General features: G+C 42.9%; 1 protein-coding gene across 1 annotated transcript; it reads left to right on the top strand.

Annotated features, from left to right (window-relative positions):
- Positions 1–4,419: 4,419 nt before the first annotated feature.
- LOC126235365 (limulus clotting factor C-like) lies at positions 4,420–62,362 on the top strand. The gene is made up of 6 exons (XM_049944088.1): positions 4,420–4,493; positions 11,468–11,582; positions 16,290–16,466; positions 22,494–22,650; positions 45,261–45,409; positions 62,289–62,362. The coding sequence occupies exons 1-6, from the start codon at positions 4,420–4,422 to the stop codon at positions 62,334–62,336; spliced, it is 720 nt and encodes a 239-aa protein (XP_049800045.1). The 3' UTR covers positions 62,337–62,362.
- Positions 62,363–102,107: the final 39,745 nt, after the last annotated feature.

The raw sequence follows: 102,107 nt of genomic DNA on the forward strand, positions 1-102,107 counted from the left end.
CGCTCCATTTGCACCATCAACACAACAGGCTCTGCTATCGGTATACTACGCCTTCCACATCGCTGGCAACGGGCTCTACACAACGCTGGTGACTACTTTGAAGGGCAGTAACAGGTGCAAATATTTAACTCTTTTGGCGGTTGTAAATAAATAGTTGCCACTATTTAAGTTCCAATCCTCGTATATTGGTCAGACTATCAGGACCGTAGCGGACCGATGTATTGAGCATAAACGCCACACACGATTACAGAAGCCAAGTACACCTGCTTTTGCCGAACATTGTTTGGATACTGGTCAGCCTATGTTACACAACCATGCCGAGATAGTGACATGCTCGTCCAGCTACTGGGAAAGTGTTATTAAGGAGGCTCTTGAGATTAAATTAGCGAACAACCTTGTGAATAGGGATGGAGGTTTTTGCTTAACTCTGATTGGAATCCTGCTCTCTTCCTTGTCAAAAAATAGAGGGACAGAGTCAATGTTACCTAACTTGCTAGTCCGTAGTCTTTCACTATCGATACCACTGGTTCGGTCATCTTTGGTGACACTAGTGTTCAGTGTGTGTGTGTGTGTGTGTGTGTGTGTGTGTGTGTGTGTGTGTGTGTGTGTGTTATCTTTCCTGAATTTCTCCAAGAACCGAGGTTTTAAATTTGTCTGTACATCGCCTGTCCATTACATCTTTTGTACATAATCCTGTTTGTTTAAAACAACGGTGGCATTGCCCTTTTCTGCAGGTAAAAGAACAATATCAGGATCCACCCTGAGAGGGCGTAAAGCAGCTCTCTCTGCTGCTGTTACATTACTCTTGGGTGGACGAGCCCTAGTCAACACACGGTATGCATCCCTCCTCCCCTCCTCTGCAGCGTCAGGAGGTAGTTTGCCAACTGCCTGTTCAATTGAAGTAATAAAATCAACTACCGGTAAACTCTTCGGTGTGGGTGCAAAATTTGAACCCTTACCTAGCACCATTGTTTAAACGAACGTGATTATGCACAAAACGTAAACGTTTACTATCTGACTCAGCGTACCGCAGAATCGATGCTGACCCCACGAAAAGTGTTGGGAGAAAGACCAACACCCTCCTGTAGAAAAGTGGTTTGTCGCAGGACACTATCAAGAGTATTAATACCTATAGTGCTGTTCCCCATAGGTTACATGGCCTTCCGAAGGTACACAAGGAAGGGGTTCCTTTCCGTCATATAGTGAGCAATATCGGTACTCCGACATATCACGTAAAAAATGGTTCAAATGGTTCTGAGCACTATGGGACTTAACTTCTGAGGTCATCAGTCCCTATAACTTCGAACTACTTAAACCTAACTAACCTAAGGACATCGCACACATCCATTCCCGAGGCAGGATTCGAACCTGCGACCGTAGCGGCCGCGCGGTTCCAGGCTGTAGCGCCTAGAACCGTTCGGCCACTCCGGCCGGCCATATTACGTAGCCAAGCACCTTGCTTCTCTGTTGAGTCCACAAGTTGGTCGGTGTGAACATCATATCAGAAACTCAGCTGATTCCTTGCGTCGTTTGGAGGGAATGCGGCTGAATGACTCTGACTTATATTTTAGTAAGTTCTGATGTGGTCTCTCTCTTCACTCGTGTTCCTCTGTCCGATTCGTTGCGGTTAATTGAGATTAGGTTTGGCATTGAATTAACTAATCTCTTTCGGTATGTGTTGACATCCACTTACTTTTTATTCAATGACCAGTGTTACGAGCAGAGAGATGGAGTTGCGATGAGTAGCCCGTTGTTTGCTGTGATTGAAAATTTGTTTATGGAATGGGTCATTGGGACATACAGTTTACCGGAAACGCACTCTCACTGACTTGTATTTACGGGCTGATAGTTGTCACAATTCGGCTCAGTGTGAAGGGGTACTCCGTACCTTGGTACACAGAGCACATGTCATTTCCGACACTGAGACTTTGCCAGCTGAGCTGTCCCATCTTGAAGTTATATTTCGTCAAAATGGGTATAGTGAAAGACAGATTGAACGTGCGTTGCCTATCGACCAACTGTGCATAGGATGTTGATGATAATACTGAGTCGACACATAACGCTACTGCCTTTTTGCTTTACGTAGGAAGCACTTCCAACAAGATCGGTATATGATGTGAAATGTATTTTCCGACCTCCTTCTAAAATCAGAGTGCTTTTGGGTTCTGTTAACGATGATCTTGATTTACGTAATGCGGGTGTATATCGTATTCCTTGTAGCTGTGGTATGGCATACATTGGTCAGATTATCAGGACCGTGGTGGACCGATGTACTGAGCATAAACGCCACACACGATTACAGCAGCACAGTAGATCTACTTTAGTCGAACTTTGTTTGGATACTGGTCAGCTTATGTTACACAACAATACCGAGATATTGGTATGCACGTCCAGCTATTAAGACAGTGTTATTAAGGAGGCTGTTGAGATCAAACTCGCGAGCAACCTTGTAAACACAGATGGAGGTTTTTGCTTAACTCTAATTGGATTCCTGCTCTCTCCCTTGTCAAAAAACAGAGGGACAGATCATGTTACCTAACTTGCTACTTCGTAGTTTTTCACTATCGATACCTCAGACTTTGGTCTTCTTTGGTGGCACTAATGTTCAGTGTGTGTGTGTGTGTGTGTGTGTGTGTGTGTTTTATCTTTCCTGAATTTCTCCAAAAACCGAGGTTTTAAATTTGTCTGCACGTCGCCTGTCCGTTGCAGTTTGTGCCTTGAAAATGGCGGTGTGTACTCTAGCCGAATTATCGGCGGTCGCTGTAAACATTACTTGGCTGAATTCCCGTAAGTTGTTTGAAAGCTGTATACGCCAGGAGAAATGGTTCAAATGGCTCTGAGCACTATGGGACTCAACATCTGTGGTCATAAGTCCCCTAGAACTTAGAACTACTTAAACCTAACTAACCTAAGGACATCACACACATCCATGTCCGAGGCAGGATTCGAACCTGCGACCGTAGCAGTCGCGCGGTTCCTGACTGAGCGCCTAGAACCGCTAGACCACCGCGGCCGGCATACGCCAGGAGAAACTCAGGTCTCAATTTACAGGATGTGCATTATAGTGACGTACTACGTTATGCACGTCAAATTATGCGCGACAAAGATTACAGTGATTTCGAGGGAAGCAGTGGATGGTTGCGCGACTTCAAGCAGTGCTATAAAAATGGAAGACGTAGGATAACGAAATTTCAAACAAAGATGCAGAGCAAACTGCGAAATTGGCCCGAAAATATGTGGATGAGTTAAACAAACTCATCCCATCGTTCAGTAAGGAGTTTGTTCTCAACTACGACCATTTGGGATTTGAAGAGGACGTGCATATTAAAGGAACCCCGGAAATTAGAAGTACCAAGAGTTGAATCAAGAGCAACTAACATTATTGCTATAATGCATTCGTATACAATCATGCTGACTGTTAATCTGGAGCCGGCCGGAGTGGCCGTGCGGTTCTAGGCGCTACAGTCGGGACCCGAGCGACCGGTACGGTCACAGGTTCGAATCCTGCCTCGGGAATGGATGTGTGTGATGTCCTTAGGTTAGTTAGGTTTAATTAGTTCTAAGTTCTAGGCGACTGATAACCTCAGAAGTTAAGTCACATAGTGCTCAGAGCCATTTGTTAATCTAGAAAGTAATTTATAGTGCTCCGAGAAGTTGGAGATGCTTTGCCCCGTACGACTCTTTCTCGTGTGCGTGATGTTGCAAGGGGAGTGGTGAATATTTACGTCGCAGCAAGCAAGAGTGGGAAATTGAGCGTGAGACAACTACTGCTCTGGTATGAGTCCTGCTTTTGGCCAATAACTGGTCAAAATAATTTGTTTTTGCTTGATTCCTAGTGTACATATAAAAATCATGTCTTTTTGCAAAAAATCAAAATTTTGGAAAATTGATTAATTGCGACTTCTTGTAACATCTTTCTTCTTGTTTATCGCTGTGTATGTAGTTGTTGGAGGAAATGCGTTGTGAGTCGTTGAACTGTGAAGTAGTGTGTTGACAATGGAGAAAATATTTTGTTAACAATGGTAGTTTGTAGACTGAATTAATGAAGCTGTGCATATTTTAAAAACGTTTTAGCATTTTAATAGTAAAAGTAAGAGAACCCGAACCTATTACAGTCCCACAGCGTAATTTTAATTTATCCGAGCGAGGACTATAAAGAAATCTACCGTGAAAAGCTTCGTCAGAAGTTAAGTAGCAGTGAACTTCGTTATGTTTTCATGTTATTGCTACGTGAATACTAACATTTTCCCCGTGTCTTCATTAATATTCGAAACTGGAGACAATGATATGGAACTGTGTGCACGTATGCACGTGGCTCTTCGTAACATTATTTTTAGTTACTTGCTCAATAAATGAAAATTTCAGACATTTCAAAAGGAAGAGTATGTTAAGGTGTGCATACAAAACACTGCCTGCAAAATGTTTTCAGAAAAGTGTGGGTCAAAGAGCGAGGTGCCGCGCCGCCGCGGGCTGGTGCTCACCTCACGCTGCAGGTACCGGGGGCCCTCCTTCGTCTGGAACACCAGCCCGACTCCGCTATCGCTGTTGTAGACGCCACCGCCTGCGGCACACAGAGCAGTGCAACAGAGTTGTATCAAGATCAGCTAACATCACTGCCTTTACGCATTCGTATACAATTATGCCGCCTGTTAACTTGGATGGTAAATTGCCTGGGAAGTTATTTATTGTGCTGCGAGAAGTTGGCGGTGCTCTGCCCGCTACGATTGTTTCTCGTGTGCGTGATCTTGCAAGGACAGTTGTGAATATTTAAGTCACAACAAGCAACAGTGGGAAATTGGGTGTAAGACAACTACATCTACGGTATGAGCCCTGCTGTTGGCCAATACCTGGTCAAAATAACTTACTTTTGCTTGATTCTTGGTCTGCGTGTAAAAATCGTACTCCTTTAGAGAAAACTACCCCTCCTGAAAAGCGTGTGACATTTCAATTCATACCACCCGGAATCACTGAAAAAATCCAGCCACTAGTTATTTGTACCTATAGAAAATATTATCGCACTATCTGCAGGTACCCCTTAAAGCAGGGCTTAACAACTGGCCGGTTTTGAGCGCGAGTACTCGCGTCTGCTCAGGCATGTGCTCGCGAGCAGGTGCAAGGTCGTGGAGTAGGGAGAGAGGGGAGGGAGGGGAAATGCGCGCGCACGTTTGAATAGGGCCGCTGCGTGCCTATTGAATTCGCGCCGACTGTGTAACATTTAAAGTACTGCGATCAGCTCTTAACAGTCACTTCGCTAGTTAAGAATCATGTGATGTCGCCGTTGTGTAACCCCAACCATGCTTTCGCAGTTCAACCCCCACTGGGAGGAATTGTATCTGTTTACAGAAAAAGATGGTGTTGCAAACTGTTTAGTATGTCACAAAACGCTGAATTCTTTTACGAAATTTAATTTGCAGCGACATTATATGTCGTACCACGCGGAAGACTACGGACGTGGAAAATGTGATTGACCAGATCGTGCACAGGAAGTTATTAAATTTAAAAGGAAGCTATCTGAAGAAGATCTGGACGACGAAGAAAAATCAACTGAGGCAGCTCTCAGAGTGGGTTACAAAATTGCTTTGCTTTTAGCAAAATCCCTGCACCCCTTAACTGATGGCTATTTAATAAAAGAATGTTTGGTAGTTGCAGCGGAACATTTGTGTCCATCTCAAGTTGAACAGTATCGGATTGTTCCATTATCTAACATGACCATTATGCGTCGCATAAAGACATGGCAGACGACGTCCAGAGCCAGCTTGTAAATATCTGTAAAGATTTTATGGCGTATTCTCTAGCTCTGGACGAAACTGTTGATATCACTGGAACAGCGCAGCTTGCCTTATTTATTAGAGGTGTTAATAGAGATCTTCAGGTGAGGGAGGAGCTCCTCGATGTAGTAGCCATCAAGAACACTATAACCGGAGGTGTTATTTTAAGTAGTGTTGAAGAAAGTGTTGAAAATATAGGATTGTCGTGGAATTCTTTAGTTTCAGTGTCTACAGATGGTAGAGGCATACACAAGCTAATAAAATTATGTGGCACATGTACATTCTCCTCTATTTGTTTCATTTGTCGCAGTAATAATTGGTGAGTGATATTCCTGCAGGTGGCCGCGGATTTACATTGACTGGCGGCAGCTGTTGTGTGCCCCACGTGACTCTCCCCACTCTCCACTCTGGTCCGGTAGTGGGGGTAGCGTGCTCGCGCTGCTCCATACTCGCACCTTGCTGCTCACAGCTTGCTCCGCGAGCACGTATGTTGTGAAGCCCTGCCTTAAAGGATAGCCAGTTTCACTATAAGCTCCACGACACACTGTTTCACATTTGGTTGCATACCATCACATTCCATCAGTTCTCACCACATCGTTACACCTGTATGATTCTATATGGATTCTTTAAGAGTGGATACTTAGCTGAAGTCCTGCACGGTTTGTAAGTACCAAGCAGTTCGCCTTCGATCTTGATGGTACGAACCTCTGTGATCACCGTGGCGCGCCATGTTTCATTCGGTATTCATGGTGCAAGTAAATGGTTTCTTTTGAACGTTTCTTGAATGTCGACGGTGTCCATTTTGTGAAGTGCAATACATACTAGTACTTCCCATAGATGGTTGATGTCTGCAACTCCTGGACACTCATTTTCTGTCACCCACCTGAAGAAAATGGTGATTCATTAGCAGCAAATATCTTTCCTGTCATAATTATTAACACAGTACTTTCAAATGAGCCTTACTAAAGATTGAACTTGCGACCTCGCACTCAAGGGGTTCCTTATGAGTATGCCACAAGGGAGAGCATTGATGGGAGGGCTCAGCTCCAGGAAGCAGCTTATACGCCGGTTGCACAGGCGTCAGAGGGGGACCGCGGAACATCACGTAACTCGAATAGCGTCTGCGAAAAATTGAAAGAAAATGAGAGAGGAAAACAAGATGCTGGTGGTTTTGTAAACTCACGGTGCAAGGTCCACACCACCTAGCACCGTTATTAGGAAAAGTGGGCGTGACTTGTAAGAATTACCCACCGACTGTTCCCTAGCGCAAGCTAATGGCGCTCATCCTCTACAGTTGGCAGGACGTGACCAAGTAGTGCCGAATACAGTGGTGGAGTGCAGTGCTTGGGGCCCCTAGTGCCAAGCTGTCTGGACTGTAGTGTATCCCTTGGCCCAACAGCCAAAACTGATGGCCTTTTTACTGGCCTGACGGTTCCCAGGCAGCAGTCTGCGACGACAGAAAAGTGGGAGTAGAGTTTAGCGGGGTGACTAGCTGTTCTGGCAATATCTTTAATTGGCCAATATATAAGCTATAAATTTTCTAAAAGAGAGATTGGCAGCTGCTCCTTCGCACTCCGTTTTAGAAACGAAGAACTACAGGAAGAAAATAAATTTATGGCAAAATTTGACTAAATGAAAGAATCTGTTGCTAAGACACCTCGTGAGGCATCAGTGAATCGCCAGTTTGGCTAATGGAGGGACGTGTTGGTAATAATGATGGAGATAGAGCAAGGCTTGACTGCAATAACTAGGATGAAGTGGATGCAGGTCGCAGTAATTACTCTTACGGAAAAAAATATCGCAATAAAAAAAAAAAAGAAAAAAAATAGCCGGCCGGTGTAGCCGTGCGGTTAAAGGCGCTTCAGTCTGGAACCGCGTGACCGCTACGGTCGCAGGTTCGAATCCTGCCTCGGGCATGGTGTGTGTGATGTCCTTAGGTTAGTTAGGTTTAATTAGTTCTAAGTTCTAGGCGACTAATGACCTCAGAAGTTAAGTCGCATAGTGCTCAGAGCCATTTGAACCATTTTGAACCAAAAAATAATTAATGTAGATAATGAAATTTTGAGAATACATTTGTCTAGGTAACGTATTTAAGTGATTAACGGATATATATACTACTGGCCATTAAAATTGCTACACGACGAAGATGACGTGCTACAGACGTGAAATTTAATCGACAGGAAGAAGATGCTGTCATATACAAATGATTAGCTTTTCAGAGCATTCATACAAGATTGGTGCCGGTGGCGACACCTACAACGTGCTGACATGAGGGAAGTTTCCAACCGATTTCTCATACATAAACAGCAGTTGACCGGCGTTGCTTGGTGAAACGTTGTTGTGATGCCTCGTGTAAGGAGGAGAAATGCGTACCATTACGTTTCCGACTATTATAAAGGTCGGATTGTAGCCTGTCGCGATTGCGGTTTATCGTATCGCGACATTGCTGATGGCGTTGGTCGAGATTCAATGACTGTTAGCAGAATATGGAATCGGTGGGTTCAGGAGGGTAATACGGAGTGCCGTGCTGGATCCCAACGGCCACGTATCATCAGCAGTCGAGATGACAGGCATCTTATCCGCATGGCTGTAACGGATCGTGCAGCCACGTCTCGATCCCTGAGTCAACACATGGGGACGTTTGCGAGACAACAACCATCTGCACGAATAGTTCGACGACGTTTGCAGCAGCATGGACTATCAGCTCGGAGACCATGGCTGCGGTTACCCTTGACGCTGCATCACAGACAGGAGCGCCTGCGATGGTGTACTCAACGACAAACCTGGGTGCACGAATGGCAAAACGTCATTTTTCCGGATGAATTAAGGTTCTGTTTACAGCATCATGATGGTCGCATCCGTGTTTGGCGACGTCGCGGTGAACGCACATTGGAAGCGTGTATTCGCTATCGCATGTTACCGAGCGTGATGGTATGGGGTGCCATTGGTTACACGTCTCAGTCACCTCTTGTTCGCATTGACGGCACTTTGAACAGTGGACGTTACATTTCAGATGTGTTACGACCCGTGGCTCTACCCCTCATTCGAACCCTGCGAAACCCTACATTTCAGCAGAATAAAGCACGACCGCGTGTTGCAGGTCCTGTATGGGCCTTTCTGGATACAGAAAACGTTCGACTGCTGCCCTGGCCAGCACATTCTCCAGATCTCTCACCAACTGAAAACGTCTGGTCAATGGTGGCCGAGCAACTGGCTCGTCACAATACCCCAGTCACTACTCTTGATGAACTGTGGTATCGTGTTGAAGCTGCATGGGCAGCTGTATCTGTACACGCCATCCAAGCTCTGTTTGACTCAATGGCCAGGCGTATCAAGGCTGTTATTACAGCCAGAGGTGGTTGTTCTGGGTACTGATTTCTCACTCAGGATCTTTGCACCCAAACTGCGTGAAAATGTAATCACATGTCAGTTCTACTGTAATATATTTGTCCAATGAATACCCGTTTATCATCTGCATTTCTTCTTGGTGTAGCAATTTTAATGGCCAGTATATACACTCCTGGAAATTGAAATAAGAACACCGTGAATTCATTGTCCCAGGAAGGGGAAACTTTATTGACACATTCCTGGGGTCAGATACATCACATGATCACACTGACAGAACCACAGGCGCATAGACACAGGCAACAGAGCATGCACAATGTCGGCACTAGTACAGTGTATATCCACCTTTCGCAGCAATGCAGGCTGCTATTCTCCCATGGAGACGATCGTAGAGATGCTGGATGTAGTCCTGTGGAACGGCTTGCCATGCCATTTCCACCTGGCGCCTCAGTTGGACCAGCGTTCGTGCTGGACGTGCAGACCTCGTGAGACGACGCTTCATCCAGTCCCAAACATGCTCAATGGGGGACAGATCCGGAGATCTTGCTGGCCGGGGTAGTTGACTTACACCTTCTAGAGCACGTTGGGTGGCACGGGATACATGCGGACGTGCATTGTCCTGTTGGAACAGCAAGTTCACTTGCCGGTCTAGGAATGGTAGAACGATGGGTTCGATGACGGTTTGGATGTACCGTGCACTATTCAGTGTCCCCTCGACGATCACCAGTGGTGTACGGCCAGTGTAGGAGATCGCTCCCCACACCATGATGCCGGGTGTTGGCCCTGTGTGCCTCGGTCGTATGCAGTCCTGATTGTGGCGCTCACCTGCACGGCGCCAAACACGCATACGACCATCATTGGCACCAAGGCAGAAGCGACTCTCATCGCTGAAGACGACACGTCTCCATTCGTCCCTCCATTCACGCCTGTCGCGACACCACTGGAGGCGGGCTGCACGATGTTGGGGCGTGAGCGGAAGACGGCCTAACGGTGTGCGGGACCGTAGCCCAGCTTCATGGAGACGGTTGCGAATGGTCCTCGCCGATACCCCAGGAGCAGCAGTGTCCCTAATTTGCTGGGAAGTGGCGGTGCGGTCCCCCACGGCACTGCGTAGGATCCTACGGTCTTGGCGTGCATCTGTGCGTCGCTGCGGTCCGGTCCCAGGTCGACGGGCACGTGCACCTTCCGCCGACCACTGGCGACAACATCGATGTACTGTGGAGACCTCACGCCCCACGTGTTGAGCAATTCGGCGGTACGTCCACCCGGCCTCCCGCATGCCCACTATACGCCCTCGCTCAAAGTCCGTGCAGCCCTGCACATACGGTTCACGTCCACGCTGTCGCGGCATGCTACCAGTGTTAAAGACTGCGATGGAGCTCCGTATGCCACGGCAAACTGGCTGACACTGACGGCGGCGGTGCACAAATGCTGCGCAGCTAGCGCCATTCGACGGCCAACACCGCGGTTCCTGGTGTGTCCGCTGTGCCGTGCGTGTGATCATTGCTTGTACAGCCCTCTCGCAGTGTCCGGAGCAAGTATGGTGAGTCTGACACACCGGTGTCAATGTGTTCTTTTTTCCATTTCCAGGAGTATATATATATATATATATATATATATATATATATATATATATATATATATATATTTAACATTGCAAGATCACAGGTTAACGTAACTCGAGAAAGCCATTGCAAAGGTGAAATGCTGGTACATTAATAACTGGTGTAACTGCCAGAATGTCGAATGCAAGCATGCAAACGTGCGTGAATTGTGTTGTACAGGTGCCGGATGTCGGTTTGTAGGATGAAGTTCGATGCCTGTTAAGCGTGGGTGGTCAGTACATGTACTGTTACTGCTGATTGTGGATGACGCTGGAGTTTTCGTCCGATGATGTCCCGTACATGCTCGTTTGGAGACAAATCTGGTGATAGAACAAGCCCAGGCAACAAGTTGATTCGTAGTAGAGCATGTTGGATTGTAGCAGCGGCATGTGGACGAGCGTTATCCTGTTGGAAAACTTCCCCTGAAATGCCGCCACGAATGACAGCACAATATATAATAACCAGACTGACGTAAAATTTTCCAGTCAGGGTGCGAGGGACGAGAGAGCTCCTGCTGTCATACCACTCAGGTGTAGGTCCGCTGCCAGTTGATGTGTGGCTGGTGTGTTGGCATTACGTGACTCTTTATTTTTACAACGGTTGCCTGATCACATACCATTTGCTGCTCTTCAGTAACACGCTGTTGCACTGTGCTTAACAAAATATGCCGAAAATATTTTCTCCTAACAGTATCCCAGGTGACCCATTCTCCGTGTCCCTTTGGGTCTCTACGTTTATGGTCCTTAACAGGACCCTGGACCACCGAGTGTGGTCTGTCCTAGCTGACACTGTTGACCAACAACGTGCAGAGGTGCTTCTTGCAAGTAGAATAGCGATTGGAGAGGGGCGTCTTATCTGGCAAGACGTATGTTTTTCTTGTCTGTGGTCTGTCTTTGTACAGACGCACGAAACTTTATTAAGGGCTGATGTGCACAACGTTTTAATTGATATGGGGGGGGGGGGGAATGGTACGTGCCAGAAATTATCTTTTGTTTAATAACAATATCAGGATTTATCGATAATTGCCTTGTGCTTAGAAATTAAGGCCTTAGATCAGATTAATAAAATAAAAAAAAAAAAAACACAAATAATGAATGATCACAATTCGGCTGGGAATGTAGCACAGTCCCAAAATGACAATAACAGCTTTCCAAAAATTTTCTTTAAATGCAAGTAAAATAGTACTTCAGTAACCTCAGCAGTGACTTATCACACTAAATACTAATGAGTAGTCTACGTTAAAGTAAACTGCGGAGTACCAGACAGCCGCAGAATGACCAAAATAACGCTTAACAAAATTTTCGTTAAGGCACTTTAAACAAGACTCCAGCAACCACAGTAGCGATTTGTCAGCTTAAATGCTAATGATTACACACCGTTAAATTATATTGTGGAATACCACACAGCTGCTAAATGACGAAAATAGCACTTCATAAAATTTTCTTTACGGCAGGCTACATAGCACTTCAGGAACGTCAGCAGTGACTTATCAGCTTAAATACTAATGAGTAGCTACCGTCAGACTAAACTGTGCAATACAACATAGAAGCAAAATGACACTAATAAATTATAATAAAATTTTCCTTAAGGCAGGTTAAATAGTAGTTCCACAACCTCAGTAGTGATTTATAATGAGTCACCGTTTAATTAGCCAACACAGACACAGCGCGAAAAGGCAATAATAAAAATTATTTAAAGGAATATTTGTTTAAGTGAGTTTTCATTAATTGCGAAAATCAGCTGACTTCAGGAGTAATTTATCGCGTTACATACTGCTGAGTAAACAACTAAACAGCTAAATACGACGCGCCCCCAAAATGCCAGTAACAGATTTTCAACATTTTTTTTAAAAAAATCATGAAATCCTTAGAAATAACCTTAGGGCATTCAATACATATGGCCAGATGTTCACAAGATCTCCTTAGTATAAGAATTAAGATGAGCGAATAGCTCCTTGCGGGTTTGCGTACTCTCATTACGCCTGGACGAAGGGGACTTCCATGGCGCCTGCATCTCGTGGTCGTGCGGTAGCGTTCTCGCTTCCCACGCCCGGGTTCCCGGGTTCGATTCCCGGCGGGGTCAGGGATTTTCTCTGCCTCGTGATGGCTGGGTGTTGTGTGCTGTCCTTAGGTTAGTTAGGTTTAAGTAGTTCTAAGTTCTAGGGGACTTATGACCACAGCAGTTGAGTCCCATAGTGCTCAGAGCCATTTGAACCATTTTTGAACGTCCATGGCGACTCAACCAGTCAATCGCAAAACAAGTGCAATGCTAAGTTAGTTTAACACTGGCCTCTACTACAATAGGTAAACCACCATTAGGTACACTGATCAGCCAAAACATTGTGACCATTGCCCACCGCGACGTTGGATGCCGCCTGGTGGCGTTGCGAACACATAACGTGGTAACTAAAGTATGTAAGCGGAACAGACACTGACGGGGGATCACCCTAGCGAGGATATGGAGTGAAATGGGGGAATCCATTTATATAAGAGACTTTGCCGAAGGACAGATTATTATTACGCAGAACCTGTGAACGGGTATCTCGAAAATGGGGAAGCTGGTCGAATGTTCACGTGCTACTGCCGTGAGCATCTACGGAAGGAGGTAGAAGGACAGTGAAACCACCACTATGCACTAAATGGTTGGATGTCCACGACTCTTCATAGAACGTGTCGTTCGGAGGCTTGTCTGGTGTACCGAGCGAGGTGGCGCAGTTGCTAGCACACTGGACTCGCATTCGGGAGGACGACGGTTCAATTCCGCGTCCGGCCATCCTGATTTAGGTTTTCCGTGATTTCCCTAAATCGCTCCAGGCAAATGCCGGGATGGTTCCTTTGAAAGGGCACGGCCGGCTTCCTTCCCTAATCCGATGAGACCAATGACCTCGCTGTCTGGTCTCCTCCCCCAAACAATCCAATCCTCCAATCCAAAATCCTCCGCTTGTCTGCTCTGTAAAGTAGGGTAGATGGTGATATGTGGCATCTCTGCAGAAAGAGCACAATACTGATGCACGCACAAGTGTTTTGGAGCACACCGTTCGTCGTACATTATTGAATACGGAGCCCCGCAGCAGACCACCCCTACGCGTTCGCACGTTGACCCAACGACCTAGTCAGTTACGACTGCAGTGGGCACAGGGCCATCGGGATTCGTCCGTCTATCAATGGAAACGTGTCGGCTCTTCGGGCGAATCATGTTTTTGCTACACTAGGTCCATGGTCGTCTCCACAAACGCCGCCTTCGAGATGAACGGCGTCTCGAAACGTTCAGCGCACCACGAGTGCAAGCTGGTGGGAGCAGTATTTTGCTATGCGAGACATTCTCCTGAGCTTGCATGGGACCTGTGGTAGTAATCAAAGAAGCACTGACAGCTGCGAACCACCTGCATCCCTTCATGCTTGAGCGGGCGGAAGTGGTCGTGCGGTTCTAGGCGCTGCAGTCTGGAACCGCGAGACCGCTACGGTCGCAGGTTCGAATCCTGCCTCGGGCATGGATGTGTGTGATGTCCTTAGGTTAGTTAGATTTAACTAGTTCTAAGTTCTAGGGGACTAATGACCTCAGAAGTTGAGTCCCATAGTGCTCAGAGCCATTTGAACCATTTTTTGAACCTTCATGCTTGATGTCTCCTCCGACAGATATGTTATCTTTCAGCAGTATAGATGTCTGTATCTGGGAGCCAGAATCGTGTTACAGTGGTTTGAGGAACATTATAGTGAACTCACGTTAATGTCTCAGCGACCAAATTCGCCTGATGCAAATCTTATGGAAACCCTCTTGGTCGCAATCAGGCGCCATCACCGCGTACGCAGTTCAGCGGCCCGTTATTTACGTGAATTACGTGACCTGTGCGTAGATATCTATTGCTGCTGTGTCGTCCGAACAAGACACGGCCGGGGCAAAAGCACCAAAGGCCCAAAGATGCGAGCTTGGGCCAGTGCCACAGAGACTCGCCATTTGCGCGAGTTCCACCATCGCCACGAGCGGCGCTGAGGATGAAGATATCGACTTCGCCTCGGCCAACTGCCGGCCGAGTACAATCCGCAATTGATCGGGCGACAACGGACAGAAGCCTACTCGGAAGATAGATGAGCAGCTCTCGCCCACTTGTTTATAGATCATCGTCCAGAGCTGACTTCTACAGGGAACGTCGTTTAGTGAACTCTTAGAAGTGAACTGACAGTTGTTGTAAATTGCATTTGCTATGTACTGTGAAGTTTACCTACGACTATTTGCACTTAGCCATTGAGGGCCTTTTTTGTGTAATATTATATGCAGTGTTGAAGACTTCATTATCCAACAGGTCACAAAGATAAGTAAATCTTTTTAACTCATTTGTGTGACTTTGTTACTAATCTGTTGGAGGGTTGTAGCACCTTCGTTCTCCTATTCTGTTACCTGACGCTGGGGCATAGCAGTGTAATAATGTCAGGGAGAAATTATCTTAGCGGTGTACTGCACCAGAAAAATGGTTCAAATGGCTCTGAGCACTATGGGACTTTACTTCTGAGGTCATCAGTCCCCTAGAACTAAGAACTATTTAAACCTAACTAACCTAAGGACATCACACACATCCTTGCCCGAGGTTTGGATTCGAACCTGCGACCGTAGCGGTCGCGCAGCTCAAGACTGTAGCGCCTAGAACCGCTTGGCCACTCCGGCCAGCGTACTGCACCAGAAGCTGTTTCACTAACTCACAGCCACAGCCTACCGTAGCAACACTGCAACTCGGCCTCCGCAGCAGTAGCGACGAGGCCTTTGAAAACCTGTTGACAAGGGTTTACAAGAAATACCACATGCCTCCACAAACCTACCATCAAACTGTCGGACCCCTGATACCCAGAATCAGAGCAAGCTAATAAGAAGGTGGTCATAATGTTTTGGCTCACCTGCGTACAAGGTAAATATTCTGTCTGAAACAGTACTATAACTGAAACTTTTGGGGATCACATGGATGCAGCTAGTAAACGTTGAAGGAGAAACAGAAGTAAATAGTAAATTCTTTTCCAAAGTTGAAACTTATCCACTGACAAAAGACTGTGAACGTTCATCACTGCAGAGCATTAAATTGAAAGTCAACAGTCACTTTGATCCAGACAAGAAGTGTTCGAACCTTGCGGCAACGGAGAAAATTTTCGCATTCCGGGAACGCGTCAATTATTCAGTTTTTGCTCACCAAAAGGTTGCTCCCGGCGCCACAGTTTCCGTATGGGCAACGAAGGTCGGCCAATATAAATTAGCTTAGGGTCATCCTCGCTGAAGTTAAGATCCCTTCTGTTTTCTCAGCGGGTACCCTGACATTCCGTATACACACTCGCCGCGCGGCCCTAACTTCCTCGTTCACGCCGCACCACCAGCACAAGGAAAAAAGCCCAACTCCATGTAGCGCCTCGTCCTAGCTCTCATACAGCGACCAACGTTTCAAAACCGCTCGCACTGCCCCCTTTCAGCAGACCAGAGAAATTCCCTGTAATTATCGATCCGCAAAGATAATCGAGCATTAATAGATCGAGGTAGGAACTCGCACAGCTCGTTAATGTCAGTGGTCGCCTGAAGCTCGATCGTTGCACTCCAGGTGCGGGATCTGATTCTGCCGCCGACGTACCAGGACCAGGAGGGACACTACGCGTCTGACCTGGCGCTCGTGGTGCTGGCCGCGCCCGCCAACTTGTCGGTGGCCGTGCAGCCCGTCTGCATAGACTGGGAGCTGCGCCACATGGACCGGCAACTCGCCCCGGGCAGCATCGGACAGGTAAACAACAGTGGTCACGAACTGTATGGTTTTAAGTACAACTGGAGTAACTCAATCCACTGAAAGTTTCTTCTTCAAGAAGAGACATTCTGGAAAGAAATTCTTTTCAAATTGCATTGAATACTTTAACTACTCGGTATTATTTAGCAGATGAACGTTTCTAAGCTCACCGGGCAACAAATTAGTCACCCCTAGAGATATCCTTTCAAGCATCATTTAATACCATTTATTTCCGCTCCTGGACTCGATAACCGTCTGAATTCCGTTAGTTGTGCGGGGACTTCGCATCCTGGTTAGGCCAATGGCTGAAAATTTGGTCATACATTTCCGCCAAATTGTGGGGATTCTGATGTTGGCGTTTTAGCCCCCCTGTTCTGACACGTCCCACCGATTTTCTATGGGGTTCAGTTGAGGTGCTTTTTTAGGCCAATCGAGACGTAACAGTTGTTTTGCAAATAAAACCGCCATTTCTTGCTGCACTGTAATTTATTTATCCCAGACGCGTTTAGTCTTTTTTTCACTCTAAAGCATCTTCAGTGGGCTCTAAAACGATACAGTTTTGTTTTGGTATGCGTTACTTTTCGATTATCAAACAGTTCACGTCGCCTTTTTTTATGTAAATAAGTAATTATTTAAATAACCCGTTACCAGCGATGAGGAAGTCGTAGAATACTCTTAGCAGTGCCAGTTGTGTTGACAGTTCGAGCGGCGCGGTCTATTGCCCGACGAATTTGTAGCAGTTTTGAAGCGACTGCCGTAAAGTGTTTCCTTCAGTTTAGAAATCGAGTTGAACTCGCGAGGGCTGAAGTCAGGTGAGTGCAGTGGGTGGTATAGCACTTAGCAGCTCCGTCAGTCAAACAAATCAGTAACAGCTTGCACTGCACGTGCTTGAGCATTGTCCTGCAAAATGATGGTCAGGTCCTGCAGAAAGTGTCATCACTTCTGTCTTTAAGCTGGTAGTAGGTTGTGTTCCAAAAACGAACAGCATAGAGACAGAAGTGATTACACTTTCTACAGGACCTGACCATCATTTTAAGGACAATGCTCAAGCACCTACAGTGCTCGATTTTTAAACTGAAGGAAACACTTCACGGCAGTCGCTTCAGAGCTGCTACAAATTCGTCGGGCAATAGACCGCGCCGCTCGAATTGTCAACAGAGCTGGCACTGCTAAGAGTATTCTACTACTTCCTCATCGCTGGCAATGGGTTATACACAATGCTGGCGACTACTATGAAGGTCAGTAAAACTTTGAAACACGCATCTATTTTGTACGAGCTGTAAATAAATAGTTGTGACTATTAAAGTTCCAACCCTCGTATAATACTCCTCAAACAAATGTAGCACGGTTCTGGCTCCTAGACACGGACAGTTGAACTGCTGAAAGACGACATCAAGCATGAAGGGGTGCAGGTAGTTCGCAGCTGTCAGTGCATCTTCGATTACTACCATAGGTCCTAAGCAAACGCAGGAGAATGCCTCCCATACCATAATAACTACCACGTGCCTGCGTCAGTGGCGCACTGCAAGCTTCGAGCCGCCTCTGTGACGGTGTTTGTGGAGGCGAGCAAAGGCCTAGTGTAGGAAAAATGATTCACCTGAGGAGCCGACACGTTTCCATTGATCGACGGTCGAATTCCGATGGTCCCATGCCCACTGCAATCGTAGTTTGTAATGGCGTTGGGTCAAGATTTGGACACATAGGGATCGTCTACTGTGGAGCTCCATGTTCAACAATGTACCGTGAACGGTGTACTCTGAAGCATTTGTGCGTGCACCAGCATTGTGCTCTTTCGGCAGAGATGCCGCACATCACCATCTATCGTACTTTACAGAGCGGACAAGCCTCCGAAACCCACGTTCTGTGAATAGTCCAACCATTTAGCGTCTAATGGTACTTTCACTGTCCTTTCACTTCTTGTTGTAGATGCTCACGACAGTAGCGCGTGAACATTCGCCCGCCTTCGCCCTCTCGAGATACTCGTTCACAGGCTCTGCGTAATAATAATCTTTCCTTTGTCGAAGTCGCTTATCTCAACAGACTTCCCCATTTGCAGCCCATATCATCGCTATGGTGATCCCCTGTCCACGTCTGCTCCGCTTACATATGTTTCTTACCGCGTCACGTGTCCTCAACACCACCAGGCGGCATTCAACGTCGCGGTGGGCACTGGTCATAATATTTTGGCTTATCAGTGTATGTGTGGTACTATGCTATAATTTTGCAGGTACATCAAGTAGTGTGCATGTGGGGTGAATAGAGTTAGTAGTAAAGCAGTAATAAATTAAAACGTCATACCTGTGAGACTCGGCTCTGTTTCGGAAGTGTTGAAGTCCCACACTAACTTGTTTTAAGCGATGATTTATTGAGAAAAAGCCGGAATTCCAACGCAGGGATCCAGAAATTGCAATGAGAATTAGGTGCTTTGTATTAAAAATGGAAGCAGCTACAAATATATGCTGGGATACTGTAGGAGTTTCAGAAATGAAAAGTAACACTTTTCTTTTATAACCTGGGAACATAGATCAGGTCACTTCTTTAAAAGTCATTACTATGGAAGAAGATACGAATTTTTAATCAGTCGACGGTTGATGACAAAGGTTTATGCATGGAATCGATCATCTGAGAAATAAAGATTCTGAGTGTGCAGTTGCAGACGCGAAGAGACGAGAGTATAGCGAATATGAAATTCAACAATTCACTAAGTTGCGAAGTTATGCACTTCGTCGTCATCATCTTGGACAGTTTCCAGCCTCTGGCCGGGTCTGTATGGAACATGGACCTCTCCATCGTCTTCTGTCTTGCCACCATCTCTCCGTCTTCACCTTGGTCCAGTCTTCTCATTTCTTCTGGACGCATTCCTCTACTCCTTTCAGCCATCTGTCTCTCAGTCTTCCTCTTGAGCTCTTTCCTTCCAGTTTCATCTCGTGTATCCTCCTGGGTATCCCCTTCTCCTCCATTCTCTTAACGTCTCCATACTATCTCAGTCTTGATTTCTCTATCTCCTCCTGTAATGTTTCCACCTTCAATAACTCTCCGATCCTCTCATTTCTTAACGTGTCTACCTTTGTCACTCCAATACTGTTTCTCAAGAATTTCATCTCACTAGCTTGTACTTTGATTTTCTCTGTTCCTTTCATAACCCAGGTTTCTGATGCATATGTCAGGATTGGCACATAGTATGACCGGTATACTGATTTGGGGTACATCCTTGCTCCATTTCAGGCTTCTGACACTTTTCCGAAATGCTTCTGCTTTTCTCTCCCGCTCGTTTATTTTTCTGTCGTTTCTTCCATCTTCTGTATCAGGCTTCCTAGGTACTTGAAACTCTCCACTCTCCTCAATCATTTCTCACCAATTGTTATTCCAGTTGTTCCTCCCTCCTTCTTTCTTGTTGTGATAATTATCTCACTCTTACTTATACTAAATTTCATCCCAAATTCTTGTACTGTTCGTTTCCATACACCCAACTGCTCTTTTACTTCCTCCTCCTTATTTCCCTAAATCATCAGATCATCTGCAAACACTATAGCTTTCATCTGCCTATCACCAATTACTTGTGCTACTGTACTCATTATATCATCCATCACTAAAATGCAGAGTAATGGTGAAAGTGCACGTCCCTGCCTCAAGCCAATCTTCTGTTCAGTCCAAGCTGATCTCTCTCCTCCCACTTTCACACAGCTCACACTTCCATGGTACATTTCCCGTATCCTCCAAATAATCTGTTTTGATGCTCCTCTGTTCTCCAGAGCTTTCCACACTTTGCTTCTACGTACATTATCATATGCTTTTTGAATGTCCAGGAAGGTCATTAGTAGATCTATTCCATATTCATAGTGCTGTTCCTGCAGCTGTCTTACTGCAAAAATTAGATCCACTGTGGACCTTCCTGTTCTGAAGTCTGTTGCTCTTCCCTCAATCTTCTTTCTAATTTTGCCCAAATTCGTGCTTCCAAAATTTTCTCAAAAATCTTTGCACAATGAGTCATCAATGTTATCCCTCGATAGTTCTTGCACTCTTTTCTATTCACCTTCTTAAAGATCGGGACTATTATTCCCTTCTTCCAGTCTTCTGGGATCATCTTCTGTCCCCACACAATTTTCATTACTCGATATAGCCTTTGTATCCTCACCTCTCTTGCTGCTCTCTCCATCTCTACACTTAGCTCATCCAGACCTGGTGACTGCTCTCCCTTCATCTTGCCCAATGTCTCTTCCACTTCTCCCCATGTAAGGTCTTTTTCTATTTGCTCTTCATCCTCTTTTTTTCTCCTTGGCTTGTTCTTCCTCATCCAGGTCCCATTCAGGTTCAGGAGATCTTCACATATTCTTGAGTTCCTCCTTATTCTCTACATCTTGTCCACTTTTGTTCACTATTCGAGCATAATCTGTCATACCGTTCTTCCTCTTACTTTTAATCATCCCATATAACACCTTTTTTGAACCTTCACTATCCTCCTCCATCATTCTGGTCCACTGTTCCATCCACTTTCTTCTTTCCTCCGCCACCACTCGTTTTGCTTCTTCCTTGCCTGACACTCTTCCCTTGTCTCTGCTGTTCTCTTCTGGAACCATACCCTAAAGGATCTATTCTTCTTTTGAACTTTATCATTTCTTTTATCATTCCACCAGGGTGTTTCTTTTCATCTCTTTTTGTTGCTTGTCCTCCCACATATTGCTTCCGCCACACATACTAATGTTTCCTTGAATCCACCTCATTCCTCTTTTTTTGGTACATCCTTTGCGATGCTTTCCTTTACTACTTGTAGGTACTGTAGCCTGCTTTCTCCTCCTTCAACTTCCATACCCTTATATGTCTTTCCTGGTTTTCTGTCCCTGTATCATCCTTAGTCCCTCTCAGGTTAATTACCAGCAAACGGTGGTCGTTATCCAAGGCCTCTGATGGTAATACCTTAAAGTCAATGATGCTCCTATTCATCTCACTATCATATAGAAAGTAGTCAGCTATCGACTTTCTCTTTAAGTCTTGACTGTACAGGTTATGCACTTACAATGTAAATTTATACCACAAATGTATCTCAGAATAGGAAAAAAGGAAGAAAAGAAAAATGCACTACTAATTCAAAGCTAGTAATTTTACTCACATTTTGGTCATTAACTTACTGTGGAAAATAGCAGGCAAAAGTTGTCTCTGAAACTCTCACTGAAGAGTGCTTTTCAGTGCTATGGTGAGGCATTAGTTGGCAACATAATTAAGTACGAGAAAATTCGGAAGTGCGTGCATGTGTTTTACTTAAAACTATTCTAGAAAGATACTTCTTGTATTTATCTTACAGCATCATGAGAAAAATTAAGATTAAAATAAAAAATAAAGAAATGTAAAGAAAACGGATAGGCGGTGCTTTACGAAAAACTTTTACATTGCTGTGAACAATGATGTGGCACAGTAATTATTTTCCTTTTTGAGTATTTCTTTTCGTATGCAGAGGATGAGTCGAAGCCAATATACAATCCTTTTGTAATTCTTCTTTTTAATATATGGTTACTATACTATTATGGAAACAACTACCGCTGTGTTGGGATCAGGCTTCCAAAATTTTAGAATTCTGGAGTCCTTTCCAGTAGCTTTGTCGATTTTCGGAATTAGAATATTGAGTTTGCTCATTTTGAAACCTTAATTTACTAGTTCTCATTGGATTAGTTGGTGTTTCACAGTGTAGAAGTTTCTTAAATTATTCGATAGAATTTCGCAGTTTTCCTCACTCAGTGTTCCGAGGGCTTCATCTTACTTTCGAAAACGAAGGATTATGGTGATGATGAGGAGGGGGGGGGGTGGTATTGGGTGGTGTGGAGGGGTGTCCTGTCGCCCTTGAATCCTCTTTTTAAAAGGGGACTTATTTCTCTGGAAATTTTGATCCACCTTGTCCAGCATTCCTTCTCCGTATTTCCACTTATCACTGCGGAATTTTAGTGACTGCGGTATTATTATTAATGATATGTTTTTCTAGTGAAGTATACATACAAAACACTACCTTGTAGAATCTAGAAAAAGGCTACGTTTCAGGCAGCTGGGTGGGGTATGAACGAGTACGACGATTTCGCTGACACGCTGCACGTCGTCGACATGCCAGTCATCGACGACAGACGCTGCATCGAGGAACAAGAGCGAGACTTCAGAAAGTACGTGCGTTATACCACGTTCTGCGCCGGTTACCGTAATGGTGAGTTCATGATTGTGACAAATAATGCTGTTCCCGCATTACTCTGTGCTTGTAGCTAGAAAGAATTTCTTTCCTTGAGTAAGTGCTGTGTCTAAATTAGTAAAGAGAATATGTTGTTCCTTGCCACCACCACAAGTCAGCTAGAGCAATTCGGGAAACGCCATAGTGATCACTTGACAATGGCAGCTTTGTATCTTTAATGTCTGTTGTTGTTTTCTCCAGTCACATGTAACATAATTTTTTACGACATTTCTTTTTCTCTGACTTTCATCCGACTTGAGACTATGTAAGGGGGGCACCAGTGCAATTTTTTAGTGTAGGTTGCCTACATTCAGGAGCAAGGATACATTCAGAGGCAAACCTATTGTTCTCTTTTAATCGACAGGTCTTTAACCTATTGTTCTGCTAAGAGGATTATGACCCCCTGGGGATAATCCATCCTTTTGACTGACAGATCCTTTACCTATTGTTAGATTAAGTGGTTTTCTAAGAATTTAACCATATAATTCCAAGAAGAGATGTTTGAGTGGTCAACAAAATCCCTGCCCACACTGTTACGAGTCCTCCTCGATATGTCTCTTTCCACAAAGTTTGGGTCCCAAAATAGTGTTTCACGCTCTCTCCAGATGCGAATCCATCGAGAATCACTGTCCTGGCCAAATCGAGACGCATCTATGTAAAGAACATTGGCTCAATGTTCGACCATCCAGGTGGCATGTTGATGGCTCCACTCTAGATGTTCGCTTCTTTGAAGATGCGTCAGAGGTACACATACAGTGGATCCCTGACAATAAAGGCTACTCTGCCAAGGCCTTCTATACACCGTTTCTTTCTATACAACACGTCCAGTTATTGCTGCAACGTCAGATGCTAGTTGTCGTACAGTACTAAGGCGGTACAGCCAAATAACGGTCCTCTCTTTCTGATGTTACATGCGATCGGCCCTGGCCTGGTCTTCAGGATATAGTTTCGGTCTCTGTAAGCTGTCGCCACATCCGAAAAACAACAGAACGATTCACATTAAGCCATTGGACCACGTCAGTTTCCGACTATCCTGCTTCCATTCTTTCCATGGCCCTTCGTCGCAGAGAGCCTTGTAGGCGTCTTGTCTGTGCCATACTGCAGCGTATGTGGCTGTGTACACAGTGACTGTGGATCTGGGCCTACCCGGCACACACTATCCCGTTTGATAGGTGCCCTGACGTCATCGTTGACACGATTGTCCGTTGACCGAAATGTCATCTTCCATGCAGGAAACTATTGTACAGACAACTGTTTGTATAAACATATCATGAATTAGACACAGAACGGGGAAATAGTGGTTTGTTGCTTTAAATATGGATGCAGCGACAACAACAACATCAACAACAACAACTACTACTACTACTGCTACAGATTGGATCATGGTTTAACTGTGGGTAAGGGTCTCTCTCCCGGCCAGTGCAGAAGGGCTGCTCTGTAGTCAGCAGACTGGCGCGCCTCACGATCGCTAGTTGGTGTGCTCGATAGGATTTTTTTCACCAGGTACGTTTAGTGGAAACATTGTGATGGAGGAGGCTGTTTGTGATCACAAACGTTGGTGCCTACAAGACCTAGGATATATTTAGCACCATGATATATTTGTGGTGAAAATTTCATTACTTGATTTGCATAATGTTTGTGTGTCTTAGTTAAACGTTGAAAATATACTTTTATTACGAAGAAGCATCATCGTAAGGTGTAGGTGAGTGTTGTAAGCGATCTGTTTGATTCCTGTAAATTGCTAAGCAATTAATTTGATAGGGTAGTGCAAATGGCTTATTCCACTCTCCCTTTGCTTCCAGTATTAGCCAATAGGAACACTGTGTTCTGAGGAGAGATGAAAATCTCCATGTGCATGTTCTGTGTCGTTGGTTCACGCAGACAAACAGGGAGTGACCTATTGAGAAAGACAGAGACAGGAAGTGTGTCTGAAATTTTCTGATCAAACAGAATGCCATCACTTGATGCTGTGTTTGAGGGGTAGGGGAGGGGTGTGATATTAAAGGAGGCTGATATGTGGTCCGTGGTCGGTGGTTTTTAGTAATTTGATCTGTAAAATTGGATTTTGGGCAGTTAAGACCTTCGTGGTGGTACCCTGACGATAGACACTCGCAGAAAGACCTCGAACAGTGGCCACTATACCACACTTCATTCAATTTGCGATCTGTAGACCTCTTTTGCAGGGTGTAACAGTCAGTGCAGTATGTATGTATCTTTGCTGCTGGAATTCTCGTAATTTGTAAATCTGCAGAAAGTGGCGGTTGGTTTCGAAATGTGTCATGAACTTTTAGATGTATAATTGTTCTGATTTTCCTGTCTGTGCTTCTAAAGGTGAGGAAAGTAAAAATAAGAGCCTTAACATCCCTGACTCTGGCAGCTAATATAAACGAAGTCCACTCAGTGTTTCCATGCGCAATCAGAATAAAAAAGCGCTGAAATTGTCTAAATATTCCATATTGCTTTGTTACCCACAAATTGTTTCAATGAACAGTATTCCATACTCTTTAGTCAATTTTCTGACAAATTCTTTAACTATGTAAATAAACTATATTCCAAACACTGCCTTGTAACCCATAAATTATTTAAATAAACAATATTACACATATTTTCCAAATTGTTTAAACAATATTTCATACACTGCAATCGATTTCCTACGAAATGGCCGACCAGATGAGTCTTTTTCCCTCCAATTTCCTGGTGGGAGTGGGGGCTGGGAGGTTTCCTAGAGGAAGTGTGTTAATTAATTGATATATTTAATTAATTAGTCGATAAAATTGATATTAAGTGTCTTGTATCAGTGATGGGGGTTGCCAAAGAGATGGGGGAGGGGGAGGGGTATGGGGAGGAGGGGAGTTGGGGGTATCTTGGAAGACCACATAACTGAACAATAGGTAAAGGACATGTCAATCAAAAGGATGGATTATCCCCAGGGGGTCATAGTCGTCTTAGCAGACTGATGGGTTAAGGACCTGTCAATCAAAAGACAACAAAAGGTTTGCACCTGAATTTGTGCTTGCCCCTGAATGTACAAAACCCACACTAGCAAGTTTCACTGGTGCCCCTCCTTGTTCCACTACTAATATTTGCCTGCTAATTTTACAGATGTTTATGAGGTGCAGTTGTGACACAAGATGGGCTGCTCTTTTCAACGTGTTACAGATATCCCGTTTTGTTTAAAAACTATTAATATTTTTCGCAACTTTTAGTATTAGTCACGTCAGTGATTTCTTAGCATACTGAGATGATGCATTGTAGAATGATTAATCTTTCACTCGCTGTTCGTAACGAAGACACACTTTATTACATCTTTTTTATGGCACTGTGGTGCAACATGTGATATGGTCGAAGTGAAGAGAATAGCCGATCTGCTTTTCAAACCAAATGTTTCTTCCCTTCATAGACATTGAGTATGGTTTTGACAAAATGCACAGTTAAAGAAGTCGTTTTCCATACATGAAGTGTAAGTATTTTGATTGATGCGTGATGTGCAATATACAAGTCAGTAACGTGTCAGTAACGTGAGACACTTACCATGTGAAGCTAGTAGTACTAATTCAGGAGGTGATAATGTTTCCCTATCTCACCCTTCCACTATAAAGATGTTCTGGCTCTAGACAACAGAAGCTTAAAACAGCCATACTAGCATGTAACTCTTCAGATACTTGAATATTTGAGTACAGATTCCGAAAGATTAAAATAATTTTACACAATATGCAGGAAGTCTTCTGATTTATTTTGTATTGAAATCCCGAAAGTACAATAAACGGCGATTTGAATAAAATCTGCCTCATAGGCACTCCATGCGTGTGAAACACGCTGTTTCCCCATCACTGTAAAGCCATGTAGACGACCAAACTGACAACTATGTATCTTTTTAAGTCATCAGTCCTCTGACATATCCCATAGAGCCCACCATAACGTACTCTCCTGTACCAGTGTCCTTAGGATATGAATTGCCATGGAGGTATGTTAATGTGAGAATTACTTGTGATTAATTTCTGCATCTGGTTGACAGCACATAGTTGGTTTTTGATTTGGGGGAGGGGACAGAACAGTGAGGTCATCGGTCCCATCGGATTACGGAAGAAAACCGACCGTGCCCTTTCAAAGGAACCATCCCCCTGGCACAGAACCATCCTTAATATACACTGCTGCAATCTGTGCACAGGGGTCTGCCTAAACGTATAACAATAACATGTGGCCCCAGTAGTGTGGCCTAAGTTGGAAAATTCGTAACAAAACAATAAACGACAAAAATCAAGAAAGCGACTTAAACTGTCAAGTGGATAAGATATACACTGATGAAATAAAACCACAACAACAAATAATTAACGTAGAGTAATGAAATTTCGGGAATAGATTTGTCTAGGTAACATATGTAACCGATTAATATTGAGAGATCACAGATTAATATAAGTGCAAGATAACCCATTGAAAATGTGAAATGCTGATACTTTAATAACTGGTGTAACCGCCAGAATGTTGAATGCAAGCTTACAAACGTGTATGCATTGTATTTTACAGGTGCCAGGTGTGAGTTTATGGGATGGAGTTCCATGCATGTTGCACTTGGTTAGTGAATACAAGGATAGTTAAAGCTGGTTCAGATGACGCTGGAGTTGTCGTCTGATGATGTTCCACACGTCCTCTATTGGAGACAGATCTGGTGATCGAACAGACCAAGACAACATGTCGACACTCTGCAGAGCACGGTGGGTTACAGCAGTGGTATGTGGGCGAGCGTTATCCTGTTGGAAAACACTCCCTGGAATGCTGCTCATGAAAGCCAGTACAACATGTCGAATCACCAGACTGACGTTCAAATCTGCAGTAAGTTTGCGTGAGATAATCAAGAGAGTGCTCCTACTGTCGTACGATGTTTCATCCCAGACTGTAAGTCCAGGTGTAGGTCCGGAGTGTGTATCATGCAGACAAGGTGGTTGCATTTCCTCAACTGGCCTCCTTACGACAAACACACAGCCATTACTGGACGGAGGCAGATCCAACTTTCACCATAAAACGCAACAGAACTCAACTGTGCCCTTCACTGAGCTCTTACTTAACACCACGGAAATCGCAAATGGCGGTGGTTTGTGGTCAATGGAATGCACGCTACAGGGCATTTGGCTCGGAGCAGTCCTTGAAGTAACCGATTTGTAACAGTCTGTTGTGTCACTGTGATTCCAACTGCTGCTCAAATTGCTGCTGCAGATGCTGTACGATGCGCCAGAGCTGTATGCCGACCATGATTGTGTTCCCTCTCGGTAATGCCACATGGCCGTGCAGAATCCAGTCATGTTACGACCTTACACTCTCGTTACCACAGCCGGCAGCATTCATGTACAGTGGTTACATTCCTGCCAAGTCTGTCTGCAATACCGCAGAAGGAACATCCAGCTTCTTGTAGCCCTATTACATAACCTTGTTGAAATTCACTGGGGTGTTAATAATGACGCCCTTGGTGCCCTAAGACATTCATGACTAACATCAGCTCACCATTTCCAGTCTCAAAGGAAGCTAACGCTCACTACCGTTACATCGTATATTTACAGCAAACCTAATTTGCATCCCCCTAGTGGCGCTACCAGCGCCATTCTCATGCGACCGGCGCAAAATTCGAATAGACGCCGTCTTTCAGATGTAGGAAGACTCCTTCCAACTTTCGTTTATGTCACACAACTCCTTCTCAGTGTTGCGATTTTTGTTTCTGTCATTGTAATTTCTTCTAAAGTGAGAGAGGTTATTCATTATGACGATGTATTTATTGCAAAGCAGTGTTTATGAAGTATGGTATTCAACCACAATTTTAAAGAGCTGACATGCTATTAAAACACCTATAAATCACAATCACATCAGTACTGATGATCAGTTGGCAAGTTCGATGGAATTGCTGGAATTCACTACACGCCGCCTCCGCCTTTCAGTATTAACATTACCGCTATCTGGCTGATTGTATCTTAAGCGACAGCGATTGTGAACCACCAAACTGTAAGAGTGTGGTACCCACATTAATTGAACAATTCCTGCTGTAGGTCGAAAGAACGACACGGAGGGTGTAAAGCACCTTCGAAAATTCCTAACGTGCTGGAGCTGCGAAGATACTCACCACAGGCAGCTGCCCATCGTACATAAATCCCGTGGCCGGTGCTGAAAATCTGCAAGTCCACGACCAGTGCGCCCATCACATATTAGAGCGTTGGACTCCGCACCGATTGCTGCCCTTGCGGAACTGCTTCAATCTCCACTCTGCGCCGTTGCCAGACCAACTCTCTCTAAATATCTCCCAAAACCTCATCGTCCTAAAAATGATCCATGTGGACAACATCAGAAAATTCTATCAATTGCACACGACAAGATTTCACCACGCCAACGGCGTAGTCAAATATCAGCGTACAATATTCCTGCATGAGACGGACAAAAATCACTACACCAACAGAGTGGCTTGTTACAAAAAATTACTGACAATTCAGGGACGTCACCGTTTGATTCCAATCATGATGCTTGTGCGCATAGAAAGCTGTTGGGCGTGGGACGACACATTGTTGGGCACCTGCAGTGCACGGCTATTTCAGACTCTGTGGAGGAAACGTTTTACAGTCCTAAAAGATACGACTCTCTGTGAAAAGGTCTTCTGAAAGCTGGCACGAAAAATACCTACCGATTCTGAAAAAGTTTCTCGCCTGACAGGGAACAATTTACAGGCCGCCAGCCTGTCATGCATTAAAGCCTGAAAGCTGTAGTAAGAAAGGCCCTTCTGATAGGGAACAAACAATAGTGTGTTAATGGCAACACTGGCCGTCGCTGGGCGACTGCCTGGCAGACGGGCCTTCCACAATCCACCTCTGCGACTGACCCTCACACGGTCCTTGGCATCGTACCTGCAGCAGGGTGCTTTCGTCTCCCGAGAGCCATTGCCCATTAAGGGGCTGGAAATCTGTTTAATAACACATTTTGGCGTGCTGAGTTAAGTGGGTAAATCCAATTTGCCAAACAAATTTTTTCATACTTTTGGATTTTTGACTTTGAAAACATCATTTTTTCAAACACATACATGGAGTTGTTGGTTATCACGGATTGTATTAACAAAAACAGTTTGAGCCAAAAATGTTTAAAATTGACGGAGGAGTAGCTTTTTTTCGTTTCTGCCAATTCGATTTTTTTTAAGAAATTGAAGTATTGTGACCTTTTTAACACTATATAAAAACGAAAGTTGTAGAGAAATTATAAAAATGTAAATCGGCCGCCGCCGCGACCGAACCCAGTTCCTCCTGGGCAGCCATAGCGCCGGCACGTTCACAGGAGCTCAGTCCGTCAGTTCACCTGATGATTGCATGTTTGATCGCAGAAATATTGTGCCCGTTGGACACTGTAGACCGGCAGTACACCCGTGGATATTTTGATTATAAAAATATTGACTTTATAATACGTGAAAAGATTTTATCTTAAAATAGAATTATTACAGTATACAGTGTTCTGCCCAGTATGAGGGAAAAATATATAAGACGACTCGATACGTTTGAAAATTGTTATCTTTATTTTCAGTTTGTACAGAACATCACATGAGCACCGTATATATGTGAGTAATATGCAGTTACATCAAAACAATCTGGCATCATAGGTTACACCATCATGTTCAAATATAGCTTCTTCTCCTTGGTGATCGGCAAAATCAATTTTTCGACTAACTTCTTTGAATTTTTTCGAATATTTCACTTCAACCTGCTGCAATGTTCCCTTGTCCTTTTTTGCTGATGCTTGTGCTGTTCGATTAGTATATTTGAGTCCTAATTTTGTGATTACTTCTAAAATAACTCTGTGAGAGCCAACATTATGTTCACAAACACTGATACAAGTCGCTACTTTTACTCTCATTGCAGAAATATAGGTCTCTTTGGGACACCTATTTCATATAATACTGTCCGCAGCTCGTGGTCGTGCGGTAGCGTTCTCGCTTCCCGCGCCCGGGTTTCCGGGTTCGATTCCCGGCGGGGTCAGGGATTTTCTCTGCCTCGTGATGACTGGGTGTTGTGTGCTGTCCTTAGGTTAGTTAGGTTTAAGTAGTTCTAAGTTCTAGGGGACTGATGACCATAGATGTTAAGTCCCATATCCCATAGTGCTCAGAGCCATTTTCCATATAATACTGTGTAAATTCTCATTAACATTTTGAGTTAGACACCAAATTAGTAGCGAATCATCAGTTAAGCGAGTATAAAGAGACAATATTTTATCTAAACTAAGTTCATTTATTGGTGTTTTTATATTAGAAGCATTAGATCCAGATTCAGTTTCTTTTGCCAATGCTGGTTGGTAAAAACACCATGATGACTCTTCTTTTGGGCAGTGCCAATGCTAAGGAGTTTTGCCAGTTGAAGTGCAATGATACATTGATGCATACGTTGCATCTTTCACATTCTGTGAGTAATAAATTAGTTGACACTATTGCAGCTGTAAAGTGTCAATCATATCGAAAAGTATGTTTATAAGTACCTTTATATCACCTTTATACCCATATATATTGCTTTTTTGTAATACCAGCATGCTTTTCCTATCGTAGTGTCCTTCAGCTATCCATGACACTTTCACCAAACGTATCGAGTCGTCTTTTATTTATTTTTACTTCGCACTGGGCCAAACATTGTATAATGTCGCAGTATTTCTATTTTACGCTAAAGTTTTTGTTTGTAAAGTTGGTGTGCAACTTACTTCCGTAGTTTCTGCCTCTTGCTGAAAGATTCTCCAAGCTACTGCTTCTTCCTTCTTTCTTAGCAGAAGCTGGTGTAGAAAGAGTTCGCTTCACATCTATACTTGGCCGTTTTTGCCTTTCTGCACTTTTTCTTACGTTGCGTTTGCATTATTTACTCTTCAATTCACTTCTAGAATTCGAACTGATGTTATGTGTGTTCTCACTCGGCACAGTACTACAGTGTTTATGTCTGTTCGTTTGTGTTCGGGTATGTTGTCAGCATTACCAACCTGTGAAACTATATAACACATCTTTTCTTTTAATATACGTAATTCACGCACACGCATACGTGTGTGTGTGTATGATCTGTCTCTCTCTTTCTCTCTCTCTGTCACACACACACACACACACACACACACTAGCGGCGGGGCACACGCACGCGCAACGTCAGACCTGCTTCTTTTATGCCTTTACCATTCCCAAAACCAGTCTAATTGTCAACTAATCGATCCTCAATTTTTTCCATTCTTCTATTATTATCATCAGCAATTTGGATGCATGGCGATAATTCCTGCACTTAACTGCCCTTGGTGTAATTGCAATATTGTGGATGACATTTTCCCAAAGTCTGATGATGTGTCTACAATCTTTTAGCTTCTACCCACCTACTTGTATTGTCATTTGGTTGCCGTTTCCCCCAGTGACATTAGAAATCGTGAAGCGATATTATCTATGCCTTCTCCTTATTTGATCACAACTCTTCCAAATCACTGTCAGACTCTGACCGGACCTCATGTGTCTACCAAATGAACATCCATTTCTTCTATCACGTCAGCAGATAGTTACTACTGCTCGCAGAGTCCTTTTATGTATCGTTTCGTCTGTTTGTTCTCTCCTCTACATTTAACAGCACGCTCAATGTTAACACCTTTGCTTTTAATTTCACCTTCGTTGCAATACATTAGAACCACACCAGTGCAATGTCGTTGAAGAATCGGTTATGTGATTTCTCTTTGAGGCTAAGGGGAGTTACAGATGAAAGGCTATGAAAGGTCGTTATATCTACGAGATATGCAAGCACGGATTACTGAAACACTTCTTATGTATTGATGAAGTTAAATCTTGTTGGGTTTTCTTATTGCACCATTACTTCCAGTTTCTTTGTATACTACGTTTCTGCCGTCTTGCTGAGAAACCCATCGGTCAAACAGTCGCAGTAGTAAGGTGAAGTCTGAATTTCACCATTTCACTCTCCAAGATTCCAATATAAGAAATCGTCTGTCAAGTAGAACCCTCGTTAACTCTTCTCTCCAGAGTAATAGCTGAGGGAGTAAGACAAGAAGTTACATGTGTGCTACGTCGCTCTCTCCCTACCAAATCAAATATTACCATAACTAAAAGGAAAGCAGGGAACCAGAGCTGCTGATATGGTAAAAGCTCTCGTCATCGTGGAAACTGACACTTAGTCACAAAATATCTGAACTATTGGCAGACACTGTGTACTGCAAGCTAAAGGCCGACCCTGCTTCGAAGATTTAGAGACAGACTTGTTAACTGTTAAGGAACTCAGAGTTACTATATGAATGATAATATCCGAAACCTCATTCCACAGATATCTCTACTACAGAAAATTTAAGGCCTACCCAGTACCCACAAGGCAAAATGTTCGCTGCATCCCACTTTAAAGAGTCAACTCGCCGACTTCCTGTGGGGGCAACATTCGTATAAGAAATTACGACACTTAATTGTATAGACCGACTCGTTTGTGAAGGATTCAGCACATTTTGAGGAAATGCTCCAAATGATAACTATTTCTTCAGCAGATTTATTGCTGAGTTTTGCATAAAATCATTATTTACAAATGTTCAATGGCTCTGAACACTATGGGACTTAACATCTGAGGTAATCAGTCCCCTAGAACTTAGAAATACTAAAACCTAACTAAACTAAGGACATCAGACACAACCATGCCCGAGGCAGGATTCCAACCTGCGACGGTAGCGGTCGCGCGGTTCCAGACTGAAGCGCCTAGAACCGGCCACAACGGCCGGCTACAAATGTTCCTACACAAAGAGTTCGACCTACTTGAGATATCACCAAACATAGCGTAGTTGTGAAAAATTACTTAGATAGCAACGAGACGCAGGAAACGAGGGTAAAAAAATTGTACCTGTATCTGTGGGAAAATATGCACCAGTTTGCTAAGACATTGATGCACACATTGCCAGCAGAAAAGCCAGCATTAGTTGATCACAGTAAGAGGTGCCAGGATCTTGGAAAACAGCAAGCATCAAATTAACTTTAAAAGAAAAGCATATTTTAATTCAACCGACGACAGACAGTGTGCCAGAAAATTTGTGATGATAATGGACTCTATCTATATCTGTTGTTGTTGTTGTCTTCAGTTCAAAGAGTGGTTTGATGCCACTCGCCATGCTACTCTATCGTACTACTTCATCTCCAAATAACTACTGGAACCTACATCGATTTGAACCTACGATGGTTACCCAGGAAGTAATGCACCGTATTTTTTTTCTCGGCCGAAAACAATGCTACGAATGCGAAACGTTATTTGTGTATTATTTGAAGCCTCCTGAGTGAGAGCGCCAAGTTTCAGTCACTTCCAACAGATAGCGTAGCTGCAGGACTTTCAAAATGTCGTCTGTAGTGATGTACGTTACAAGCAACGTGCCGTCATTTAATTTCTCACCGCAGAGAAAGAAACTGTGGGGAATGTTCACAAAAGCTCCTGCAAAGTCTATGGACCATCTGCTGTGGACAGAAGTACAGTTAGTCGCTGGACACGGAGGGTGTGGTCATCAGAAGGCGGTTCGGCGGAGCTCCACGATTTGCAGCAGTCGGGGAGACCATCCACGGCTGTCACACCTGACATGTTGCAGCAAGCTGGTGTTGTCATTCGCCATTAAAGGATGCCATTCGTGGAAGACATTTTGAGGACGATGAGGTGGATATTCACACAGTGAAGCACTGACTCCGCCACCAGGACAAGAATTGGTACCGACAAGGCATACACGCCCTTGCTTTCGCATTATAGGAAGGCAATAGAACGGGAAGGGGATGACGTGGAAAAATAGGGTGTGTAGGTAAGATACCATTCTTTCGTGTGTGTAATTCTCATTATGATCAATAAAGAATTGTTGAAGAAACAAATGCGGTGCATTACTTTCTGGGCAATCCTCGTACTAACTGCATTCATCCCTTGGTCTCCCTCTGCAATTTTTACCCCCATACTTCCTTAGATTACCAAACTGACGAATCCTTGATGCCTCAGGATGTGTCCTGTCAACTGAGTCCTTCTTTTAGTCAAGTTGTGCCATAAATTTCTTTTCTTCCCAGTTCTGTGCAGTTACTCCTCATTTCTTGCACAATCTACCCATGTAATCTTCAGAATTTTCCTGTAGCATCACTTTAAAAATGCTTTCCTTGCAGTAGCTAGTCTGCATTTGATATCAACTCTGCTAAACAGATCCATTTTATTGTGTCAGTTTTATCTTTACTGTGAATTTCATAGAATTCCATGGTTTGTCTATTTAATCTTGTTGGTTAGATTTTTTTAATATGTCTAATGAATCTTAGCTTACGTTTTTCGATATTCAAATAAATGTTCTATACATATCAATTTCCTTATTAGCTATTAGTCCGTATGTTACTTCTTCAGTATAATTTGGACGTAAAATTTTCATAATTACTTTCCTTTCTCTCTTTTGGATTTCTTCGAAGTCTCCATTTCTGGTTAAATTGGGCGTTTCAGCCACATAAAGACACTTTGGTGTAGCAGTGTGTCAGCTTTTTGTATTTTTCCGTTTTTGTTATTAAAATCCTAGATATCTGTGAGTGTTAGAAATGGAGGTTAGGGCACACGAAGAAAAATACAGGGGAAGAGGGGGATGAAAACGAAAATGAAATAAGTGGTTAGAAGTATTTCTCGTCAAGTCAAATGATAACTGAGCTAAATATTTAATGTAGAGATATTAATCTGTTACCAAATCAACTCTGATTCTCCGGATCAATTCTTCCTTCGCTTATCTTCCAACATCTTACCACAAATGACACTGTCTCCAATTGTACTGGAAATGCAGGACTTGAGTGGGGCCTAGTCGTGTTCTGTAGCTTCAACGTAGAAAATAGAGATCCCATTACACTTCATTAACCTGATATCTTCAATAAATGTCGTTTTTCCACGTCGCGAGTTCGTTGTTCTTGATGTGAGGCTGTAACGTAACTTGTGAGAGGGCTAAGTCTCTTGATTCTACTAAATGATCTGGTAAGTTGCAAATTAGAAATGCCAACAGCTTTTTTATTGACAAAACTCGAAGCAGATAAAGCTATAATTTACTATTAAGGACTTTTGCGTATTTTTGGTTTCAGTTCACTGATGTAAGAAGAGGGATGGTAATCTTTACTTCACACCTCACTGAATTAGAACTTGTATGCTTTGTCAATGCAAACCGAGAGAGATGATAAAAAATTTTGAGCACAAACCTATTTTCTGCCACACCTTTGCCACACGATCCAGGGTTGCAGTTGCAGATAAGACTTGTTGTCTAATATGTCTAGAGTAGCTATGATTGTCGTGTAGTTAATGAAATGAACTACATACCAGGCATACAAATGGTGTCATGTTCCCGGGAACATTCACCGGTCAGGTTGCAAAATGACATTCAAATTGATGATGGAACTGCTCGTTCTTGTAATTAAAGCCATTTTCTTCCTTGTCAATAACCTAACTGTATTTTGATCTGACCAAATGAAACTATGTGCGAGGGTATTCTGTAACTGACACTTTCTGCTGAGAGGATTTGGCGTTAGGGTGATGTGGAACTTCACCCTAGAGGAACTATCTCATAGGTTACATTCAACCAAGTGGAACTGACATGTGATAAGAATTTTTGTTGGACATTTCCCCAGGATCTGCCGCAGTCTGTCGATGGATAACTCCTGTAATGTGGTTTTACTGGACGATGCTCAAATGTTTGTTGGTATAAAAAACTTCGAAATGATAAGAGGATTCCTTCACCATGTAAATTTCTGCAATGAAATACGACTGCGCTTAATGGTGGGGTTTCTGTGTCAGGCAAGAATTTTGGCGGTGGCACATCGACCGAACCACAAGACCACGAGTTGTTGACGCATATCAACTGATTTACTGTGAAGAGTGATGGTGGCGACACTAAAATAGCACGTGGAGTTGCTAAAATTATAAAATAGCGTTAAGCTGACAAAGAAAAGAAAATTAATTTGTAGTTTGATGCAACACAAATTTTATCATATTTGTACAAGCAATAACGTCACTCACGCCTCTGCTCTTACCCACGAGAGCGCTCGCATACCATGATCAAATTCAGCCTCACTAGAAGCCTCCAACATTCTACAAGTCTTTAAGCATCTCAGAAGCTATAACAGACGCGTGACGCTCGATGGCTAAAATGCGACTGGCTTGTGACTAATATTAGTATGGAAGTCTGGATTAAACACGTTGAGGATTGTACGAGCACTGTATTCATTACGTTGAAACGTATCATGTAGAACATTCTCACAAACACGATAAAGTTCAAAAGTCAAAGAGTAAAGAGCTTTTTCAAAGAGTAATTATGACTCCATATTTCGCATTATGTTCTTCATATCAGTAAATATCTTGTTCTACACACTTTCTAAAGTAGCCTATGCTATTCCTCAGCGTTCAAGCCATCTCCATTCCAAGTGTCATCAAAACCTGGTCAACGATTTAGTCGTGAAGCGTTACAGACAGAGCTACTTTCACGTTTATGGTATTAGTATGGATATGAATACGTATTAATAAATGAATATAACAAAATTGACACACAGGCTCCCGTGTCACCAGCCAATCAGATTACCCTCCTCCTAAACTGGCGCAACTTCTCAGGGAACTGGTACTCACTGTACCATCTGTTGTATTCCTCTCACCCCATCTCTTACCTTATGCCTCATCTACTGTAATTTAAATTTGCTGTGTGGACACGGTAACACGCCCTCCCTCAAGTCTGAACACTGTACATAATTATATCCACACGTCTTGCGAGTGCACTTAAAAATGGATGACAACAGTCATATTGAAACTACGGGACAGGTGCAATTACCGGGCAGTAAACGGTCTTCTAACAAAGAAACTCTGGAGTGCAACGTCGCAAATTCAGCCTTTAGTAAGACTCAGTTGAAAATGTTGTGCTAACAATAGGGTATTTGACTGTTTGCTGGAAATCGTCTTAATTGGTTTATTATGTCATTATATGCTCTAAAATGCTTTTTTCCTCTTAATTTCAATATTCTTTTATAAAAATGGAAAGGAAATTCAAATAACTTGAAAGTCTGCTAAAACGCCCCATTCGTGTCATGTAACGCCGGTGACGTCACTGGCTAGCTAGCTCCTCCTACTGTCATAACGCAAACTCACAGTGATGTTTTGGAATTTACTTCTCCGAAAATGGGTTTCAAATCGTATGTAGTACCACACTGTACAAATATATCTATAAAAACACCTGAAAAGTTGTTTTCGAGTGTTGCAGAGAATGAGAAGATACGTAAAATGTGGTTGCCCTGTACCGGCATATTGCCACCACGTCGACGCACAAGTTCACTAACTTAATTAAAAATGGGTTGCATTGTGAATTTAAGATTAATTTATCTCCGAGATATGCTTTCCCACTGTTACATGTTAAATTCAACTCTTTGTGAAAGTTGTCGTTTTACCCAGCTTAACATAAATTATTCGGTAGTTTAGTTGTTAGGGCGGTAAGCCGTCGAGATTTATAAAATGATGTCCATAGATCACTGATTCGAATCAAACAGAAAAGAATAATTTATTTGTAAAACGACTCGACAGTCCTCTCATTTAAGAACCAAATCACAATCACAAAACTTCACCACACCGATCACAAACAGAATATTATAGTTTTCCTTGCTGTTTACACGCCCTTACATATGCAATTGCTGTTCAAACACGTGACTTTAAAAAAAAATTATTTTCTGGTTAATGTGACCACATACCTTTTACTTTATTAGAAATGTTATTTTTTAATCTTCTTATTGTCCATCTAGGATAATTATTGTTTAAACTTTTGAAGTTTCATCATCTTATATAACTTGACGTAAGTCTGCTTTAGACACTGACATCAGTTTACATGTTGTATTTTTTATATCTCTCTGCATACAAAACCTCGTCGTGTACACCTTTTTGTACTATGGGCGTATGGCGACATCTTCCCTACTAGTAATGCCTTCCAAAAAGTGAATTGTTTGTTCGCAATACAAATGCATGTATCCTCTGTAGTCCACTTCTCAAACCAAGATTAATGTGAAGCTATTATAATGCATCCCACCACCGCCGGCAGGTGTGGCCGAGCTGTTCTAGGCGCTGCAGTCTGGAACCGCGTGACCGCTACGGTCGCAGGTTCGAATCCTGCCTAGGGCATGGACGTGTGTGATGTCCTTAGGTTAGTTAGGTTTAAGTAGTTCTAAGTTCTAGGGGACTGATGACCTCAGATGTTAAGTCCCACAGTGCTCAGAGCCATCCCACCACCGAAACAACTGCTACAGTCAGTTGTTACTAATGCCACTTTCGTATTTCGTGTAGAACTTTTAAAAATATATGCCCCTTCCAGGGTACGAACATTTACCATCATCGCCAGTCTACTGTGCTTTCCGTTGCGCCATGGAATACCTATTGTTGGCGATACCTTGCTGAGTGTCTTCTATAAAGGAAATCAGCACTATGGTTTGTCAAGACTAATTTTGTTGTGTTGTAGCCCATGACTGACAGTCGCCAATCTAGTTATAATATACGGACACATCTACAAAAGCTCCATAATTCCTTAGTTTCGAGCGAATTTAATGATCTTGCAGGCTTCGGGGAAAATAATGTCTGTTGTTGCACATATCGCCGCTCTAAATGGGCAGAGAATAAACGCATCAACTTTCGCAGTGTTTAGACTAAAAAATTCCTTTCTGTTGTCACTTAAAAGTTGTAATTGTGTTTTCCATTACTAAATAGCTAGACTGTTTGCAGAAAAAGTAGGTAAAACCCTCGTAACTTTGGCTAACACTGCTATAACAGATGCAAGCTTCATCTTACTCCTAGTCTGTGACGTCACCAGAGCTTCAGTCAATAACACAGCGTTTTCGATCACGTGACCAAATCTTCATACTTAATAATTTTTAAGCTTTGCTTACATAAAAATAACAGATATTTTGTGAGAATATTGACCATAAATACTATTTTAATGTAATGATCAAACAGAATAAGAACAATCTGAACGTTAATTTTAATAGCCTCTTATGACAGAAAAATATTAAAAATATTAGTTGCTAATGGGTCACCACATGCTTCAGGAGGGCAACAGAAAATAAATGTCCGGGGGGTGCAGAAATCAATCTTCTATGGGATGCATGTATGACACTTCACTAAACAAACCATTAACTTGCACCATGAACAGCGAATGAAAAATGGCGCGCCACAGTGATCACAAAGGTTTGTACCATCAAGATTGAAGGCTAGCTCCTTCAGAGTTATAAACCATGCAGAACTTCAGCTGGGAGCCACTCGTAAAGAATGCGTAAAGAATCATATTGGTATAACAGGGTGACGAGAACTGATGGAACATGAGGGCATGCAATCCAACGCGGAACAGTCTGTTGTGGAGCTTCCCATGAAACTGACTGTCTCTTAAGGCAATAATGTTTTATAGGCACGGAAAAAAATCCAGAGACTGAATTTGTCCAGTCGTTTCAGGTGGTATGTATTACAATGTCACACACTTTTCAGGAGGGATAGTTCGCTGTAAAGGAGTATGATTTTTATACGCAGACCAGTAATACAGCAAAAGCAACTTATTTTGAGGAGCCATTGGCCAAAAGCAGTGATCATACCATAGTAGTAGTTCTCGTACGCCCGTTTTTCCATTCTTGCTTGCTGTGACCTAATTATTCCCTACAGCCCATGTGAGATCATGCAAACGAGATAGAACTGTAGAGGGCAGAGCCCTTCCAACTTCACACAGCGCAATAAACATTCATATTAACAGTTAGCATCGAGTATTGGCCAAAAGCAAAGGTCATACCGTAATTAAAGTTGTCTTCTTATTTTTGCGTGCTGTGACGTAAATATTCCATACTGCCCTTGGGAGATCACACACAGAAGAATGAATCATAGGGAGCAAACCACTACCAACTTCCCGCAGTACAGTAAATAACTTTCCAGCCAAGATTCAGATTAACAGTTATCATAATTTCATACAAGTGCATTAAGGCATTGAAGTTATTTGAACCTGAGAACTTTCAGGGTTCCTCTTTAATATGCATTTCCTCTTCAAATCCCGATTGGTCGGAGTTCAGAACAAGTTCCTTACTAAACGATCGGATAAGGCTGTTTTTCTCATCTACAAACTTTCAGACCGATTCCGTAGTTTTCTGTGTATTCAAGTTGACGCTTTGTTTGAAATTTCGTCATCTTACGGTTTCCAATTCTGTAGCGCTGTTTGAAGTTATGCACCACCCATTGCTTCACTTGAAATCACTGTAATCTATGTCGCGCGCAGTCTGATGTGCATGAAGTAGTAGGTCATTATCATGCACACCTTGTAAATTGTATCGAGCATCCTTGAAACGCGCAAAGACTACTTTCTGTACGGAGAGCATCTTGTCCTGCCTTAAATATCCGTAGTTTTCCTTATGCAATACACAGTTATATTGCTGTGTCGTTATTCGAAGTCTGTTTATAATTTTTTTCACTATGCAGCGGTTGATCTTCCATGCACGTAATTACACTACTAGCCATTAAAATTGCTACACTACGAAGACGACGTGCTACAGACGCGAAATTTAACCGACAGGAAGAAGATGCTGTGACATACAAATGATTAGCTTTTCAGATTATTCACACAAGGTTGGCGCCGGTGGCGACACCTACAACGTGCTGACATGAGGAAAGTTTCCAACCGATTTCTCATACACAAACAGCAGATGACCGGCGTTGCCTGGTGAAACGTTGTGATGCCTCGCGTCAGGAGGAGAAATGCGTACCATCACGTTTCCGACTTTGATAAAGGTCAGATTGTAGCCTATCGCGATTGCGGTTTATCGTATCGCGACATTGCTGCTCGCGTTGGTCGAGATCCAATGACTGTTAGCAGAATATGGAATCGGTGGGTTCAGGAGGGTAATACGGAACGCCGTGCTGGATCCCAACGGCCTCGTATCACTAGCAGTCGAGATGACAGGCATCCTATCCGCATGGCTGTAACGGATCGTGCAGCCACGTGTCGATCCCTGAGTCAACACATGGGGACATTTGCAAGACAACAACCATCTGCACGAACAGTTCGACGATGTTTGCAGCAGCATGGCCTATCAGCTCGGAGACCATGGCTGCGGCTACCCTTGATGCTGCATCACAGACAGGAGCGCCTCTGATGCTGTAATCAACGACGAACCTGGGTGCACGAATGGCAAAACGTCATTTTTTCGGATGAATCCAGGTTCTGTTTACAGCATCATGATGGTCGCATCCATGTTTGGCGACATCGCGGTGAACGCACATTGGAGGCGTGTATTCGTCATCGCCATACTGGCGTTATCACCCGGCGTGATGGTATGAGGTGCCATTGGTTACACGTCTCGGTCACCTCTTGTTAGAACTGACGGCACTTTGAACATTGGACGTTACATTTCAGATGTGTTACGACCCGTGGCTCTACCCTATATTCGATCCCTGCGAAACCCTACATTTCTGCAGTATAATGCACGACCGCATGTTGCATGTCCTGTACGGGCCTTTCTGGATACAGAAAATGTTCGACTGCTGCCCTGGCCTGCATATTCTCCAGATCTCTCACCAACTGAAAACGTCTGGTCAATGGTGGCCGAGCAAGTGGTTCGTCACAATACGCCAATCACTACTCTTGATGAACTGTGGTATCGTGTTGAAGCTGCATGGGCAGCTGTACCTGTACACGCCATCCAAGCTCTGTTTGACTCAATGCCCAGACGTATCAAGGCCGTTATTACGTCCAGAGGTGATTGTTCTGGGTAGTGATTTCTCAGGATCTATGCACCCAAATTGCGTGAAAATGTAATCACATGTCAGTTCTAGTATAATATATTTGTCCAATGAATACCCGTTTATCATCTGCATTTCTTCTTGGTGTAGCAATATTAATGGCCAGTAGTGTATGTTTAGTACCCGCTCCTTGGACTATGACTGTCCTTGGTGATGAACATGGCACGACACCTGTTTCAGTATCACTTTCACTTTTTAAGCACGTATCATCATCATTGTACTCCTCATGTACGTTATCTGCACAGTTGTGATTGTACGACACCATTACACTGACTCATCTTGTAGAAACGCTAATAGTTCATCTGCCACTTCTTCCTCACTCTGAAAAATTCCTTGTGTTCCGTTACGAGGAAGTGTCAACTTCGGCAACTGTTGTTGTAGATATAATGCAGTGTTTGCTTTGCTTATCGTTCCCATTGCTCTAAAAAATGGCTCTGGGCACTATGGGACTTAACTTCTGAGGTCATCAGTCCCCTAGAACTTAGAACTACGTAAACCTAACTAACCTAAGGACATCACACACATCCATGCCCGAGGCAGAATTCGAACCTGCGACCGTTGCGGTCGCTCGGTTCCAGACTGAAGCGCCTTGAACCGCTCGGCCACACTGGCCGGCTCCCATTGCTCTGTTTTGTATCAACAACTCTAGTACCGAATCACTTTTGTGGGTTATTCATCGACTGAACAGTTCAGCTTTGCTCCGGAGCCTCATGCTGCGCTCGCTATTGGATACTTTCAGTCCCGCCAACTGTTACCACCACCACCACCACCACCACCACCATCATCATCATCATCATCATCATCATTTTCATTTAAGACTGATTATGACTTTCAGCGTTCAGTCTGGAGCATAGTCCCCCTTATAAAATTCTTCCATGATCCCCTGTTCAGTGCTAACATTGGTGCCTCATCTGATGTTAAGCCTATTACTTCAAAATCATTTTTAACCGAATCCAGGTACCTTCTCCTTGGGCTACCCCGACTCCTCCTACCCTCTAGTACTGAACACATGAGTCTCTTGGCTAACCTTGCTTTTCCCATGCGTGTAACATGAGCTCACCATCTAAGCCTGTTCGCCCTGACTGCTACATCTATAGAGTTCATTCCCAATTTTTTTCTGATTTTCTCATTGTGGACACCCTCCTGCCATTGTTCCCATCTACTAGTACCTGCAATCATCCTAACTACTTTCATATCTGTAACCTCAACCTTATTGATAAGGTAACCTGAATCCACCCAGCTTTCGCTCTCATACAACAAAGTTGGTCGAAAGATTGAACGATGCACAGATAATTTAGTCTTGGTACTGACTTCCTTCTCGGAGAAGAGAGTAGATCGTAGCTGAGCGCTCACTGTATAAGCTTTGCTACACCTCGCTTCCAGTTCTTTCACTATGTTACCACCCTGTGAGAATATGCATCCTAACTACTTGAAACCGTCCACCTGTTCTAACTTTGTTCCTCCTATTTGGCACTCAATCCGTTTATGTCTCTTTCCCACTGACATTACTTTCGTTTTGGAGATGCTAATCTTCATACCATAGACCTTACGTTTCTGATCTAGCTCTGAAATATTACTTTGCAAACTTTCAATCGAATCTGCCATCACAACTAAGTCATCCTCATATGCGAGACTGCTTATTTTGTATTCACATATCTTAATCTCACCCAGCCAGTCTATTGTTTTCAACATATGATCCATAAATAATATGAACAACAGTGGAGACAGGTTGCAGCCTTGTCTTACCCCTGAAACTACTCTGCACCATGAACTCAATTTACCGTCATCTCTAACTGCTGCCTGACTATCTATGTAAAGACCTTTAATTGATTGCAAAAGTTTGCCTCCTATTCCATAATCTCGTAGAACAGACAATAACTTCCTTCTAGGAACCCAGTCATATGCCTTTTCTAGATCTATACAGCATAGATACAATTCCCTGTTCCACTCGTAACGCTTCTCCATTATTTGCCGTAAGCTAAAGATCTGGTTCTGACAACCTCTAATAGGCCTAAACCCACACTGATTTTCATCCAATTTGTCCTCAACTAATACTCGCACTTTCCTTTCAACAATACCTGAGAAGATTTTGCCCACAACGCTGATTAAAAATATACCTCAGTAGTTGTTACAATCTTTTCTGTTTCCATGTTTAAAGATTGGTGTGATTACTGCTTTCGTCCAGTCTGATGGAACCTGTCCCGACTCCCACGCCATTTCAATTATCCTGTGCAGCCATTTAAGACCTGACATTCCACTGTATTTGATGAGTTCCGACTTAATTTCGTCCACCCCATCCGCTTTATTGCACTGCAATCTTTTGACCATTTTCTCCACTTTCTCAAATGTGATCCTATTTTCATCATTATTCCTCTCCCATTGTACATCGAAATCTGAAACATCACTGATCGTATTTTTACCTACATTGAGCAACTCTTCAAAATATTCCCTCCATCTGCCCAAGGCATCAACAGTATTCACCAGCAGTTTTCCTGATCTGTTCAAAATACTTGTCATTTCCTTTCCCTTTCCCTTTCGAAGACTGCTAATTACACTCCAGAATGATTTTCCAGCAGCTTGACCCAAAGTCTGCAACCTGTTTCCAAAGTATTCCCAACGTTTCTTCTTGGATGCTGCAATTATCTGTTTGGCTTTGTTTCTGTCTTCAACATAATTGTTACCATTAGCAGCTAATATTGTGGTTGCGTGGCAGACAATATGTGGGGCGTAGAATGCCATGAAAATCATTTGCCTTTTTCGAACTCGCACTCGAGGAGTTCCTTGTGAGGTTACGCACTGCTGTGTTTTCCGCAGGCAGTGGCGTCTGCAACGGCGACAGCGGTGGCGGGCTGGTGTTCCAGACGGACGAGGGCGCCTGGTACCTGCAAGGCGTCGTCAGCATCAGCCCGCGGCGGCGCGGCACCTCGCTCTGCGACCCGCACTTCTACACCATCTTCACCAAGGTGAGGGCGGGAACAGCCGAGTCAGCTCGTCTCACTCAGAAAACATTTTGCAGGCATCCTTTTGTATGCACACTCAAACATCCCTCTCCTTTTAACATGTTATATTCACGCAGAAATCACATGAAAACATAAAAAAATTCTTTCGCTTAAGTTCTGACAAAGAAATTCGTTGTAAATTTCCATATACTCGTAGTCCTGACTGGCATAAATTAAAATTACGCTGGGGTACTGTAATAGCTTCGGGTTCTCTTATTTTTATTATTAAAATAGTGACATATGTTTAAAATGTGCCAACTTCACTAATTCTCCAATCTATCATTGCTAACAAAATATTCTCCATTGCCAATGCACAGGTTCACAGTTCAACCACTCACAACATATTTCTTCCAACAACTAGATGCACAGTGATAAACAAGAACAAAGACATCGCAAAAGTCGCAGTACATAAATTTTCCAAATTTTTGATTTTATGTAAAAAGATTTTAACACACAATTAGTCCTTTTACAACTACTGTAAATTATTACTCAGAACAAATTATAGAATGACATTAACAATTTTGAATGTGATTACAATTTCGAATTAAACAGGAAATGTGAAAAATAATTATGATTTCTGAAACCAGATCTTCTGTTAACTTCATTCTTTATTTCTGTCTATAAAACGTAAGATCATTTTGGTTAAGACATCAAAATTGTAGTAGATACAAAATTAAAAATTCGATATCATTTGATCTTTTTCTGAAGTAATTTGTATCGAATTCTCCAATACATGTCGAAATAAGAAAAGGTACACTGACCAGCTCGAAAGTGAACCCACAGACTGTGACATGTTACCGATTCGCATAAATTGTTCAAGTACACAAATTGCGTGTAATCGAACGTTTTGAAAATTTTCGGTCCAATGAAAGTATTTCTTTTTAACCATGAAAATCGCAATTTTTAGCTAATACGAAAGCTGTGTTTACGGAATATTTGATAGATGTAGAATAGTAGTTTGTCACTGGAGGAAACTTGATTCGGCGACTTACGGAGTTCAGAGAATTTCTGGCGCTGGCCGCTTTCTGCGGCGACGGAGGTACTAGAGAGACAAGTCCTCCGCCACATCATAAAAAAAGGCTCTCTTCTCCCAGTGAAACCGTAAGCTTTATCGCTCAGTTCAGCATCAGCTTTTACTCGGCACTTACTATTAATTTTATACTGACTTAAAGGGTGTTAAATTATTTGTGACCATGTTTAACGTAACAGAACGTAAATTTTTATTTGAACGCTGCTAATTTATTATGGATCTCTCTCCAAAGCGGCATTTTTATATCACGGCTTGATTTGTACTTATTTCGACACATTGTGAAGGGAAACACACTGTACAATCACTTCACTACTTACCTTGTAGTTTCATCTGTATCTCAGTAGAATGGTTCTTATCTTACCTCACGACAGTTCCGGTGTAAAAAAAAAAATATTTCTACGAAGATTTGCCGTTACCAGCTTTGAAGGAGTAATTTAGCTTAACTGTTTCTGAAAGTATTTTACTTCGGTACCTAATGAATTTACTTTAATAAAATTTGTTTGAATTTTCTTATTTGGAATCAAGATGGAAGTAGGCTTTGAGATTATGATATAGAACAATGGCTACCATCTAGAAATAGTTTGTAACGACGTTTTGACCTTCTCAATTTACAAAAAATCGGTGAAGACCATTGACAAAGAAATAAGGATCTAGCTGTTTAAATGTCAGTCAAGTAACTTATATCAGAATATTTGAAGTGCCTTAGTGAATGTCGCAGTGGTAGTGCTGCATTTGTAGATTTCAGTATGAGAAATGGTTGGGCTCTTAACGTCTCCATTAAGATGGAATTAATATATCGCTACCACGCCACTTACCATAGCAATTTTCTTGATGTACCAAAATTTCATCGTAGATTAACCTTGGATAATGTTGCTTTCCAAAAGTTGTAATTTCCAGAGACCATTTTAGTACAAAAATGTCGCTGCCATAGCTTATTCCACACCAACAACCACTGTTTTAGCACGTTTACCACTTAACATCGCCCGACATGACGCTACGATCACAAACCAGGCTTCCCCACCTGCAGCTCTACTGCAACTGTCTTCCACCTGCCTCTTTTCGATTCTGCCCGCACACCCTGTGTGCCAAAGTCATCCACACAGCCGGGGTTGACAACCGTGTTCTCTATTTACATTGGCAAATATTTTTACATTTTAAAGTATGTCGTGAATATTACAGTCTTTACATTCATAATAAAGTCATTATTTTGCTCTTAGTTTAATAAAGAAATATTCCCTTGTGCTTCTTATAACTGTTGGGCACATGCTTTTACCATCTCGATACAATTGATACCTGACATATTGATTTTGAAAGTGTTTGCTTTAAAAAGTTTTACAAATCTTATCAAAGTTACGTTGCATCGTTACATATGCCGCAAATTTCTCTGAATTGTCGTGTAAGGATCACTTCAAGGAAATGTATCTTCATAAAATATAGCTCTCATTGAATTAATAATCTTTGTCATATCTCCCAACAAGATGATCTACTACTCACATATGTAATGAAGAAAATTGTTAACCAATAGCTTTTCCACAGTAGTGCCTCTGTTTATCATTACATAGGGTAGCATTTTGTAAAAAACATTTCGTTTACTGAGAAACGTCCATCACCAACTATCAGTTTCAGAATTCTACTAAGGTATTAGGTGTATGTTCTTTTTACCTGCATCTACACACGTCATTCACAGATAAGGAAATAAACGTTCCCAAATACAAATTTTCAGATTAAGAGAAGACAATTCACCCTAGAGTATCTCTTGCTCACACTTCACTTTTACTATATACATTTACCGTTTTAGTGAATTTAATGAATTTTTCCTCACTTTGTCTGGTGTTTCCTTTCCTCACAATTTTGTGAGTATCATCTTAACTCATTTTCCCATTTTCATCCCAAGGCTCTTTTTTTTCTTTTTCTACCCTTTTTTCTCAAAAGCACAGTATTTGAACACTTACATTGTATGAGATATTAGGTTTTTCTGAAACTTGATAAACATATGACACCTCGGTAAACATACAAATTTATTTTCATGTCACAAAATTAATAAATTTACTATTTTTGTACACAATTTAAAACAAAGCTCTTTTATCTCAGATGTTTTTTTACATCTGTAAATTATTATTTTGAACTCTTGGTTCATATTGTTTCCATCGACTATGTTCCTCAAATCTAGTCTTTTACCAGATATTGGATATTTCAAAAAATAAGCATTAGCATGAGGAATATGTAAAACGTTGTAAGGTCCATTTGTAAATGAATTTATATTTGCTAGTCTTGTGACCAGTTTCACTGTATTTCTCGTGAATTTTCATGAGCACCGTATTACCTGTATTGAACTTTGGACATTACGGATTCTCATTATGCCTATGAATCTTATCTTCACCTTGCTTTTTCTTGTTGTTTTGAAGTAGTTGCTTTTTTTCTTGTTATCGTAATTTCATTACATGGAGGGAAACCTAGTAAGTCTTCTGGCAGACTGTTTGATTTCTCTTTGCTCAACATCTCTTCTGGAGTGATACCTGTACTTTCATGGTTTAGCTTGTTCATTATTTGTTGAAACTATGTTGCATGCTTGCCCCATGATATATGGTTCTCATGACAGTAAGTCGACATAATCGCCCACATCTCGCATATAGTGTACCTTTCTTCCTGATTTCTTGACGTGTGGTAGGCAGATATGTGTATAGCCTGCACTTGGTTGTTTGCCATACCATCTCTTCGTAGCTTTGAGCAGATTTGTCCACCATATCTGATAATACACTTTTCAGTTTACCTATTCTTACAAAATAGTCTATGGGCATTTTGTTAAATTCTGCTCTAGCAGTTGCTTTTCTTAATGGATATAGCTTTATAAATTTAGAAGAAACCTCCACAGCTACCAAAGTGTACGAAACGTTATCTGATGTTTTTGGTACTGGGCCGAAAATATCCAAAGCACTGTATCCAGGTCATTATTTGGTTTAATAGTCTGCATTGGACCTTTATTGGTTGCATTCATTTCTTTAGATTTTTGTCAGATATCGCAGGAGTTAATTTCAGGGTGGCTCTGAGCACTATGGGACTTAACTGCTGTGGTCATCAGTCCCCTAGAACTTAGAACTACTTAAACCTAACTAACTTAAGGACATCACACACGTCCATGTCCGAGGGGTAGGATTCGAACCTGCGACCGTAGCGGTCACGCGGTTCCAGACTGAAGCGCCTAGACCCGCACGGCCACTCCGGCCAGCCATTTAATTTCTAACAGATTATTAAAAGTGATTAACTCTTATAACTTTTCTGCACACTTTTTGGCTCTGCAGTAGTCATATGCCAAATGAAAATAGTCTACAACTTCATTCACGAACTGTGAAGGCCAACGTACCCTTCACATTCCTGGGTAACCTGTTTTTTATAGGTACAATACTCGCTTGTATATCTTGTAAGACACTCTAGTATTTACTGCACTGGAATCGTCAAATTTGACTTTCACTTACTTTAAATCATCGTCTGGGTTCTGATGGTGTCTCATATCTTTGCAAATATCTTTTATTACATCATTGCATTCTAAGATTTTAAAGTAGCTTTCTGGAATGTACCATCATTTTCTTCCATCTTGTTTAGGATATCCACATTTTCGAGTAATCTGGATAAAGCGTCAATAACGTAGTTCTCTGTACCCGTAAGATACCTAATTTGTGTCATGTTGTTGACATCCTGACCATCTTATGAATCAGTTACGTAACAGCTGGAAATCTTTTAAAAAAGTCATTGCCTGATGATCAGTGTGTATTATGGTTTTGTTTCCCCATATGTAATTCTTAAATTTTGGAAACCACAAACAATGTCAAATGCTACCTTATCAGACACAATGTAATTTCGATCGAACTTACTGAGGATTTGATTGGCAAATGCTACAGGTTCTTGTTCTAGCTTGCCATCTATTTTCTTTTCCTGAAAAAGGGACAATTATAATCTATAATCCAATCTGTCTGTTCCTATGTGAAAAAGTTCCCTTAAATTTCGGTGTCACAATTTAAATCTCTAACCAAACTCTTTCAAAATGGTGAATGCTATTTCACACTCGTTTGTCCAAATCAATGTACAGTTCTTTTTAAGTAATTGATTCATATTTGAATCATTGAATGCTTGGTCATTTACATATTTATGGCGGAATGAACACATTCCTAGAAAAGCTTTTAATTCTATTCTTTACCTTAGTCTTGAACAATCACGGATAGCCTTCACTTTATTAGGATCCTTTCCAGTAGAGTTCACAGTGACAACGTGCCCTTGGAAATCTATTCGTTTCCTCACAAAATTACAATCCTTCAGGTTCAACATCATGCCCCGTTTTATCAAAGCTTTAAACACCTTATCTAGTAGTAGTAAGTGTCCATACTAGGTTTTAGTGGCAATCATTAGATCTTTAACATATACTGGTATTTGTGAATTTAACTCATTGCCCACTACATTATCTAGTGCACTAATAAACACTGAAACAAAATTGTTGAACACAAGGGGTACAACTTTGTGATGGCAGCAGTTGCCAACAAAAAGAAACACCGTGTACTTCCTCGTTTCTTTGTCTAAGGGTATCTGTCAATACCCAGCTGTCAAATCAAGACTGGTCATGTAACCTATATCATAAAACGTCTGTAGTAATTCTTCATGATCTTCAGGACGATCTGTCTCCCGTTATACTATTTTTTTAGTGTACTTGTGTCAATAACTGTTCTTACACTACTATCTTCTTTATTCACCGCACTATAGAGTTATTATACTAACTATTGCTGTGTTCTATTATTCCCCACTCGAGAATTCTACCTATTTCTTATTGGACTTAAGCGTCCTTTGATATTGGAATAGCGTAAGGTTGTTCGAAAAAAGGTTTGTGTTCTACTACATTCAAATCATGTTCGTAATCTACTATCCTTCTCGGTGTATTTGAAAATACCTTTCATGATTCGTTAGAAATCTGAATAATTCCTCTTTTTGTTCTGCTGGTATTCCATCAGCTGACTCTAATATCATCCTAAAATCAATTTCTTTGCAGTTATTTTCGAACACACGCCAAACATGAAAATTCTCAAAAATCTATCCGAGCCCATCAATGACACCTAAGTGATTTATTTGCACTCTAGCTAATTGACTTTCCTTCAATGTATTGGAAGCTTCAAAAGGAACTCGTAAAGATTTTCTCTCTGCCTGATAGGTAATCACTTCCTGTCCACAATCAGTTAAAATTCGCTGTTTGATTAGCCAGTCAATACCAAAAATAATTTCTGTACTCAAGTCATTTACATCTAAGAAAGTATGAGTAAAGGAATGTCTTCCTATCTTAAAATCAAATACTTTACCAGTGCCTCCTACCACTTTAAATCCTTGCACAGGCATGGATTTCATGCCTGTTTGCTTTTTGATCATTTCAGAAAGTACACTGGAAATGCCACTGACCTGTGCCCTGGTGTCTAACAACACATACAAATCTTGTCTGTAAATCTCAAGTGGTATGATTGTTTGGGTTCTTGTGTCCTATTGTCTGTTCCTTTCACTTTCCCATAACAAAACCTTTTCGATAGCCAAGTCTTGCCAAGATATCTGTCTTATGCTTATTTCTTGTTGTTTGTCTGGAGTTTTTCTCCTCCTCTTCTTTTCTATGTTTTTGGTTACTTTTTTCCCTTGATACATATCATCTTCCCCTTCTTCACTGTCTCCATGTAGTATTAATTTAGTATCACAAGGCGTTTCAGCAACTTCATTGGCGGCTTTTTTCATTAACGCTTTCTTTCTCATTTCTTGTGGAGGAAAGCTAAACTCGTCATTGCTACTACTTTCTGCTGCATCGATTTCTTGAGGAAAAACTGTGCTATCTTCCTTGGGTCGACATACTGCTAGAAATCTGCAGTTGACCAGTATATCTCTTTATTGTCTTCATTTTCTTCTAACAAGTTCACATTGGAATCATGTAAGTAATTTTCTTCTTCCTGCCACATTGACAATAAATCCTCCCCGATTTTCCACAATTTCGGTAAAAGTACTATCAGCTTCCTGTTCTTTTACTTCATCGGATATGAATCACATGATCTCCTTACCATCTTGAGAATACTTGCGTCATGATGAACATCTGCCTCTACTGAATATACATTAAAATCGAAATGAGTTCCTACTAATTTTATTCTAGGATCCCATTCATTTTCCTCTTCAAAAGTTACCTTCTTTTTGACTCTCTTCTCTAAACATTGGTCATTTTCAGAGAATGCGATTATCACACCAAAATCTATTAGCTCTTGCATATTTGTGCATGGCTTCTTTCTCTCCTTCCTCTCTAGCTTTGAGAGAAGAACCTCCTCCTATGCCCTACCTCTCATATTTTGCATGACATTCCCACTTTTCAGTCTGTTGTATATATGCCAAAGTTCCCCAAATCCAACAACGTCATCCGATATGTCTTCTGGGCTTACTGTAACCTTCCGTAAGAAAAATGCCCCTCCTTCGGTACTTCCGGAACTTCTCCATAATCCACGATCTCTATCTCTCTTCCTCTCTCTACCCCCTGTTCCGTTTGATGAGCTTCAATTCCACTTTCCTCCCTAGTGATTGCTTCTCCTTTATCATGCTTCTGTATCCAGACCTTTTCCATTTTATTGTCTCGCTTGCGAAAGGAGTTTCCAAATGGACAACGCTTTACCTCTCTGCGCCTATCTTCGTGCGTATATATTTTTGCCGTCGCCCTCTCTTGGGCCAAATACAACACTACGCACCCGGGAGACCTGAAATCTGTATGGACGTTAGTTTTCTCTTCTCAATTCCCCCTACGTTTGTTGGAGTTGCCTCTACCATGGTTTCCAAAACCGCCTCTACCACTCTTCTCATCATACTTATTTGGTACCCATTTTGGCCACCTCTTTCAGGCACATTTTGGTTCCTGAAATTTCTTTGGTTGCGTGTTTCACTACACTGATCTTCGTCTTTGACCTTCTCTAACATATCGTCGATCATCTTGTGACTGCTACCGATGTATCGTTTTGAACAATCAGACAATTTATGCATAATTACCATACTAGCTCGGACTCTGAACGCCTGTCTTTCAGATATTCCAACCTCTCATCAGAATTCACAGTAACTCTTTACTGTATCCCTGATTCTCTGACTTTTCGCGACGACGAACTCTCGTCACAACTTATCCCGGTTTTGGATAGATCAGTACTATGCTAAAAATTCCTCTTTGAACTCAGAGAACGTCATATTTGTCGTGTCTAAGTTCAACCTTCAAGTCTTAGCACTACCTGTCATATAATCAATCGCTAAATTCATCTTTTCCTGTGCTCTCATTTCCTTTGGTAGCACTTGTCTGCAATTCTTTATAAAATCCACAGCTGCCAGCTTCCTGATTTGGCTTGAGGATCGTATTTCTCCTCCTTACTCAAAAACTCCATTTTATGCACCACCAAAGGAGTACAACTCGCTTTGTTTTTCTGTTGTATGTGTAGTGATTCCACTTCACTACGCCGTTGTGTAGTGACATCTGTTACATCACCAACACTGCTTTGTACTTACAAAAAATTGCTTTGTACTTTCGTCAAATTATCTTTGAGAGCCATGACATCAGCTTTCTTTTCTCCAGGAATTTCAGTCTTTATTAATGGAAGGAGTGCCTGTAATTTATTCTCTACCATCGGTTCTAGACCCTTTTCCATTCTTTGTAATTTGGTATTAAACATTTCGTTAATACCTACTTCTTCGCTTTCTACTTCTGTTAATTCACTTTTTACTGAAAGAATGGATATACTAAATTCAGTAATCCTTTGACCCTGTAAATTCAGTATGGCCAAATTTGCATCTATCTTTCTCGTTAAGTTGGCATCTGGATCAGAGATATTCTTATCTAGATTAGAGATATATGTCTCCAGCTCTTGGGTCTGTTTTCATTTGAGTTGCCAAATTCTGGCTATCAGTTTTAATATCTGTTTGTAGCAAGCCTACGGTTCATTGTGGTCACGCCAGGTTTTTCAAGATTTCCATGATTTCGGAAGTAGAAAGTTCCCGTCCTACTTCCACAGTTCGATTTTGTTCAGCTTCTTGCTGATTGAAAGTTGTTGTCTCATTCTCGAATTTGATCACCATTGATGTGGATTCACTAGATGATCATGTAATCTCGAGCACACGGTCACTTCCTACTGGTGTAGCCAAATGTTGGCTAACATATCCACTATACTTGCTCACGCCAACGCCATCAGCAATCGCATCGTTTTCGCTAGCGCTATTCAGCCCCATCTTGATTTTTTGGGCCCTGATAATTCTTAGGACTCGCCATTCTATCAAATTGTTGTTCATGCATCAATAATACCTTTATGCTACAAAATATGAACTGTCGTATGGTCCCAAACTGCTTTTGACCCGATACATTCCAAGTTATCGTCATCTGCTATTAACAAAATTGTGGTACTTTTCACGAACATGTGACCGATTCGCATAAATTATTAAAATACGCAAATTGCGTGTGATCAAACGTCTTGAGATTTTTCGTACTAGGGGAAGTATTTCTTTTTAACTACAAAAATCGCAATTTTTGCTTGATATGAAAGCTGTGTTTACTCTTGACATGTTAAACACATGCAGAATAATGATTTAGATCACTGGAGAAAACTCGATTCACCGACTTAAAGCGTTCCGAGAATTTCTGGCGCTGGTCACATTCTACGGCGACCGAGCTGCTAGCGGCCCGACTCCCGTGTTCTCCACCACATCAGCAGAAAACGGCTCCCTTCTACCCCCTTACTCTGCACTTCAAAACTGTTAATTTTATACTGATTTAAAGGATGTTTAATTTTTTGTGACCATGCTTAACCTAACAGAATATTTTAGGGCTGCTAATTTATTATGAACCTATCTCCAAAGCGATGTGGGCTTCAGGGCACGATTAGCACTTATTTCGACACACAGTGAAGGGAAACACACTTTACAATCGCTTCACTGGCTACTTTGTAATTTTATCGGCATCTTAGCATTGGGTTGTAGAGTGGTTCTCATCTTTCCATCTTTCCTTCCGACAGTCCCCCTATAAAAAAAATATTATTTCTACAAAGATTTGATCGTGAAGCAGCAATTTAACTTTAACATTTTTGCAATTACTTTACTTCGGTACCTAATGAATTTACTTTAATAAAATTTATTTGAATTTTCTTGTTTAGAATCGAGATGAATGCAAGCTGTGAGATTATGGCGTAGCACAATGGCTACCATCTTGAAATACGAGTGTTATTAAGAAATGAGAATTTTATAACTTGAAATAAGTGAAGTTAACCTCAAAAAATGCTCAACAAAAACTTAAGTAAAGTGACCTTCGTTTTCATATTTAATACTCTTATATGTCTGAAGCTGTTTCTACTGGCTTCACTAACTTTCACTGAAGTTATGACAATCTTATATTTTAATGATTCCCAAACGTTTTCTGACGACCTTTTCATCGTCTGAATTTACACAAGATCAGTTAAAACTATTGGCAAAGAAATGAGAATATAGTTTTTTGTAAATGCCAGTGAAACAACTTGGAACAACATTTTGAATACACAGTTGCTATTCAGAAAATGAACACATGAAAAACTGACTGTAATATTCATTTACGATCCTATCCACTTAGATTTAATAAAAAGCTTAGCGAAGGTCGCAGTGGTACTGATGTAGTTGCAGATTGCAGTAGGAGCAACTACTGGGTTCTTCACGTGCCCAGTAAGATGGAATTGATCTATCGCTTCCACGCCGCTTACCACAGCCATTTTCCTGATGTACTAAAATTCCATTATAGATTAACCTTGGATAATCTTGCTTTCCAAGAATCGTAATTTCCAGAGACCACTTTAGTACAAAAATGCCGCTGCCATAGCTTATTTCACACCAACAACCACCGTTTTAGCACTTTTACCACTTAAAATCGCCCGACATGACGCTACAATCACAAACCAGGCTTCTTCACCGGAGCTCTACTGGAACTGTCTTCCATCGCCCTCTTTTCGATTCTGCCCGCGCACCCTGTGTGCCAAAGTCACGCACGCAGCTTGGGGTTGACAACAGATAGTGGATCCTCTTGCTCTCTATTTACATTGGCAAATACTTTTGCATTTTTAAATTAAGTGATGAATATCACTGTCGTTGTTTTACTCTTAGTTTAATAAGGTATTCCTTTATGCTTCTTAAAACTGTAATTTACACCTGATGTATCGATTTTCAAAGTGTTTGCTAAAAAAAATTACAAATCTTTTATCAAATTTCGTTTCTACCGTTAAAAGTTCCAGCTCAACACATAGGCCAATATTTGTTTCATCTTTATCTACATCTACAGACAAATTTCCACAAGCCACTACATGGAGTAGGGCAGAGAGTACGACGTACTAGTAGTAATCATTTCCTTTCCTATTCCACTCGCAAACTGAGTGAGAGAAAAATGACTGTCTAAAAACCTACATATGAGCCACAATTTCTTTTATCTTGTCTTCACAATGTTTACACGAAGTTTATGTTGCCAGGAGTACAACCGTTCTGCAGTCAGTAAAGATGCTTGTTCCCTAACCTTTCTCAACAGTATATGGTGAAAAGAGTGACGACTTACCTCCAGGTACCGGTATTCTCAATTGAGTTCACGAAACATCTCCATAACAAGTGTGTTGATGGAACCTGCTAGTAATGGATATACACACATCAAAAAAAGTTTTGCATTACCTCGGTTCCAAGAGTTCCGGAACCCGTACAGAAAATGGGAATAGAGATCAACATAAACATCATTTCCGCTCTTTTTATTGCTCATGAAAACCACACATTGCATGTTGTATCACCATACAACGAGACCTTCAGAGGTGGTGGTCCAGATTGCTGTACACACCGGTACCTATAATACCCAGTAGCACATCCTCTTGCATTGATGCATGCCTGTATTCGTCGTTCCATACTATCCACAAGTTCATCAAGGCACTGTTGGAGATTGTCCCACTCCGCAACGGCGATTCGACGTAGATTCCTCAGAGTGGTTTCTGGGTAACGTCGTCCATAAAAAGCCCTTTTCAATCTATCCCAGCCATATTCGATAGGGTTCATGTCTGGAGAACATGCTGGGCGCTCTAGTCGAGCGATGTCGTTATCCTAAAGAAAGTCATTCAAAGATGTGCACGACGGGGGCGCGAATTGTCGTACATGAAGACGACTGTCTCACCAATATGCTGCCGATATGGTTTCACTATCGGCCGGAGGATGGCATTCACGTACCGTACAACCGTTACGGTGCCTTCCATGACCACCAGCGGCGTACGCCTGTCCCACATTATGCCACCCCAAAACACCAGGGAACCTCCACCTTGCTGCACTCGCTGGACAGTGTGTCTAAGGCGTTCAGCCTGACCGGATTGCCTCCAAACACGTCTCAGACGATTGTCTGGTTGAAGGCATATATGACACTCGTCGTTGAAGAGAACGTGATGCCAATCCTGGGTGGTCCATACGGCATGTTGTTAGATCCATTTGTACCGTGCTGCATGGTGTCGTGGTTGCAAAGATGGGCCTCGCCATGGACGTCGGGAGTGAAGTTGCCCATCATTCAGCCTATTGGGCACAGTTTGAGTTGCAATACGACGTCCTGTGGCTGCACGAAAAGCATTATTAAACATGGTGGCTTTGCTGTCAGGGTTCCTCCGAGCCATAATCCATAGGTAACGGTTATCCACTGCAATAGTAGCCCTTGGGCGGCCTGAGCGAGGCATATCATCGACAGTTCCTCTCTCTGTATTTCCTCTATGTCCGTACAACATCACTTTGGTTCACTCCGAGACACCTGGACACTTCCCTTGTTGAGAATCCTTCCTGGCACAAAGTAACAATGCGGACGCGATCGAACCGCGGTATTGACCGTCTAGGCATGGTTGAACTACAGACATCACGAGCCGTGTACGTTCTTCCTGGTGGAATGACTGGAACTGATCGGCTGTCGGACCCCCTCCGTCTAATATGCGCTGCTTACACATGGTTGTTTACATCTTTGGGCGGGTTTAGTGACATCTCTGAACAGTCAAAGGGACTGTGTGTGTGATACGATATCCACAGCCAACGTCTATCTCAGGAGTTCAGGGACCCCACGTGATGCAAACCTTTTTTTTATGTGTGTACTATCACGCTTCTGAATTACTTCGATGTCTTCCGACCTGGCGGGTATCCAAAACACTCGAGCAGCCCTTTCACGTAACAGCGCTTTTACATAACAGGAATGAGTGACTTCTTTACCATACTAATCATATTGTCACCCAGTTTTATTAATTCATCATCGCCTGTTTTGGTTCTCTCCATTTGTAACTGAAGAGAGACTATATAATTAATGTAGCTGAGGGTCAAACACGTGAAAAGATAAGTCCTGTCGTTGGATAACAAGAGATATAGAATTTAATTGATAAAGTGAGAAATACACTGAAGCGCCAAAAAAAAAAAACTGGTATAGGGATGCGTATTCAGATTCAGAGATACGTAAACTGCCAGAGTAGGCGCTGCGGTCTGCAGCACCTATATAAGACAAGAAGTGTCTGGCGCAGTTGTTAGGTCGGTTAGTACTGCTACAATGGCAGGTTATCATGATTCAAGTGAGTTTGAACGTGGTGAAACAGTCGCCGCATGAGCGATGGGACACACCATCTCCGAGGTAGCGATGAAGTGGAGATTTTCCCGTACGAGCACTTCGCGAGTGTACCACGAATATCAGGGATACAATCAAACATCAAATCCCCGACATCGCTGCTGACGCAAAAAGATGCTGCAAGAACGGGACTAACGACGATTGCAGAGAATCGTTCAACCTGATAGAAGTGCAACCCTTCCGCAAATTGCTGCAGATTTTAATGCCGGGCCATCTGTAAGTGTCAGTGTGCGAACCATTCAACGAAATGTCATCGGTATGGGCTTTCGGAGCCGAAGGCCCACTCGTGTACCCTTGATGACTACACGCCACACAGCCTTACGCCTCGCCTTGGCCCATCAACACCGGCATTGGACTTTTGATGACAGGAAACATGTTGCCTGTTCGGATGAGTCTCGTTTCAAATTGTATCGAGCGGATGGACGTGTATCGGTATGAAGACAACTTCATGAATCCATGTACCCTGCATGTCAGCAGGGAGCTGATAAAGGTGGTGGAGGCTCTGTAATGGTGTGGGGCGTGTGCAGTTGGAGTGATATGGGACCCCTGATACGTCTAGATGCGACTCTGACTGGTGACACGTACATAAGCATCATGTCTGATCACCTGCGTCCATTCATATCCATTGTGCATTCCGACAGAGTTGGACAATTCCAACAGGAATACTCTTCTGAGTTAAAACACTTCCGATGACCACCAAACCTCCCAGACATGAACGTTATTGAGCATATCTGGGATATCTCGCAACGTGCTGTTCAGAAGAGATTTCCAGCCCCTCGTACTCTTAAGGATTTATGGACAGCCCTGCAGGATTCATTGTGTCAGATCCCTCCAGCACTACTTCAGACAATAGTTGAGTCCGTGACACGTCGTGTTGCGGCACTTCTGCGCACTATTGGGGGCCCAGCATGATATCAGGCGGGTGTACCAGTTTCTTTGTCTGTTCAGTGTATAAAAATGAAGTAAATGGAGCAGGCGAAAGGAAATACTGTCACTTAAAAACTGGATTGAGAGAAAGTGCAAAAAGGCTAAGCAGGAATGGTTAGAAGACAGAAGGAAGATTCTAGAAGTATGAATGATTGTGGGAAATTTAGAAGCAGCCTACAGTAAAATTAAAGAAATCTTTAGAGAAAAGTGCAGCAGTTGTGTGAATATCAGTTGTTCAGATGGCAAACCAGTAGTAGGTAAATTTAAGGGACATCAGAATGGTGGAAAACACACACTAGTAAATGGCTTCACTGTGTGCTTCTGTTTATACAAAACTGGATATCATAGGTACAGTTCTGGTTAAATGTTTAATTTTAATTTTACTTTATTGCATGTCAGGCAAACTGCACACTACCCATGAAATTATATGGCTGTATATGTATTACATGGGTTACATATTGTAAGTGTTCTTTTTATTCTGTTGACCGTTATCAATAGTTGCTTTGCATCTTTTATGCTAATTACGTTTTTCTGATCCGTATGCAGTTGCTTGAAAATTGCTACACAGTCTAAACGTTATAATATATGAAGGGCGTTCAGTAAGTAATACAACATAATTTTTTCTCGCCTTTTTCCGTTGAAAAATGCGGAATTTGTTGTGGGACGTAGTGTAATAGTCCCTATAGTTCATGAAGCTCTGATAGGTGCCCCGCTAGGCGCTACATCGACTTCAAAATGGCATCTGTAACACAGTGCATTCCAAGCAGGGAGCTTAAGAAAACCAGATATTCATAGACGTTTGGAGAATGTCTACGACCTGGCACAAAACAAAAGCGCGGTAGGTCTTAGGACGAGGCATCTGTCATCATCGCAGCATGTTTGCTGCAAGCTGATCTATCGCGTGACTGCTTGCCACACACAGCTGTGACTCCTGCAATGTTAGAACGGGTTGACACACTCTTTCGAGGTGATGGACGGATCACAAACAAAGACATCGCTGCTCAACTGCACGTCTCTGTTGGTAATGCTGACACACTCGTCCACCAGTTAGGGTTCCTTGCTGCCTAGGAGGAGACTATAAAGGACAACGAAGGACCATCTGTGCGGAGTTGCTTGCACGTTACAAGGCTGATCGTGACAATTTTTTGTCGAACACCATCACAGGCGATGAAACATGCGTTCATCACCTCGAACCGGACGCCAATTAATGGAGTGGTGTCGTAGCATCTCTCCCTCCAAGAAAAGGTTCAAAGCCACACCCTCAGCCAATAAAGTCATGACAACCGTCTTCTACGACCTAAAGTTATTCTGTTTTATGCCCCCCCCCCCCCCCTCATGGTGTAACGGTCAACCCCGAAGTGTACTTTGCTACCCTCAGAAAACTGAAGAAACGACTTGAGCGTGTTATTTGTCACAAGAATGTAAACGAACTTCTCCTTCTCCGTGACAACACAAGGCCTCACATATAAGTCTGCTCACCCGAAAGGAGTTCACAATACTTCAATGGACTGTTTTTCCTCGTCCACCCTACAGCCTGGATATCTCGACTTTCGACTTCCATCTGTCTGGAAGAGATACACGGATGATGGGAACGTTATTGATGCAGCAAGAAACTGACTCCGACATTGGCCGGTTCAGTGGTACCATGCTGGCATACAGGCGTTCCCATAAAGGTGTCTTGTCCGCCCCCAGTAGCTGAGTGGTCAGCGCGACAGAGTGTCAATCCTAAGGGCCCGGGTTCGATTCCGCTCAGGGACTGGGTGTTGTATTGTCCTAATCGTCATCATTTCATCCCCATCGACGCGCAAGTCGCCGAAGTGGCGTCAGATCGAAAGACTTGCACCCGGCGAACGGTCTAACCGACGGGAGGCCCTAGTCACACGACAATATAAGGTGTCTTAAGACCGCCGCATTGAGAAGAGTTTGTTTAACAATGAGGTTTTGCAGACAAAAGAGTGGGGAATAATATGCAATGTTGGAATCTTGAATAACACCAAACTGCTTTCAGAAAAAAATGTTGCATTGCTTTTTCAATGGACACTCATAAAAATAAAAATGAACACAGTAACGAAAACCAATTTCTTTCATGAATTCCAGTTACTTTTACTCCCCTCTCTTCCCTGGGATTGTTAACCTTCGACCAAACATGTGTGGGTACTTACTACTATTACATAAATGAAAGTAATGTTAATTTGTAAACAGTGCAACTAAAAACGCTACTTTATGTCTGTATGTTGCAGGTTGGCATCCATTTGCGATGGCTGTACAACGTGATGAATACAATTTAACTCTTCAGCAGACACGAGGATAGCCTTGCCATTCTTGCAGATATTGCAACTGTGGGAAAAACTTCCAGCTTGAGAAGTGTTACAAATCAAACCTAATTTATACGTGAGGCATCCAGTGTAATTTACCTAAGAATTGGTTACTGAATTTTAAGTCTGTCTATTATGTGGACAACTGTTTTTTGACAATATGCCTGAACATGTTTGAGCACCTTTGTGCCATCATCAGTAAACACTGTTAGAGCTTTCAAACCAAATAATGACTAAAATTTTGTACTTATCTGATATGTAGCACTGAGTAAAATAAACTTGTAAGTTGGAATTGTGTATCAGTTTTTGCGTCTTTAACAAAAATCCGAACATTAGAGAAAAAATATTCCTTCACCTAAGATTGCTTAAATAAACTAGTGAGTGTACATGGACATCAGTTCTCCTGTTTTCAGTCTGCCGCAAATTCTCATAGAACCCAGGTCACTCCCGCATCAGACGAACAGAGATTTGTTAAGTCCCTAGTGACTTGTTAGGGAATATTTTTTATTCTTGTCGTGAATACTTTGTAGCTATTCATCTTGCCGTTGCTGGAAGCTCCTTTTGCTGCTTTTCCACGTGTACGAATTAAATTTGCGTTTTTAAACTCCGCGTTCTGCAAAACAAAACGTTTTTCCTTTTTTGTAGTTCACCCAAACGTTTTTCGACCCCTATGTGTCATCTTCACCTTGTTTTACTTCTGTATAATATTAATAAAACTTTCAGTTACTTTTCTGTTTTAAGCCTGCAAATTATAACACATGCATTTTAATTTTTTTGTGACTGATTACCTGAAACTTTTCAACTAAAAATTTGATCGTACTGATTGGTCTACTTTTATTTGTCCTATGGCTTCATGAAGTTAGATAGCAATCCAGTGCCATGTTGTGTTAAGAAATGAAGCGGATGGGGCTCTTTGTATTATATTTAAATGAAAAATGGAGCATCAGATACAATTTTTAACAAGCAGTATTGTTATTCTTATCGAAAAAATATGTATACCAGGGAAATTGTGCAGAATCTCGTACTTAGAAGAAGCATGGACGACGGTTTCACATCAGCAACAGCTACGTTAGCGTTCAGCTTGATACGAACAGAGATTTTGAATTTACTCTGTATTTTAATGAACGTATCTTTTTTTTTTTATTTTTGGTCATCAGTCTACTGACTGGTTTGATGCGGCCCGCCACGAATTCGTTTCCTGTGCTAACCTCTTCATCTCAGAGTAGCACTTGCAACCTACGTCCTCAATTATTTGCTTGACTTATTCCAATCTCTGTCTTCCTCTACAGTTTTTGCCCTCTACAACTCCCTCTAGTACCAGGGAAGTCATTCCCTCATGTCTTAGCAGATGTCCTATCATCCTGTCCCTTCTCCTTATCAGTGTTTTCCACATATTCCTTTCCTCTCCGATTCTGCATAGAACCTCCTCATTCCTTACCTTATCAGTCCACCTAATTTTCAACATTCGTCTATAACACCACATCTCAAATGCTTCGATTCTCTTCTGTTCCGGTTTTCCCACAGTCCATGTTTCACTACCATACAATGCTATACTCCAGACGTACATCCTCAGAAATTTCTTCCTCAAATTAAGGCCGGTATTTGATATTAGTAGACTTCTCTTGGCCAGAAATGCCTTCTTTGCCATAGCGAGTCTGCTTTTGATGTCCTCCTTGCTCCGTCCGTCATTGGTTATTTTACTGCCTAGGTAGCAGAATTCCTTAACTTCATTGACTTCGTGACCATCAATCCTGATGTTAAGTTTCTCGCTGTTCTCATTTCTACTACTTCTCATTACCTTCGTCTTTCTCCGATTTACTCTCAAACCATACTGTGTACTCATTAGACTGTTCATTCCGTTCAGCAGATCATTTAATTCTTCTTCACTTTCACTCGGGATAGCAATGTCATCAGCGAATCGTATCATTGATATCCTTTCACCTTGTATTTTAATTCCACTCCTGAACCTTTCTTTTATTTCCATCACTGCTTCCTCGATGTACAGATTGAAGAGTAGGGGCGAAAGGCTACAGCCTTGTCTTACACCCTTCTTAATACGAGCACTTCGTTCTTGATCGTCCACTCTTATTATTCCCTCTTGGTTGTTGTACATATTGTATATGACCCGTCTCTCCTTATAGCTTACCCCTACTTTTTTCAGAATCTCGAACAGCTTGCACCATTTTATATTGTCGAACGCTTTTTCCAAGTCGACAAATCCTATGAAAGTGTCTTGATTTTTCTTTAGCCTTGCTTCCATTATTAGCCGTAACGTCAGAATTGCCTCTCTCGTCCCTTTACTTTTCCTAAAGCCAAACTGATCTTCACCTAGCGCATTCTCAATTTTCTTTTCCATTCTTCTGTATATTATTCTTGTAAGCAGCTTCGATGCATGAGCTGTTAAGCTGATTGTGCGATAATTCTCGCACTTGTCAGCTCTTGCCGTCTTCGGAATTGTGTGGATGATGCTTTTCCGAAAGTCAGATGGTATGTCGCCAGACTCATATATTCTACACACCAACGTGAATAGTCGTTTTGTTGCCACTTCCCCCAATGATTTTAGAAATTCTGATGGAATGTTATCTATCCCTTCTGCCTTATTTGACCGTAAGTCCTCCAAAGCTCTTTTAAATTCCGATTCTAATACGTATCTTACGTATAACAAAAGAAACAATAAAATGCTGTATTATTAATTCCTTGAATATTCACTCGTACAATTTGTTATTTTTCCTTATACATATTCGTCTTTTTAATTTTTGTCCGCAATATTCTCAATTGACTTTGCTGTTACATACTACACTCAGTGTCTTCTACAGTGAAATTTGTATATCCAGATCGTATTGTATTTCACTTACTCTTCGGTTTCCAGGTTGCCTATCCCTAAACTTTGTATCCCTTGACACACTAACTACTAAGTTCTCTTCCAATGATGGTAAGTAAATGTGATCATATGCGTCACGGTGGGGTCTTTAGCGCAGTAAAAAAGTTTGCAATAAAAACTTGTTAGAAGTAGAAAAACTTCAAAAATTACTTCCAGAATAAAAGTAAATTCACTGCCAACATAAAAAAGCGAAGCACCCAGAAGAGGAGGGGGAAATTAAATGAAAATTCACGAGTTGAGAAGGTACATGATGTTTCAGTGATTATAAAATTGAATCAAATTTGCAAACTACTTGGCAGTATGAACCCACTCATCAGTAAGACGTTGTAGAGCCTTTGGTCTGGATGCGCGCACTGCTTCAATTGGGTAGGGTGGGATAGAGACATTGGATCCTCTCCTGAGGCAACTCCTGAGCAAACTGGCTCACAACTGTTGTACCTGGTCCTTGATATCCCAGATACTGTGCACTAGGACAGAGTTGACTTCTGTCATATTTCCACATTATTCTATAGAGGTCAGATCTGCAGATCTTGTTGGTCACACGAGTATATCAGGGTCATGCAGACTGTTCATAGAGACACGTGCCATGTGTGGATAAGGATTGTCCTGTTGAAAAATGGAACTGATATTGTCGCACGACTGGCAATACATGAGGACGCGAAATGTCTGTGACATACCGTCGTGCCGTCAGAGTATCTACAGTCACTACCAACTGTCACTTGAAGTCATACCCGATGACCATCTACACCACGAAACTAGGAATAACACCGCTGTGTCTCTCCAAAACATTGGAAGAATGGGACCTCTCCCTTGGTCGCCGCCATGCTCGCCGACAATGATCATCATCCACGAAAGTGCAGAAACGAGATTCATTATTAAACATAATGCGACGCCACTCATGTTTTACGCCAGCGGCACCACTCCAAATAGGAATCCGTTCGTATTGTGGTGTTAACGGCAGCCTATCCATGGAATGGTAATAGCTAGTTCCCAGCCAATGGCGCAGGACGACACAGTAAGTTCACGACTTGTTTTCGGATGACAGACACAGATATGAAGTCCCTTATGGTGGTCAGCCGTGATCAATGATGTGCCCGTCGAAGGTGGCGCAGGAAAAACATCCAGGTGGAAAATGAATCTGAAGTTTATTGTAACACATACACAAACAGCATATTCTAATGGGAGTTAGTATAGAACACAATAATTGAAAATGGGTTACTTTTTGAATATTGAAAGAACAATAACAATCTATGAAGACTGAAGACCCGAAAATGTCATAGTAATCTGAAAGTTACAAAATCCGCTGTCCATGTACTAAGCTTGCCACAAACAGAGTCTGGAAGGGATGCTCAAAATTTAAAATCCCTAGAGTACGAGTAAAAGTTAAAGTTTCGAAGGGATGCACAAAAGTCTAAGTTCGGCGTATTGCCAGTGAAAAGCAGAGACAAATATTATAAAGTACAATTGCTGGTCATGGCATCGGATGCCTTGTCTCTTTACTGATAGGCCACGAATAGTGTAGGTACGTAGCTGGCAGCTCCTGATGGCAAAGGTCGACATGGACGATGACGTTGACGTTACAGAGGTTCCAGAGTGAGACACTGCTTTTGGGAATGCTTTCACAATCAGCGCCTGGCCCAGGAAACTCACTCGGAGCAATTTGCTGAGCGTAGACCGGGCGCCAGCCAAAATACTGCCGGGTGCCGGAATCTTGCATGTACTACTTTCGGCCTTATGGCCCGTGGCTGAGAAAAGATTCACGGGGTCAGTGACCTCTTGCGGCACTTGGGAAGTCGCCTAATGGCTGGTTGGAGTGTGGCCATCCCTTCGCTGCTGTCTGAAGAGCTGCCCATGCAAGGTTCGTGCCCGTATAACCCATCTGTGTTGTTGGTTGTGGCTGACAAGGTGTAGGGCATCTATGTTGCTGGTTGTAGCTAAGTGCTAGGCCTTGACACAGTAATCGACTAAAGCTTGATGACGAGCATGCCTACCCTCTTTTCTTATGCAGTCCAACCCTAATACCACCAATCAACATCTAATTTGTGCTATTTAAGCCATCATATAAAATATTATATTATTAAAATGGTGTGCCTCAACTACCTTCCCAGATGTGTTGATTTGAATTTGAATTAATTCTTTTGGGATAAAGGATTTTATTCAACCTGATATTGTCCGTGGAAGCCTTCATATGCATATGTTAATTTTAATTACTTTATTCGTTTCCTTGGGCAGTTTATTGTACAGTATGATTCCCTGGTTGTAAACACTGTTTTGAGTGTTTTGTTTTATTTTTATCGATAGCTCTTGTTCCTTTACCGTGTAGTAATTATTAATGTTTACCTTTATGTGCATAGCGGTTTGATGGGTGTACTCGATGATGCCGCTAAAATCCTCATCTCTTAAATTCATCTTAACAATGAACCTCATTATTGTTTTCATTTTTCTTGTCATCCTTTTCTGTAGTTTGAATGTTGTGGAATATTATGCACACTTTATACGCTTTATCCCAAAAAAACTGATACCATACCTAGGAACTGAGAGTTCGTAGGAATGATATGTAGCAACGAGAACTTACTGTTACACATTGGTTGCAGGAATCTGTAGGCATAACATACTGATTAAATTTGCTAGTATCCTTGCATTCTCATTCCCTTTCAGCTGACAATCATATATCTCTAAAAATGTTGCGTATGCTACACAGTCAATGGTATTATCGTCTACATCTAATGTTTTTCCTTTTCAAACTTAAATTCACCTGTTTTTTTGTTTATGCTCAGCGTTAATTTATTGCTTGTCGCCAATTTAAAACACCTCTGAAGACTTTACTCACATTATTCGGCGTTCTTGGATTTTTCTGCAATTAAACTGTGCCAGTCATTCGCAAAAAGTATTTTGCTTATTTATTTATCGTATCGCATACATCACTATTGTTATACACTTTATATACAATTTAACTAGTATTTATTAATTTAATTAGTATTTTTTCTTTACACAAAACGCTGCCTGGAAAGCCACTGACGTGTTTAAAGTACAGTTATATTCCTAAGATACTACTCTTCGATAACAGACGAAACACTGAATTAACTGATGTAAGGAGAAAACACAGAAATGCAGCAAATGAAGCAGGCAGAAGTCGATATTGACTTTTTCTAATTAAATTGTCAGAAAGTGCAAAATTGCAAAACAGGAATGGCTTGAGGCGAAAATACAGAGCTTTAGAAACGTGCGTGACTGTGGAGTGTTGCATACAGGAAAATGAAAGAAAAATGTGGAGAGGACAGCAGCAGTTGGGTGAATATCAAGAGCTCAGATGGGAAGCGAATACTAAGCAAAGAAGGGAAAGTGGGTAGGAATAAATAGATAGGTTTTATAAATGAAAGACATATCATACAGTATTGTGTAAATCGAAGAAGAAATAGATGAAGATGGTAAGGGGAATATGATAGTGGGAGAAGAATCTGAAAAATCATTAAAAGACCGCCTAAGTTGAAACAAGACACCTATTGTAAAATTGTAGAGGTAGACCAAGGCTTAACCCTAAGCAGGCAAGTTCAAGTAGTAGGCTGCGATAGTTATGTAGCCTTCTCAAGCGAGAGAACTGCATCAAACCATCTTTGGACGGAAGACCACGTCAAAAGCTACCTTGAGGCTCTGGTAAACATGTTACAAAAAATTTATCACTTGCGGCCTGTGCTCTCTCTATCGTCTGTACCCCAGTTCCCAAGTATGATTGGAACCATTAATTTGCTGCTCTTCTTGCCGTTAACGAATCTAGCTTCGCCACTAAAGTTTTGTGTTCAAGATCATCCACAGATCAAAAAATATTCCTGTTACACAGTTACCGCTGTCTGTCATGAAATAGTACCTTTATAAACTCAACTATGACCGATGTTGTACTTCTACTACTTCAGAATTAATTCTATAATTGTTGAGAATAATGGCGGTAGAGATATGTTCGATGTCTTCTACTCTACCTTTCTTTGGTAGAGAGGCGACTTTTGTTTTTTTTGGATTGGAAAGTTACTTGGTCTGAAGGAGTTATTCATTATGTTAGTTCAGTGAGCTTTATGTCATGTACGCAGTTTTTCAATACACGGACTGACACACTCTAGGTCTTCTGACTTTTCATTTTTTCATTATTTTATTGTTTTCTTGATTTCAAGGTTCATGGTGGGTGTCAACATAATTATACATTGTACTGGTTAAGTTTTTGCAGTTCTATGTGGAAATGATTATTCAAACTTTGATGCGTCCTAATAGCTTAGAATGAAGCCCATACAGAACACAAAGTTTTAGTAGATCAACATAGGTGCTACAATCGAATACAGGTACCCACTTAAATTTATACTAGACCTCTTAATAGAATAGAAAACGCAAACAGTCGAAATGTGGCATGAAGTTATTAGTACCTCCTAAGAACCGCGAAATGGAGGTAGAGGCCCTCCAGCTAGAGGACAAGAAATGACGTGTTAAGGAACAGCATCTCGGGCATCATTCACGGCCTCTTTGCATTGGACTGACCGGAACGTGTACATGAAGATGGGACACTTGGCTGATAGGACCACAGCTTATTGCTTCTCTCCATTAAGCACTAATTATCCCACAGCAGGATTGCTTTCTAACCCGACAGCAAAATAACAGCTTGCAGGAAAATGGCACAGTGTCTTCCCTGCCCCGTGTTTGGCCCTCGTGAGCAAGCAGACGCTAAGTTATTTGTGCAGGCAGATAGATATCCAATGTCATCAAATCGTCAGTGAGATGAACAGAAATTTGTGGTGTAATACAACACAATGATGTCGGAAAGTAATGTCAGATAATGTGTATAAAACCATTAGAGGTTTGATGAAAGGAAAACCGTAGGACAAGATGGTGTTTGACAAGAAATGTTTAAAACTTGATGTACAGTTATAAAAAAAGGCAACTGCTAAAGTGTTTACAGAATTTTCACAAAGGGAGATGGTTTCTCAGAGCTGGAGCAATGCTGCAGTTGCACTCTATGAAAAGAAAGGAGTCTAAGTACAAAAAATAAAAACTGCAGCTCAGGCTGTCTGCACCAAATAAGCACTAAAATTATCACGACCAGCTTAGAAAATAACATAGGATTGTAGTTAAGCAAATGTATATATTAGATTTAGGAATAGATGTAGCACAATGGACTACTTGCAAGCCTGAACAAAATTGCAGAGCGGCGCAGTACGTATGAATCACCACTTAGTCTTAGATTTTTAAAAGCTTTGATTCAATATCAACAAAATATTTACTATAAACCCTTCATAAACAAGGAATTTATTCAATTTAGCTCAGTATACTGAAAATATAATGGATGCTACAACTTCCATTAGAAATTATCAGGACGGTGTGGAGTTCTGATATGTAGGAGGACTCATCCAAGATGAATCCATATTACCAATATTCTCACGCGTTCGAAGGGAAGTCTTTGTGCCCTTAAAATGAAAAAAAAAAAAACTAAAAGGGATACGTATTACTGGAACATAATTGAACCGATTTAGTTTTTAGGATGATAATTGTTTCTTCTAGCGCAGGTAAACTTCAACTGATTGAAGAGAAACACATTGAAAGCAGGGCTGAAAATCACCTACACTGTGAACAGTCATGTCTATGAAAAGGAGTAATAGAATTTAAAACGAAATCGTAGAAAGAGTTTATGAGGTTACATATTTAAGAAATCTGAAGACAACACTACGAACAGGAAAATACGAGGGCTGGAACTTAAATAGTGGCAACTATTTATTCACAACCGATACAAAAGAGTTACATGTTTGCACCTGTTACTGTCCTTCAAAGTAGTCACCAACGTTGTGTAGAATCCGTCGCCAGCGATGTGGAGGGCGTAGTATACCGTTAGCAGAGCCTGTTTTGTTGATGGTGCGAATAGAGCGGTCTAAAGTTATGGTGATTCTAGTGTACGACTGTGATGGCGTTATCCTAACGCACTGCATTCCTCCATGGTAGACCGTCAATGCACAGAATTACTGTTCGTTTTTGGAGCATCACCTGCGACCAGCTTTTCGAAAGAAGCGGCGACACTTACTGCGCAACCCACCCATCATTTTGCACGACAATGCGCGAGCGCATACAGCGCAAGTTGTAGCTGCTCTGTTCGGTCGATGGGACTGGGTTTTTACTGTACGATCCACCATACTCCCCGGACTTAAGTCCTTGTGACTTTGATTTGATTCCGAAGATGAAGGAACCACTGGCATTCGCTTCAGAACTGTTCCAGAGCTTCGACAGGCAGTAGACCGCTCCGTTCGCACCACCAACAGAACAGGCTCTTCTAACGGTATACTAGGCCTCCCACATCGCCGGAAACGGGTTCTACACAACGCTGGTGACTACTTTGAAGGATAGTAGCAGGTGCACACATGTAACCCTTTCGTATCGGTTGCGAATAAATAGTTTCCACTATTTAAGTTCCAATCATCGTATATAAACAGAAAAGTAAAAACGGTATGGTGTGGTTTTGGCAAAATGAAGCTTGTGATGTGTCTCAAAAGGGAGATTTATAATCATCGTTTCTAATTTTGACTTACGGCGGTGAGATAAAAACTTTTATAATGAAAATCATAAAAATAGGGGACTCTGTGATCAATTGAGAGATGTATTTTGGGAATTATTAGAAGATACAGAACAAACTAGTGTCGAACTCTTTCACTGTACAGTGTAAAATACACTCACTTAAACACTGGCAGAACAAAAATGATAACCACAGCCAAGAGAAGTGAGATCATTCTAACCACGTCTGAAACACGTCAGGAAGGAATGCCCAAGCCTGTCTGTAATTTAAACTGAAGGATCGTGAATGAAACCCGTGCATGCACAATCAACATCGAAACAACCACAAAAAATTCCAATAACGGAAGTCAATCTGAGGTATATTATGTTCAGAGGTGATTCTGTTGCGAACGCAGAGGATAAATAGTGAAGACTCATACTGCATTGGTGACAGCCCCCACGTGTTAGTCGCGATCTTCATTTTTTTCGCCGAGCATTCGAGCAATAGTTCTGGCCCAGATGTAAGATATCCATCTCCCCCCCCCCCCCCAAACACACACACATTGCGAATTTACTGTATAGGGCCGACTTTGTACCACAGTGTGGGCTACGGGGGGAGGGGGTGGGGGGTGGTAGAGGGCGAATTGACTCGATGGTATTTCAACGTTGCTCTCCAACTGCGCGTTGGATCTGTGGTAACGACGTCGTCAGCGGGGAACATGTAGGACTGGAAAAATTATACGTTTAAAGCCGGCGGCAGGCATAAAACGTCATCCGAAATTGTACTGAATGCTTTCTCAGAAAATTATTTTGAGCAATTAGTTCATGAGCCTACTCGAAGCGTAAATGGTTGCGAAAGCATACTTGACCTCTTAGCAACAAGTAATCATGGACAAATATGGAGTATCACGACGAATACAGGGATTAGCGACCACAAGGCAGTTGCTGCTAGGCTGAATACCGTAATACCAAGAACCAACAAAAATAAACGCACAGTACATCTATTTAAAAAAGCTGATAAAAATGCTCTTAACGCCTTTTTAAGAGACAGTCTCCACTCCTTCCGATCTGATCACGTAAGCGTAGAAAAGATGTGGAATGATTTAAAATAGATAGTATCGACGGCAATTGAGAGATATATACCACATAAATTAATAAGTGATGGTACTGATCCCCCATGATACACAAAACGGGTGAGATCGCTGTTGCAGAAGCAACGAAAAGAAGCATGCCAAATTTAAAAGAGCGCAAAATCCCGAATAATGGCAAAGTTTTGCAGAAGTTCGAAATATAACACGTGCTTCAATGCTAGATGCTTTTAATAATTCTCACAACGAAACTCTGTCACGGAATCTGACAGAAAACCCAAAGAGATTCTGGTCATATATAAAGCACACCACTGGCAAGAGGCAATCAATACCTTCACTGCGCGATAACAACGGTGAAGTCACTGATGACAGTGCCACAAAAGGTGAGTTAATAAACACACTTTTCCGAAACTCATTCACCAAAGAAGACGAAGTAAATATTCCTGAATTCAAATCAAGAGCAACTGCGAAGATGAGAAACATAGAAGTAGATATCGTCGGTGTAGCAAAGGAGCTTGAATCACTTAATAAAGGCAAAACTTCCGGTCCACATGATATACCAGCCAGGTTCCTTACAGAGTATGCAGATGCAGATCCATATTTAGCAGTTATATACAACCGTTCGCTCACAGAAAGTTCCGTACCCAAAGACTGGAAAGTTGCTCAAATCACACCAATAACCAAAAAGGGAAATAGGAATAATCCACTGAATTACAGGCCCGTGTCACTAACGTCGGTTTGCAGCAGGATTTTGGAACATATACTGTATTCGAACATTATGAAGTACCTCGAAGAAAACGATTTACTGACACAGTCAGCACGGATTGAGAAAATATCGTTCTTGCCGAACACAGCTAGCTCTTTATACTCATGAAGTAATGAGTGCAATCGACAGGGGATTTCAAACTGATTTCATATTTTTAGATTTTCAGAAGACTTTCGACACCGTTCCTCACAAGCGTCTTTTAACCAGACTGTGTGCCTATGGAATATCGCCTCAGTTGTGCGACTAGATTCGTTATTTCCTGTCAGAAAGGTCACAGTTCGTAGTAATAGACGGAAAGCTATCGAGTAAAACAGAAGTAATATCCGGCGTTCCCCAAGGAAGTGTTACAGGCCCTCTATTGTTCTGGATCCATATTAAGGACACAGGAAACAATCTGAGTAGCTCTCTTAGATTATTTGCAGATGATGCTGTCATTTACCGTCTTGTAAAGTCATCAGATGACCAAAACGAATTGCAAAATGATTTAGATAAGACATCTGTGTGGTGCGAAAAGTGGCAATTGACCCTGAATAAAGAAAAGTGTAAAGTTATTCACATGAGTACTAAAAGAAATCCGCTGTATTTCGATTACTCGATAAGTCACACAAATCTGAAGGCTGGAAGTTCAACTAAATACTTAGGGATTATAGTTACAAATAACCTAAATTGGAATGATCACATTGGTAATGTTGTGCGTAGAGCCAACCAAAGACTGCGATTCATTGGCAGAACACTTAGAAGGTGCAACAGATCTACTAAATAGACTGCTTACACCACATTTGTCCGCCCTATTCTGGAGTATTGCTGTGCAATGTCTGATCCGTATCAGGTGGGACTGACGGATGATATTGAAAAAGTTCAAAGAAGTGCGGCTCGTTTTGTACTATCGCTAAGTATGGGAGATAGTGCCACAGACATGATACGTGAATTGTAGTGGCAATCATTAAAACAAAGGCGTTTTTCGTTGCGACGGGATCTTCTCATGAAATTTCAATAGCCAGTTTTCTCCACCGATTGCGAAAAAAATCTGTTGGCAGCCACCTACTGTGGTGTCACCACCAGACACCACACTTGCTAGGTGGTAGCCTTTAAATCGGCCGCGGTCCGCTAGTATACGTCGGACTCGCGTGTCGCCACTATCAGTGATTGCAGACCGAGCGCCGCCACACGGCAGATCTAGAGAGACGTCCTAGCACTCGCCCCAGTTGTACAGCCGACTTTGCTAGCGATGGTTAGCATAGCCTTCAGCTACGTCATTTTCTACGACCTAGCAAGGCGCCATTATCATTTGTAATTTATCTTGGGATGCATGTACAGTCAGACCAATGTTCACCAATTATGGATTGAAGTTACGTATTCCAGCATCTACGTACTTTTCATGATAGTATAATTACTTTACCTGTTCCAGACCTCACGCCAGCCTGCGTGAGCTTAAACGCGTGCCTTTCGGCTTCCTCCAAACCCCGTGAATTGGCTCCTGCCAATTCACAACATATGACGACGAGGTTTTTGCGTTCGTATTTGCCATGATTTACTTGTGCCATGGCTTCGCCACAATCTCCAGATGTACTGTCCGAATTTTATCGCTTACAGAATCAACAGACGCAGGCCCTACTGGATGCCCTTGGACAGCTCGTCCAGGGTCAACGTGCACTGCAAACCGATGCGGCCGCCACCGCTCCACCGCTCCCGCAGCCACAACACGCAGTTGCACCACCTTTTCGTCCTTTTGATGCGGCACTGGAAAGCTGGACGGAGTGGTCACGCCAATTTGGATTCCTTCTCGCCGCCTACAGAATTCACGGTAATGAGCGGCAGCCTTTTCTCCTTTCCGCCATAGGCGTCCAAACGTACCGTGTGATAGTGAAATTATTTCCCCGATGCGACGTAGCAACTCTGTCCTACGACGAAATTTTGTCTGCATTAGATGCATATTTCAAAGAATCAGTCAATGTAGTTGCAAAACGGTATACGTTCTTTCGTACAAAATGTACGGCCGGTCAAACTAATCGGGAGTGGGTTGCAACTTTGCAAGGCCTTACTAGGGATTGTGCTTTTGAGTGTCAATGTGGCCTCCCTTATTCAGATACTATGGTACGTGATGCAATTGCACAGAACGTTTCTGATGTTCGTATAAGGGAACAGATTTTGAAACTAGTCAATCCCTCCCTTCAACAAGTGATAGACATATTGGATCGGCAAGACACACTTGACTTTACTCAGGAATCATTTGAAACTTCACCAGCCGTGTGTCACATTAACCGGCACGCCGGGCGAGCTGCACGAAGGAACAGTAAACAGCCCTCGCGCCCGTCCGCGCAGCTGCCGCCAAGCTCTCCGCCACGTGTGCCGCGCCAACAAGCAAATGCAGTGCTAAAATCATGCCCGCGGTGTGCTACTAGACATTCGCGTGAGAATTGCCCGTCACGCCAAGCTATTTGCATTTTCTGTAATAAAAAAGGACATGTTCAGAGTGTTTGCCAGAAAAAGCTCAGATCGGACACTCACAATCATTCCAGGCCCTTTGCTTCGCGCCGGAATCGGAATCGAACCAAGAATACTCAGGCTCGTGAACCTTCGCCCATGGAAATTCATGTAGTTCATTCCACTCCGCCCAGTGCCACTCTCTCTAACAGTGACTGTGTTCGTCCCACAAATAGTGTGCGTCGACATCGCCGGAAATCCCGTCAAGTCGCAAGTGATTCTGTACCAGTGTCAGTTCACGCTGCACGAGACAGTCGCTCTTGTCGTCAGCAGGACAATAAACTTTTTGTAGACTTGGCCATTAATGGCAACGTGATACCATTCCAGCTCGATACCGGAGCTGCAGTTTCCTTGATCAATCAAGACACGTACAAACAGCTGGGCACACCTCCGTTGCGTGCCGCAAATGTTAAGCTAACTACATATTCAGGTCAGCATATCCCTGTGTTAGGACAGTGCAGCCTTCTTGCAACATGCAAGGGACAAACAAAACTTGTGTCATTTTACGTTCTTCGTTCTTCTTCTGCAGTGAACTTGTTTGGTTTAGATTTATTTCAGTTGTTTAACTTGTCTATAGTCAATCAGGTCCTATCAGTGAACCAGACTGTGCCTTCAGACAGTGTTTCTCGTCTATGTGAAGAATTTGCAGACTTTTTGCACCAGGCCTTGGTTGCGCTAAGAACTATGAAGCGCATTTGGAACTGAAAGTAAACGCGCAACCGAAATTTTTCCGAGCGCGCAATGTTCCCCACGCATTGCGTAATGAGGTCGCAAAAACATTACACGATTTGGAATCACAAGGTGTGATTGACCGTGTGCAGGCTTCTCTCTGGGCATCACCCTTAGTAATTTTGGCAAAACCTTCCGGAAACTTGAGACTTTGTGTGGACTTCAAGGCAACAGTGAATCCCCAACTAGTGATTGCAACTTTTCCTTTGCCCCGCCCGGACGATCTTTTTGACAAACTGTGCCCGGGTAAATATTTTTCGAAGTTGGACCTAGCAGATGCGTACTTGCAAATACCGGTGGACGAAGAATCCCAGCGCGTCTTGGTGGTTAACACGCATCTTGGTTTGTACCGATTCAAACGACTGCCATTCGGGTGTGCATCCACCCCTGCATTGTTTCAGCAATATCTACAAACTGTTTGTGCGTCGGTCCCTACTGCAGCAAACTATCTGGAAGATATTGTGATCTCCGTAAAGACGGAAGAAGAACATTTCGCCAATCTCAGAACATTATTTCAGGTCTTGCGACAAAATGGTCTTCGCTTGCGGAAGGACAAATGTGTGTTTTTTGCTCGGGACTTACCCTACCTGGGACATGTAATCAATGCCCAAGGCTTACATCCCAGTCCAGAGCACCTCGGTGCCATAGGAGACTTGCCTTCGCCACAGAATTTGAAGCAGCTACAGATTGTGCTGGGAAAAATCAATTATTATCAACGCTATGTGCGCCACGCCTCTTCCATTTCAGCTCCGCTTCATCGCTTACGCCGTAAAGGTGTTCCGTTCGTCTGGACGACGAAATGCGAACGTGCCTTTCGCCAGTTGAAATCGGCGTTGCTTTCCAATACTTGCCTTACGCCATTCGATCCCCAGAAACCCCTTTTGTTGATGGTGGATGCATCGGATTTCGGGATCGGTGCTGTGCTTGCGCACAAAGATGGATCGCACGATCGCCCTATTGCCTTTGCGTCCAAATTGCTCTCGTCTGCGCAAAGAAATTATTTACAGATCGAGAAAGAAGCTTTGGCTCTCGTATTTGGTGTTACAAAGTTTCATGATTTCTTGTATGGTCGTCACTTTACAATCATCACAGACCACAAACCTTTGACATCGCTTTTGCATCCAAACAAGCCTGTACCTCCACGTACAGCGCAGAAATTCATTCGCTGGTCTATTTTCCTCTCGCAGCACCGCTACGATATCTTGTATCGGTCCACTGCTAAGCACGGAAACGCCGATGCGTTGTCCCGTTTGCCTGTTGCTGAGGATAGAGCATTCGATTCTTCCGAACTTGCTTGCATGTTCATTGATTCGGAAACCGATGACGTGGTCGAATCGTTTCCGATTGATTTTCGTCGTTTAGCTACATGGCCAAACGCCACTTCCCCTTGGCAACGCTTACGCATAGATTTTGCTGGTCCATTCTGGAATGCTCGATGGTTGGTTGTGGTAGATTCATTCAGTAATTTCCCTTCTGTTGTCCGGATGTCTTCCACGACGTCTTCTGCCACCATCCAAGCGTTATCGGCTATCTTTTGCATTGAAGGTCTTCCACAGACTATTGTTTCCGCCAATGGCCCACAATTCATGTCTGCAGAATTTCAGTCATTCTGCAAGGCCAATGGTATTCAACATCTGACGTCCGCGCCGTTTTCGCCACAGTCAAACGGTGCCGCTGAACGTTTGGTCAGGACTTTCAAGTCACAGATGTTGAAGTTGAGAGTCGCATTCTCGGGAGGACGCGTTATTGCTCTTTTTGTCCTCGTATCGCTCTCAGCCTCGAGATGGTCGCTCGCCGGCTGAGTTGCTTCACGGTCGCCCTCATCGCACCTTGATGTCTTTGCTTCATCCGCCGCATCAGGTTCCTGTGCAGCGGCAGACACCTGCTTTTGCCCCAGGCGACGTTGTGTACTATCGTAACTATCGCGGTTCACGGCGTTGGCTCGCAGGGCGCATTCTTCGCTGCCTCGGCCGCGCTATGTATCTGGTTTTGGGGGCCTCTGGTGAGGTGCGTCGGCATCTCAATCAGCTGCGCCTCTGTCGTCGCACGGGATCTGCCGCTCCCCGTCTGCTTTTAGCGACGGTGCCGTCCGGTCAGCGCCCTCGGGACCCATCTACTGGCTCGCCTCAGCCCCAGGTGTTACCGACGCTGCGTTCCATTTTGCCCCATGGCCACGCGCCGCCGCCGCCGTCTGTTCTCCCGCCGGCGACGCCCGAAGTGGACGCGTCGCTGCAATCGCCGGGTGCCTCCCTGGGTCACGCGCCGCCGATCGCTTCCCGTAACCAGCTGTCCTCCGACAAGGAACTCTTGCCCGCTCCGGACCAGATGTCGTCTTCGCCCGTCAGGTGCCCCGTTCTGATGGAGGTCGACCGTTCGGCCCCTCCTGTCTCTCTGCGGGCGCATACACCGCATGTTGGCATGCACCCTGGACTAAGTTTTCAGCCGTTTCCTAGCTCCCCTCGGACCGAATGGCAGGGTGCGGGTGGCACAGCCTCGCCTGTTGTTAGGCTCCCCACCTCGTCGCATACGTCAACATGGGGTCCTCCCCACGGCGGGCGGAAGCCTTATAACACAACCGTACGCCTATTTGCGGGGGAGGAATGTGGTGTCACCGCCAGGCACCACACTTGCTAGGTGGTAGCCTTTAAATCGGCCACGGTCCGCTAGTATACGTCGGACCCGCGTGTCGCCACTATCAGTGATTGCAGACCGAGCGCCGCCACACGGCAGGTCTAGATAGACGTCCTAGCACTCGCCCCAGTTGTACAGCCGACTTTGCTAGCGATGGTTCACTGACAAATTACGCTCTCATTTGCCGAGACGATAGTTAGCATAGCCTTCAGCTACGTCATTTGCTACGACGTAGCAAGGCGCCATTATCATTTGTTATTTATCTTGGGATGCATGTACAGTCAGACCGATGTTCACCAATTATGGATTAAAGTTAAGTATTCCAGCAGCTACGTACTTTTCTTGATAATATAATTACTTTACCTGTTCCAGACCCCACGCCAGCCTGCGTGAGCTTAAACGCGTGCCTTTCGGCTTCCTCCAAACCCCGTGAATTGGCTCCTGCCAATTCACAACACCTACATAGGGAGAAATGCTCAAGACGATAAAATAAGAGAAATCATGGCTCGCACAGAAAAATTTAAGTGCTCGTTTTTCCCTCGCGCTTTTCGAGAGTGCAACGGTAGAGAGACAGCTTGAAGGTGGTTCATTGAACCCTCTGCCAGGCACTTTATTGTGAATAGGAGAGTAATCGCGCCGATGTAGATGTAGGTGATGATGGCTCCAGGTTCACTGTGCATTTGATCGTCTGTCGTCTGCTACTCCAGAGGCCAATGTGGATTTCTCTGTGGACAGAAGAACTAGAGTCAGCTTAATGATCCCTTCCTAGGAGTGGAAATTTTGGGAATTTGTGTAGATTCCTATGGGACCAAACTGCTGAGATCATCGGTCCCTAGGCTTACACACTACTTGATCTAACTTCAACTAACTTACGCTAAGGACAACACAAACATCCATGCCCGAGGCAGGACTCCAACCTCCGACGTGGGGAGCCGCACGGACCGTCGCAAGGCGCTTCAGACCACAAGGCTACCCCGCGCTGCTTCGTTGTTTCTATGTGACGCCCGTTGCGTCACTTTGTGTTGGTGGCAGGACAAGTCCGCAGGCTGTAGATGGGTTTGATTCAAGCGGCTTTAGTTTGGCCTGCGGGGATGTCTATCTGCATCACAGGTGTGCCTCCGGAGACCACCGCAGAGAGTGGCGCCCAATTCGACTGGCATCTGTTCATCCGTGAGCAAGCGGTCATACGGCTGCGGCGCTGGTGCTTCCACCGGTGGCTGGAGAAGCGTCGGTAGATCTCGACCGTGCAGGATCTCGGTCACACCAGGGACATTTAGTGCGTTCGTCCAACAAATATTTAGGAAGGGTGGCATCGTATCTTTCGATGATGCTTCGCCCAGAACCTTCTTCATCGCTTTAGAATCTCCGTATCACCCACTAATCTTCTCCTTTATATTACAGATGGAACGACAAAATGAAATGCTTAATGCTACTCAAGTTGCAACATTTGAGAATTGGTCTAACGCGAAAGAGGGACATTTTACTGAACAATAATTTCAGGAAGCCCTTCTATCACTTTTACTGTTATAGTTAGCGTTTTCGTCATGATTTCGATTACGTACAGGTAACCAGAAAAGGCATTATGATGATTAGCTGCATCAGTCCGTGGAGGGTTCCTGCATAATCTGCAGGACTCGCTGAACTCGTATGGGTATTCGGCAGTGGAAGCCACCGAGCTCATAGAAGCAAATACAACAACAAATTTTGTTTCTCATAACAATTACTGCGTACATGCAAGTAATATGTATTCTTGATCATGTAAAGATGAAGTAGCAATAAATCTGAGAGAAAACAAAAGGGCTCAATCAGCTTTAAAACTTTGCAGACTGTGTTAACACATGTATATTAACTAACTAATCCTATCTGATAAAGCAACTATATAATCATCAGTTACTTAATTCTGTAAATACCAAAATTGTTTAGTTATATTTTTACACAACAGCAGTATGTTCAACGACGAAATCTTAATCTTTACGTTTGAAATCCAAAAATCGCAAGCATAATTAAAAACTTACCCATCAAAAAAGCACCGTGGGCAGACCAATTAATATATCATGAAGAATGAGGGTGATTCATTAAACAATTTAAAAAACGTACAATAACATCCAATACACGCCGAGCCAGCAACAGGCCCACACTACTGAGTCTCTGGTGGTTCCGCTTACGCCTCCACTAGGGTCCACTGCACAAACAGGCCGATGCCCCACAAAACGGGCACGTAACAAGAAGAAGATACACTTTCTAAAGCAGAGAAACACCAGTCAGTTTCAAGGCTGATGACACTCGTAAAAGGCATGCGGCTAAAACACATACATAGTGCCCCCACAACATTGCGTTTTAGCCAACAGCTATAGTTAACGTTGTCCTTTAGTGCACGGTGAAAATTACTGCGCAGTTACGTTTACAAATGGCCGACACTTTTCCTTTCCATTGCATGAGAACGTTAATTACAAGAGTACAAGTGCACAAAAAAAAATGCTGTGAAGTTCATTTTGATAGCGGCGAGCCTCATTTCTTTAGAAAACATGAGCACTGTTTACCTCAAAAATGTACCATCTAATAAAACTGATTACCGCAAAAAGACTTGCCTTACAATTAACACTGACCTTCTTTGAGAAAATCAACGCAGCATTCAACGACCAGGTGAGAAGTGCTGCGTGTTAACAACTTCAGGGACACCGCTAGTGAATGGACGTCGTGAAAAAACCGCCTTTAGAAGTGTGAACCATAAACAAGCCGCAATATTTCGTATCTTCCACTTAGCATACTTCAGCTACCGGCAAGGACGGAATAATGCAACATCATTATCATAACGTCTCACAACCATACATCAATGGTGACCAGTTAACACACTGTAAAGAAAATCGGAGCACAGTTTGACAAGGACACTCACCATTCCTAAAACTGAAGTTCCTATGTGCTGTTTCTCTAGTATATGAGCAAGAGGAAACAGACAGGCGCACTTACACGCTTGCTCGATCGCGCTCAGACGCACCACTGTCGGCTCCAATCCTCGTGTGTTCTACTAGCACAGCCGGCCGGAGTGGCCTTGCGGTTCTAGGCACTACAGTCAGGAACCGTGCGACCGCTACGGTCGCAGGTTCGAATCCTGCCTCGGGCATGGATGTGTGTGATGTCCTTAGGTTAGTTAGGTTTAATTAGTTCTAAGTTCTAGGCGACTGATGACCTCAGATGTTAAGTCCCATAGTGCTCAGAGCCATTTGAACCACTAGCACGCCTCCCCCATACACCGAACAGCAAGCCGCTCCTCACACATTGTCCTTTGCTGCCAGCTGACTTCACTGGAGCCCCTCCACTGGCGTCCTGATCCTGATCCGTCCAGCGCATGCGCTGGCCCTTTAAATTTCCTCAATCGTGCGCAAGACGCCTTCCCGTCACGGAACACGGAACTCAGTGCTGTTGAAAGAGGCGCTCTGAGCCCGAATATCGATTCAGCGGTGTGGCGTCTATTATGTACGAGCCTTTTTCTAACATGAGTCATGGAGAAAATGACAGCCCTTGTATTTACTAATTCGTAATGCGAATGTGGCAGTTATGTTCACTGAAGAGCCAAAGAACTGGTACACCTGCCCAATATCGTGTAGGGCCCCCGCGAGCATGCAGAAGTTCCGCAACAAGAGTCATGGATTCGACTAATGTCTGAAGTAGTGCTGGACGGCATTGACACCACGAAGCCTGCAGGACTGTCCATTAATCCGTAAGAGTACGACGGGGTGAAGATCTCTTCTGAACAGCACGTTGCAAGGCATCCCAGATACGGTCAAAAATGTTCATGTCAGGCGAGTTTGGTGGCCAACGGAAGGGTTTAAACTCAGAAGAGTGTTCCTGGAGCCACTCTGTAGAAATTCTGGACGTGTGGGCTGTCGCATTGTCCTTCTGAAATTGCCCAAGTCAGTCGGAACGGTTAATGGACTTGAATGGATGCAGGTGATTAGACAGGACGCTTACGTACGTGTCACCTGTCAGAGTCGTATCTAGAAGTATCAGGGGTCCCATACCATTCCAAGTGCACACGCCCCACACCATTACAGAGTCTTCACCAGCTTGAACAACCCCCTGTTGACACGCAGGGTCCATGGATTCATGAGGCTATCGTCCATCCCCTCGATGCAATTTGTAACGTGTCTGACCAGGAAACGTGTTTCAAATAATCAACAGTCCAATGTCGGTGTTGACGGGTCCAAGCGAGGCGAAAAGCTTTGTGTCGTGCAGTCATCAAGGGTACATGAGTGTGCCTTCAGCTCCGAAAGCCTATATCGATGATGTTTCGTTGAACGGTTCGCACGCTGGTACTTGTAGATGGCCCAGCATAGAAATCTGTTGCAATTTCTGAAAGGGTTGCACTTCTGTCAGGTTGAACGATTCTCTTCAGTCGTTGTTGGTCCCGTTTTTGCAGGATCTTTTTCCAGCCACAGCAATCTCGGAGATTTGATGTTTTACCGGATTCCTGATATTCACGGTACACACGTGAAATGGTCGTACGACAAAATCCCCAATTCAGCTCTGTCTCGGAGATGCTGTGTCCCATCACTCGTGCGTCGACTATAATACCACGTTCAAACACACTCAGATCTTCATAACCTGCCATTGTAGCAGCAATAATCGACCTAACAAGTGCGCCAGACACTTGTTCTCTTATGCAGGCTTTGCCGACCGCAGCGCCGTATTCTGCCTGTTTACATATCTCTGTGTTCGAATACGCATACCTATACCAGGTTAAGTGTATTAATTTGAAGATATTTATACTGGTGACTGAGGACGGTATTTTGAACAACATTACATCAGTGTTTACGTCATCTGCACACTAATAATTATAGCTGTAACAAGTTGCCTGTTTTTATGTTGGGTAATACAAGTGGCAACAGCAAGCCATTAAAGCTTGTTTTCCCGTGGCAGTAGGTCAGGTGTTGAAGTGTCGACGTGTGGACGCAAAACTTTTAGTTTGTACTGACAGTAGGAGTCCACTTAGTGGTGCAGTTATGACCATGCAGAAAACGTCAGGTCGTAAAGTTTGTGACGCGTTTGTGGGAAGACTGTTCGACGCAGAGGAAAAACAACCAACATACTGAGGTGTGCATACTGAGGTGTGCATGTAAAAATATCTACACTTACAACCGTTACACGCTGTACATAAAGATTACTCAACACAACTTAGTTCTGAAGAAAAACACACGGCTTTATGTATAATAAAAGCTTTTCACGATTTGGAAAAAAAAATTATTTTGGGCACACAATAGAGGTTTGAACGCTTACACTACTGATTATTCCATGTTGTCTTGTGTGCTCGCATTTTGTGATGCAGCTATTGTAATACTATAGACTGTTCCGGTGAAAATGTCGCTAGACAAGATGTTGACCTTAATACAGTTTTAAAGTATTAAAAAGCTTTCCTCGTCTTGTGACCAATTGAAAAACACTCTTGTATGTGGCAAATGATTCACTGGGTGCGTTAAACGGGTTGCTTTAGAAATTAACTTCACCCAGTATTTCCCCTTACAGAGGAATGCCAACAGTTGCTTTAAATTTGAATGACAGTTTCTCACTCGCTTCGAAGGAAGGAACTATAATTAGGGTTTTAAGTCCCGTCGACGAGGAAGACGAGTACAGACATTGATTTAGGAAATACGGAGAAGAATGTAGACCGTGCCCCGGGATTCCCCTGAAGCAGTTCAGAGAACTCATGGAAAGCTAAATCTTAATGGCTGGAGTGGAATTTGAACCACCGCATCGCAATCCCGAATACGACTGCAGTTACTGCACTACCTCGCTCGGCAATTGTCTGACATATTATTGGGTAAGAACTGTGCCGTCTGATTCTAGAACTGTCTTACGTACTCGATGTATACTGGGAAGAACTGTCTCTCATGTATCTAATCTAATCTAATCTAATCGACGTCGCCACCTAACTCTTTATCTATTGAATCAAATTTAAAAGATTCCGTAAACGCTCGTCGTATTGTGCACTTATAACGATGACATCATAAAGGTAGTTATCACAAGTCGGTCTCTGTTGAATGAGTTGTTCGCGATAGAGTTCAAACATGGCGGCAGCACTTGTGATACCGAATGATAGGCGTTTAACATAGTATAATCCGAAATGACGACCTTGAAGTGCTGTGACGCCACGTCAATAGGCAATTACAGAAATGACTACGTTTTGTCTACCTTTGAGAAAAACTTCCCCCTTGTAATTTCATTAAAAGTTCTGATGGCGTCTGTCGTGTAGGTATCGATTTGACCGTTGCGCGTTTCTGGTGGATTTTAGGTAGCCACACAACAATCATAAGGAAACGTTTGGCTTATTGATGATTACTAACGGCGTAGCACATGCACTTGACTCGATTGGATCGAAGACACTTTCCTTAGGTAACCTGTCCAGTTCCATTTTTACCGCTTCCCACAAGGGAAATAGAATGGTTCATGCCTTGCAGAATATGTCGGTGGCGTTTTGTGAACACGTTAGGACAACCTGATGTTGGCGCTTGTGTAAATACAAACTTTGTGCACAGTTCATATATTTGCTTGAACAATTGCTTTGACATAATAGTCCCTTGGTACCGCTGACCTTCTCAATGTTTTTACTAGTGTAGCAACAACGGATATTTCATGGATGCCAGGTGAGAGCTATAGGGAGGTTGATATAGTTGCTCGCAGTCGTATGAGGCTATGATGAGATTTTATGCTCGTTGGCCCGTATGTCGATGTGTTCCAACAGCTTAGTTTCATTCCCGCACCTATGTAAGAGAATAATAAAGAAACGGGGTTAGTCCCCCATTCGGATTTCTAGCATGGGACTGCCAAGGTAAAGATAAACATGAAAAAAAAGATTTAATAATCAACAAAAGGGTCACGTTCTACGAGCGGAATGTCGAAAGTCTGAAAGTGTAGAGGCTCAGTCTAGATATAGTGGGGTCAGCGTAATAGAAATAAAGATTTCTGATCAGATTAATATAGAGGTACATCAGCAGCAGCAGAAAATGGTATAAAGGGAGTAGGAATCGTCATAAATAGGAAGGTAGGTGAGGAGTGACTTACTCTGAACTAATAATTATCAAAGTAGACAGAAAACCAACGCCAACAACAGTAATTCAGGCGTAAATGCCGACGCCACAACCAGAAGATGAAGTAATAGGGGTAGTATATGAAGTCACTGAACAGGTAGCTCAGTATGTAAAGGGAGATGTTAATCTAATGATCATGGTAGATAGAAATAATGTGGCAGAGGAAGGAGATGAAGACAGTGTTACGGGAGAAACGGTTCGGAATTAGTAACGAGAAAGGAGAAAGATTAATGGGACACTGCAGGAAACTTCAACTGTAAATAGAGAATGCACTGTTCAAAAATCACAAGAGGAGGAGAAAAAGACCTGGAGTTACAGTAAGATACCAGCTGAATTACATCATTGTGAGACATAGATTCCGACATCAGACATTGGACTTTAAGGCGTACCAAGGGGCAGAGATGGACTCAAACCACAATTTAGAAATCATGACTTGGCTCAAGTTTGAGAGAATCATCAAGAACAATCCACATGGAAAGAAGTGGGGTACTGAAGTGCTGAGGAACGACGATATATATTTCAAGATCTCTCAAGCTGTAGGCACTGCGATACTGAATATCACGGTAGGCAGTTTAGTTGAAAAGGAATGGACATCTTTGAAAAGGGCAGTCAAAGGTTTGGACAGACAAGTGCGGTTCAAAATGGTTCAAATGGCTCTGAGCACTATGGGACTTAGAACTACTTAAACCTAACTAACCTAAGGACAGCACACACATCCATGCCCGAGGCAGGATTCGAACCTGCGACCGTAGTGGTCGCGCGGTTCCAGACTGTAGCGCCTAGAACCGCTCGGTCACTCCGGCCGGCGGACCTTGGGTAACAGAAGAAATACTCCAACTGATCGTTGGGAAAGGAAGTACAAAAATACCTTGGAACTAAAAACGAATACAGCAATATAAACCTTTAGGAATGAAATAAATAGGAAGTACTCGACAGCCAAGGCGAAATGGCTGCAGAAAAATCTGAAAACTGGCAAAAGAAACGATAGTCGAAAGGACAGAAATTAAAAGCAAGCCTTAAGAGTGAAGGAAAAATTTCGCTTGTGACTGTAGAGGAAGAGTGGATAGATGAAAAGAGTACATTGAGGGACTCGACGAGGCGTGCAATGAGGTGGTAGAAGAAGAAATGGAAATTGTCATGGAACACATAGGGTATTCAGTATTAGATTAGGAGTTTAACAGAGCTTCGGAAGAATTGCTAATAAATAAAGCAGAGGGCGTAGCGAACGTTCCTGAGGTATTTCTAAAATCATTGGAGAAAGTGGCATGGGAATGACTATTCAGGTTGGTGTAGCATCTGTGAGACTGGGGACATACCATTAGACTTTCGGAAAATAGTATTCACAAAATTCCATAGGTAGAGAAGCCAGATAAGTGCAAAAATTATTGCACAACCAGCTTAGCAAGACACTTTCATAGCATCTGTGGACTTAGAAAAAGCGTTCGACAACATTAACTGACACAAGATATTCGAAATTCTCAGAGAAATAGGTGCAAGCTATATGGAAAGACGGATAATATACAATCCATATAGGTATCAAGAAAGAACAAAAAGAATGGAAAACCAAAACTGAAATGCTCGCTTTAAAAAGGGTGTAGGATAGGGAACCAATATTTCTCCCATACTAGTCATAGAAGAAGCTTTGATGAAAATGTAAGACAGGTTAATACTAGGATAAAAATTCAGGGTGAAAAAATATCAACGATATGATCGCTGATGGCATTGATATCCTCAGTGAAATTGTAAAAGAATTACAAGATCTGCTGAATAGAATGAAGTCTAGTGAGAACAGAATATGGATCGAGAGTAAACTGAAGAAAGACGAAAGTAATGAGGAGCAGTAGAAATAAGATTAGTGGCAAACTTTACTTCAGAATTGAGGACCGAAGTAGACCTTGCAAGTGAATCTTGGATTATGTTGAAACAAAAAAGAAGAGATTGAAGCGTTTGAGATGTGATGCTATAGAAAAAGTTAAAAATGAGAATGGATGATAAAAAATGAAATTCTCCAGGAATCAGCGAGGAAAGAAATATGCGGACAACACTGGCAAGGAGAAAGAAAGGATGATGGGAGATTGGAGACGGGAGATGTGTTGAGACATTAGGGAATAATTTTCATGACATTAGCCTCTTCAGATCCAAGCAAAATTTTTATATCATTTTAAGGGCCTTTTCCTAAGGTTGTGTCACATGGGTGTCATAAATAAGCATCGTAGTGGTAGTTTTATGTTACTGCTCATCCGGGTAGAGATTATTCTACGTCCAGCTGGCTGGACACTGGAACTCAAAGCGACCATTCATGATATATGGACATGGAAGCAGTAACACTAATTTATGTTTTTCATTATTTATTTAACACTTAGATATATTACTTACAGAGTATTAGAAAATTATGCCACTAGAAAAGCAGTTTCAATCATCAATATTTCTGAAATTCTGTTAGTACATCGCAATCACTTTTCAGTTGTGGAAGTCAAAGAAACTTTCTATGTCATTAGGAACACACAGATATACTTTGTTTTCGGATCATGTGAACTGGTTTTATCTTCGCAGTTCTTGTTTCAGCATCCCATCCATTCATTTTTGTCTGTAATTGGGCAGTGAGGCAAATGTCTACTCTCATCTTTCCTAACATTCTGTTTGTAATTTGACCTATCTTTGCACGTTTTCTAAGAGCTGCTTCATGAGATTCAGATTCAGAGCCTGCGGAGCAAATGTCTTGTTGTGCTGCAGTTGCAACCAAACTCGGGGATTCACCAATACAAATCTTAAAGTAGGATAGGTCCATGCCTGATTTCTTGCTAGCACCTAGTACCTGCTGATCCTCGCTGTACTAAGTCCACAAGTTCACAATTGTCAAGTCAACGAGATGGAAGAAGACTCTTACAGGCCGCTTCTTTGTGCCGCCATGACACAGTGAGTGGAACATCTCAAAGTGGCCAACAGCAGAAACTAAATATGACTGAGAGAAAAAAAAGTCCAGAGACGGCTAAAGTGTCCAGTGTACCAGACGCATAGTTGCAGTGTCGAAGATTTCCAAAAAGAAAAATAGGGAAATAACGTCCAGCTGGATGGACGCGGGGAGGAAGAGGTTAGAGGTGGCTATACAGGGTAAAAACTGTAGATGTAGATTGGAATACATCAAAAAAATAACTGAGGATGATAGGTGCAAGCGCTATTCTGAAATGAAGAGGTTGACACAGGAGGCGTCTAAACAGAGGACTGATGATACAACATAAAGAAACTTCACTTTCCTTGGTGGAGTTCAGCGCTTCCGTTTCATGGATTTTTTATTTACGTTCTGGTGTACCATAACCCACACATGTTCCGTCTCCCACAAGAATTTGGCTTGAAAATTCACCACCCTCGTTACGTACTACTCGCTGCATACTGATGCTACTGGCACAGGTTTTTTGCAATTCATTCAGAAATTTCGGTATGTAGTGTGTGCACAATTCCCGCTAGTGAAAGCGATTTGAAATAATTTCACAAAGAATACGTGTTGAAACTTAAGGAAGTTCATTAAATGCTAGTGAAAGTTTCTCTTTTCTCAAAATTCTACATCAAAATTATGTACTATATCTTCAGTGATCATCGGCCACTTCGCACTTCACAATGAATACACTCCTGGAAATGGAAAAAAGAACACATTGACACCGGTGTGTCAGACCCACCATACTTGCTCCGGACACTGCGAGAGGGCTGTACAAGCAATGATCACACGCACGGCACAGCGGACACACCAGCAACCGCGGTGTTGGCCGTCGAATGGCGCTAGCTGCGCAGCATTTGTGCACCGCCGCCGTCAGTGTCAGCCAGTTTGCCGTGGCATACGGAGCTCCATCGCAGTCTTTAACACTGGTAGCATGCCGCGACAGCGTGGACGTGAACCGTATGTGCAGTTGACGGACTTTGCGCGAGGGCGTATAGTGGGCATGCGGGAGGCCGGGTGGACGTACCGCCGAATTGCTCAACACGTGGGGCGTGAGGTCTCCACAGTACATCGATGTTGTCGCCAGTGGTCGGCGGAAGGTGCACGTGCCCGTCGACCTGGGACCGGACCGCAGCGACGCACGGATGCACGCCAAGACCGTAGGATCCTACGCAGTGCCGTAGGGGACCGCACCGCCACTTCCCAGCAAATTAGGGACACTGTTGCTCCTGGGGTATCGGCGAGGACCATTCGCAACCGTCTCCATGAAGCTGGGCTACGGTCCCGCACACCGTTAGGCCGTCTTCCGCTCACGCCCCAACATCGTGCAGCCCGCCTCCAGTGGTGTCGCGACAGGCGTGAATGGAGGGACGAATGGAGACGTGTCGTCTTCAGCGATGGGAGTCGCTTCTGCCTTGGTGCCAATGATGGTCGTATGCGTGTTTGGCGCCGTGCAGGTGAGCGCCACAATCAGGACTGCATACGACCGAGGCACACAGGGCCAACACCCGGCATCATGGTGTGGGGAGCGATCTCCTACACTGGCCGTACACCACTGGTGATCGTCGAGGGGACACTGAATAGTGCACGGTACATCCAAACCGTCATCGAACCCATCGTTCTACCATTCCTAGACCGGCAAGGGAACTTGCTGTTCCAACAGGACAATGCACGTCCGCATGTATCCCGTGCCACCCAACGTGCTCTAGAAGGTGTAAGTCAACTACCCTGGCCAGCAAGATCTCCGGATCTGTCCCCCATTGAGCATGTTTGGGACTGGATGAAGCGTCGTCTCACGCGGTCTGCACGTCCAGCACGAACGCTGGTCCAACTGAGGCGCCAGGTGGAAATGGCATGGCAAGCCGTTCCACAGGACTACATCCAGCATCTCTACGATCGTCTCCATGGGAGAATAGCAGCCTGCATTGCTGCGAAAGGTGGATATACACTGTACTAGTGCCGACATTGTGCATGCTCTGTTGCCTGTGTCTATGTGCCTGTGGTTCTGTCAGTGTGATCATGTGATGTATCTGACCCCAGGAATGTGTCAATAAAGTTTCCCCTTCCTGGGACAATGAATTCACGGTGTTCTTATTTCAATTTCCAGGAGTGTATTAGTGCAGATAACCTTAAGCACTCTAATTTTGTTAGCATTACATCACCCATAGTGTACTATTCCATAAATTTCACTCCATAATTTCTCATCTTTCGTACACAGAAAACGAATCATTACTCGATATTTAAAATTGACGAGATTTAAAACTGGCAGACAAATTTAAGAAAAAAATGCAAACATAAGCACGGACGAACTTTGCGGCATCTGTCAATAGTAAGTAGTTGCAGGTGCTCAGCAAGCATGCGCCGATCGTCGACCACAGCCTGCAGTGGCCGAACTATTAAAAAAAAGATGCAATGAATAATAAGGCTAAGTACAGCCCATCAGTGATGAATGACCAAAATTAAGATCGGTACAGCTGCAGATCAATTAGTTTCTTGACAATGAGAAGCAGAAAGAGCTGATAATCCAGTATCTTCGTCTGAGGTCACTGACGCTATACTCCTCACGATACGCCACATACGACAGATAATGCTACATTTTGTTCCTTATCGGTGTGCTAGAGCGGTATCAGTTCGTGGTGCAACATTGCGACACTTCTGCAAATGTCCTTGTTTCCGTCACCGCCTTTCTCTACAGTAAGCCGGCTGGCTACTCTCGAGCCGCTTTTATTCCAGTAAGAGGAATGTGAGGCTGTGCGCTCACATTATTTACTTTGGACACTGTTCGTCACTTTCTGTTCGACAACGTGAAGAACTGAATGAAGCCTAAATGTTTATCCCTACTGTGCGACATGTTTGGGCAACTGGACTGTGGTATGGTGCATTGAGAGCTACGAAATACAACTCACAGGGTTCAATACATTTTATTTAAATAACTTTTTTCGAGCGCTGACGGTAGACAGCAGTCTTATAGATGTCGCTACAGTGAATGAAAAGCGAAAGTTTGCTTTTTTCTACTGTATTAATTTTATTGTGTTAACCGGTTTTCGGCTTACAAGGCCATCTTCAGACTCTGACATGTGAATGTCTGAAGATGGCGTTGTAGGCCGAAAACCGGTTAACACAATAATAGTAATACTGTAGAATAAAAGCAAACCGGCTAACACAATAAAAGTAATCTGTAGAACAAAAGGAAACTAGCGCTTTTCATTTATTGTAATGTTGTTCCACCAAGAACCGACGGAAGATTCAGTTAATATACGAGCGGTGTCCAGAAAGTAAGTCCCGATCGTTGCGAAATGGAAACGACTATGAAAATCCGATAAAGCTTTGCACAGATGTGTTGGGCTGTGTCTCTAGTATGACCCTAGATAGAATCACGTCGCTCTTCTCGTTTCTGAGCTTACAGTGAGCGCGTAAAGATGTTTAGAAATTTATGTCTCCCGCCAAGTACGAGGGCCTGGTGAGAAATTTCGCCTGAAGCTATGCAGCCAACATTACATAACCATCGTGCGGTTTCTTCTTCAAGACAATTCTCAGCCGCATTCTGCAGGGGCAATGAAGATGCTCCTGCAGCGTTTTCAGTTGGAAATGTTTGATTACCCACAATGCAGCCCGTAAATATCTCCCTCTGAGTTTCATCTCTGCTCACATGAACTGCTGGCTATGAAGACAACATTTTGGCACAGACAACGAGCTGTAGGCCAGCGTAGAGAATTGGCGGAAAGCACTGGCGGCTGTCTTCTATGATGAGGGTATTGGAAAGTTGTTACAACGCTACGACAAATGTCTAAGTCAGAACGGCGACTAGGTGTAGCTAACTGTTACAAATAAAACATTCCTGATTTTCACTGTGGTTTTCATTTCGCGATCAATCGGAACTTACTTTCTGGACAGCCCTCGTAACTGCAGTGTATGGAGAGCAAATAATGGCTCTGCATGCTTTATGGTTGTAGGGCTATGCTAACAATTTTACAAAAAATATGATTGCAGTTAGTTAGTAAGCTTGCAAAACTTCCTGCATGTAGAAATGTTTAAGCTGACCCATATTCGCAATGGCCTTGCCGCAGTGGATACACCGGTTCCCGTGAGATCACCGAAGTTAAGCGCTGTCGGGCGTGGTCGGCACTTGGATGGTTAACCATCCAGGCCGCCATGCGCTGTTGCCATTTTCGGGGTGCACTCAGCCTCGTGATGCCAATTGAGGAGCTACTCGACCGAATAGTAGCGGCTTCGGCCAAGAATACCATCTTGCGACCGGGAGAGCGGTGTGCTGACCCCACGCCCCTCCTATCCGCTTCCTCCTCCGAGGATGACACGGTGGTCGGATGGTCCCGGTAGGCCACTCGTGGCTTGAAGACGGAGTGCTGACCCATATTATTAATTGAGTCAGACACGCTTTTAAGACCCAAGCTGTGAGTATTGTGCACAATGGAAAGGATAATGCGAAAAATTTACAGCCCTAGCTGTGGGTTCTAAACTGGAGAATTATAAAAAAATAAATTTGATATGAATGGTAGGTGGTAAACAGAAATAAGCTTTGCTTTGAAACATTGGTTTATTTAATTAAAACACATCAAACGGATCTGAATATGAAAGAGTATCAACTGATTTTACAAATGTCACGTTAGTGAATTTTACCACGTAAACTTATTGGTTTTCAGCGTTCCTTGGACGAACAAGAAAACAATAGCCATGAGACGGAGGCACAATTACTCACAAATTTTGATGTAGAGGAATACAGTGACTGTTGGTCTGAGAGTTACACTGAAAAACTCATGCATCTACTAAAGCAATGCTGGATTTGAGACAGATGATTGCAATGAACTGTGGAAATATGGACGAAGGGTTGTTCCACAATGGCAGTACTACTAATTATGGTCACCTTAATTCATCAGCATGAGACGCACAGACCTCCGCCGTTGTACATGTGCGTCTGTGGTACAGGACGAGGGTCGAGCTTCCGCCATCACAAACTCTGGACCCTGCATGTCTCCTAAGATACACTGAAGAGCCGAAGAAACTGGTACGCGTGCCTAATATTGTGCAGGGTCCCTGCGAGCACGCAGAAGAGCCGAAACACGGCGTGGCATGGACTCGACTAATGTATGACGTAGTGCTGGAGAGAACTGACTCCATGAATCCTGCAGCACTGTCAATGAATCCGTGAGAGTACGAGGGGGTGGAGATCTCTTCTGAACATCATGTTGCAAGGCATCCCAGATACGGTCAATAATGTTCATGTCTGGGGGGGGGAGGGGGGTTGGTGGTCAGCGGAAGTGTTCAAACGCAGAAGAGTGTTACCGGAGCCACTCTGTAGCAATTATGGACGTGTGGGGTGACCAGACAGGATGCTTACGTACTCTTCATCTGTCAGACTCGCATCTAGACCTATCAGAGGTCTCATATCACTCCAACTGCACACGCTCCATACCATTACAGAGCCTCCACCAGCTTGAACAGTCCCCTGCTGTCATGCAGGGTCCATGGATTCAGCCGTGTAACGCAAGTCTCTAGAGGAACGGAAGGTTCCAAATGATTGGAAAAGAGCACAGGTAGTCCCAGTTTTCAAGAAGGGTCGTCGAGCAGATATGCAAAACTATAGGCCTATGTCTCTGACATCGATCTGTTGTAGAATTTTAGAACATGTTTTTTGCTCGAGTATCATGTCGTTTCTGGAAACCCAGAATCTACTCTGTAGAAATCAACATGGATTCCGGAAACAGCGATCGTGTGAGACCCAACTCGCTTTATTTGTTCATGAGACCCAGAAAATATTAGATACAGGCTCCCAGGTAGATGCCATTTTCCTTGACTTCCGGAAGGCTTTCGATACAGTTCCGCACTGTCGCCTGATAAACAAAGTAAGAGCCTACGGAATATCAGACCAGCTGTGTGGCTGGATTGAAGAGTTTTTAGCAAACAGAACACAGCATGTTGTTCTCAATGGAGAGACGCCTACAGACGTTAAAGTAACCTCTGGCGTGCCACAGGGGAGTGTTATGGGACCATTGCTTTTCTCAATATATATAAATGACCTAGTAGATAGTGTCGGAAGTTCCATGCTGCTTTTCGCGGATGACGCTGTAGTATACAGAGAAGTTGCAGCATTAGAAAATTGCAGCGAAATGCAGGAAGATCTACAGCGGATAGGCACTTGGTGCAGGGAGTAGCAACTGACCATTAACATAGACAAATGTAATGTATTGCGAATACATAGAAAGAAGGATCCTTTATTGTATGATTATATGATAGCGGAACAAACACTGGTATCAGTTACTGCAGTAAAATATCTGGGAGTATGCGTGCGGAACTATTTGAAGTGGAATGATCATATAAAATTAATTGTTGGTAAGGCGGGTACCAGGTTGAGATTCATTGGGAGAGTCCTCAGAAAATGTAGTACATCAACAAAGGAGGTGGCTTACAAAACACTCGTTCGACCTATACTTAAGTATTGCTCATCAGTGTGGGATCCGTACCAGGTCGGGTTGACGGAGGAGATAGAGAAGATACAAAGAAGAGCGGCGCGTTTCGTCACAGGGTTATTTGGTAAGCGTGATACCGTTACGGAGATGATTAGCAAACTCAAGTGGCAGATTCTGCAAGAAAGGCGCTCTGCATCGTGGTGTAGCTTGCTCGCCAGGTTTCGAGAGGGTGCGTTTCTGGATGAGGTGCCGAATATATTGCTTCCCCCTACTTATACCTCCCGAGGAGGTCACGAATGTAAAATTAGAGAGATTCGAGCGCGCACGGAGGCTTTCCGGCAGTCGTTCTTCCCGCGAACCACACCGTTGGGTGGCTTGCGGAGTATAAATGTACATGTAGATGTAGACGCTCTGTCCATACCGATACACGTCCATCTGCTCGGTACAATTTGAAAGGATATTCGTCCGAACAGGCAACATGTTTCCAGTCATCAACAGTCAAATGTCAGTGTTGACGGGCCCAGGCGAGGCGTAAAGCTTTGTATCATGCAGTCATCAAGGGTCATCAAGTGTACACCAGTGGTCCTTCACCTCCTAAAGCCCAAATCGATGATGTTTCGTTGAATGGTTCGCACGCTGAGACTTGTTGATGGCCCAGCATTGAAATCTGTTGCAATTTGTTGAATGGTTGGACTTCTGTCACGTTGATCGATTCTCTTCAGTCGTCGTTGGTCCCGTTCTTGCAGAATCGTTTTCCTACCGCAGCGATGTCGGTGATTTCATGTTTTACCGGATTCCTGATATTCATGGTACACTCGTGAAATGCTCCTACGGAGAAATTTCCACTTCATCACTACCTTGGAGTTGCTGTGTCCCACAGCTCGTGCGCCGACTATAACACTAAGTTCAAACTCTCTGAAATCTTAATAAGCTGCCATTTTAGCAGCAGTAACCGATCTAACAACTCCACCAGACACTTTCTGTCTAACGTAGGCGTTGCTGACCGCAGCGCCGTATTCTGTGAGTTGACATATATCTGTATTTGAATATGCATGCCTACACCAGTTTCTTTGTGCGCTTCAGTGTATTTGCCAAATGCGCAGGGCTGTCCATCTCCAAACAAACGCTAGTGATGTGCACAAGATGGGCACAGCTCCCCGTCTTCCAGTGAACTCACAATTTTGTTAGCTGAAAAATACAGCTTGCTATTCCTTCCCGCCAAACAGGGCATCTCCACCAATAGTGAAATATGAGCACTCATCCGGCCAATGGCGAGTTCCCTTCATGCACAAAAATCCCGCCAAGAGCAACACGTCGTGATAAAACGCCAATGACTTCTCGACTCATCCTTATTCTTCAAACAGCTGTCGCTTCTTCTTCATCTCCATGACATCACAAACATATTTTGCCAGTTTCGCGTTTTGCACCCAGAAAGTAGCGTCGCGTCAGAGGTTCTCTGAAAGTAAAAGCTGCACCCGAGGCTAGGCTCTGATTTTTCTTTAGGAAACCGTGACAGTATCTCCTGAAGGCACACTTCAGAACACAGCCAAGTGCCGGCTCCCTCTGACAGAATAACTTTCCTGGGCTCAGCTCGGCTGCAGGACAGGACTCAGCATTAAATGCATAATAGCTGATACCCCCAAGGCTGACCCAGCGTAGCGACTTTCATGGAGACAACACCAGAAGCTGCTAGCCTGTGATGATTACAGAGGACAATTTTTTTTTCGTTACGTCTGTCATTTCCTTGCCTGTCCAGTGTGCTTCCTGTTCCCAAGAACCGACACTCGTCTCGTTGATTTCACATTTCTTGTCAATACGTCTCGTACCACTGTGCAGATTCATTAGCGTCGTAGCCAGAACAGCTTCTTTGTGTTCCCTGTCAGTTGCAGTCTTCTTCCTTACACCACTGTGCCCTCCAATTCTAGGACATTTCTCGATTTTTTACGACAGATTTCACATCAACGTTAACAAACGCTATAACACTGTAATTGTCTTCTCAAGAGCTATCGAAAGCAGTTATAAGAAATATACGATTCCAGTTAAAAAGAAAAAGCACTCGCTTCAATATCTCCGTTGATAACAGCGCTAAAAACATCAACTAAACGAAAAAATATGTGCTCTTCGACGCTCTAACATTTGCTGAAAACCGCTTTTCGATATGTTAACAGTTCACTAAATAAAAAGGGTTTTAAGTATTACGTGACCAACCGTCTATATCAGATATAACATGGTCATCGTAAAAAATGTAGTATAAAGTATACAGAATGCCTCGTTAGATTAAGAGATGATTTGAGAACTCTGATCATCCCAAGTTAAATAAATAAATAAAGAGATAAATCCCAGATTCACAAATTGGGAAAAAAAGACATCACAATGGACCATCCTTGTTCTTTTCCTTCTTTCCCACCGTTTGTCCTGCAATGTAGCCGTATCCGTTCTTTTGGCTCTCTATTTCCACACGACCTTCTACTTGGGTAGGTTGGAGGCTCGCTATGCTGAGGTCTGTATGGAGAGCATCTGGTAAGCGTTGCCTCTGTTTCCCGATGAGTCGTTTACCATAGACTTTCAACGAAATCCCGCGTTTCACTGTTGTATCTTTGGCTGCTCGTCTACGTCTCTATACCACCATAGACAGCTTTCACCAACTGCGAAATAATCGCGTACACAAACAGTGATCCAATACTGTCAAATGTTTTTTATTCCAGTCTCTGATCATTGTGATCAGAGACTGGAATAAAAAACATTTGACAGTATTGGATCAATTCTTTAGACGATGACCGGTTTCAGTCCGTAATGACCATCCTCAGATCTTTTTTACACCATGTCCTAAAGTGATAAGGCCATAAAGGCATCGTCAAAACATATAAATATAACAGCAAACATATAAATATAATCAGCTGTGCTGTTTTGACGATGCCCTTATGGCCTTATCACTTTATAGGACCATGGTGTAAAAAAGATCTGAGGATGGTCATTACGGACTGAAACCGGTCATCGTCTAAATAATTCACATTGTGATCAGAGACTGGAATAAAAAACATTTGATAGACAGCTTTCCCTCATACGATGTGTCCCATTGTCACAGAGAAAACTCAGAGGCCATCTGATCATCAAAGTGAGTAGTTAATGCTGTCCTAGATGTAAGCACATAATGAAATACGTCATTGAAAACCACAAAATCTTCGAAAGGTACATCCCGTCGCACTTCGAAGACGACGACCAAACTGTTCTCCATGCAACATGGAATGTAAGATACGTAGGTAGAAAAAAAAGACAGAACATGGACTGGTGTATTAAAATAAACTGAGAACATACTGAATCATAAAAATATGCTGTTTTATATATACGAATGAAAGAATTATAACTGTTCATTTTAAAACAGACAGAGGCCATCTGATCATCAAAGACGTTTATGACCCAGCAAAAGAAAAATATGAGGAAACACCAGATGTTTTATGTGTAACTCCAAGTGGGGTTAAGTCCACTGCTAAAGGAATTATTTGCGGGCACCTTAATGTCACAGTAATTTTTTAAAGCAAATGAAGCATTGTACTTCATGTTCTTATTAAGAGTGTCCATTCGTGTGCCTTTCATGAGGTTCTATCACAGATAGCTGAATGGTCAGCGCGACGGACGACCGGGTTCGATTCCCGGTTTGGTCGGGGATTTTCTCCGCTCAGGGACTGGGTGTTGTGTTGTCTTAATCATCATTTCCTCCCCATCCGGCGCGCAGGTAGCCCAATTTGGCGTCGATTTCAGTAAGACCTGCACCAAGGCGGCCGGACCTGCCCCGTAAGGGGCCTCCCGGCCAGTGACGCCAAACGCTTATTTCCATTTTCCATCACAGTCTGAATTAAAAAAAAAAAAAAAGATTATGTATAATAGCATGTAGGTAATAATTTGCTTGTAGCATTTTTGTGTGTAAACTATTGTATATTTGTAATAGATACACAGTTAATAATCATCACATTAATTCATGTTGTCTCATCTCATCTTCTCATAACATTGACTTCAACATCTACCTCTGCATCTACATCTATATCGACATCCGTATCGAGACTCCGCAATCCACCTTACGGCCAGTGGCGGAGGGCACCCCGTACCACTACTAGCCAGTTACTTTCCTGTTCCGCCCGCAAACAGAACTAGGGAAAAATGACTTGTCTATGTACAAAAATGATGAAGAGCATCAGTAATACAATACATTGTTATGTCACTCCGTAAAAATATTTCCAGATTAGGGTAGGAGCCATTGTGTAATACCACGGATGTCCGGCGACGACAGCGAGAAACTGCCTTATAGGCCAGGTAGGGACAAGTCTTGGACACTACACGTACACGCGTATCTTAAGTCACGACACACGGAAACAGCAAGACTATTGCCTCAGCAATGCTGTAAGGATTCTTAATTTTGCTGCTCGTTTCTGTCGGTTTTGTTATTAACATAACACTGATTGATTTTCTCTTTTCCTGTAATAACACTAGATTTCACAATAAAGCGAATTTTAAGTATAATATTACTTCTTTTCCCAAGAAAGGTGTATTTAGAAACGAAAAATTTTAGCGCTGTTGCTGTGGCTAATTGATGGTTCAAATGGCTCTGAGCACTATGGGACTTAACTTCTGAGGTCATCAGTCCCCTAGAACTTAGAACTACTTAAACCTAACTAACCTAAGGACATCACACACATCCACGCCCGAGGCAAGATTCAAACCTGCGACCGTAGCGGTCACGCGGTTCCAGACTGCAGCGCCTAGAACCGCTCGTCCACCCCGGTCGGCGCTAATTGATGCTTCGGTTACTTTTACTCGGTAATTAGTGAAAACTAATAAAAACATGTGTTATAACAGAGACGAAATAAATACCAGGTTACTCAGTACTAAAATACCGGTATCGATTTTAACCCGTCGGTTTTTAGCATCCCTAACCTGCAGCTTGGGAATATGAGTCGGTGTAAGTAAACTTGCGATTCACAGTATGCTCAATAAAGGGGTCCCCGTCGTACACTGAATATTCTGAAGGAGTAAATTTAAATGTTGAAGAAAAGTGGTAATGTTTTTGTTCCATGAAGCTACCACAAATTTATCAACGTACCACAAAATCAGGAAGGTTTTGAGAATGTCAATAGTGAAGCCTTTTCTTCAGTCCTAAATAAAATAACTACCAGAAGTTTTCTCATGCCGATACCGTCTAGTTGCTCAAAGTACTGAAAACTGAATGAAAAGTATATTGTAGGAATCACTCGTTAAAAAGCACTGTCATGTCCTCCTAAAACATGCTACTACTGAATGCCGAAGACTTCTGTAAAGGGACTTCCGTAAATAAAGACACAACGTTAAAACTAACTAAAAGAGCCAATGGTTGAGCTTGAGCGCTTTTGACGACCTGTAAAGTCCTCTGAGTTCCGGATTTGGTTGTCGCATTTGCCTATGAGCGGAGAAGAAATGATGTAAGATGTATAGCTACGAAGTAGGTGGGTCGTCCAATGTTGCTTATTAAGGGGCGAAATCCTTGTGGATTTTCGAAAGATCATAGAGTCTTGGAGGAACAGCAGTCTGCTGGTGCAAACTATTAAAGATGAAGGGTTGGGTGCATACGACTCGTCCTGAGGAGTGCCAGATATTTAATGTGTTCGACAGTTCTGCATACCGCCGATTAAATAACGACTCCACTGGTAAGATTCATAGGAAAAACCTACTCTTCCTAAAGAAGAGGTAGCAAACCTCTGTCCGTCCTTTCAGATTTAGATTTTTTAGCGTTTTCTCTAAATTGTTTGTTGTCAAGGCCGGAATGGATAATTTGGAAAAACAGAACAAAACCAAATTAGCTCTTCAGTATACTTCAGACTGTCCTCGTGGTCTGGCTCCAATGATCTCGTCAACGGGATATTAAACACAATGCTTCCCTTATTTTTCAATCCTACATGACAATTAGATATACTTCAGTTTTCTATGAAAAAGACAACAACTTATTTCTCAAACGTTCTTAAAATTATTGTGACTCCAATGGCCTCACTATAAACAACTACTGGTTTATAGACAGAGAAAGGGCCGTGCTGTTTTTTCTTTTTTTGCGTGTTATGACTAGGTTTCAATTTTCCGTTGATGAAGCGTTCATTTGGGATAGAAACCGTGATTATTAACACAACGTAATTTTATTCAGAGTCAGCGGAATTAAAATTCCTGTCCGACGATACTGATTTCTGCAAC

The sequence above is a fragment of the Schistocerca nitens genome, chromosome 2 (genome assembly GCF_023898315.1).
Source record: "Schistocerca nitens isolate TAMUIC-IGC-003100 chromosome 2, iqSchNite1.1, whole genome shotgun sequence".
Lineage (NCBI taxonomy): Eukaryota > Metazoa > Arthropoda > Insecta > Orthoptera > Acrididae > Schistocerca > Schistocerca nitens.

Coding starts and splice junctions, on each gene's coding strand:
- LOC126235365 (XM_049944088.1), top strand. CDS start 4,420: ATGTTTTCAGAAAAGTGTGGGTCAAAGAGCGAGGTGCCGCGCCGCCGC. Junction 4,494..11,467: donor GTGCTCACCTCACGCTGCAG/GTACCGGGGGCC, acceptor GGTCCTTAACAG/GACCCTGGACCACCGAGTGT. Junction 45,410..62,288: donor TCTACACCATCTTCACCAAG/GTGAGGGCGGGA, acceptor TGTATGTTGCAG/GTTGGCATCCATTTGCGATG.